Below are 144,179 nucleotides of genomic sequence, written 5' to 3'. Positions count from 1 at the left end.
GACTTACTTTTCAGGCAAGGGTGGGCCTTGTTATAGCCAAAGATAAACTAATGTACATTTTGTTGATCTTTTTGATGACCTTTCCTTTCTATTTTTAGCTAAAGCAGCACATTGATTCAATATCTTTAGGCAAGACTCATGGTGATTCTCTGTTCTCATGAATGAAGGAAATGTTAAAAAAAAAATTACTACTTCTATGTGTTAATAAAATTAATTTGCCTCTTATTTGCTTCCATCGTAGCCTTGAAAAATTTCTTTGAAGTGCCTATGTATGAACCGGGAATTTCACTATCATTTTTAGAGTCTTCTGAAGGCTAATGGATTTGGTAACACACTCCCTTTTCTGTATGGCTTCTGAAAATATTGTTTGGCTGTATGTGGTGGCTCACATCTGTAATGCCAGCAATTTGGCAGGCCAAGGCAAGAGGACTGCTTGAGGCCAAGAGTTCAAGACCAGCCTGGGCAACATAGTGAGACCCTGCCTCTACAAAAATAAATAAATAAAATTGTTTGAAAAATGAAAATATGGTTTAAAGCAAGTCTGATCCCTGCAGAGCCCAGCTTTCTGAATTGCTTTACTCAGAGAAAAGATTTGTTAATTTATTCTTTCAACAAATATTTACTGAGTAATTGTGATGAGATGAATGTTAGAGATACATCATTGATCAAGACAAAACTGATTCCCTATTCTTCTGAGTTTCAGCCTGGAGGAAAGAGGATGAGGATGAGGCAGGGAAGAAGTAGGAAAAGAAAATAGCATTAACTGAACGGCCACTCTGTGCTAGCTACTGCATTGTCTGGGTATGATCCCATTTAAACCTCACAGAAACCCTATAGGGGAGATATTTTTATAATTATCCACATTCTACAGATAAGAAACTGGGATTTAGAGAAAGATGTGACTTGTTAAAGACTGCAGAGCTTCAAAGTGGCAGAGGCAGAAATTCAACTCCGGTTTGTCTGAATCCAAACTGTATCCTTTTAAACACTACACCAAAATGTCTCTCTATTCTCTCATGGTGAAAACAACTGACAAAAGACATGACTTTATTTTGCTTACTTGAAAATAACATGTTTTCCTTATAGTTGAGTTTAAGCACCTTTCTACACTCGTGGCAACACAATTAAATGTCTATGGACGTAAATGCTACCCTTTCTCATGCATAGCAGGTGAATTGTCATCTTCAACTAAGCCAACCAGAGAGGCCTCTGGGAGCAAGATGGCCAAATACAGCCCTCCAGCATTTCTCCCCCCCTGCCCCAACAGGAAAACAAAATTGAACAACTATCCACACAAGAAACCACCGTCATAAGTACCAAAAATCAAATGCGTGATCGCAGTACCTGGTTTTAATATCTTATCAAGGAACGAGGCACTGAAGAGGGTAGGAAAGACAGTCTTGAATTGCCAACACCACTACTCCCTCATCCTTCGGGAGTGCCACTCGGCAAAGAGAGATAGTCTGTGTGCTTAGGGGAGGGAGAGGGGTGTGAGTGTGGTACTTTGCATTGGAACTCAGTGCTGCCTGTCATAGCAGAAAGCAGCACAGAGCCGAATTCAGCTGGTGCTGTGGAGGGAGCATTTACAGCAGCTCTAGCCAGAGGAAATCATCTATCCCAGCAGTCAGAACTTGCTAGCCCCACCATTGCCTGGTAAAGTGCTCTAGGGTCCTCAATAAACTTGAAAGGCGGTCTAAGCCATCAGGACTGCAATTATTGAGAAAGTTCTGGTGCGGCGCTGGGCTTGGAGCCAGTGGACGTGGGGTGCATGCCACCTAGTGAGACCTGAGCTGGACCAGCCAAGGGAGTGCTTGCATCACTCCCCATCCCCCAATTCCAGGAAGCACAGCTCTCAGCTCTGGCAGACACTCCTTCTGCTTGAGGAAAAGAGAGAAGAGAGTAAAGAGGACTTTGTCTTGCAACTTGGATACCAGCTCGGCCACAGTAAAATAAAGCACCAAGAAGAGTCCCAAGGCCCTCATTCCAGGCCTTAGCTCCTGGACAACATAGCTCCCTTCCTGGGCCAGAAGGAAACCTGCTGCTCTGAAAGGAAAGATCTGGTCCTGGCGGGGTTCATCACCTGCTAAATAAAGAGCGCTTGGACCTGAAATAAACAGCAGTAGCCAGGCAATGGTTGCCACAGGCCTCAGCCAAGACCCAGTACCATGCTGGCTTCTGGTATGACCCAGCGCAGTCCCAGCGGTGGTGCCACAGTGCTTGTGTCATTTCACCCCTAACTCCAGGTAGCTCAACACACACAGAGAGATTCCATTTGTTTGGGGAAAGGTAAGAAAAGAGAACAAAAAACTCTGACTGGTAATCCAGGGAATTTTCCCAGATATTACCCAGGACCACCAAAGCGGTACCCCTATGAGTCTGTAAGAATCACAGTGTTACTGGGTTTGGTTGCCCCCAATGCACACATGGCTGCAGTGGCCAAAGACTTAGATCACAGCACTCAATTCCCTTTGAATACTTGGAAAGCTTTCTCAAGAAGGATGGGTGCAAACAAGCCCAGACTGTGAAGATTAGAATAAATATCTGACTCTTCAATGCCCAAACAGTGATGAACATCCACAAGCATCAAGACTGTCCAAGAAAACATGACCTCACCAAACAAACTAAATAAGGCATCAGTGACCGATCCTGGAATGACAGAGGTATGTGACCTTTCAGACAAAGAATTCAAAATAGCTGTTCTGAGTAAGTGCAACGAAATTCAAGATAACACAGAAGGAATTCAGAATCCTATCAGATAAATATAATGAAAAGATTGAAATAATTTTTAAAAATCAAGCAAAATTTTGGAGCTGAAAAATTGAACTAACAAACTGAAGAGTGCATCAGTCTATGAATAGCAGAATAGATCGAGCAGGAGAAAGAATTAGTAAGCTTGAAGACAGGCTATTTGAAAATACACAGGGAGAGGAGAAAAAAATAAAAAGGAATTAATTTGCCCTCAACCGGGCAAATCTAAGAGTTATTGGCCTTAAAGAGGAGGTAGAGAGAGAGACTGGGGTAGAAAATTTATTCAAAGAGATAACAAGAACTTTCCAAACCTAGAGAAAGATATCAATATTCAAGTACAAGAAGGTTATAGAACACCAAACAGATTTAACCCAAATAAGACTAACTGAAGACATTTGATAATCAAACTCTCAAAGGTCAAGGAGAAAGAAAGGATCCTAAAAGCATCTCAAAAGAGAAAAGAAACAAACAACATATAAAGGGGCTTCAGTGTATCTGGCAGCAGACTTCTCAGTGGAAATCTTGCAGGCCAGAAGAGAGTGGCATGACACATTTAAAGTGATGAAGAAAAAAAAAAGTTATCCTAGAATAGTATATCTAGCGAACATATCCTTCAGACACGAAGAAGAACTAGACTTTCCCAGACAAACAAAAGCTGAGGAATTTCATCAACACCAGACCCGACCTACAAGAAATGCTAAAGGGAGTTCTTCAATCTGAAAGAAAAAGATGTTAATGAGGAATAAGAAATCATGAAGGAACAAAATTCACTGGTAATAGTAAGTACACAAAATAACACAGAATATTATAACACTGTAATTGTGGTGTATAAACTACTCATATCTTGAGTAGAAAGACTACAGGATGAACCTATAAAAATAATAACTACAACTTTTTAAGACATAGACAATATAATAAGATATAAATAGAAACAACAAAAAGTTAAAAAGCAGGGAAGGATGAAGTTAAAGTGTAGAGCTTTTATTAGTTTTCTCTTTGCTTGTTAGTTTTTGCAATCAGAGTTAACTTGTCACCAGTGTAAAATAATGGGTTATAAGATGTTATTTGCAAGCCTCATGTAACCTCAAATAAAAAAAACCTACCAGTTTTCCTGCTGGAACCATGGAGGATATCAAAGAGAAGAAGAAGTTTCCTGCTGTGTTAGAATCCCCTCAAAAAAAAGTGAAGGAATTTTGCAGAGCTGAAGATAAAGCACCTGAGAAAGAAGTTTGCCCAAAAGATGCACTGAAAGACAAGGAGGAAGCTCATCTATGAAAAAACTAAGTACTATCACAAGGAATATAGGCAAATGTACAGAACTGAGATTTGAATGGCTAGGATGACAAGAAAAGCTAGCAACTTCTATGTCCCTGCAGAGCCCAAACTGGCATTTGTCAGCAGGATTAGAGGTATCAATGGTGTGTGCCCAAAGGTCTGAAAAGTATTGCAGCTTCTTCACCTTCTTCAGATTTTCAATGGAAGCGTTGCTAAGCTCAACAAGGCTTCAATTAATATGCTGAGGATTGTAGGACCATATATCACATGGGGGTACCCAAACCTGAAGTCAGTAAGTGAACAGTAAGGAAGTCAGTAGATGTCAGCAATCTACAACTGTGGTCATGGCAAATTCAATAAGAAGTGGGCTGTCTTGACAGATAACACTTTGATTGCTTGATATTTTGGTAAATATGGCATCATCTGCATGGAGGATCTGATTCATGAGATCGATACTACTGGAAAATGCTTCCAAGAAGCAAATAACTTTCTGTGGCCTTTCAGATTATACTGTCCATGAGCTGGAATGAAGAAAAAGACCACCCATTTTATAGAAGGTGGAGATACTGGCCACAGAGAAGACCAGATCAACAAGCTTATTATAAAGATGAATTGAGGTGACTATCATGCTTAGGTTTGTAATCTGATTAGTTAATAAATAATGACTACTTTCAAATGGAAAAAAAATACTACAATAGGTACACAAAAAAATAAAAAACAAGAAATTAAAACATGCCACCAGAGAAAACTGCTTTCACAGAAAGGAAGAAGGAAAGAAGGAAGGAAAGAAGGAAGGGAGGGAGGGAGGGAGGGAGGGAGGGAGGGAGGGAGGGAGGGAGGGAAAGAAAACCAGAAAGCAAATAACAAAATGGCAGAAGTAAGTCCTTTCTTATCAATAATAACGTTGACTATAAATTGACTAAATTCTCCAATCAAAAGACATACAGTGGATAAATGGTTAAAAAAAACCAACAAGACCCAATGATCTGTTGCCTATAAGAAACACACTTCACCTATTAAGACACACATAGACTGAAAATACAGGAACAGAAAAAGATATCCCATGTCAGTGGATACCAAAAAAAGAGCAGGAGTAACTGTACTTAGATCAGGCAAAATAGATTTCAAGACAAAAACTGTAAGAAGAGACAAAGAGGTCACTATATAATGATAAAGGAGTTAATTCAGCAAGAGAATATAACAATTGTAAATATATATATATATACACTCAACACTGGAGCATCCAGATATATAAAGGAAATATTATGAGCGCTAAAGAGAGAGATACATTCCAATACAATAATTGTTGGAGACTTGAACACCTTACTTTAAGCATTGGGTATATCATCCAGACAGAAAATCAACAAATAAACGTAGGACTTAATCAGCGCTATAGAACAAATGAACCTAATATATATTTACAGAACATTTCATCCAATGGATACAGAATACACATTCTTCTCCTCAGTACATGGACCATTTTATTTTATTTTGACACAGGGTCTTGCTCTGTTGCCCAAGCTGGAGTGCAACAGCACAATCATAGCTCACTGCAGCCTCTATCTCCCAGACTCAAGCCATCTTCCCACCTCAGCCTCCCAAGCAGCTGAGACTACAGGTACATGCCACCATGTCCATTATTTTATTTTTGTAGACATAGCATCTCACTTTGTTGCCTGGGCTGGTCTCAAACTCCTGGGCTCAAGTGATCTCCTGCCTCAGCCTCCCAAAGTGCTGGAATTGTAGATGTGAGCCACCATGCCTGACTTGGATCATTCTTAAGGACAGATCATATTTTAGGCCATAAAACAAGTCTTGAAAAATTCGAAAAAAACAAAAACAAAAAATCCCAGAGAGGCCTCTGATACACAGATTAGATACATACATACAAGATATAAGATACAAGATGTGTGTGTGTGTGTGTGTGTGTGTGTGTGTGTTTGTATCATTATCTATAAAATGAAAAAAATTGACAACATGTGAACTGGAGATTTCAGCAGATAAATGAAAACTAAAAAAAAAAATCAAATGAAATGCTAGAAATAAAAAATATGACATCAAAGAATTCATTCCATGGGCTTAACAGCAGTCTTGACACAATAATATCAAGGATTATTGATAGGCCAAAGAAAGGATCACTGAACTTGAAGACATTTGGGTCAATAGATAATAGACATTACCCAATTAAAACACAAAGATGAAAATAAAGACTATAACGTCCAAGACCTTTGGAACAATATCGATGCTCTAAAACATGTAATTGGAGCCCAAGAAGGATAGATGAAGGAGTGTAAGAATTTCCAATGATTTCTCAAAAATTTTGAAAGATATCTTACATCAAGAAGCTTAACCAACCACAAACAAGACAAACACAAAGAAAACACACGTATGTATATTACAGTCAAACTATAACATCTTTAAAGTGTAGAAAGAGGCTGGGCATGGCAGCTTATACTTGTAACCCCAGCACTTTGGGAGGCCAAGGCAGATCACCTGAGGTCAGGAGTTCGAGACCAGCCTGCCCAACATGGCAGAATCTCATCTCTACTAACAATACAAAAATTAGCCTGGAGTGGTAGCACAGGCCTGTAGTCCCAGTTGCCTGGGAGGCTGAGGCAGGAGAAATGCTTGAACCTGGTGAGTGGAGGTTGCAGTGAGCCAAGATCTTGCCACTGCACTCCAGCCTGGGTGACAGAGTGAGACTCTGTCTCAAAAATAAATAAATAAATAAATAAATAAAGTGCAGAAAGAAAAAAAGTCAGCCTAGAATACACCAAAATATCTCTAAAAAGTAAAACAAGGTCGGGCATGGTGGCTCACACCTGTAATCCCAGCATTTTGGGAGGCGGAGGAGGGTAGATCACTTGATGCCAGGAGTTGGAGACCAGCCTGGCCAACATGGTGAAACCTCATTTATACTAAAATACAATAATTAGCCAGGCGTGGTGGTGCACATCTGTGATCCCAGTTGCTCAGAAGGCTGAGGCAGGAGAATCACTTAAATTCGGGAGGCAGTGGTTGCAGTGAGCCAAGATTGCACCACTGCACTCAAGCCTGGGCAACAGAGTGAGATCCTACCTCAAAAAATAAAATAAAATAAAATAAAATAAAATAAAATAAAATAATAATATAAAACAAAACAAAATAAAGACATTTTCAAATAAAAAGAGAGAATTTGTTGGCAGTTGACTTAAACTACAAGCAATGCTAAAAGAAATTATTTGGTTTAGAGGGGAATCATATCAGATAAAAGCCAGACCATCTATTTATATTTCATATATGCTTATATATTCGTGTAATGTAGATAGATAGATAGATAGATAGATACATAGATACATAGATACATAGATACACAGAGAGGGAGAGAGTGCAAGAGAATGAAAGAGAGAGACATAGACTGACTGATAGACTTCTGGAATCTGCAAGAACTGGCAGAAAAATATTACAGAAAATAAGTTCCCATTTATAAGGGCAAGAAAAAAAAACACAAAGTAATTTACAGAATCCTCCTAAGAGTGGTATAAAGTCATTATAAATTCAATTTAGGTGTCAGCAGGGGTCCCCCTACCCTGGAATACTGAGTTTCCGATATGATTGGCTCAAATTCTCATTCCCAGGCCCTGAATTTTTGTTCTATTCTCTGCACGATTGTGTGTATTCCTTTATCTCAGCTTGGCACAAGCTGGGTTATAACCCATGCTTTCTGTTCCCTTCTCCCTTCCGAAATTAACCTTGAATAAAAAAACTGTACCAAGTAGCAGAAATTTTACTGATGATTTCAGATAACTGAAAATTAATTGTAGAACATTCTTGTTATAAAAAGTCTCTTGTTCATCCCACCAAGGTTTTCTCACTGGCCACTTCACCCATGTGCCACTCATCCTTCCACCATCACACAAGCTTCTCTTTTGGCTTTACCATCTTTCTGATTATTCTTTCTCTTCTGTTCTCATTTAAGAAATAAAGCACACTTTTCTGATGTTCTCATACAGAGCAACTTAGCCTCCTTTCTCATTGCTTTGGCTCCTGGGAACAGTTGCATCTTCCTCCCAGAGTGGCTTCAGTGCATAACTCCGGAGGACTTGTTTACATTGCAGCCCATGTAAATGGTGCACCAAGAGTTGTGCAGTGCACAGACTGAACAACACTGTGTAGAGGCCCTGCCTCTACCTTATTAAGGTATTTTTCTAATCAAAGACTGTTTCGGTCCTAGCTATTATGCAAATAATCTCTCACTTATATTACATAAAAGATCTACAAAAACTTTTTGGGATATTGAAAAAGACTGAATGAGTGAAAAGCTACAAAGCTATGCTGTACATTTGGACAGGAAGTCTAATATTATGAAAATGTCTGTTCTTTCCTAATTACTCCTGGATGTCATAAATTCTAATGAAGATGTAAACAGGTTTTTCTATTTCTTTGGTTTATGACAACAACTTTATAATATATTTGAAAAAATGAATAGGAGAGATAGCAAAAATAAATCTTAAAAAAAGAGAATATTAAACCCTATAATGAGCAGTAACACATCTGTTTGTCAGCTATATAGTTAGCTAATTAACCTGCTTCCGCTGTCTATCATCTATATATCTACCTACCTGCCTATCTATCTCTTTTTTGTCTATTTTTGTGGACATCTGAAGCATTTTTTTTCTTTCTCTTCCTTCAGGAGAAGGGCATCATCGCCCCCACCACACATCCCATGTGGATTTTGCGGAGCTGCCAGTCATAACACTTTACTCCCTGGCCTAAGAGTGGACTTGCCATATAGGCTGCCCACTCCAAAGTAAACTATCCTTTTGATCATAATGATTGGTCCAGGGATAAGTACATAACAAGTCATTCAGAAAATTTTCCCTGGAAATCTTCAAAATGAAGCTGAGAATATATACTCTCTTTTGGAAAAAATGACTGGGATGATATAAGCCCAAGCTGCTGGCAGACAGGTTTTCTATCAGTGGAAAAAACCCATCTGTTATAGGAGAGAATGAAGTCAAGCAGAAGTAAGCAAACATGAGAGGGCGAGAGAGAAAATCCTAGAGATATTGAATCCCAGCTTGAATTTCTGAAGCCCTACAATCTCTTGGGTCTTCTTTAAAGTTCTTTTCCCAATTCTTGAAACTTCCCTAATATACTTTTAGTAATATAAACATAGATCTATAGATATGGATATAACTAAAAGGAAAATTCTGTCTCTTTTCTGCTCACCTCCTCCTGTTTAATACCCAAAGCAAGAAAGGAAGAGATACCATTCTGATTGGCCAAGATCCCAGACATGTTAGGATTCTGATTTACTGTCGGATGGTTTCACTCTCATCTAATGGTAGTGGTTATGGTGTTCATGATAATAGAGGTGATAAGAGTATTGGTATTTGTTATAGTGGCAACAGCAGCAATTCTGCTCCTGAGTGTGCCAGAAGGTGCTTAGATATCCTGAAGTTTCTTTAGGTATTAAAGTCTTCTGGGCTTGAAGTGGGGCTCATGGCTCAGGAAAGAAGATGGTATAGAATTGGTAGGGAATAATATATTCTGAGCAGGCAAATGGCATGAGTTATTTTATGCAAACTCTCCAAAGTTCTCCTCAACCAGGAATAATGGAATTCCCGCTCTTTGGAGGAAATCCAGATGCACCCCATCTTGGCTTTGAGCTATGTGACTTCTACAGTTATGTATTTCTCTAGGTTATCCTATGTTAGCCAAGTATATAAGGCCCCCCCAGTGTACCACACGCTGAGACAGCTCAAGATTCCCATTCTTATTCTCCCCGGCATGGTTTTCTGCTATTCCCTCTGATTCATGTCACCTGAATATTTTATCCTCTCCCTTCATTTAGGGAGTTTGTACAAGTCGCTAAGGAGTCTTTCTTCTGTCGCTCATCTATTGATCCATCCATTTAACCAAATCTGTATTTAATGAGAACCTACTATGTGGCAATCACTGCAATAATTGTATACCAGGAGCTTTTAGCTTGGTAGGAAGACAGATATGGAAACCAACAACTGCTATACCCAGTTATTTGCAGGGCCTTGATATGGTTGGTCCAGAGATCCTTCCTCAGTATCTCAGCATTTCCAACATCTTCTTTCCTGTGTTCTGTATCCAATACCCTTTTAAGGATATAGCAGAGGACACTTAGTTTATTCTTCTAGTCATAGGCAAAATCTAGCAAGTAAAAGGAATAAAAATATTTTACCTCAGGATACGTTTCTCGACTGGGCATGGTGGCTCACACCTGTAATCCCAGCACTTTGGGAGGCTGAGCCAGGTGGATCACTTGATATCAGAAGTTCGAGACCAGCCTGGCCAACATGGGGAAACAAAGTCTGGAAGAAATATTTTTGTAAAAATACAAAAATTAGCTGGTGTCATGGTGCGTGCCTGTAATTCCAGCTATTCAGGAGGCTAAGGCAGGAAAATCACTTGAACTCGGGACATGGCAGGTGCAGTGAGCCGAGATCACACCACTGCACTCCAAACTGGGTGACAGAGTGAGACTCCATCTCAAAAACGTATATATCTATATCTATATGTATATCTATATATACTTATATATATTATATATACTTACATATATTATATATACTTACATATATTATAAATATACATATATATTATATGTATATATTTATATATATTATATGTATATATATTTTTATATATACATATATAATATTCTGTACCAATTATGGCTTCTGTACCATCTTCTTTCCTGAGTCATGAGCCCCACTTCAACCTCAGAAGACTTTAATACCTAAAGAAACTTCAGGATGTCTAAGCATCTTCTGGCATATATATATATATATATATATTCGACATATTTTGAGATGGCTGTTCAGAGGGCCAACAAACAGAAGTAGTTAAGCTGTCTTCTGCAGGGCAGATTTGCATCTGTAGAGAATCTGCATTGATGTAGCCGGGCCTTCCCTTGTTCAGCTCTAGGAAAGATTAATGGAGAGTCTGACACCTTTAAAAGTCTGGAAGAAATATTTACCATCATTTACCCTCTCTGAGGGCTGTTACCTGTGAGGTTTCATCTACGTAGCAAGACCACCTTTGCTGGCCAAGCCTCCTCTTCTTTCCCTCCCATAACCTGTCTAGCCACCATAACCTGGTTTGCCATCATAGCCTGTTTTTGATCATGCTCTGAGCCCTCATTCTTTCTGTAACCTCAAGATGGTATATAAGCTTCTGCACCCCATTGAGGATTGGGAATAATCACTCTGTGTTTCTCCACCATGAGTATGTTAATAAATTTGTATGCCTTTTCTCCAACTAATCTGCCTTTTGTGAGTTAAGTTTTAGTGAAATTTCAGGAGGGTAAAGGGGAAGTTTTTCCTTGGCCCCTATACAACTTATACTCCCCTTATTTCCCTGCTTCCCATGCAGGAGAAGTACAACTGCCCCTACTATAACACGTAAAGTTTTCCTCTGTACACACAGCATACATAGTACCAAGACTCCTGTCCATTACTCCAAATGACCCAGCTTTCTGTAGGGCAGAGACAGGAAGTGGGGAAAATTCCATAGCCCTGGCCCTGCAAAATAGCTTCTACTGTCCTTTCAAAGATGGCAATAGAAGAACAACAGGAGAATATATGGAACTGGAGACAAGGTATAGAAGTAGCTTCACTGTTGGCTTTTAAAAATAAATTTCCAGCTGGGCTCAGTGGCTCACACCTGTAATCCCAGTACTGTGAGAGGCCAAGGCAGGTTTATCGCTTCAGCTCAGGAGTTTGAGACCAGCCTGGACAACATGGCAAAACTCCGTCTCTACTAAAAGTACAAAAAAAGAAAAAGAAAAAATAGCTGGGCATGGTGCCGCATGCCTGTATTCCCAGCTACTGGGGAGGCTGAGGTGGGAGGATTGCTTGAGACCAGTAGGAGAGAGAGGTTTCAGTTAGCTGAGATTGTGCTAATAGCCTGGGTGACAGAGTGAGATCCTGTCTCAAGAAAAAAAAAATACATATACATACACACACACACACACACACACACACGTATATAATCACATACAATAAACCTTATCTCATAATATAAAACTGAGTTTAGTAGTTCATTTACATTACTACTTGTATTATCTATATAGACAAAAAGTGACCAAGCTTTACATTTCACTTTTTTTTTGAGACAGGATCTTGTTCTGTCACCCAGGTGGAGTGCAACAGTATGATCTCGGCTCACTACATCCTCAACCTCCTGGGCTGAAGCAATCCTTCCACCTCAACCTCCCGAGTAGCTAGGACTACAGGCATGCACCTCCACACCCAACTAATTTTTGAAAATTTTTGTAGAGATGGGGTTTCCCTATGTAGCCCAGCTACCCTTGAACTCCTGGGCTCAAGCTAACCTCCCGCCTCAGCCTCCTAAAGTTCTGGGATTACAGGTATAAGCCACCATGCTCGGCCTAAATTTCACTTTTCTAAACTTTTATCTGTGCTACTTTCGTACCTCAATTCATTGTCATCTTAAAATACCACCCACAGTGACATGTAAGCTTTAATTACCAGTTAATTTTACAGTAGAGTTTAATTGTATTTTAGATTGTTTTACAGATTGTGTAGTAATGCAAAATTATGACTGAATTAAAAATATTTTATTATAAAAGTAGTGTATGTTTGTATAAATAGAAATAGTTGAGAATAAAAAGAAATTGTCCTGTTTTTTTTTTTTTGTCTCATTTAAATTCCACTCCCAGGAGTCACAACAATTTCATATGTATCATTACAGATGTTTAGGCATGTATAATATTTCCCCACAAATGGACTTATGGTACACACACACACACACACACACAGTCTTATAACTATCTTATAACTAGCATTCTCTACTTAACAATCTGTCGATTCCATGTAGATATTTCACAGTATGAAACACTGTAATATATTTCATTGTCTCTGGACTACAATTAAAATGATTTTAGATTTTCACTATTACAAATACTGCTACAATAAATAACTTTGTAATATATGTTCTTGCATGCTTGTGTGATATATCTGCACGGTAAATTTATAGAAATGGAATTGCTGGGTCAAAGAGCAGGTGTATTTGAAATTTGGATAAATACTATGAGAATGCCATCCAAAAAGCTTGTGCCAACCTGTGCTCTTACCAGCAGCATGTGTTGGAGAGTGTCTGTTTTTAATCTTTGCCAATCTGGCAGTAAAATATGACATAACATTTTTATTTTAATATGCATTTATTTAATCAAAAATGTGATCTAGCACTTTATCAGATATTTATATTCATTTTTTTCTGAACTGTATTCTTTTTGTGGCTGGATTTTTTTGTACTGCAGATAATTTCCAAGAAAGAATATATAAAATTTTGAATTTGACATTACAATGCCTGTATTTTTTTGTTTCAAGATGGGGTCTCGCTCTGTCGCCAGGCTGTAGTGCAGTGGCACGATCTCAGCTCACTGCAACCTCTGCCTCCCAGGTTCAAGTGATTCTCCTGCCTCAGCCTCCCGAGTAGCTGGGATTACAGGCACATGCCACCACACCCGGCTAATTTTTTGATTTTTAGTAGAGAAGGGGTTTCACCATGTTGGTCAGGCTGGTCTTGAACTCCTGACCTCGTGATCTGCCCGCCTCAACCTCCCAAAGTGCTGGGATTACAGGCATGAGCCAATGCACCCGGCCTTTTTTTTTTTTTTTTGAGACATAGTCTCACTCTGTTGTCCAGGCTGGAGTGCAGTGGTGCAGTCTCAGCTCACTGCAACCTCCACCTCCTGGGTTCAAGAGATTGTCCTGCCTCAGCCTCCCAAGTAGCTGGGATTACAGGCGCCTGCCACCATGCCTGGCTAATTTTTGTAATTTTAATAGAGATGGGGTTTCACCATGTTGGCCAGGATGGTCTCAAACTCCTGAACTCAAGTGATCCACCCGCCCCAGCCTCCCAAAGTGCTGGGATTACAGGTGTGAGCCACCGCACCCAGCTAATGCCTGAAATTTTTAAAGACAGCAATTAAATTTAGAACTAGATTGTTGCCAAGTTCAAATATAATGAAATAGTGATTTTTGATATGAGAAAAGATATTCAGTTCATCTGGGTCTCCATGAAGCCTCCCCTTTTCCACAATGCAAAGTGGCAGTCTACTTGCATCTGCATTGTTACTCTTAAAACCCAGAACTAGAGTCTTAGAGATTGGCATCATCTTTAAACTCACATTATCTTTCGTTATATTTATTTTATTTTATTTTTCCGTAAGTTATTAGGGTACAGGTGGTATTTGGTTACATGAGTAAGTTCTTTAGTGGTGATTTGTGAGATTATGGGGTACCCATCACCCAAGCAGTATACACTGCACCATATTTGAGTCTTTTATCCCTAGCCTCCCTCCCACTCTACCCCCCAAGCCCCCAAAGTCCATTGTATCATTCTTATGCCTTTGCGTCCTCATAGCTTATATCCCCCACATATCAGTGAGAACATACAGTGTTTGGTTTTCCATTCCTGAGTTACATCACTTAGAATAATAGTCTTTAATCTCATCCAGGTCACTGCAAATGCTGTTAATTCATTCCTTTTTATGGCTGTGTAGTATTCCATTGCATATATATACCACAGTTTCTTTTTTTTTTTTTTTTTTTTTGAGACTGAGTCTCGCGCTGTCACCCAGGCTGGAGTGCAGTGGTGTGATCTTGGTTCACTGCAACCTCTGCCTCCCAGGTTCAAGTGATTCTCCTGCCTCAGCCTCCCCAGTGGCTGGGATTACAGGTGCCCACCACCATGCCAGCTAATTTTTTTCTTTTTTTTGTATTTTTAGTAGGGACAGGATTTCACTATGTTGACCAGGCTGGTCTCGAACTTCTGACCTTGTGATCCGCCCACCTTGGCCTCCCAAAGTGCTGGGATTATAGGTGTGAGCCACCACACTGGGCCATACCATAGTTTCTTTATCCACTCATTGATTATTGGGCATTTGGGTTGGTGCCATGATTTCGCAATTGTGAACTGTGCTACCATAAACATGCATGTGCAAGTATCTTTTTCGAATAATGACTTCTTTTCCTCTGGGTGGATTCCCAGTAGTGGGATTGCTGGATCAAATGGTAATTCTACTTTTAGTTCTTTAAGGAATGTCCACACTGTTTTCCACAGTGGTTGTACCAGTTTACATTCCCCCCAGCAGTGTAGAAGTGTTCCCTCTTCACCTCATCCATGCCAACATCTACTGTGTTTTATATTATGGCCATTCTTGCAGGAGTGAGGTGGTATCACATTGTGGTTTTGATTTGCATTTTCCAGATCATTAGTGATGTTGAGCATTTTTTCATGTTTGTTGGCCATTTGTATATCTTTTGAGAATTGTCTATTCATGTCCTTAGCCCACTTTTTGATGGGATTTTTTTTTCTTACTGATTTGTTTGAGTTCATTGTAGATTCTGGATATTAGTCCTTTGTCAGATGTATAGATTGTGAAAATTTTCTCCCACTCTGTGAGTTGTATGTTTACTCTGCTGACTTCCTTTTGCTGTGCAAATGCTCTTTAGTTTAATTAGGTCCCAGCTATTTATCTTTGTTTTTATTGCATTTGCTTTTGGGTTCTTGGTCATGAAATCCTTGCCTAAGTCAATGTCTAGAAGGGTTTTTCCAATGTTATGTTCCAGAATTTTTATAGTTTCATGTCTTAGGTTTAAGTCCTTAATTCGTCTTGAGTTGATTTCTGTATAAGTTGAGAGATGAGGATCTTTACATTATTGTCTGGTTTATCAAAGATCAGTTGACTGTAAATATTTGGGTTTATTTCTGTGTTCTCTATTCTGTTCCATTGGTCTATGTGCCTACTTTTATACCAGTACCACACTGTTTTGGTGACTATGGCCTTATAGTATAGTTTGAAATCAGGTAGTGTGATGCCTCCAGATTTCTTCTTTTTGCTTAGTCTCAATTTGGCTATGCAGGCTCTTGTTTGGTGCCATATGAATTTTAGAATTGTTTTTTCTAATTCTGTGAAGAATGATGGTGGTATTCTGATGGGGATTGTGTTGAATTTGTAGATTGCTTTTGGCAGGATGATCATTTTCACAATATTGATTCTACCCATCCATGAGCACAGGATGTGTTTCCATTTGTTTGTGTCATCTGGGATTTCTTTCAGCAGTGTTTTGTAGTTTTCCTTGCAGAGGTCTTTCGATTCCTTTGTTAGGTACATTCCTAAGTATTTTATTTTATTTTTGCAGCTATTGTTAAAGGGGTTGCGTTCTTGATTTGATTCTCTGCTTGGTCGCTGTTGGTGTATAGAAGAGCTACTGATTTGTGTACATTAATCTTGTATCCGGAAACTTTGCTGAGTTCATCAGTTCTAGAAGCTTTCTAGAGGAGTCCTTCGCGTTTTCAAGGTAAATGATCATATTGTCAACAAACAGTAACAGTTTGACTTCCTCTTTACTAATTTGGATGCCCTTTATTTCTTTCTCTTGTCTGATTGCTCTGGCTAGGACTTCCAGTGCTATGTTGAAGAAGAGTGGTGAGAGTGGGCATCCTTGTCCTGTTCCAGTTCTCAGCAGGAATATTTTCATCTTTTCCCTATTCAGTATTATGTTGGCTGTGAGTTTGTCATAGATGGCTTTTATTGCATTAAGGTATGTCCCTGGTATGCTGATTTTGCTGAGGGTTTTAATCATAAAGTGATGCTGGATTTTGTCAAATGCTTTTTCTGCATCTATTGAGATGATCATGTGATTTTTATTTTTAATTCTGTTTGTGTGATGTATCACATTTATTAACTTGCATGTGTTAAACCATCCCTGCCTCCCTGGTATGTAACTCACTTGATCATGGTGAATTATCTTTTTGATATGTTGTTGGATTTGGTTAGCTAGTATTTTGTTAAGGATTTTAGCATCTATGTTCATCAAGGATATTGGTCTGTAGTTTTGTTTTTTGGTTATGTCCTTTCCTGGTTTTAGTATTGGGGTTGTGCTGACTTTATAGGATGAATTAGGGAGGGTTCCTTCTTTCTCTATCTTGTGGAATAGTATCAAAAGGATTGGTACCAATTCTTTGAATGTCTGGTAGAATTCTGCTGTGAATCCAACTGGTCCTGGACTTTTTTTTGTTGGTAACTTTTTAATTACCATTTCAATCTCACTGCTTGTTATCGGTCTGTTCAGGGTATCTAATTCTTCCTGATTTAAGCTAGGAGGGTTGTATTTTTCCAGGAATTTATCCATCTTTTCTAGGTTTTCTGGTTTATGTGTGTAAAGATGTTCATAGTAGCCTTGAATGATCTTTTGTATTTCAGTGTTGTCAGTTGTAATATCTCCTGTTTCATTTCTTAGTGAGGTTATTTGGATTGTTGTTGCGGGAAGTCAGGGACCCTGAATGGAGGGACTGGCTGAAGCCATGGCAGAAGAATGTGGATTGTGATGATTTCGTGGATATTTATTAGTTCCCCAAATTAATACTTTTATAATTTCTTACGCCTGTCTTTACTACAGTCTCTGAACATAAATTGTGAAGATTTCATGGACACTTATCACTTCCCCAGTCAATACCCTTGTGATTTCCTATGCCTGTCTTTATTTTAATCTCTTAATCCCATCATCTTCGTAAACTAAGGAGGATGTATGTTGCCTCAGGACCCTGTGATGATTGCTTTAACTGCACAAATTGTTTGTAGAGCATGTGTGTTTGAACAATATGAAATCTGGGCACCTTGAAAAAAGAATGGGATAACAGCAGTGTTCAGGGAACAAGAGAGATAACCTTAAACTCTGACTGCCAGTGAGCTAGGTGGAACAGAGCCATATTTCTCTTCTTTCAAAAGCAAATGGGAGAAATATTGCAGAATTCTTTTTCTCAGCAAGGAACATCTGAGAAAGAGAATGCATCCCTGAGGGCAGGCCTCCAAAATGGCCGCTTTGGGGGGCAGCCATCTTTTATGGTCAAAGCTGTAGGGATGAAATAAGTCCCAGTCTCCTGTAGCGCTCCCAGGATTATTAGGACGAGGAAATTCCTGCCTAAGAAATTTTGTTCAGACCGGTTGTCTGCTCTCAAACCCTGTCTCCTGATAAGATGTTATCAATGACAATGCGTGCCCGAAACTTCATTAGCAATTTTAATTTCGCCCTGGTCCTGTGGCCCTGTGATCTCACCCTCCTCCATTTGCCTTGTGATATTCTATTACCTTGTGAAGCACATGATCTCTGTGACCTACACCCTATTTGTACACTCCCTCCCCTTTTGAAAATCACTAATAAAAACTTGCTGGTTTTGCAGCTTGTGGGGCATCACAGAACCTGCCGACATGTGATGTCTCCCCTGGACACCCACCTTTAAAATTTCTCTCTTTTGTACTCTTTCCCTTTATTTCTCAGACCGGCAGACACTTAGGGAAAATAGAAAAGAACCTATGTGAAATATCGGGGGTGAACTTTGCCCGATATCTGGCTGAATTTACCCCGATAGATTTTTCTCTCTTCTTTTCTTGATTAATCTTGCTAGTGGTCTAACAATTTCATCTATCTTTCCAAAGAACCAATTTTTTGTTTCATTTACCTTTTGTATTTTTTTTTTGTTTCAATTTCATTTAGTTCTGCTCCAATCTTGGTTGTTTCCTTTCTTCTGCTGGGTTTGGGTTTGGTTTGTTCTTGTTTCTGTAGTTCCTTGACATGTGACCCTAGATTGTCTGTTTGTGCTCTTTCAGGCTTTTTGATGTAGGCATTTAGGCCTAAAAACTTTCCTCTTAGCACCACTTTTGTTGTATCCCAGAGGCTTTGATAAGCTGTGTCATTATTGTCATTCAGTTTGAATAATTTTTTAATTTCCATCTTAATTTCATTTTTGACCCAACGCTCATTCAGGAGCATGTTATTTAATTTCCATGTATTTGCATGGGTTTTTTTTTTTTTTTGGAGTTGATTTCCAGTTTTATTCCACTGTTGTCTGAGAGTGCTTGATATAATTTCCATTTTCTTAAATTTATTGAGGCTTCTTTTATGGCTTATCATATGGTTTATCTTGGAGAAATTTCCATGCACTGTTGAATAGAATGTGTATCCTGCTTAGGACTGTAATATTTTCCTGTTGGACAAGGCCTTTTACCATTATATACTGTCCCTCTTTGTCTCCTTTAACTGCTGTTGCTTTTAAGTTTGTTTTGTCTGATATGAGAATAGCTACCTCTGCTTGCTTTTTGATGTCCATTTGCATGAAATGTTTTTTTCAACCCCTTTACTTTAAGTTTATGTGAGTTTTTATGTGTTAGGTGAGTCTCCTGAAGGCAGCAGATAGTTGGTTGGTGAGTTCTTATCCATTCTTTGGTTCTGTATCTTTTAAGTGGAGCACTTAGGCCATTTACATTCAATATTAGTATTGAAATGTGAGGTACCATTGCTTTCATTGTGCTCTTTGTTGCCTATGTATTTTGGTTTTGTTTTTTGTTTTTGCTTTTTAAATTGTATTTTTGTTTTATAGGTCCTGTGTGATTTATGCTTTAAAGAAGTTCTGTTTTGATGTGTTTCCAGGATTTGTTTCAAGATTTAGAGCTACTTTTAGCAGTTGTTGTAGTGGTGATTTGGTAATGGCGAATTCTCTCAGCATTTGTTTGTGTGAAAATGACTGTATCTTGGCTGGGTGCAGTGGCTCACACCTGTAGTCCCAACACTTTGGGAGGCCAAGGCGGGTGGATCATGAGGTCAGGAGATCAAGACCACCCTGGCTAACACAGTGAAACCCCGTCTCTACTAAAAACACAAAAAATTAGCCAGGCTTGGTGGCAGGCGCCTATAGTCCCAGCTACTTGGGAGGCTGAGGCAGGAGAATGGTGTGAACCCGGGAGGCAGAGCTTGCAGTGAGCCAAGACTGCACCACTGCACTCCAGTCTGGGTGACAGAGCAAGACTCCGTCTCAAAAAAAAAAGAAAAAGAAAAAGAAAATGACTGTATCTTTCCTTCATGTATGATGCTTAGTTTCACTGGATACAAAATTCTTGGTTGATAATTGTTTTGTTTGAGGAGGCTGAAGATAGGTCCCCAATCCCTTCTAGCTTGTAGGGTTTCTGCTGAGAAATCTGCTGTTAATCTGATAGCTTTTCCTTCATAAGTTACGTGGTGCTTCTGTCTCACAGCTCTTAAGATTCTTTCCTTCGTCTTAACTTTGGATAACTTGATGACAATGTGCCTAGGCGAAGATCTTTTTGTGATGAATTTCCCAGGTGTTTTTTGTGCTTCTTGTATTTGGTTGTCTAGGTTTCTTGCAAGGCCAGGGAAGCTTTCCTTGATTATTTTCCCAAATATGTTTTTCAGGCTTTTAGAATTCTCTTCTTCCTCAGGTTCACCGATTATTCTTAGGTTTGGTCGTTTAACACAATCCCAGACTTCTGGAAGGCTTTGTTTAAATTTTCTTATTAGTTTTTCTTTGTCTTTGTTGGATTGGGTTAATTTGAAGACCTTGTCTTTGAGCTCTGAATTTTTTTCTTCTACTTGTTCAATTCTATTGCTGAGACTTTCCAGGGAATTTTGCATTTTTAAAAGTGTGTCCAAGGTTTCCTGAATATTTTATTGTTTTTCCTTTAAGCTATCTATTTCCATGAATATTTCTCCCTTCCCTTCTTGTATCATGTTTTGGATTTCCTTGCATTGGGCTTTGCCTTTCTCTGGTCCCTCCCTGATTAGCTTAATAACTAACCTCCTGAATTCTTTTTCAGGTAAATCAAGGATTTCTTCTTGGTTTGGATCCATTGCTGGTGAACTAGTGTAATTTTTGGGGGTGTTGAAGAGCCTTGTTTTGTCATATTATGAGGGTTGTTTTTCTGGTTCCTTCTCATTTGGGTAGGCTCTGTCAGACAGAAGGTCTAGGGCTGAAGACTGTTGTTCAGATTCTTTTGTCCCACGGGGTGTTCCCTTGTTATAGTACTTTCCCCCTTTTTTTGTGGATGTGGCTTCCTGTGAGCCAAACTGCAGTGATTGTTGTCTCTCTTCTAGGTCTAGTCACCCAGTAAGTCTACCCAGCCACAGGCTGGTACTGGGGTTGTCTGCACAGAGTCCTGTGATGTGAACTGTCTATGGGTCTCTCAGCCATAGATACAGTGCCTGTTCCAGTGGAGGTGGCCAAGGGTGCAATGGACTCCGTGAGAGTCCTTAGCTTTGGTGGCTTAATGCTCTATTTTTGTGCTGATTGGCCTCCTGCCAGGAGGTGGTGCTTTCCAGAAACCGTCAGCTGCAGTAGTGTGGAGATGACCAGCGGTGGGCGGGGCCCTAGAACTCCCAAGATTATATGCCCTTTGTCTTCCACTGCCAGGGTGGATAGGGAAGGACCATCAGGGTAGGGTTAGGTGTGTCTGAGCGCAGACTCTCCTTGGGCAGGTCTTGCTGTGGCTGCTGTGGGGGATGGGGGTGAGATTCCCAGGTCACTGGAGTTGTGTACCTAGGAGGATTATGGCTGCCTCTGCTGAGTCATGCAGGTTGTCAGGAAAATGGGGAAAGCTGGCAGTCATAGGCCTCATCCAGCTCCCACACAAACTGAAGGGCTGGTCTCACTCCCACTGTGCCCGCCTCAACAACCCCGAGTCTGTTTCCAGGCAGAGGGCAAGACAGGCTTGAAAATTTGCCCGAGGCTATTTGCCTCCCAGCTGTGAAACAAAAGGGCTCTAGTTCTTCCTCCGCCTGTAAAGTCTGCACACCGGATTCTCACCCTCCCCCTAGTTCTGGCCAGGAGGCTTCTCACCCCGTTCAATTTGTTACAAAGTTCAGCTAGAGATTTCCTTCTCCCTGTGCAGTTTTACCTCCTGCTCCTCTGGCCACCCTCCTGTTGGATCCCTGTGGTGCCAGGCAGGAATGGGCTGCCTGAGGACCCAGCAAGCTCCCAGGGCCTTTCTGCTGCTTCCTCTATGCCTGTATTTTGCTAGGCTCTCTAACTTGACTCAGCTCCAGGTAAAGTGGGAAACCTCTCAGAAATAGACCTTTAGCTTCTCCAGTGGGGGTGTGTGTTCAGGAGGGGAGGGTCTCCCTTTCCCACTTCTGCAGTTGGGGCACTCACAGTATTTGGGTTGTCTCCCGGGTCCTACAGGAGTAGTCCGCTTCCTTTAGAGGGTCTGTGGGTCCTTTCAGGATTGCTGGTTTGTTCTTGCAGTTGATCTGCAGCTAAAATTCACAATGCAAGCCTCCGCATACTATCTAGTCCTGCCTCCCATCCACCATGATGCCCTGAATCCCCTCACATCATCTTTCAAAAGCCATACAATAATATGGTTTTTTGTAGCTTTAAATCTCAAAAATATAAAAAACAGAGAGGATGGTTTGGCTCAATGCCAACAATATGGAAAGCATCTTTTCAGAGGTTATATAAGAACATAAGAGGTAAGAAACAAAATGATTATGCCATGTGTAAAACGAGAAAGCTGGGATTGGCCCAGATCTCAGGGGCAGCTGTGAAAAAAACAAAAGATGGTAGTCACATGCAAAGAGAAAATCACTAGTTCTGGGGAGAGTTTAAGTACAGGAATACCACACAAAAATTAAGCGAAAGACCTATTTACCTTTGTTAAAATTCAAGATAAATTGATCTCCAACATAGAGAAGATCCTGAGTATAACAAACCAACTGTTTTAGTTTTTGTATGCTTGTGGTGGTGGTGGTGGTTTTGGTTGCAAGTATGGGGGTCAAAGGAGCGCTCATCTTGGCCCTCTGAAGTTTTATTGAAAAACCGAGTCGCAAAAGACAGATTAATGGGAGAAAAGGCATACAAATTTATTTAGCATGTATACACGGGAGCCTTCGGACCCAAAGGCACAGGGGAAATTGTTCATTTTTATGCTTAAGTTCACCAAACTATGGACAGCCACACAGAAATACAAGTGGATAGGAAAGGCACAATCTAACGCTAGCACCGGGTTGGGAAACCCAGCAAGGCCTGTCTGTCTAGATTCTTCTTGGCCTCTCTGTGCAGCACTCCTTCCCTCCGGGTATGGGGCAGGACCCTCTCTAGAATGGGGGTCTTATGACCTACAGTTAAACAAACAGGTCAGAGAATTTCTCTATGGCCAGTTTTTACTCAGAAAAGGAGAGGGGGAAGTTAGAATAATATTTTTAGGTCTTATGGCTAGCTTTAGGGGAGAAGGGTTCTGGTTTCTATGACTGCCTTGGGGAAGAGGGATTCTAACTTTTATGGTGAGCCTCAGGAAAGAATGAGACTGAGAGACCAGAGGGCAGAAAAGATCAGGGAAAAAACTTTGACTTCTGAAGTCTTCCTTTGGGGATGTTGTTTTTTTGAACCCCAATATAAGCTCAAGGTCTTACTCCAACTAGTTCAGGCTAAAAAGGAATTCACCAGTTTATATAAAGGGAAGCTGAGGGATTAACAATTCTCAAGTATCAATGAGACCAAGGCTGACTCTTCAGGACTCTGTCTTACCTTCCAGCTCTCGCATGCTTTTCTGAGTGTGGGCTTCCTTCTCAGGAAAGCTCTCCCTACCTGGTAGAAGAGAGGGCCGTTGGCAATATGTACACAAATAAGACATAATCTGCGTTCTTGTTTTCATTTAATAAAAATTAAGTCCATTTCCAGAGAATTCTCTCTCTATTCCCTTTACTTAAACAACTATTCCTATTTTTTTTTGGCCTATTTTCTCTCTTTCCACATGTGACCATTGTAAATTCCAGACCATACACAACTTTTTACCTTTTCACTTTATGTGATTTTATTTCCACCTGCCCAATAATATAATCTTTGTATTTTTATACAGCTGCCCATTGATTCAACCTACATTTTTAAAGCACAGTTCTTATTTGGAAATTCTGTGTTAGCTTATGGTGAAAGAGCTCAAATCCTAAACAGGGTATCCTGAATTATCATCACAGGAAAAGGAAGTGCTAGGTCATCTAGAAACCTGCCCTTGGTTTGCTTCAGAGCACTTCTCTGTTGACTTCTAGAACATTTACTGATAACCTACTATATGACAGTAGGCATTGTGCTAGGTGCTTGATATGTGGATAGATAGATTCATATATATGTATATACCCATATATAAAAAAATACATACATATCCATTTCTTTTTCCTAAAATTTAAAATTTACATCTTGACGTAATTTCAGATATGTCAACCAAAAGCCCACCATGATGGCTAAACAGTAGAAAGAAGAGCTTTATTAGTGACACCAGTTTGCAAACTGAGAAAGGACAGTCTTTGGTGTATACCAAAGATGCTCTCTTCAAAGAGGGAAAAGGCAGGTTGGTTTTATGCCTCACAGGGTCTATATTACACTATAGAGTCATACATGTTCAGCAGATTTAGGGGAAAAGCTATATATATTTATGAGGGGAGTTGAGCACACATACAATGGGCAAACATGTATGTAACATATATCTCATATTCATTTTGGGGAGGGGTTTTAGAATTAGAATTAGGTAGAACTGGCTCTTTACATCAAAAGGTAAACTATAGAACACAAAGACAGTTTGTATGCAGTCTCTATAAACTGGCTGAAGCTGGCTTAAGGTCTGCAGTTGCTTGTTAGGAAAGAATGTTTGTAAGGCAGATTCTCTGTCCAATCAGCATTGCAGTGGTCTGGGTGGCAAATCAGGGTTAGGAGGCGTCTGATAATTTGCCTGGTAGCTCCTATTATTAGGGAGTTTAGCAAGATTATTTGTTTGTTTGTTTTTTGTAGCCATAGGGATTTAGGAAGTTGCCATAACAGCCAAGCTCTGAACCCTCAACTTGTAGGTAACTTTTGCTTCCTTAACCTTAGGGTCTATCTTGGTTGACAAAGGGGCATCTATTTTGGTCGGTCAGATCACAGATCTTTGTTGCTATAACCATACAAAAAATTGCCACAAGTCCTTTACATTCTCAGATTCCTCAAACATTAACATTTTATTATCATTTTCTCTTTGAGTGTTTCAGACATGATACTCCGTTATTTTTAAACACTTCATCATATATTTCCTAAAAACAAAGACATTCTTTTACATAACTATTGAATAATTATCAAAATCATATAATTAACATTAATGCAAAAGTATTGTCTAATTGAGATTATATACACATCCTTTTGCCAGTGGTCCCAAAATAATGTCTATTATAACAAAACAAAGTCTGGATTAGATGTTGTATTCAATTTTCATTTCACTTGGAATAATTCCCCAGTTTAACCTTCATGATATTGACATTTTTTAAGAGTACAGACTATAAATTTTGTGCAGTGTTCCTCAATGTGGGTTTATCAGATGTCTCCTCATGATTATGTTCAAGATATGCCTTTTGTTAGGAATATCAAAGAAGTGACGTTGTCTTCTTCTCAATGCATCATTTCAGGAGGCACATAATGCCAATTTATTCCATGTCCCTTTTTAAAAAGTGCTTAGCATCTAGGATTGGTGACAGTCTCACAGAGCAATACCTGTGACGTAGTCCAATTAGTACAATAAGAGAGATGTACAAGTTTGTCCAGCATCTCTTATTCCTTCCTCATATTCTCTTGGCTCACCTTTTGGCTCCACACATTGCTGCTGCTGCCAACTATGCTCTGACATCGCCTTGCCTCAAGTGCACGGAGCATCTCTTGCTTTTCTTGCTTTTTGTGGTGAGGCTTCTCTGCCACCACCACATGGAATGCCTGCAGAAGCCCATCCAGCTATTTTGGCACATGCACAGACTGGAAGAGTGAAGGAGTGAACATCTCCTGGGGCAATCTTCTACCACTGAAGGGTAGAACTCGCGAATCAATAATCTCTTCTGTGTCAGACAATTCTGACAATTCTGAGGCCCACTCTATGCAGTTTTTCAAAGGGCCCCCAGCAGGACCACGCTCCAGTTTCTCATAGTGGTGACCAGCTCAATAACACACCGTTTGGATTTGCTTTCTTCCTTTCCATTTACCATTTTCCCCCAGGTCCCTTCTCCTGTCTCTTGGAATCTCTTTCCAAGGTAAGCCCATTATATGCAAGCCCTTGTCTCAGACTCTGCCTTTTAGGGGAACCTAAGACATTTGATATAAGGAGTAGACCTAGAAAGCAGACCTCTTGCCCCCAGGAAGGAATTCTGGAACTGAATTACTCACCAATCAGACTCCTCCATTTCTGGTGGAAAGAGTGTGCAGTGTCAACCCCTTGCCTGAATCAACATCACCAAGACTTCCACTGGTGGATGATAGGGATGAGGTATAGGTGGAAAATCAAGCATTTGCTTATGGAATAGGGATGGCCTTTGAACAATTTGAAGGCAATGGTAATCATAAGACACGTGGATTGGCTCACTTTTGTTAAGGGCTCATTAAGACTGCCGCTGCCCCCCCACACCCCCCCCAACCTTTTATAAGTGACAGGTACAAGTTACCAACTTCCAAGGCAGGCCATGAAAAATGGAAAGTCTCTAAGGTAGTATTAAAGAGATGCTTGTCTTCTGTATCCCTAGAGCAAACTGTGTTGATGATGAGACCCAGGATTGACCTTTAAGGTAACATAGCTACAAAGGAAATGCACTCCCTTCACAAGTCTTCTATGCCAAAGGCAAGGCCCTGGTAGGGAAAGAATGGAATCCTGAGACCTGTAGTGGCAGGATTTAGGTGAACAAGGCTGAGAAATTTCCATTCCCAGATTCTTCTCAACTCTGTGTTGGAACAAGTAGCTCCCTGTTTTGCCGGAGCAGAACAGCCTCCCCTTGTGTGGAGAACCTGCAAATCCTTCAGATGAGGAATAGCGTATACTTAAACAAGGAACGGAAAACCTGGCTAATATTTACCTGAAGGAAAAGGGGATACAGGCATGGGAGTATGTCTTGAAAGTGTTAGGCCAGGGAGGGGAGAATATAAAGGTGGACAGGAGAGAACATATTGACTCTGGAAAACACTTGGAGTTTCATGATATGGCAAGGACACTTGGAGCTGGGCCTAATGTACTGCTGGGATGGTTCCCTGGAGCCTGGACAGGATGAGGGTCTACAGCAAATGAGGGAGAGATTCTAGAAGTACCTTGACTGCCTAGAGAAAGTTATCAGAAGGCTCTAGAAAGTTACAATGTTAGAGTAAATTTGTAATATATGACCTGAGAACCCACCATGTGACCAAATATTCCTTCTAAGTGTTCAGAGGACATACCCATCTCCAGGGAAGTAAGAAATACACTGGTGAGGGTGCCATTGGCATCTGTGGGAAGTTCCGTGATGGCTATCCACTATAATTGACAATAAGAGATGCTACTATGGAACTGGACTCCCTAATATCAACTGGGTTGATAAGAATCGAAAATAGCAAAGGCCAGATGGTAGTGCTTGACTGACAGAAGGAAAGAGTACATAATTACAATAATGGGCTGCAAGGCCAGAGTGGCAACTAGAATGCCTTCATCCACAGGGCTCTGTGATAGTGACTAATAAAACCATAGCATTTCTTGGGGCAAGTTAAATGAGCATCCACTATGGTATTACTTGATCTATACGCATGAAAAGAAAACACTGATAGCTGGTGAGCAGAAGGCTGATGTCAGCTGTCTCATTGGAAAATTGCAACCCCTCAGCCAGTTTACAGACCTAAGAGACTTCTCAGAACCAGAGCTCATCACCTGAAGGGAAAGCTGAGTAAATGCCCTGCAATAATAGCACAAGTATATTCACTACATATTTCCCCATTCATTCCACAAAAGGACACACATCTCTGCTATGGTTTGCATATTTGTCCCCTCCAAACCTCTTGTTGAAATTTGATCACCAGTGTTGGAGACAGGGCCTATTTGGGAGGTGTTTGGGTCATGGGGGTGGATCCTTCATGAATATATTAATGCCCTCCCTCAGGGATGAGTGAATTCCCACTCCATTAATTCTTGCCAGAGCTGGTTGTTAAAAAGACCTGGCACCTCTTCCCTCTCCCTTGCTTTCTCTCTGTCCATGTGATCTCTGAACACACAGGCTTCCCTTCCCTTCCCACCATGAGTGGAAGCAACCTGAGGCCCTCAGCATATGCAGATGCTGGTACCATGTTTCTTGTACAGTCTGTAGAACTGTGAGCCAAATAAATCTCTTTTCTTCATAAATTACCCAGCCCTCAGGTATTATTTACAGCAACACAGACTAAGACAACCCATTTATGGAGAAACTGTATGTATTAGTCTGTTGCCACACTGCTATAAAGAAATGCCTGAGACTGGGTAATTTATAAATGAAAGAGGTTTAATTGACTTGCACTTCCTCATGGCTGGGGAGGCCTCAGGAAACTTACAATCATGGTGGAAGGTGAAGGGGAAGCAGGCACCTTCTTCACAAGGCAGCAGGAGGGAGAGAGAGAACGCAGGAAAAACTGCCATTTAAAAAGCATCTGATCTCATGAGAATCACCCACTATTATGAGAACAGCATGGGGAAAACCACCCCCATGAGCCAGTCACTTCCCACATGATCCCTCCCTCGACACCTGGGGATTACAATTTGGATTACAATTCAAGATGAGATTTGGGTGGGGACACAGAGCCAAACCATATCACTGTACATTGAAAAAAAAAAAGGAGGGCTGGGCATGGTGGCTTATCACGCTTATAATCCCAGCACTTTAGGAGACAGAGGCAGGAGGATTGCTTAAACCCAGGAGTTCGAGACCAGCCTGGACAACATGGCAAAAACACATCTTTACAAAAAATACAAAAATTAGTTGGGTGTGGTGGCGCATGCCTGTGGTCCCAGCTATTCGGGAGGCTAGCAGGGAGGATTGATTGAGCTGGGTAGGTAGAGGTTGTGGTGGGTAAGCTGTGATCGTGCCACTGCACTCCAGCCTGGGAGACAGCGAGACTCTGTCTCAGAAAAAAAAAAAAGAAAAAGGAAAGAAAAGTAAAATAAAGGGAACCATTCAGACATTTCAAGGCTGGTTGCATAATAGGTTCTGAGCTAATGTTAGTACCAGGAAGCTAGAAACATGGCTCCAAGTCGAGTGGGCACAGAGAACAGATGGCCCAGGTTCATCTCACCATGGTCTAACAGTCACAGACCCACCCTCTGCTTATATCCCTAGTTTCCCAAGTGAACAATTGGAAGGGTTATATTAACAACTGGAAGAACCCTCACCTTGGTTTCCTGATGTGTAGTGAGAGTTATTATGATAGGAACAACCAGGGGAGGTCCCTGAAACTGCACACTTCCACTGGCTAAGACAGTGAATTAGAAGGAATACAACTTCCTGAGAGGAAATACAAAGATTAATGTCACCTTCAAAGACTCAATGGATGTGGATATGTTGGTTCAATTTGCCTATTTAGTCTGTTTGGCCAGTGCAAAAACCAGATCCATTATAGGAAATAATGGTGGACTATTGTAAGCTTTACCTAAAAATAGCCCCAATGATAGGTGCTATGTGAAGTGTTGTATATTTACTAGAATCTAACAACAGTCTTTGGTGCCTGATATGTGGATATTGCTCTAGTGAATAGGTTTCTCTCCATCCCTGTGAATAAAAACGAGCAAAAGAAGTTACCTTTTATGAGGGAAGAAGAGCAGCACACACTCACTGCTTACTGCAGGACTGTGTTAACTTTCTTGCTCTGCATCACAATATACATTGTCCATAGGTCACTGATCAGCTTGGCATTCTGCAGAATATTGTGCTATACCAATGACGTCATGCCAATGGACATGCTAGTCAGTGAGTAGCAAAGTGTTTTCACACCCAGTGGTAATCATAAATGAGAAAATGCAACAGCTTTTATCCAATAAGGCCAAAGCAACTAAGGGACCAGCCCCTCCAGGATGAAGAGCTGGACAATCCACTAGGCAAACAACCTAGGTCAAGTAGTGGTGGAAGAGAGAAAGGGTGAATATCAATTATGAAAACAATTACAACATCAGGAAGTGTTGCTTGTTCCTCCAACACTCTTGTATAATATCTTCCATAGGCATTGCTGTCAGTTACCACTTTGAAGGCTCTGTGATAGACTACATATGATGAAGATTCCTAGCAGATCTGAGTAATACACAATATGGGGTATATCAGACATCTTTTGCTCATTTCATACCCACAGCTACCAGTTGAGCCAGGATGACATCTGATAGCTGTACTAGGTATCTTTTGCTTTCTACCCTGAGGCTTCTCTGCTGTGCAAACACAGGAGTATCAGGGAGCAAACACTCCCTGGTGCAACTGCATATCAGGAGGGGATAAGATTATCCCTTCTGGCTAGGCACGGTGGCTCACGCCTGTAATCCCAGCACTTTGGGAGGCCGAGGTGGGCAGATCTCCTGAGGTCAGGAGTTCGAGACCAGCCTGACCAACATAGAGAAACCCTGTCTCTACTAAAAATACAAAATTAGCTGGACGTGGTGACATATGCCTGTAATCCTAGCTACTCGGGAGGCTGAGGCCAGAGAATTGCTTGAACCCAGGAGGCGGAGGTTGCAGTGAGCCGAGATCGTGCCATTGCACTCCAGCCTGGGCAACAAGAGCGAAACTCTGTCTAAAAAAAAAAAAAAGATTATCCCTTCTTCTGTGTCTCAGCAAACAATTCTGAATTCTGGCTCCTCAGAAGCTCTCCAGCAGGTCCAAGCCCCCACTGCCTAAAAAGGTAACCAGCTCAATAATGCACCTCTGTATTGGTTTTCTTGTCGCGGTTTACTCCTGGTCTCCTACCCCCAACTCTTGTTCCCTGGTGTTACCTCTCAAAATAAATAAATGAGAGGGAACCCTTGTTCAGGTTCTTTTTAGGCAACCCAAGCCAAGATAACAAAGTAAGATAGAGCCCCAAATGTGGTCCTATAAGGTTTTTCTAAGAAAGTGACACCTGAGTTAGGTCTTAAAGTTTCACCTAAGAAACTGTCCAGGTGGACAAGAAGAAAGGGAGTTCCAAGTAGAAATAATAGCATGGACAAAGGCAATGTAGCAGGAAAAGTCTTCATAAATTCAGGGAATTTCAAGTGTTTCACGATGGAAGGAGCAATAGAGTCATGTACCTGCGGTGGCAGGCGATGTTGGAAATGTAAACAAGAGTGAGATGCAGAAGATTTTATGTAGCATGCCAACTGGGACTTCTTTCTGTAAACAACAAGGAAACAATTATGCTAATCCCTTTATCAAACCTTCTGCCTAACCTGAAGCAATGCGAATATGAGCTCACTTTCCAACATTGATGCATGAGTTGCTGTTACCTATGAACATTCATTTAAAGATGAATCTGTTCTCAGAGAGCTGATTGAAATTTCTTGAGAAAATGTGTGGTAACATAAAACAGACATTGTTGACTACCTATCCAAATCCATTTCTTCTCTGCCTTTCCAACCTTGCTAAGGAAAGCCCCAATTTTGTTTGTGCTTTACTAACTACATAGTCTTGTGTTCAAGAGCGAGGCTTCTTGGCCTCAGGTGATCATCTAAGCCAGAGGTTGGCAAACTTTTCCGTAAAGGACCAGTTAGTAAATATATTAGGCTTTGTGAGCCATATGGCCTCTGTTCCAACTACTGAATTCTGCTGTTGTAGTGTAAAAGCATTCTTTAAGAATATCTAAACTTTCTTTATAGATATCGAACTTTGAATTTCATGTAATTTTCTTACATCACAAAGTAGTCTTCTTTTTATTTTTTACCAATCCTTTAAGAATGTAAAACTCATAGCTCACAGGCCATATAAAAACAGGCAATGGGACAGATTTTACCCATCAGCCATCATTTGCCAACCCCTTATATAAGGTAATCAGGGTGGTTTCATTTCCTTTGCCAAAGATTGGTTTTAGCATGGACGTGTAATTAAGTCCTGACAAATGTGATCTGTAGATGTTCCTTAGTCCAAAAAAGAGGCCCATGAGAAGGAACAGTCCTTTTATTGCCTGTGGATATGGCTGTGTGATGCATAATACCCACAGCTGCTGCAGCCATCCTGAGGACATGCGGTTTCTCACCTTTAGCAGAGAACAGCAGAACAGAGGAAGGAATCTGACTGAATCTCCATGACATTACTGAGCTGTTGATTTAGCCTGCAGCATACTTGGATCTTTCTGATATTATGAAACTGTTGAATTAACCTGACTCTAAACTTCTTGATGAGAGAAATAATAAAGACCTTTATCATGCAGGCCACTTTATTTAACTGTTACTTAAAGCCCAAAATATTCTGAGTGAGATAAAAGGACCCAGGAGAATACTATGCAAGCCATTAAATAGAATAAAATAGAATTATAAGTGCTGCCATGCAAAGATGTCTAAGATGACCGGGCATGGTGGCTCACGTCTGTAATCCCAGCACTTTGGGAGGCTGAGGTGAAAGGATCACTTGAGTCCAGGAGTTTGAGACCAACCTGGCCAACATGGTGAAACCCTGTCTCTACTAAAAATACAAAAATTAGCTGGGTGTGGTGGCGCATGCCTGTAGTCCCAGCTACTTGGGAGGTCAAGGCTGCAATGAGCCGTGATTATGTCACTGCACTCCAGTCTGAGTGACAGAGCAAGACTCTGTCACCAAAAAACAAAAAGAAATCTATCTAACACAAATTATTAAGTGAAGAAAGCAAGGTGTGGAACAGTTTGCACAGTTAACATATCATGTTTTACGGATATATATGCATATATCTTAAGATTTTGGAAAAACTATGATTAATCATGATAAATTTTTGGAAGTGTTGGAATGAGTGGGGAGGGAAAAAGTAGTTTTATTTTAAGTATCTGTCTTACCTTATATTTTTTTAAAAATGTTAATGTATATGCAGTTATTACTTCTGGAATTAAAAAACTAATTTAAAAAAATCAAAGAAATGAAAAACAAGTTGACTTTCTAGATAGGTAGGTATTTTGAATAGGATCCTGTGGGAATATGACAATGTGACAACTCATTGCTGATGGTCTAAAATGGAATAAGGCCCTAAATTCAGATAAATGATTTCACTTTTCTTTTCTTTTCGTAGCGAAATATCTTTAGCCATGCCATCTTCTCGCTGGGTGAAACTTAGGAAGGTAAAACTTAGAGTAGAAAAGCAAGGAATACCAGATACTGCAACTACAACAGTTTAGGTCCTCTTATCTCTCTGAGACATAGAATTTCTAATGGAGTGCCTTTGGGTGTTAGTGCCTCGCCTCGTCTCATTTACCATGTGCATTAATGATTTAGAAGTCGGAAAAAGGGGTTTTACTGCTGGAAGTGCTTTCTAAGGTTTCACCAGTAAGACTTCACCTATCTGGGAATGATTTAGGTAAGGAAGATAAATAGACTGTTAAGAGACCTGAGAAAAAAAAAGAAGACCTATAGTAGGAGGGATTTAGGATAAAAATCAGGAAGAAATTTCTGATAGTAAAAACTGTCACAGAACAAAGCAGAGGTTAATTGCAGAAACTGTGGCCTTTCATTATGACAGTTTAAAAGGAAATAATATCATCTAGGATGATATTATTACTTTTATTAGAATTATATAGATGAAAGAGACTTTGGGCCTGGTGCAGTCGCTCATGCCTGTAATTCCAGCACTTTGGGAGGCCAAGGCAGTGGATCACCTGAGGTCAGGAGTTTGAGAACAGCCTGGCTAACGTGGTGAAACCCCATCTCTACTAAAAATACAAACAATAGCCAGGCGTGGTGGCAGGCATCTGTAATCCCAGCTACTAGGGAGGCTGAGGCATGAGAATGGCTTGAACCTGGGAGGTGGAGGTTGCAGTGAGCCGAGATTGCGACATTGCACTCCAGACTGGGGGACAGAGCAAGATCCTGTCTCAAAAAAAAAAAAAAAAAAAAGAAAAGAAACTTTGGAGAGCACTTAGAACAAATCCTTCATTTTATAGATGACAACTGAAGTTGAAACTAAAGTGACAAAGATCATAAAGTTAATTAACTGTAAAACCAGAACCAGTATTTGGTTTCATATAATAGACTTTCTTCTACACCACATTTGCCGAGAATTATTTTGTCTGAAGACAGTAGGATAAACTAGATGACTTCCCAAATTTCTTTATAGGTTAAGTACAGCAGTCAAAAACTAAAGCTATAATTTATCATAAGCAGGGATTTTTCATGTGGGGTCCATGGACCATGCTTAGGGAATCCTTGAACCCTCTGATACTGATGCAAATTTGTGTGTATGTATGTCTGGAAATCTGTAGGTCCCCAGTGCCTTCCGTGATGAACCAATCTAACAGCAAGTATCCTAAAAGTTGAATTTGAGATTAATTTCAGAGACTAAAATGAGGAAAAATCATGTAATGAATGAAGTAACCAGTTATAGAAAGAATATACCTCAACAATGAGGGGCAGATGAGTTAAGGGGACTCTCAGGTTCAGTGACTTGGAAATATTCTCTACAGCACCTGATTCTATCAGCATATCAAAAGCTAAGCAGTTGTGGAGGAAAAGTCACATGTTTGGGGGATTTCTGAGATATCCAAGGGGCTAACTACATTACAGACATTTTCTGCTTTAATATCTGTTCAAAAAAAAAAAAAGATCCAGAAAATTTACCAATTCAAAAACCAACAAATGAAGGGGACATACCTTTAAGTTAAAAAATGAAACATAAAAAACAGGCACACAAAGACATACTATGAAACAGAGCAGAAGAGAACGAATGGGTTACATCCTCACTCTGCCCTCTCATCCATTTACCCATTTCAAGCTATACTGATAAATATACCAAATTCGGAGATTCACATGAATATCCCCAAATTTTTAGATAAGTAAACTCAATGGGTCTTCATACATGTTCCATTTTCTCACTTTATATTGCTAGAAGTGGTTGAGAGAAAGGCAGGTGAGATGGAGAAAGTGAACTATGGGACTGACTCTCATGAAAGTGAAGGCTTTAGGGATACTCATTAAGATGTGGAAACTGATGTCTGGGGATATTCCCTTATGTGAATGAGATACAATTCTCACCTAGATGGAGTGAACAACAACTCAGGGAAGAGAGCAGGATCCAGGTTTTCTAAGTCTTGCTTGTCTCAGCCAAGCTTATTTCTTCTGCACCCTTTTTCTTGAGGTACATAAAAGTAAACAGAAGATGAAATACTTTGTCCTCAAACAGAAACTAAGAATGAAAACCAAAATGGGCTCAGATACGGAGGGAAGAAAGTTAAAAAGTCCCCCACACAGTATTACAACCAATGAAATGGCTATCAGAGCTATCTAAGCCTGAGCAAGATGAAAATAAATAGCATGGCAACTACGCAAGCACAGAGAACTTATGTAACTTTCGTCAGGTCATAGAATTAAGATGACAGTGCACGCAGGTAGTGTGTCTAGGCTGAGAAGTCTGGATAGAAAAATATTTTGACTTACTAAACTGTCTCCTACATAAGATAAATCAGTTGAGCCAACTACAGTTAGAATTCCAACTCTAAGTTTGATTCCAAGGTGTAAATAAGCCAATGAGTGGAGCCCCTGGTTCCTGATGAAATAACCTTAGGACATAAAACAGTCAGGATACATCCCTACAGTGACGGACCATGAGCCTGGGGAAAGGGTCAGGGACAGCCAGGCTGGGGAAGATTCTGGAAGTGGTCTGATAACAGTCTAGGCCTACAACAGTTACCATACATCCATACTGTACTAATGAAGTCCTGATTAAAAAAAAGTTTACTCATTTTTTTTTTTGAGACGGAGTCTCCCTCTGTGGTGCCATCTCAGCTCACTGCAACCCTCACCTCCTGGGTTCAAACAATTCTCCTGCCTCAGCTTCCTGAGTAGCTGGGACTACAGGTGCATGCCACCACGCCTGGCTAATTTTTGTATTTTTAGTAGAGATGGGGTTTCACCATATTGGCTAGGCTGGTTTCAAACTCCTGACCTTGTGATCCACCCACCTCAGCCTCCTAAAGTGCTGGGATTACCAGTGTAAGCCACCGTGCCCAGCCAAAAGTTTACTCTTAAGGTCCTCCTCAACAGGAGCCTTGGCAGGGGTCCAGCATAGCTGAGTCAAGGCACCCAACACCATAACTGTCGCCCTTTTCATTCCTAAGGTAAGTGTATTTGACATAAAAGTGTTTTGGCCTAGAATCAGGGGTGGGAGGAAAGAAAAAAAGGTAGGTGGGGCCAGTTCCTTCTTATTCATAACAGCGAAATCAATGGCCTTTTTTTTTTTAAAAGACAAAATGCAATGAATACCCAGTTTGTTCCCAATGTGAGTTTGGGTGAGTGATGTGTGGACATCAGTTCTGTAGTCCAGGGGTCATTCAGAAAAACATAAATGACCTTAAGTGTATGTCAGCATAGAAGAGGCAGGCAGAGAATAGGGAGAGGTGTGGAAAAGATGTGGGAGGTCATTGAGAGCACGTTTTGACTTTTTCACATTTTCCCCTAATTTATACACAAGGCTATAGCATAAAGCTTCTCTCAACTGCTTTAATTGCCTGATGGTAGCAATCTAAAAGGTTTATTTTTAATAAAAATTCATTTATTTCCTCTTACAGCTATGCAGTAATTATAGCCAATTATAAAAATAGTTTCCTGACATTGTTGAATTGTCATAAAAAAGCTAGTAAATAGTGTATTTGACATTGGATCAGAGGGTTAATCTCAAAGCAACAAAAGTACGTCTTTCTGTCCAGTCATGACACATACTAGCATGTATCAAATTCATGGCCTATTAGCTGTTGTCTACATATTTGATTTCAGAAATTGTGGATGCATCATTAGTCGTTTGCAAACCACCCAATGTGTAGATGTCTACAGACTCTCCACACATAAGAGATCCTACGTAGTCATTATGTTAACTCACTGTAAAGGGTTAACTCACTTACCTCTTGGGCTTCCTATGAGGATTAAATAAAATAATGTACATGAAGCACATGACTAGCCAGGAGTTTGAGACCAGCCTGGACAACATGGCAAAAACCCATCTCTGCAAAAATACAAAAAAAACCTAGCCAGACATGGCTGCACACACATGTAATCCCAGCTACTTGGGAGGCTGAAGCACGAGAACTGTTTAAATCCGGGAGGTGGAGGTTACAGTGAGCCAATATCGCACCACTGCACTCCAGCCTGGGCAACAGAGCAAGAGTGTCTCAAAAAAAAAAAAAAAAAAAGTGGATTTAACATTTTAAATGTTCCTAGATTTGAGCAACCTTTTTTGGATCATATATGCCTTTGAAACTCTAATGAAAGCCGCAGACTTTCTCCCTTGAAAAAATGTGCATACACATATAAGAAGGGCTTTCACTGATTGTTGTCTCAGTTGGGAGGAGGAGAGTGTCTTAAACTTGTTCAGTCAAGCCTTTCTTTCTCCTCTTACCTCCCCATGTATGGGTGCTCAGGGGGTCCCTTTGGGCTTACAGGTGCCCTGGAACATTGCAGATGGTGCGAGTCAAATGGCAAAGAGTAAAACCTAGTGGCACTGCTGCCATGACCACACCTTGAGTTCCTAAGGAGTAGTAAAATGATGGAGTGCTAGTGCAAAAGAGAAATTTGCTCTCAAATACAGAATGAGGCAAGGCTCTGGGTATTGAGAGGTCTCTGATTCATGAGGCTTCTGAGGAATCTTGCTTTTGCAGGGGAATCTTCTTTTCATCTCTGAGTGCATTTGCCATTTCCTGGAAGCAGGATGCATTTTCAGACAAGTTCACATCCAGCAATCCATACTCTTGCTCTCTTCCTACTTTAAAATATATACATTGTTTTGAGAAGTGTCTGTTCATGTCCTTCGCCCACTTTTTGATGGGGTTGTTTGTTTTTTTCTTGTAAATTTGTTTGAGTTCATTGTAGATTCTGGATATTAGCCCTTTGTCAGATGAGTAGGTTGCAAAAATTTTCTCCCATTCTGTAGGTTGCCTGTTCACTCTGATGGTAGTTTCTTTTGCTGTGCAGAAGCTCTTTAGTTTAATTAGATCCCATTTGTCAATTTTGGCTTTTGTTGCCATTGCTTTTGGTGTTTTAGACATGAAGTCCTTGCCCACGCCTATGTCCTGAATGGTATTGCCTAGGTTTTCTTCTAGGGTTTTTATGGTTTTAGGTCTAACATGTAAGTCTTTAATCCATCTTGAATTAATTTTTGTATAAGGTGTAAGGAAGGGATCCAGTTTCAGCTTTCTACATATGGCTAGCCAGTTTTCCCAGCACCATTTATTAAATAGGGAATCCTTTCCCCATTTCTTGTTTTTGTCAGGTTTGTCAAAGATCAGATAGTTGTAGATATGCGGCATTATTTCTGAGGGCTCTGTTCTGTTCCATTGATCTATGTCTCTGTTGTGGTACCAGTACCATGCTGTTTTGGTTACTGTAGCCTTGTAGTATAGTTTGAAGTCAGGTAGCGTGATGCCTCCAGCTTTGTTCTTTTGGCTTAGGATTGACTTGGCGATGCGGGCTCTGTTTTGGTTCCATATGAACTTTAAAGTAGTTATTTCCAATTCTTATGAAGAAAGTCATTGGTAGCTTGATGGGGATGGCATTGAATCTATAAATTACCTTGGGCAGTATGGCCATTTTCACGATATTGATTCTTTCAACCCATGAGCATGGAATGTTCTTCCATTTGTTTGTATCCTCTTTTATTTCATTGAGCAGTGGTTTGTAGTTCTCCTTGAAGAGGTCCTTCACATCCCTTGTAAGTTGGATTCCTAGGTATTTTATTCTCTTTGAAGCAATTGTGAATGGGAGTTCATTTATGCAGCCAAAAAACACATGAAAAAATGCTCATCATCACTGGCCATCAGAGAAATGCAAATCAAAACCACAGTGAGATACCATCTCACACCAGTTAGAATGGCCATCATTAAAAAGTCAGGAAACAACAGGTGCTGGAGAGGATGTGGAGAAATAGGAACACTTTTACACTGTTGGTGGGACTGTAAACTAGTTCAACCATTGTGGAAGTCAGTGTGGCGATTCTTCAGGGATCTAGAACTAGAAATACCATTTGACCCAGCCATCCCATTACGGGGTATATACCCAAAGGACTATAAATCATGCTGCTATAAAGACACATGCACACGTATGTTTATGGCAGCACTATTCACAATAGCAAAGACTTGGAACCAACCCAAATGTCCAACAACGATAGACTGGATTAAGAAAATGTGGCACATATACACCATGGAATACTATGCAGCCATAAAAAATGATGAGTTCATGTCCTTTGTAGGGACATGGATGAAACTGGAAAACATCATTCTCAGCAAACTATCGCAAGGACAAAAAAACCAAACACCGCATGTTCTCACTCATAGGTGGAAATTGAACAATGAGAACTCATGGACACAGGAAGGGGAACATCACACTCCGGGGACTGTTGTGGGGTCGGGGGAGGGGGGAGGGACAGCATTAGGAGATATACCTAATGCTAAATGATGGGTTAATGGGTGCAGTAAAACAACATGGCACATGGATACATACGTAACAAACCTGCACATTGTGCACACGTATCCTAAAACCTAAAATATAATAATAAAAAATAAAAATAAAAAAATAAACAAACAAACCAAAAATAAATAAATAAATAAAACATATACATTGTTGCTTTAAATACTCATTATTTCTTAACACAAAATCCCATTATCTTCTGTTTCATAAGGATATTCATGGCTCTTGAAGGCTGACCCCAAGTTATTAGCACTGATTCTCTTCGCAAATGGGAACCGCTGTCTTCAAATTTCCTGGAGAAAAGAAATTTGCACACACCTCCTCCTCATCCCGCAACAAAAATATCAACAGAATAGGTCGCACATTCCTTTTAAGCAAGCAAAGTTTAGAAATAAACCAGTTCTACTAAGTCAGGCTAAACATTTTGATCTTGCTGGATTCTTGTACACATATAACTTTGTAAATGATTTTGGAGGTTTCAGGTTTTACACACTATACTCTATTGTTGTATAATAAATTATTTCAAAATTTAGCGTCTTAGAAAAATACTTATTTTCACACAGTTTTAGTGTGTCAGGAGACCAGGTGCCGTTTAAGTGGGTGGTCCTGGCTCAGTCTCTAATAAGCTCATGGTTGAGAGGTCAGGTGCGGTTGCAGCCATCTGAAGGCTTCACTGGAGCTGGTGGATCCGCTTTTAAGGCAGCTCACTTTCATACCTGACAAGTAGTGTTGGTTCTTGGCAGGAGGTCTCAGTTCCTTGCCAGGCAGACCTCTCCACAGGGCTGCTTGAATGTCTTCATGATATGGCAGCTGGCTTCCCCAACAGCTACGGATCCAAGAGAGAACAAGGTAGAAACTGTGATGCCTTTTATGCTCTGTACTCAAAAGTCACACACTATTTTCCCACAATATCTCATTGGTTCCACGGGTCAGCTCTACTCGCGGTGGGAGGGTGCAAAGGCATGCATACCAGGAGACAAGAGTCACTGGAGGCCCTTTTAGAAGTTGACTATCACATATGCTAAATTCTACATATTCCCTTTAATTCTCTGTTCTTGTTTTGTCTATATCACTCTAAAAAATATGAGTGCAAAAAAATTGTCCTCACTTCACTTAAAATAGGATTGTAGAGTACGGTTAGGTGTGACTTGTCAAAATAGCAAACCTTGTGCCTCATTCCAGCTCTAAGTGGTCAGTATTTATTTTGTCCATAATCCAATGAAACACAGAAATTTGTGAAATGGCTTATAGGAAAACCTTATAATTAAATAAGTTGGTTAGAATTCAAAGTATCATGATTATTTATTTAGTTGAGTCAAATAATATGAGTGACAGCTTAAAAAGTGTCTCTGACTATGTTGTGGTGATTCTAACATTTACACAGAACAAATGTTTAATAAATAATTGTTAAATTTTAGAACTAATAAGTGAATACAGGGCTGGGCACGGCGGCTCACGCCTGTAATCCCAGCACTTTGGGAGGCCGAGGTAGGCGGATCACCCGAGGTAGGCGGATCACCCGAGGTTAGGAGTTTGAGACCAGCCTGGCCAACATGGCGAAACCCCGTCTCCACCAAAAAAAAAAATACAAAAATTAGCTAGGCATGGTGACATGCGCCTGTAATCCCAGTTACTCGGGGAGGCTGAGGCTGAGGCAGGAGAATCGCTTGAATCCGGGAGGCGGAGGTTGCAGTGAGCAGAGATCGCGCCATTGCACTCCAGCCTGGGCAACAAGAGCGAAACTCTGTCTCGGAGGGGAGGGGGGGTCGGGGGGAGTGAATACAATAAAGTTGTAGGATGAAAAATCAACATACAAAAATCAGTTGTCTGGCTGCCCCGCACTCTCCCGGCGCGGCCGCTGTCTCGGCTGCTGTGCGCCGCCTAGGTGTCTGGGTGATCCATGGGCAGCAGCAAGGGCCACGATGACAGACTATGGCGAGGGGCAACGCAAGAGCTAGAGGCTCAGGAGTCCATCTACCCTGACTCCTTCATAGTATTATCAGAAAATCCACCCGGCTTCACCATTACTGTGACATCTGAGGCTGGAGAAAATGATGAAACTGTCCAGACTACCCTCAAGTTTACATACGGTGAAAAATACCCAGATGAAGTTCTCCTTTATGAAATAGTCTCTCCAGAAAATCTAGAAGATAATGATGTCTGAGACATTTTAAAATTACTAGCATGGCCGGGCGCGGTGGCTCACGCTTGTAATCCCAGCACTTTGGGAGGCCGAGGCGGGCGGATCACGAGGTCAGGAGATCGAGACCACGGTGAAACCCCGTCTCTACTAACAATACAAAAAACTAGCCGGGCGTGGTGGCGGGCGCCTGTAGTCCCAGCTACTCGGAGAGGCTGAGGCAGGAGAATGGCGCGAACCCGGGAAGCGGAGCTTGCAGTGAGCCGAGATCTCGCCACTGCACTCCAGCCTGGGCGACAGAGCGAGACTCCGTCTCAAAAAAAAAAAAAAAGAAAAAAAAATTACTAGCATTACAGGCTAAAGAAAATCTTGGTATGATGATGATCTTTACTCTAGTGACAGCTGTGCAAGAAAAATTAAATGAAATAGTAGACCAGATAAAAACTAGAAGAGAAGAAAAGAAACAACAAGAAAAAGAAGCAGAAGAGGCTGAAAAGCAATTATTCCATGGCACTCCAACTACAATAGAGAATTTCTTAAATCGGAAGGCCAAATTTGATGAAGAATTCTTGGAAATTAAAAAGAAAAGGATGAAAGAAGAAGAACAAGCAGGAAAAAAATAAATTAAGTGGGAAACAACTATTTGAAACAGATCATAATCTTGACGCATCTGATATCCAGTTCTTGGAGCATGCTGGAAACAACGTGGAGGTAGATGAGTCTTTGTTCCAATAAATGGATGACTTGGAGCTGGAGGATGATGAGGATGATCCAGACTACAATCCTGCTGACCCAGAGAGTGACTCAGCTGACTAATGGACGTCCCCATCTGCAGAGAGGCTTGACTGCCACAGTATCTGTGGCTATGCTCAGAGGGTTTTGATTTTCCTTTCTTTTTTTCTAAGAAAAAATTATTTTCAGGAGAATATTCTTCTGATAGCTTTCATCATTGAACTTAAAAAACTGACCTTACAATTTAAAAAAAAAATCAGTTTTGTTTCTACACACTAACAATGAACTATCTGAAAAGAAAAATTAAGAAAACAATCCCATTTATAGTAGCATCAAAAAGAATAAAATACTCAGGAATAAATTTAACCAAGGAGGCAAAAGGCTTGTATGCTGAAAACTACAAATCACTGATGAAAGAAATGAAAGAAAACACAAATGGAAAGACATCCTGTGTTCATGGATTGGAAGAATTAATATTTAAAAAGTGTCTATCCTACTATAAGTGATCTATAGATTCAATGCAATCCCTATTCAGTGGTGTTTTATATAGAAATAGAAAAAAATCCTGAAATTCATATGGGACCACAAAAGACCCTGAATAAACAAAACACTCTTGCGAAAGAACACAGAAGCATCACACGTCCTGATTTTAAAATATATCTCAAACCTAAAGTAATTAAACCAGTATGGAACTGGCATAAAAACAGACATACAGGCCAATGGAACAGAATAAAGAGCCTCAAAATAAACCCACACATATACTGTCAACTGGTCTTTGACAAGGATGCTAAGAATACACAAAGGGGAAAGGACATTTTATTCAACAGATGGTGCTGGGAAAAGTGGATATCCATATGCAAAAAGGATGAAATTGGACCCTTATCTTGCACCATACAAAAAAGTCAACTTGAAATAGATTAATGACTGAAATGTAAAATATAGAACTGTAAAACTGTAAAACACTTAGAAGAAAACATAGGTGAAAATTGCATGACATTGGGCTTAGCAACAATTTCTTGGATATTATAGCAAAAGCACAAGCAACAGAAGCAAAATTAGACAAGCAGAATTAAATTGAATTAAAAAGCTTCTGCACAGCAAAGGAAACAGTCAGCAAAGTAAGGAGGCAACCTACAGAATGGGAGAAAATATTTATAAATCATATATATGATAAGGGATTAATATCCAAACGATTCAATGAACTCCTACAACTCAAGAGCAAAAACCCCCAGATAATCCAATTAAAAAATGGGCAAAAGACTTAAGTAAAAATTTCTCCAGAGAAGAAATACAGATGACCAGGCATATGAAAAGATGCTCAACATCACTAATCATCACGGAAATGCAAATCAAAACTACAGTGAGATATCACTTCACACCTACTAGGATGGCTATTACGAAAAAAAAAAAAAAACATAAGTGTTAGCAAGCATGTGGGAAAATTGGAACCCTTGTACACTGTAATGTAAAATGGTTCAGCAGCTATGGAAAATGGTATGATGGGTCCTCAAAAAATTAAAAATAGAACTACCATATGATCCAGCAATTCACTTCCGTTTATATATTCAAAAGAATTGAAATTGGGATCTCAAAGACATAAAACACACTCTAATGTTCATTGCAGCATTATCACAATAGCCAAGATATGGAAACAACCTAAATGTCTACTGATGGATGAATGGATAAAGTGTGGTATATACATACAATGGGATATTATTCAGCCTTTAAAAAGAAGGAAATTCTGCCATATGTGACAACATGGATGAACCCAGAAGACATTATGCTAAGTGAAATAAGCCACTCACTGAAGGCCAAAGGTGAGGTATCTAAAATAGTCAAACCGATAGAAACAGTAGAATGGTGGTTGCCAGGGCCAAAGGTAGAAGGATATGGGGAGGTGCCGTTCAATGGGTATAAAGTTTCAGTTATATAAGATGAATAAGGTCTAGAAATCTGCTGTACACCATTGTGCCTGTGGTTAGCAATACTGTATTGTGCACTTAAAAATTTAAGAGAGATTGGCTGGGCGTGGTGGCTCATGCCTGTAATCCCAGCACTTTGGGAGGCCGAGGCGGGTGGATCATGAGGTCAGGAGATCGAGACCATCCTGGCTAACAGTGAAACCCTGTCTCTACTAAAAATACAAAAAATTAGCTGGGCATGGTGGCGGGCGCCTGTAGTCTCAGCTACTCGGGAGGCTGAGGCAGGAGAATGGTGTGAACCTGGGAGACAGAGCTGGCAGTGAGCCGAGATCACACCACTGCACTTTAGCCTGGGCGACAGAGCAAGACTCTGTCTCAAAAAAAAAAAAAAAGAAAAAATTTAACAGAGATCTTGCATCAGATGTTCTCACCACAATAAAAAAATTAAATGGACCAAGTAATAATTCACTGAGGATAATAACAACAGAAGAAACTAGAGGCAAAGAGTAGTAGATGGGGAAAATTCAGGAGGCTTCCAGATGATTCTGCTGCCACCTAGTTTTGTAACTTTAAGAGGGTTTCTTAAATTCCCCATCGTTTTCCTTTTTGTGAAATGACTAAATCTGGATAATCTCTATGCTGTCTTTAGCTCCAGTAGTGTCTGAAGTTACATATGAAACTATATTTATACAACAATGCCCCATGCCTTCCAATCTGTTTGCTTCTAAATCCATTTCACAATTATTCTCTAACAAGGTCTATTTTTCTCTTTGAATTTTATTCTTTTTTAGCCACTATTCTGCATTCCTCCATAATTCTATGCCATTCTTTTGCCAATCTATCCAATCAGTGTACTTTCTTAGCTGTCTCCTTAGTCCCCTGAATATATTGTCTCAATTTGAGCTATAGATAAGAACTCTACAGTTATCAAGATGGACTCTGATTATATCTAAAGGGTTTGCTTCAAGATTCAACTTCAACATGTTTTCCTAAGCATGCCTGCTTCTGCTCTTGATCTGTTTCTTCAGTTCTTCATTTAATAACTATTTATTTTAGTGTTCCAGCAGTAAGCAAGACAGACATGGACCCTGGTTATGTTGTTCCAACTTTTCAGCTGCTTTTAGTATTTTCCTTATATTTGAATTGTAGAATTCTCAGGAGTAAAAATGTCCACAGAGCCAGGCAGGTAATGAAAACGAGTAAAGCAGGCCATAGACCTGGTAGAGACTGAGCAAGAAGGTGGAGATGGCTTGTTTGCCAGATGAACTAGAACTCTAGATTTTAAAGTGAACTCTGATTTACTGATTTTCGCAGGGAAGGCTAAACATTTCTTTTATGAATACTCCACATCATATACCTGTACCAATATTCCTAATACATGGGTACCTGAAACATTTTCTCCAGTATTCCATGCCTAGTTTCTTTACACTCTCACTTCATTCAATGCTTTATTAATATTTATGCCACTTAACTTTTTCAGTCAGTGTCCTTTATTTACTCTAATCTTCTATTTCTAGTCAATGCAAGACATAAAGGTAAGGAGGGGCAAGATTAAAAATTGAGATTTTTGGCTGGGCGCAGTGGCTCACGCCTATAATCCCAAGACTTTGGGAGGCGGAGGTGGGTGGATCACGAGGTCAGGAGTTCGAGACCAGCCTGACCAACATGGTGAAACCCTGTCCCCACTAAAAATACAAAATTGGCAGGGCATGGTGGCGCACGCTTAATCCCAGCTACTCAGGAGGCTGAGGCAGGAGAATCGCTTGAATCTGGGAGGCGGAGGTTGCAGTGACCTGAGATCTCGCCACTGCACTCCAGCCTGGGCCACAGAGCAAGAAAGACTCCGTCTCAAAAAAAAAAAAAAAAAAGAAATTGAGATTTTTGGCTGGTTGCGGTGGCTCATGCCTGTAATCCCAGCACTTTAGGAGGCAGAGGCGGGTGGATCACCTGAGGTCGGCAGTTCCAGACCATCGTGACCAACATGGAGAAACCCTGTCTCTACTAAAAATACAAAATTAGCCGGGCATGGTGGCACATGTCTGTAATCCCAGCTACTTGGGAGGCTGAGGCAGGAGAATCGCTTGAACCTGGCAGGTGGTGGTTGCAGTGAGCCGAGATCGAGCCATTGCACTCCAGCCTGGGCATGAGCGAAACTCAGTCTCAAAAAAAAAAAAAAAATTGAGATTTTTGAGTGAAAATGACTTATGTCCATGTTAACATATGACTGAAAACAATTCGGTGCTCCAAAGGCCGACCCTGAGTCTTATCTAGCTGTAAAAGATGACTCCTAGTTTGGGCCAGGACGAACAGAATGAAAATCAGCTCGGACTGAAATGAGAAAAAGTAGTTGTGCTGGGAGGACAGATACCGAAAAAGCTAGCAGCAAAGTTAACTGAGAAACTTCTTTCTCCCACAGCCGTGCAGTAGCTATGACACGCCATATCTACCCCTCTTTGAGTGACTGCTGCTCTTACTAGTGTTGCTACTTTATTACTGGAGGTACCTAATTACTAAATTGCTGTATCCGCAAGACAGCATCCACTCCCTCGTAAATCCCAGCTTTTCTTCATGCCGCCACAGAAACGGCGTCCCATGCAGAACTGATTCCGGCTCTCCTTAGACCCTCCTCAGACTTCTTTGGCGGGAAACTAATCTTACAAAGGAGGCTTCCTCCTCCCTTTTCCAGTGGCATTCCAAGCTTCCTTTGGAGTGCCCTCCCTCCTGATTTACAAATTAGCCTGACGTTATCGGAGTACAGGCTTTTTCCTGGTGGTTTCTGGCCTAACAGGAGACGGCTTAGTAAGTACCAGGATCTATAATAGGTCAACTTTCATGATCTCTGCTAAATTCTGAGCTGTTTAGACTTACAATTTTTAACAGCTAAAAGGAAAGACAAATGCTTTCTAAAACTGTCCCATCAGCCCATTTACAGGGAGCACCTCCCCCATACCGCCCTAAAATCCTTTAAAAAATGGCTTTAGTCATTTTATCTGCCTTGCATTTAAGCGAATTCAGTTTAAGTGGCTTCAGTTCTGAATTCCTGTATTATATCGAAATGTTGCAGATGGCGGTGTGTGGGCTTTGAGCTCGTAAATTTTTTGTGTGGTACTAATTCAAGACGATTGAGAGCAGGTTGGGATCATTTTAAAAAGGGTTCTCGGCAGGGTGTGGTGACTCAAGCCTGTAATCCCAGCACTTTGGGAGGCCGAGGCTGGCGGATCGCTTAAGGTCAGGAGTTCGAGACTAGCCTGGCCAACATGGTGAAACCCCGTCTCTACTAAAAATACAAAAATTAGCCGAGCGTGGTGGCATGGGCCTGTAATCCCAGCTACTCGGGAGGCTGAGGCAGGAGAATCGCTTGAACCGGGAGGCGGAGGTTGCAGTGAACTGAGATCGCGCCATTGCACTCCGGCCTGGGCGACAAGAGCAAAACTCCGTCTCATTAAAAAAAAAAAAAAAAAAAAAAAAAAAAAGGTTCTCTAGGAGGAAGCCCTGAGTTGTATCCATGTTTTTCCGGGCGTCCCCCGGAGGCACAGGTTGCGGGTGACCTTTTCACGTGTGGAGGAAAGGGGAGCTGCTTTTGTCTTCAGGAATGATGTAGGTCTGGACTCAAGCGTGACGGGCCCAAACCTCCCTGGAGTTGGCTGACGGCTCTGCCCGAGGTCCTGAAGAGGGGTCCCGGAGCGGAAGTGGGAGCGCGTGGGCGTGGGCCTCCTCGGCTGCCTGGGGCTCCAGACTTGTGCTGCGTGCGGCTCCGGAGCTCTGTTCTCGCTCCTGAGCAGCTGCTAGATTTCCCAAGCGACTGTCTCAACCGCCCGGCAGCCTCCCCCGGGCAGCCAGAGCTGCACATCTGCCTCCGGCCGAGACCCGCCCCCGAGCCGCGGCGCCCACGCCCAGAGCCCTCCGCCGTCCCCAGCGCAGTGCAGCAGAGCGCGCTCCAGTCCGGGGCCGGGCCGCGCTTCCGCGCACGCGCGGAGAAACCCGCGCCCTCCGAGGGGGGAGGGGACAGAGGGGGCGTCACGGGGGCAGGAGGAGAAGGAGGAGGCCCGCGTCGCCTCCGGCGGGGCTCGCGCTCGCCCCGCGCTCGCCCTCCGCCTCGCCCGAGACCCGGGAGGGTGAAACGCTTTCTCCCGGCATGCAGCGGGAGGAGGGATTTAACACCAAGATGGCGGACGGCCCGGATGAGTACGATACCGAAGCGGGCTGTGTGCCCCTTCTCCACCCAGAGGTGAGGAACCGTGCTGAGTGGATTCCTTGCCCTGCGGCCCTCCAGCCTTTCTTCCCCGGACTCGCCGAGGGCGGCTGCCGACGTGTGTGGGGTAGTGGGACGTGCCGAAGTTGGGGAGGGTGGGGAGGCGAATCCAGGCCCGAGCGCGGCTGTGAGCGGATAACGGGGGAGGAGATAGCGGGGCGGGCCCGACCGGGGCGGGCTCTGGGACGCAGTCCCTGGCTGTGCCTGGAGGACAGAGGTGGAGATGTTGATGGTTATGCTGTGTCGCCGCGCTGGGTTTGAGAGCAGAGGCGGAGGGGCCTGGTGCTGTTTTTGAACCGCGGCTTAGCCCCTAGTCTTGCTTCAAGCCTCTTGGGGCCAGGTGGAAGCGCGTCTGGTTTTGATTTCTTTTTCCTTCGCCAGGGTGAATGACGGTATCTATTGCTTCCCTTTAGTCCACTGTGAGGGGACAGTTTCATGGGCATAGTGATGTCCTTCCAGGTAATGCCATGGGTAGCACCTCGGGCACCTTGTGTCGGGCGTCCTTTTTTGAGCATTTTGTCCTTAAGCGATTAAGAAGAGAGGTAAAAACTTTTGGGAATAGACCTACACTCACATTAGCTTATCAAAGTACCGTTATTCTAGGAGCTAGGGGTGGACAGTGCAACACGTTTCCACATCACAACATGAGTGTCTTCCCATGTAAGTAAACAGTGCCCCTCTCCACAGTCAGTCACAGTCTGTGCTTGTTTACCTCCGAGTTTGTAGCTGAGCTAGTGCTAGTTAAGGCTTGGAAGCAATTCTGATGCATTCTGATTTTTAGTGATCAACGGTGATGTGTGTATGGGGCAGCGGCACAGTTTGCTGAAGAACTCGGGTAGTTTTCATGAGGTTAAAGGATGACAGTCGTGTTGTAGGCTGAACAAACATGGAAGTCTCTACCTGGTTACTTTGCAATAGAGTGATTCTGTTTTTTTCTGGATTTGGGTTTGTACCGTGCCACTAGTTTTTGTTAAAAAGTGAATAATGATAACCATCCTTTTATGTTACATGTTAACACTCAAACACCCTCTCATTCGTCACTTTGGTTTATCAAAAACACATGGGACAGTTCATTCGGAATATATACCTGTGCCAGTCTCAGTAGAAAAGGCTACTCTGGGTTTCTGACAAACAGAACTATACAGTAAAACTAAACATTTGTTTGACCAAAGTGGTAACATTTTCAGAACTGGCATTGTAGACATCTCTTTTGGTTCACTTAGGCCCTAACATACGTCAAGAAATAGACAAAGTAGTTTTCAGATGTTGCCTTGAAAATGTTGCTAAGTGATTTCTATTCATCTGTTTCTGTGAAAGTATTTCAAACACTTAAATGTTTATCCAGTTTATTTTTTTGAGACGGGGTTTCTCTCTGTCCCCCAGGCAGGAGTGCACTGACACGATGACAGCTCACTGCAGCCTCTACCTCCAGGGCTCAAGTGATCCTCTCCCCTCAGCCTCCCCAGTAGCTGTGACCACAGGCTCACGCCACCATACTCGGCTGATTTTTTTATTATTTGTAGAGGAAGGGGTCTCCCTGTGTTGTCTAGGCTGGTCTTGAACTCTTGAACTCAAGTGGTCCTCTCACCTTAGCTACTTAAAGTGCTGGGATTACAGGCATGAGCCACCATGCCTGGTCTATCTTATGTATTTTAGCATACTGTTCTTCATAAACCTTTGTTTTGTAATATAGTACTGTTGTTTGCTACTTTAAGAATAATTTTAACTGGTAACAAATTCAGATTATTTGGTGTAGTAGAATGGCCAGTGTAGGCTTGAAATTTAGATACCAATCTTCAAGTTGTCATTCGATAGATAGGATATTACTAGAAAGTCAACCTCCTCATCATTGGTAGTGGGAATTGGCATACCCAATATATACCGTTCCTTTTTACCGAAGAAGCACAAGGTCTGATTATTTTAATACTTTGGATGGACCTTAAGCTTGTACTACATGGCTGAGGTCTTTCTGCATTTTCTGTGGTTAGTGTGTGCAGCTGGTGCAGACCTGGGGTAGTTCTGCTGCCTCCTAGCAGTGTGTTCTTGGGCAAGCTATGAATACATCTCTGAGTTCTAGTTTCATCATTTATAATGGATAAAAATAATAGTTAATAAGCTATAGCGAGGATTAGCTGAGATAATATATTTTTGTTGTTTAGCAGTGTTTTCAGTCTCCTTTGGAAAGAAACCCATTCTCTGTCTTGGTAAGTAGTGAAATAATAGTACTTTTAACCTCTTTTTGGAGAGAACGTAGATCTTGGATCAGACAGACTTGGATTCTAATTCTGGAAATTCGGTAACTAGCTAAGTGACCTGAGACAAGTGCTTAATTTCTTTAAGCTTCAGTAGTAATCAGAAAATGGAGATCCTGGCTGGGCACGGAGGCTCACACCTGTAGTCTCAGCACTTTGGGAAGCCGAGGTGGGAGAATCACTTGAGCCCAGGAGTTTGAGACCATCCTGGGCCACATGGCAAAACCCTGTCTCTACAGAAAATACAAAAATTAGCTGAGCCTGGGGGTACACGCCTGTAGTCCCAGCTAATCGGATGCTGAGGTGGGAGGATTGCTTGAGCCTGGAAGGTTGAGGCTGCAGTGAGCCATGATCGAGCAGCTGTACTCCATCCTGGGTGACAGAGCAAGATTATGTCTCAAAAAAAAAAAAAGAAAAGAAAAGAAAATGGAGATGTTGCCTAGTTTACTTGGCTGTAAGGGATTAGGTGAGGCTATATGTTGAGGGTCAAGAACTGGCACATTGTAGGTGCTCAGTTAATGTTACTTCTTTTTTCTCTACCAGAAGAAAGAGGGAAGTGTTACACATTTATTTTGGTTTTGGTGACTGATTTAAAACTTATGTGGGTTTTAATTTAGCGGAATAGGATCTTGCAGGAACAAATTTCATTTCACTTTTTATCTTCCAATTTAACACTCTCCCACAAAAACTGTTTTTCACTTTAGTATTTGTTAAGCAGTTGAATTATTTGTAGGTAAAGAAATGAGCATTGCTTAAATCTCTTATAAGTATGCAAACTGCCCACTGTTAAAACCTTTCTTAGAGGATTATACAATTAGATGAACGCCTTTTTAGAGGTATTTTAGGTAAGATAATCTTACTTTTTAATGAATTAAATCATCCACTCATTTAGTTGGTCATTTAAACATTTGTTTATCATGTTTGGGTAAGGCATTGTGCTGGCGTCTGTGTGAGACTTCAGGATATTTTTGGTGTTCAGTGAGAGGCAGTATAGAATACTGGTTAAGAGCCAAAGCTGGCTGGGCATGGTGGCTGACGCCTGTAATCCCAGGGTTTAGGGAGGCCGAGGCGGGCGGATCACCTGAGGTTGGGAGTTCAAGACCAACCTGACCAACATGGAGAAACCCCGTCTCTATTAAAAATACAGAATTAGCCATGCGTGGTGGCACATGCCTATAATCCCAGCTCCTCGGGAGGCTGAGGCAGGAGAATTGCTTGAACCCGGGAGGTGGAGGTTGCAGTGAGCTGAGATTGCTCTCCAGCCTGGGCAACAAGAGCGGAACTCTGTCTTAAAAAAAAAAAAAAAAAATCCAAAGCCGTGGTGACAAACTGAAAATGTAGCTTCTGCAGCTTACTGTTATCATGGTCAAAGTACATTTTTCTCATTTGTAAAGTTGGGTTAATAGTGACACCTTTTACAATTATTGTGAATATTAACTAGGCTAATGTTTATAAAGCAGTTTTCTTTTTTTTTTTTTTTTTTTTTTGAGACGGAGTCTCGCTCTGTTGCCCGGGCTGGAGTGCAGTGGCGCAATCTCGGCTCACTGCAAGCTCCGCCTCCCGGGTTCACGCCATTCTCCTGCCTCGGCCTCTCCGAGTAGCTGGGACTACAGGCGCCCGCCACCACACCCCGCTAATTTTTTGTATTTTTAGTAGAGACGGGGTTTCACCGTGGTCTCGATCTCCTGACCTCGTGATCTGCCTGCCTCAGCCTCCCAAAGTGCTGGGATTACAAGCGTAAGCCACCACGCCCGGCCCTTTATAAAGCAGTTTTCATAGACCTAGGCACGTAGGCTGCCAAGCAAATTGTACCTTCTAAAGGCCCTGGCATATAGTGAATACTGAAAGGGAAGCTGCTGTTACTTTGTTTTCTTTTGAAATAGGTGATTATTTGTTTTATTGAAATGAAAGAAATTAAAGGCTCTTTGGATAAAGATGAACTGATGATCAAGGGATTAGGGTGCTAGTTCTAGCTCAGTGACCTTGAGCTAGTAGATATTTAACTGGTCTCAGTTTTGTTGCTTTTAAGTTAAAGTAGCTAAACTAGATGACCTCTAAGATTTCTTCAAACTCTCAAGTGTTCTGGTTTTAAGTTGTGATTTTTCAATATAATCAACTTGAGCATCTGTCTACTAGGTACATAGCATTGTGTTAGGTTATATGGGTTAAAATAACTTGAAAAAGATAGCATATGTTTTCCAGAAGGTAAATAACTAGTTGGGAAGTTGTATGCACGTGAAACACTTGACGATTCAAGGAAGTACTGAATTAAGTAATGTAGCTTGCAAGTGGTGTCAGATTCCTGTCATTTAGAATGGTTAGAAGAAAGCCTTCAGTAGAGGGACAGAGACCATATGTTGGTCTACTGGTCCAGCAGACTAGCTATGACCAGCTTCCATTTTACCTACTAGTACATCCTCAGTAAGTCATCTCAGCTCTTTGATAGAATGAGATCACAATATCCCCTTCTGCCAGAGTATCATAGGGGCTATTTCAGAACCATCTGACTCAGAGCTTTGAACTGGATTGCCTAGATTATCCAGGGCTTTCATCTTTCTTTCTTCCTTTTTTCTCGATTTCAAAACTTCTGCTTTTGCCTTTTTTTCTCGTTTTCGTCTCTCTTTTTATGGTAATGTTTTTTATTTCACATTCATTTTATCATTTCTGATGATTTCTGTTTGAATATTAAATTGAACTATTGCTATTATCTACTATCCTCACAGATTTCATAAAATCTACTTTTTGAAGCTTTTGGTTTTTTTCTTTTGTTTGAGATGTAGTTGCGCTCTTGTTGCCCAGGCCGAAGTGCAATGATGTGATCTCGGCTCACTGCAACCTCAGCCTTCTGCGTTCAAGCGATTCTCCTGCATCAGCCTCCCGAGTAGCTGGGATTACAGGTGCCCGCCAATACGCCTGGCTAATTTTTTGTATTTTTAGTAGAGATGGGGTTTCACCATGTTGGCCAGGCTGGTCTGGAACACCTGACCTCAGGTGATCCACCTGCCTCGGCCTCCCAAACTGCTGGGGTTACAGGCATGAGCCACCATGCTCGGCCATGAAGCTTTTCTTTAGTAAAAATAATTTTGCCTTTTTCTATTACTTTTTGCCCTATTATGTATATATATGTGTGTGTGTGTATATATATGTATTTGTACACATATAAGGTAATTCATTTGCTTTCAGAAAGCAGATACAAAATGACTTTGAAAGTTGTTTTTCTTCCCATAGGTTACCCGCAATTCTTTTCCTTCAAAGCACTTCTTTATGCAGTCACTAGGATTTGATGCCTTTTAAAAAATTCAGCAAAAATGTTACAGGTCATATAATAATCTAGATTTTAAAATAATGTATATTTTTAAATACTATATATTAAGCATGGTAACTACTATGCTTAGTATAGTAACCACTGTTAAGCATAGTAACCACTGAGCATTACTATTAAGCTTAGTAATCAACTGAGTCAATAGTTATAAAATTAAAATGTGATTAATTGGTAAGACTTCATGGATTGTGCTCAAAGCCAAAGTTGAAAATTACTGACCAAAAAATCGTTCTGGTTTTGAGAAATGTCATTTTCCTGATTTGGCTTCTTTGTTTTGTTTTGCTCTTTATTTTTATTTAATTTGGGAGGATCTCAAAAGTATTTATTAAGAGTGGACTGTGGAGTCGGTGGATATAAGAGTATATAGGTTAAAAGTGAGCAATGGTGTTAGGATTCAAATCTCAATTCTGCTCCTTACTAGCTTGCAATCCTGGGCACATTATTGAACTCTGTGTCCCAATTTTCCAAACTAAAATGGGGATATAATAACACCTACTTTATGAGGCTGTTTTGAGGATTAAGTGAGATAATACATGTGAAGTTCTGTGTCTGGCACTTAGTAAACACAATAAATGTTGGCTATGAATATTGTGGTAAAAAGTAGTATCAAATTGATAAACAATTGTATGCATATATTAGAGTGGCTAAAATAATTAGTATTGGTTGTCTCTGGGGATTGAAGAGAGGATGGGCAGAGGACTTCTTATTATAAGCCCTTTTGCCCTATTTGATGTTTTTAAAGATGTGTGCTTTGCTACAGGGAGTGTTTAATTGGGAATCCAAGTATGGTCTTGACCCTTTGCTAGGCCGCAAAGTAATAAGATTTACAAAATAACACATTGTAAAATAATGTAAGATTAACTGTAGACTTTCAGATACCTCAGGAGAAGGAGAGTGTGTCTGTATTTTTTAAAATTAGAAATGATTTGTGGTCCTCCTTTCCTCTAGAGAGGGTTGTAAGGGTATGTTAAGGTAGTCAGCATTGAACCGTTAAGGTGTCTTAAAATGCGGTGTGCTGGCCGGGCGCGGTGGCTTACGCTTGTAATTCCGGCACTTTGGGAGGCTGAGGCAGGCGGATCTCCTGAGGTCGGGAGTTCGAGACCAGCCCGACCTACTAAAAATAAAAAATTAGCCGGGCGTGGAGGTGCATGCCTGTAATCCCAGCTACTCAGGAGGCTGAGGCAGGAGAATCGCTTGAACCTAGGAGGCAGAGGTTGTGGTGAGCTGAGATCGTGCCATTTGCCTGGGCAATGAGCAAAACTCTATCTCAAAAAAAAAAAAAAAATGCAGTTTGCTTTTAACAGAAACCACAACAATTACATAATCTGAAAAGATGTTTCACTATTAAGGTTATGTAAAATTCTCTTTCAGTGCATTATCTGATTATAGTATTACTTTATGAATAGATTTTATTACAGATTGATAATTTAAGAGTAAAATCAAATATTTTAATTTTGGAATTTGAAAAATAATGATTCAAGACAATATTATATTTATAAAATACATAAATAAAATTTGACCTAGTGGAATAATTATTTACACCTAGGATAAAATATCTTCTTTTAAAATTTTCTTAAAGTAGAGCTACAGGCAGCTAATTTGAAAGTACAGTGAAACTTCAGTCTTCTGTGAATGAGATACTGTGAACTTAATATCCTGAGTTACAGAGAGTTAAACAGAATACTTTTTTGTTTTTGTTTCAATTCTTGTTGCAAATTTGCCAAATTATTTTCTAGGGTTAATACATACTAAACATAATAGAATCTTTCTTTGATAAATTAGAACATTATAGTGTCCTAGGATCATCTTTCTGATGATCGGTGATACTGTTAAGGATATGAAGATTATAACATCAACAGTACCTCAAACATTTTTTGTATATATATGATAAATGGCTTGCATTTTTATCAGTTGTTGTATTCTAGAAAAAATCAAGTGAAAAATTACTTCTGATTGAGATGTTAGTATACCCTACTCTTGTTTAGTTTTTAAGAATAATTTTTCAATTATGAATACTCATTAATTTTTGAAGGATTTAATGAGGTGTGAACAAAACTGATGAACAAAACTGGTGGTTACCAAAACTATCCCTATTCTCATGAAAAAAAAAAAAAAAGTTCTTTGAGTTGAAGACAGAAGTTTCTTGTTGTGTAAGGATCCTCTTGTTGCAGATGTCAACAATCTTGTTTGAAACATAGTTGGGCAAAAAGGGGAATTTACTGTCTCAGATAACCTAAACTCAGGATGCAAGGATGCAGTTGAAATCAAGGACAAATGGAACCTGAGCTGAGAATGCCACCAAAACTTTCTTATCTCTCCTCCTCCCTCCCTTTCAGCTTCGTTTTCTCCAAATGCAGACCAGCTTCTTTCTTCCTGTAGCAAGGACATGGATGCCAGCAAATTATGAGCCAAGCACTGTCCTAAACAATTTCACATATATATTCATTCATTTAATCCTCACAGCTTTTTATACCTATTTTACAAATGAGGAAACAGAGGTATAGAGAGGTTAAGTAGTAATCCAGGTTGCCTGTTTTTATAGCACAATACAGTAGGATAGAGATGATAGAGTTGGATTTGCTAGGCACTAGCTAGCTGTGGTTACAAATGGTCTCATTTGTGTTTGTTAAATTTTTTGAACGGACTTAATTTTTTAAGAGCAGTTTTACATTGGTAGCAAAATTGAGCAGAAAGTACGGAGAGTTCCCATATGCTCCCTGCCTGTACACATGCATAACCTCCCCCAGTATGGACATTCTACACCAGCGTGGTACACTTGTGATGGTAGATAAACCTACATTGATGCATCATTATCACCCAAAGGCCATAGTTTACATTAGGGCTCACTCTTCGTGTTGTGTATTCTATGGTTCTTAACACTTGTTTTTTTTTTTTTTTTTTTTTTTTTGAGACGGAGTCTAGCTTTGTCGCCAGGCTGGTGCAGTGATACAATCTCAGCTCACTGCAACCTCTGCCTCCCAGGTTCAAGCAGTTCTCCTGCTTCAGCCTCCCGAGTAGCTGGGATTACAGGCACGTGCCACCATGCCCAGCTAACTTTTGTATTTTTTTTTTTTTTTTTTTTTAGTAGAGACGGGGTTTCACTGTGTTACCCAGGATGGTCTCAATCTCCTGAGCTCGTGATCCGCCCACCTCGGCCTCCCAAAGTGCTGGGATTAACAGGCGTGAGCCACCGCGCCCGCTCTTAACACTTGTTTTTGTTTCTTTGGGAGAGGGATGGAGTTTTGCTCTTGTTGCCCAGGCTGGGGTGCAATGGCATGATTCTTGGCTCACTGCAACTTCCGCCTCCTGGGTTCAAGCAATTCTCCTGCCTCAGCCTCCCGAGTACCTGGGACTACAGGCACGTGCCACCATGCCTGGCTCACTTTTTGTATTTTTAGTAGAGACGGGATTGCACCATGCTGGCCAGGCTGGTCTCGAACTCGTGATCTCAGGTGATCTGTCTGCCTCAACGTCTCACAGTACTGGGCTTACAGGTGTCAGCCACTGCACCCGGTGAGGTTCTTAACACTTGTAAGAGTAATGTGTGTCCACCATTATGTTGTCATGTAGTATAGTTCCATGGCCTTAAAAATCTTTGTTCTGCCTATTCATATGTCCTTCCCACGAATTCCTGATTTTTTTACTGTCTCTTTAGTTTTGTTTTTTCCAGAATATCATATAGTTGGAGTCATGCAGTATGTTGCCTTTTGGATTGGCTTCTTTGACTTAGTAATATTCATTTAAAGTTCCTCCATGTCTTTTCATGGCTTCATAGCTGGTTTCTTTTTAGTGCTGAATAATATTTTATTTTCTGGATGTATCAAATCCATTCACCCACTGAAGGACATCTTAATTGCTTCCAAGTTTTATTCATTTACTTTTCACAGTAGTTCTGCAAAGTGTATATGTTGAGCTATTTACAGATTAGGAAACAGATTCAAGAGAGGTGAAGTAGTTTACTCAGGTTCACATCATTAGAAAGTTGGCATAATTTATATTAGAACCTAAACTCTGACTCCCAAGCCCATAATCTTTATATGCACTTTGCCGTATACATGAATAGGTCAAAATACAATGTATTTTTTACATATTTTTTACAATATGGTAGAAAAACTTTATTAGAGGTAACTGTCAGTTCTTCCTTGTTACTAAAGGAACTAGGGGAGGATTCATTTTTAGCAGTTGCTCTAAGGCCACTTCTTTTAGTAACCTTTTTACTTGAAATAATAAAACTACATTTCCGTAAAAGTCCTTCTCTTTGAAATTTTTTTTTATTCAGTCTATACTTTTGCTTAGTATAAATTAATAAGGTAAAATATACTTTTGGCTGAGTGCGGTGGGTCGTGCCTGTAAATCCCAGCACTTTGGGAGGCTGAGGTGGGAGGATCGCTTGAGCCTAGCAATTCCAGACCAGCCTGGGAAACATAGTGGGATCCCTGTCTCTACAAAAAATAAGAGAATTAGCTGGGTGTGGTGATGCATGCCTGTAGTCCCAGCTACTTAGGAGGCTGAGGCAGGAGGATTGCTTGAACCCAGGAGGTTGAGGCTGCAGTGAGCCGTGATCATGCCACTGCACTTCGGCCTGGATGACAGAGTGAGACCCTGTCTCAAAAAAAGAATGCGTGTGTATATGTGTGTGTATATATATACACACACGCACACGCATATATACATACACACACACACACGCCCCCCCAACCCCCAACATCCTTTGAAAGCGGGTGTCTCTTGTTGAAATAGTCCTAGGTGTAGATAAGGATGGAGATGAGTAGTCTCAGTATTAAATCTGTGGCAGAGCTGATGAGAGGACAGATAGTGCTCATTGAATTATAGGTGTCTCAAGTTTAAACATTTTTGAAGAGTCCTACTATCATTTGTATTATCTGTAAATCTCTTCTAAAGATTTGTTACTGGACCACATTCTTCTACTGAGTAGAGCTTTTTTGGAATACATTTCGGGGTAGTGTACCTCAAATGCTTCATCCAGCAGTTAGTAACTATATGATCTTGGGCAAATTACTTAATCTTCTGGTTACCTCAGTTTTATTGTCTGGAAAGTGGGGTTAATAACACCTACTTCTTAGGGTCCTTATGAGATTGAATGAGTTAATATACCCTTTGTAGATTTTAACTTGTATATATTTTAATATCTCTGAAATTGGGATTTGTGACTTATAGTTAATGGTGTCTGTTGCATTAGTGAAATTGCAATAGTGACTGTCAGTGCCTGTGCATGTGACATCTTTGTGGTTATTCCTTTTCTTTTTCTTTTTTGAGACAGGATCTTACTGTAGCTGGGACTGCAAGTGCACACCACCATGCCTGATTAACTATTTTTTTTTTTTTTTTTTTTTTTGAGACGGAGTCTTACTCTGTCACCCAGACTGGAGTGCAGTGGCGTGACCTCGGCTCACTGCAAGCTCCGCCTCCCGGGTTGACGCCATTCTCCTGTCTCAGCCTCCCGAGTAGCTGGGACTACAGGCACTCGCCACCACGCCTGGCTAATTTTTTTTTTGTATTTTTAGTAGAGACGTTAGCCAGGATGGTCTCGATCTCCTGACCTTGTAATCCGCCCATCTTGGCCCCCCGAAGTGCTGGGATTACAGGCGTGAGCCACCGCGCCCAGCCTAATTTTTTATATTTTTAGTAGAGACAGGTTTCGCCACGTTGGCCAGGCTGGTTTTGAACTCCTGGGCTTGAGCAATTCACCTGCCTTGCCCTCTCAAAATGCTGGGACCGCCATGCCTGGCCTCTTTGTAGTTATTCCTGATAGCACAATTGTACACCTGCTGCCCCCATTTCATTAGCAGTCCATTTAAAGAGCATTTTAGAAAGGAGTTTGATTACTGATTGTTTTCTGAAAACTGTTGATAACTTCCAGTAAGATCAAGAAAATCATCAAAACTTGTGGAATGTGTGTCAGTGGCTTGGAGAAGGAAATCCCAGAGATAATAGTGACATTCTTTTAAGAAATGCTGTATTTCAGTGTTCTTGGTGGCTCATAAACAATATTGTGATGAAAAACATGGTATTGAAACTCTTAGGTTGAACAGTGATTCCAGAGAGGCTAACCTTGAGCATGAACAAGTTTTAGCAATACAATAACTGATTTGTTTATCTCCATTTGGTATAGCCAAAAGAGTGATATTTTAAAAATCTAAGTAAGTCTGTAAAAGATTTTTCAATTAGTGTAAATAATCCTTCTTAGTAGAAGTAAAAATTTGAAGTGATAAAAAAGCATTCAGTTCAGTTGGCAGTATTTCCTTTCTTAGTGGTACATGCAATAATGGTGCATATTATAATCAGTAGCATCTTTTGATTTTATGAAATTCTGTCTCTAAGTAAAATTTAGAACAATACCTGGCAAATAGAGTTAGCTGTTATTTGTTTTATAATCTTTACTTTCTTTCTGCAGTTCCAAGATCTTAAGAGAGCATGTACACTATTGTTAATCCTGTTTTTAACCCTAGAATTTTACCTCCCTATGTTCTTTCACTGAGATTATAAATATTCATTAATCTTTATTTATATTTCTGTAAATATAATCATGAATAAATTCTAGACAGTGTTTTCTTTGGAAATTTTGCTTTCTCTTTGACCACTCATAATATAAATAGCCAGAATCTTCCACCTGTTTGTGAGAGGTTAATTAGCTTGATTTCAGAAATTCCCATTACACTTTTTTTCATTATTTGTGCCCTTTTTCCATTGAATAATTGATGTAATCAAGTCCCAAAAGAGGGTACAGGTGGAAAAAAAAATTCTTGACAAACTAGAATCTAGTCTTCTAGCATAGCAGACCATATATAAACTTAAACTTTCTGAACATTATTATCCTAACATCCGATTTATTCTATACTGTTGAATAATGTATAAATTTTAAAGGTATCAGAAATTTAAGTTTCAGCATGGGCTTTTTTTAGCCTTAAAGGTGACACATGATTATTGTAAAATATTTAAGTAGTACAGAAGGATATATAGTTCAAGGTGAAAGTCTCACAGTTCCCTGTCCCCAGCAAGCACAAACTTCTCTCACTCCTCACAGGTAAATACTACTTTTAAGTACACTCAGAATTTTCTATGCATGTACATTTAAATGTATATTTTACATACATGTTCATGCATATTTCCTTGTTTTTATTACATAAATGTTATGTTATAAGATCTATTTTTCTGAATACAATTCGGACATAGCTGTATTTTAGCACATAACTATCTTCCCTATTTTTGTAGTGTCTGGACCTGCATTGTTCAATGGTGACCACCACTGACATGTGGCAGTTTAAATTTAGTTAAAATGAATAAAATTTAAAATTCAGTTTTTCAGTTACACAAGTCACATTTCAAGTGTTTATTAGCTACGTATGGCTAGTGGTATGGCTAGTGGCTGTTGTTTTAGGTAGCACAGAATTATAGAACATGTCAATAATCTATATACAGAAAGTTCAATTGGACAGCAGTGTTCTGGACAGTTTTTTTAAAAAAACTTATATTAAATTTTTTTTTTACTGCGGAACTTTTTATTGAGGCGTATTTTATGATAAATGTGCACATTTTAAATGCACATTTAAATGCTCAACTTGATAACTTTTCTCTAACTTTTAAGATAATTGTAGATTCACATGCAGTTGTAAGAAATAACACGGAGAGATCTCATGTACCCTTTACCTTGGTTCTCCCAGTGGTAACACCTTGCAAAATTATAGGACACTGTAGGATAGGATAGGATAGTATATAATAGCATAACCAGGAAATTAACATTGGTACAGTCAAGATACAGCACATTTCCTTCCCCATAAGGATTCTTCATATTGTCCTTTTATACCCATGTGGTCTTCCTTCCAGCCCCCAACCTCTCCTTAACCCCTGGCAATCACTAACCTGTTCTCCATTTCTATTATTTTGTAATTTTAAGAATGTTACATAAGTGGAATCATGTAGTATGTAACCTTATGGGATTGGCTTTTCTCATTCAGCATAATTCTCTGGAGAGTCATCAGGTTGTTGTGTGTATCAGTACCTTGTTCCTTTTTGTTACTAAATAGTATCCCATGGTATGGATGTACCATGATGTCTTAACCATTCACCCATTGAAGATTATCTGGGTTGTTTCCAGGTTTTGGTTGTAAGAAATTAAACTGCTTTAAACATTTGTGTACAAGTATTCATGTAAACATAAATTTTCATTCTTCTGAGAGTGCAATTACTGGGTCATATGGTAGTTGTATCTTAATGTTTGTAAGAAACTGACAAGCTGTTTTCCTGAGTAACTGTACATTTTACATTCCAGTCAGCAGTGTATGAGTGAGGATGAGGATGGTGAGCATCCTCACCAGCATTTGGTATTGTCACTTTGTTATGATTTTTATTGTTATATTTACTTTCTAACTGGTCTTGGGATCTCTATCTTGAGAGGGCCATAAGGCAAGTAGCCTCACTCTAGGAGAGCCCTAGCAGGGATTGGGGAGCTGAGTTAGGTTTGTGCGTGTGTGTCAGGTGAGACACATGAGGAAGCGAAACCAGAATGAAACAAGATTTACTCATAGGGCCCAGAGAGGTTAAGGTTAAGGAAGGATGCGGGGAGCTGAGGGAGGGGAGAGAGAAAAAGAGTGAGAGGGAAAAGGGGATATCGGTGGGACTATGCCTTTTTTAAGGTACATGGGCATTATCCTGTAGGCTTTCCTGTGGGGGTTGTGGATTGGCTAGTTTAAAGCAAACACTCGTGAAGGGAGATCTTATTTATATGACTCTGGTGTTGACCATTAGGTTTTTATCATGGTCAGCAGCTGTGGGGGAATATTGAGTTTTTGGTCAGTGAGATGAACAAGTCTATATTGCAGACAATCACACAGGCAAGGGAAGTTTTCTTTTTTTTTTTTTTTTTTTGAGATGGAGTCTCGCTCCCACCCAGGGTGGAGTAGAGGGGCGCGATCTCGGCTCACTGCAACCTCTGCCTCCTGGGTGGGTTCAAGCGATTCTCCTCCTCTCCTGCCTTAGCTTCCCAAGTAGCTGGGACTACAGACATGCACCACCACAGCCAGCGAATTTTTGTAGTTTTTAGTAGAGACGGGGTTTCACTATATGTTGGCTAGGCTGGTCTCAAACTCATGACCTCAGGTGATCCGCCTGCCTCGGCCTCCCAGAGTGCTGGGATTACAGGTGTGAGCCACTGTGCCCAGCTGGGAAGTTTTAACTAGGCCAAGATGGAGGGCTATAGCTGGGTTTCAGATAACTTATGTTAGATCTAAAAATGGATGCTGAGTCAGCAACCATAATAAAGAAATTTTTGACACTTTTTAATTTTAGCCCAGTCTTATAGGTAAGTGATAAGTCATTGTCATGTTAATTTGCATTTCCCTAATGGCAGATGATGTTAAATATCTTTTCATGTGCATATTTGCCATTTGTATGTCTTGTTTGGTGAAGTGTTTCTTCACCTCTGTATGACTTTGTCAGGGCTCCCATAACAGAATGCTACAAACTGGGTGACTTAAACAATGGAAATTTTTTTTCTCCAGTTTTGGAGGCTAGAAGTCCAAGATCAAGTTTCTTCTGAGGTCTCTCTGCTTAGCTTGCAGATGGCTGTGTTCTCATATTCTCACATGATCTCTTTATGTATCCAAATTTTCTCCTTTTTAAAAGGACAGTAATCACATTGGATTAGGGCCCACCCAATGGCCTCATGTTAATTTTAATCACCTCTTTAAAGGCCCTAGCTCCAAATACAGTCTGTTCTGAGGTACAGGGGTTTAGAGCTTCAACATACGAGTTTTGGGGGTATACATTTCAGCCGCTAATAGTGTCTTTTCCCTATTTCCTAGTTGATGATTTATTTTACTGTCAAGTTTTGAGAGCTGTCTATATATCTTAGGCACTAGTCACTTTGTTGTGATTTGCAATTATTTTCTCCCCGTCTGTAGCTTGTCTTTTCTGCCTTTGTATTAGTCTGTTCTCACACTGCTAATAAAAGCATACCCAAGACTGGGTACTTTATAAAGGAAGGAGGTTGAATTGACTCAGTTACACATGGCTGGGGAGGCCTCACAATCATGGCAGAAGGCAAGGAGGAGCAAAGTCACGTCTTACATGGTGACAGGCAAGAAAGTGTGTGCAGGGGAACTCCCATTTATAAGACCATCAGATCTTGTGAGATTACTATCTCACTAGAATAGCATGGGAAAGACCCATCCCCATGATTCAATTACCTCCTACCAGTTCCCTCCCATGACACGTGGGAATTATGGGAACTACAATTTGAGATGAGATTTGGGTGGGGACACAGCCAAACCACATCAGCCTCATAACAGAGTCTTTCTCAGAGCAAAAGTTTTAATTTTGATGAAGTCTATTTGACCAATTTTCCTTTTATGAATTGTGCTTTTCATGTCAAGTCTGAGTTTTCTTTGCTTAGCCTGAGATCCCAAAGATTGTCTTCTATGTTTTTAAGTTTATAATTTTACTTTTAACATTCAAGTTCATGATTAATTTTGAGTTAATTTTTGTATAAACTGTGAAAGTTAAGGTTGAGCTTCTTTTTTCTTTTTTTTTGCCTATGGATATCCAGCTGCTCTGGTACATCTCTTCCATTGAATTGCTTTTACATTGTTGTAAAAAATCAGTTGAGCATATTTGTTGTTTTCATATCTGGGTCTTCTGTTTCATTGATTTATGTATCCCTCAGCCAATACTACACAGTCTTGATTACTATAGCTATATAATAGGTCTTGAAGTTTAGTAGTTTGCTTCTCACTTTATTCGTCTCTTTTAAAATTGTTTTAGCTGTTTGTTTTCTTTTACTTCCTGTGTAAATTTTAGTTTAAACTAGTCTATTGTCTGCTTGCTGGGATTCTGATATTAAATTTATATATCAATTGGAGAATTGACAGTTTTTACCACATTAAAATTTCCAGTCCGTCATTATGGCATGCCTGCTTATTTATTTAGATATTCTTTGACTTCTTTTATTGGTGTTTTGTAGTTTCCAGCATAAAAGGTACTGTACATGTTTGGTTACACTAATTTCTGTCTCCTCATGCCCACTTAAGGACACCTCTCCAGCAGTTCTCTACACTTAACATCATTAGTTTTTGGCTCTACCAGATCATTTCTGTTAGTGATCATTTCTCTCATCTTAGAAAACAAAAGCAAAATAAAAAACTTTATTTTTCTTTGATTCCATGTCACTTCTGGCTACCGCCCAACTTCTTTGTAATAAAATTCTTAAAAAGTTGTCTGTACTTGCTGTTCCCAGTTCCTTTTCTCTCATCTTTTAAGTCAACTGCAGTCTAACATGTGTCCCACTTTCCAAGTAATGTGACCTCTGTATTGTTAAATCCAGTGATTACTTGCAGTCTTCATTCTTCCCGACTTTTCAGTAGCATTGATGTAGTTGGTCTCTCTTTGATAAACTTCTTCACTTTTCTTCAGGGAAATACAAATCAAACAAGATAAAATTAGGTAGCCATTGGATCTCACCAAATTAAGAAGTCTGATAGGCCAGGCGCTGTGGCTCACGCCTGTAATCCCAGCACTCTGGGAGGCCGAGGTGGGTGGATCACGAGGTCAGGAGATCGAGACCATCCTCATCCTGGCTAACACAGTGAAACCCTGTCTCTACTAAAAATACAAAAAAAAAAAAAAAAATTAGCCGGGCGTGGTAGCAGGCGCCGGTAGTCCCAGCTACTCGGGAGGCTGAGGCTGGAGAATGGTGTGAACCTGGGAGGTGGAGCTTGCAGTGAGCCGAGATTGCGCCACTGCACTCCAGCCTGGGCGACAAAGCGAGACCCCGTCCCAAAAAAAAAAGTCTGATAAATCCAAGTATAGTGAAAGAGAACTCACACATTGCTAGTGAGAGCATAAATTGTTACTACTACCTTGAAGATAGTTGAAGATACTTATAAGTTCTATTAAAACTAATACGTACTTACCCTAGATAAACTTTTACAGATGAGACCCATATAAGATTGTTCATTGCCATATGGTTTGTAGTAGCAAAAAGTGTAAGCGACTTGTATTTTAATAGGTGCTTTGTTATGAATGTCTCCTCTAAAACTCATGTTGAAATTTAATTGCCATTGTGATGGTATTAAGAGGTGGGACTGCTGAGAGGTGATTAGGCTAAGAGGGCTCTGCCTTCATGAATGGATTAATGTCCTTATCAAGAGAGTGAGTTTGTTATCCGAGAGTGGGTGGTTCTAAAAGTGAGTTTGGTCCTTGGGTTTGCTGTCTCATGCTCTCTTGCCCTTGCACCTTCCACCATGGGATGATGCAGCAAGAAGGGCCTTGCCAGATGTGGGCCCCTTCACCTTGGACTACTCAGCCTTCAGAACTGTAAGAAATACTTTATTTTCTTTATAAGTTACCCAGTCTCTAGTATTGTGTTATAGCAACACAAAATGGACTAAGACAGTAGGAGAATATATCTGGCTTATTCATGTAATATAATACCATTTAGCAATTACATTGAATAAAGTAGAGCTTCATGTATCAGCACAGATAAATCTCAAAAACAATGTTAACTGAAAAATTCTAGGTGTGATAGGGTAAGTATTGTATGATGTATTTGTATATAACTGAGTGTTAAGTGGGTTTTTTCTTGTCACCTTAGCATTTTTCCTGGAGCCTAAAGCTAAGGATAGTAGCTGATAAAGCTGATAAAGCTGCATTATAAAGAGATGGTGTTGAATTTTTTGGCAAGTGGCCATGATTTGTTCTGGAACTTTAGCACCTCCAGCCTATACAAGATAAAAAAAGAATTTAATGTGAGGAAGGATTCTTTGAAGAGTTATCAGCTCAAAATGGAGTGCTGTAGTCTTTACATTATCTTCTCTGTGGGTGAAAAACAATTTCTCTGAGAGATTGGGAGACTTTTCAGGAAGGAGGATGGTCCTTTAGCAGGATGCCTGCTTCGTTGCAGAAAATAGTTAGGCCTCCCTCCCTGGAATGTTACCTAAGTAAAGTGTTAGAGAATTCTTGGGAAAAGTATGATTTGGTTCTCCTGGAGTTACAGAAGGCCCAGAGACTGGGGCCTGCTACTGCATTCCTGGAGAAGAATAAATGTAACAGATATGTAAAATAGCTTTGCAGTGGAAAAGCTGGAAGAGAAGGCTTTCACTATGTGTCCAGTGATACTGAGTCAAGAGCGTTTCCTTTGGGCCAGGCAAACACTTTAGATGCTGTTCAGTCTAGTGCCATCTTGAAAGAAACTTAAGAAAGAAAGTTGCCTGCTCAGCAGACACAACCTCAGATATGTGCCACTGGAGTAGGAGCTGAGGAAGAGTTTTAAGAATTGTGCTGGGCCGGGCGCGGTGGCTCACGCCTGTAATCCCAGCACTTTGGGAGGCTGAGGCGGGCGGATCACGAGGTCAGGAGATCGAGACCATCCTGGCTAACACGGTGAAACCCCGTCTCTACTAAAAATACAAAAAATTAGCCGGGCGAGGTGGCAGGCGCCTGTAGTCCCAGCTACAAGGGAGGCTGAGGCAGGAGAATGGCGTGAACCCCAGGGGGCGGAGTCTGCAGTGAGCCGAGATCGCGCCACTGCACTCCAGCCTGGGTGAAAGAGCGAGACTCCGTCTCAAAAAAAAAAAAAAAAGAATTGTGCTGGAGAATGTCTCGTTTGTACCAGAGAATATTACAGAGGGAAGTCTTGTCAGAGAAAGCCAGAACTGGACAGTGACTGAAGTGGTAAACAACAGATTTTATTCAGGAACTTTGCAATAGTGGAAAAGATACCTCAGTGTAGAACTGGGCCCAATTCCAAATACAGCAAGGACAGGTGGGGATTTATAGTCAACAAGCAGAATGAGGGGTAGTCAGCAGATGGAAAATTACCAAGAGAAGACATCGGGGCGGCGGATTCTTGCTAAAACAACTTAACAGAATTCCCCACCTTCAGTATCTGATGACCTTTGCCTGCCTGACTTAGGTCTAAGTGACTTAGCAGAATTCTTGCAAAAATTCGGATATGCAGGCCCCCAAATGGCAAGGGCCGACATTGGCTAGTTGAGAAGAGGGCTCAGAGGAGCCTGACTAAAATTTGGTCAAGTAGAAAGTTAGTCCCCACAGGGTGAATTTCAGATCTCTCAAAATGTCCTACAAGAGAGAGCCCAAGGTTAGGTTTCTCCCATGATTGAGGGTATTTGATAGCTAAGAGAAAACTACAAAGCTCCAGTCATGTGTATTAGTCTGTTTTCACACTGCTATAAAGAAATACCCGAGACTGGGTAATTTATAAAGGAAAGAGATTTAATTGACTCACAGTGCCACATGGCTGGGGAGGCCTCAGGAAACTTGCAATCACAGTGGAAGGGGAAGCAGACACGTCTTATGTGGTGGCAGGAAAGAGGAGAGGGGTACGTGAAGGAGGAACTGTCCAATGCTTATAAAACCATCAGATCTCATAACTCTCTATTTATGAACTCACTATCATGAGAACAACATGGTGGAAACTGCCCCCATGATCCAGTCACCTCCCATCAGGTGCTTCCCTCAACACCTGGGGAATACAATTCAAGATGAGATTTGGATGGGGACACAGAGCCAAACCATATCACCATGGAATACAGATTTTATCTCTTCTCACTTCTCCACTCTTATTTTCATCCTTTAATAGGCACAATAATGGTTTCCCAAAGATAACAGGTCCTAATTTCTGGAACCTATAAATGTTACCTTATCAGGAAAAAGAAGAGATAATTAAGTATCTTGAGATGGAGGGATTATTTTGGTTAGCTGAGCCCTAAATGTAATCACATATATCCATATAAGAGGGAGGTGGAGGGAGATTTGAACATATACACAGAGGAGAAGGCAATGTAAAAACAGTGGAGAGAGATTTGAGAGATTTGAAAATGTTGGCTTTGATTATGCCAGTACCCAAGAGGGCTATAAGAGGCAAGGAACAGATTCTCCCCTAGAGCCTCTGAAGGGAGCAGAGTGTGTGGCCCTACTGACATTTTAACTTTAGCCCAGTGACGATTTTGGACTTCTTACCTCTGGAACTATAAGATCATGAATTTGTGTTGTTTTAAACCACTGAATTTGTGGCAATTTATTAGAGCAACAATACTAAACTAGCACATATACCACCATACAATATATATAGATTTCAAAAAGTTCATGGAAAATGGGTATTATGAAAAAACTATACATGGATTTCAAAATTTTTTTTGCACCAAAATAAACTTTTAACTAGTCGTAACATGTCTAAACCATATCTAGTTTGAGGCATTAAGAAGGAAAAGACATCAGTTTGAAAAGAGCTCCTATCAGAGCAACATGAATTCTACTAAAATCGAAACAAGAACAAACATCAAATTTATGGTGAAGCTCGGGTAGAAGATGGTGAAATCATTGACGCTTTGTGAAAAGTTTACGGAGACAATGCCCCAAAGAAATCAGCAGTATGTAAATGGATAACTTGTTTTAAGAAAGGATAAGATGATGTTGAAGGTGAAGCCGGCAGCAGAAGACCATCAACATCAATTTGTGAGGAAAAAATTCATCTTATTCATGCCCTAATTGAACAGGGTGGAAGATTAACAGCAGAAACAATAACGAACACCATAGACATCTCAATTGGTTCAGCTTATACAATTCTGACTGAAAGATTAAAGTTGAGCCAACTTTCCACAAGATGGGTGCCAAAACCCTTGCATACACATTGGCTGCAGACAAGAGCAGATTTTTTAATCAAGATCCTGAAGCATTTATTTGAAGAATTGTAACAGGAGATGAACACGTCTTTACTAGTACGATCCTGAAGACAAAGCACAGTCAAAGCAATGGCTACCAGTGGTCTACTCAAAGCAAAAGCAAACAGTCAGGAGTAAAGTTGTGGTAACAGAATTTTGGATGCTCAAGGCATTTTGCTTGTTGACTTTCTGGAATGCCAAAGAATGACAACATCTGCTTATTATGAGAAGGCTAGCCAAAGCTTTAGCAGAGAAAAATGCCTGGGAAAGCTTTACCAGAGAGTCCTTCTCTACTATGACAATGCTTCTGCTAATTTCTCTCATCAAACAAGGACAGTTTTGTGAGTTTCAATGGGAAATCATTAGACATCCACCTTACAGTTCTGAATTGGCTCCTTCTAACTTCTTTTTGTTCCCTAATCTTAAAACATCTTTAAAGGGCACCCATTTTTTTCAGGTAATAATGTGAAAAGTATTGCATTGACTTGGTTAAATTGCTAGGACCTCCAGTTTTTTAGGGATGGGCTAAATGATATCATCATTTACAAAAGTGTCTTGAACTTGATGGGGCTTATGTTGAGAAGTGAAGTTTAAATTTTTAATCTTTTGATTCCATTTTTTCTGCAGACTTTTTGAAGTCCCCTCATATTCCTCACCTTACGATGGGACCACATCCCAGTACACTCATCATTAGTCAGAAATGCATTTAATAGTCTGTTAAATCCATCATAAAGTTAAAAATTGTAAGTTGAACCATTGTGAGTCCAGATACTTTTCTACTTATGATGGTGGTTATGTCCTGATAAACCCATTGTAAACTTCAAAAAATTATTGTCCACCATCCTTAGTCGTCTGTAATAATTTATTTGCATGGCACAGGGGCACACATAATAGGTCATTTAATTGCCGGGGACAAGGAAGGCTATGGTGACTCTTGAATTGTGAATTGAATTGTGATTTGTAAAGGTTTGCCTGAGCCTGAGATGGGGTGTGTCTTCTAAGTAGAATAGCTAACATGAGCACAAAGATACTGAGGTTTTTAAAAGTACATGACTTCTTGGAATGGCTGGTGTACGTAAATGTGTAGGATGTGTAGAAGGGAATGGTGGATACTAAAGCTGGAAAAAGCAAATTGGGACCACTTCATGAAGGATTTTGTATGATTGCCGAAATGTCCTCTCTTTACCCTGTATGTATAATTTTAAGGATTTTAAGTAAGGGAGTGATAGGGACAGTAATATGGGTAGACCATTTGTGATCATATTAATACAGAGGAAGGGACGGATTTGTTTTGAGAAAAGAAGCATTGCGACTTGGTGAATATTTGAAGCTGTGGGATAAAGAATCAAGGGGGAATTAGTTTTCTTTTTCTTTCTTTTCTTTCTTCTTTTTTTATTTTTTTAAAGAGATGGGATCTTGCTCTGTTGCCCAGGAGTGCAGTGGTGTGATCACAGTTTACTGTAGGCTCAAGTGATCCTCCCACCACAGCCTCCTGAGTTGCTGGCATTACAGGTGCGTACCATCAAGCCTGGCGAATTATTTTTATTTTTATTTATTTTTGAGACAGAGTCTGGCTCTGTCGTCCAGGCTGTAGTGCAGTGGCACGATCTGGGTTGAAGTGAATCTCCTGCCTCAGCCCCCTGAGTAGCTGGGATTACAGGTACCTGCCACCATGCCTGGCTAATTTTTGTATTTTTAGTAGAGATGGGTTTTACCATGTTGGTCACACTGGTCTTGAACTCCTGAACTCAAGCAGTCCACCCACCTTGGCCTCCCAAAGTGCTGGGATTACAGGCGTGAGCCACCGTGCCTGGCCTTTTTAATTTTTATTTTTAGAGACAGAGTCTCACTATGTTCCTCAGGCTGGTCTCAAACTCCTGGCCGCACATGGTCCTTCCCCATCAGCCTCATGAGTTGTGGCGATTATAGGTATGCACCACTGCACCCAGCTGAATTTTTCTAGCTTGGACATTTTGATAGTTAGAAATGCCTTCTAGTAAATAGCACAGGAAAGGCGGAAGTATAAATTGTGGGGATGGTGGAAAGGAAAAAAAAATCTTTAAATGATCTTCTAAAATTGCGTATCTAATTCCGTTACTTCCTTCCTCAAAACTCCCTGATTGATCTCCGTTGCCTGCTGAACTAGATGCCTAAATGTCTTTATTTATTCTCAGTCGAAGATGGGGTTTTTGCACTTCTAAGAGATAGTTTACAATACTTTTTAGGATTTTCAGTTACATATCTTTGCCATTCAAATTACATTTTGGTAATTACATTTAAATAATTTACATGTAAACTTGATGCAAACATTTAAAAAACCAAAATAAAACAACTTAAAATACTTAGAAGGTACTGCTTCCTTGGAATTTTCCAGAGTCACTTTATGTCTGCCCTAGTTTTTTGGGCCCTACTGGAAATGTGGCCACGACTTGAGTGTGGGCTGCTGATAAGAACAGTTGGCCTGTGGTAGAGAAGGGAGGTCAAGGGGAAGAGTGAAGGTCACTTTCATAATATTATCAACTAGGAGATACATAAAAATAATACTGGTCATAATCTTTACAGGATGAAGTTGAGAATCTCCAATGAAATATTAAGTGGCCATATTCTATAATGTAAGAGCCTGTTGGCATTTTTATGCCCAATCAAGTGGGCATTTTTATCCATATACAGTGTTATGCATTCCCTGGAATATATTTGAATAAGGATGATTGAATAACTTTATGATGAAGAAACACTAAATACACTGACTATTAAAAATGGAGGAAAAATAGTAAGAAATAAGGAAGTATTCTCATTTTACTTTTCCAACATTGCATCTGATGTTTTTGCCAATGCCATTGGCCATAGAGTGAAAAAACACACTCTCTCTCTCTCTTTCTCTCATGTGTGTGCACGTGCATGCAGGAGAGTTGACTGTATTCTTACAGTATTCAAAGGTATCTAAAATCAGAGATAGTATTTTAACATTGTGGCTGGATATAAGATAAATCTGTGAACATTAGTAGTAAAACCATATACTAATTATAACCAGCTCCAAAATACAATGAAAATGATTTATATAGATCCATTTACACACTACTTACCAAACTAAACAACTCTCAGAATCATATTAGTCCAGATAAGCTATGTTTTGCTGCAGTAACAACCCTAAATTTCAGTGGCTTAGCTGAGCATGGTGGCATGCACCTGTAGTACCAACTACTCAGGAGGCTGAGACAGGAGGATTGCTTGAGCCCAGAAGTTCCAGGCTGTAGTGGGTGATGATCACGTCTGTGCATAGCCACTGTACTCTAGCCTGGGCAACATAGTGAGACCCTGTCCCTTAAAAAAATGTTAGTAGTTTATGCTACACATACATTGTGGGTGGGATAGTAGCTTTTCTATCCAGTGATTATCTCTACTCTCTAGAAGATTGCCAGTCTCCTTGGCAGATGAGAGACTGGGGAATTGCTTATTGGCTCTTAAACTTGTTCTCTGAAAGCAACAGATCCTTTTTATTCATATTCCATTGGTTAAGATCACATGGTCAATCACTTGGACACACTTATCTTTCAAAGGGCCAAGGGTGTACAGTTCAACTTTGTACCTGAGAAGAGAACTGAAAATATTTCATGACTAGCGCTAATAATTGTAGCAGTATTGAAATACAAAAATGAAAACCAAAAAAGCCAAGGAAAAGATTAATACATGTGACTATAAAGGGTATAATCTCTGAATTATATTGAAAGCATAAATGAACAATTCTAAACATGGAAGTCTTTAGATCAGTATGAAAAAGATTAATATTTAATCATATATATATATAAAAGTCTAATACAAATATATTAAGCAAATTTCAGGAGTCAAGTATAATAAAATGACCAAAAAATATGAACAGGTAATTCCCAAAAGATGAAATAGGATAGGAAAATATATTTAAAGTTGCAATTGCAAGTTTTTTTTTTTGTTTTTTGTTTTTTTTTTTTGAGACAGAGTTTCGCTCTTTTCCAGGCTGGAGTGCAGTGGCATGATCTCTGCTCACTGCAACCTCTGCCTCCCGGGTTCAAGCGATTCTCCTGCCTCAGCCTTCCGAGTAGCTGGGATTACAGGCACGCACCACCATGCCCAGCTAATTTTTTATTTTTAGTAGAGACGGGGTTTTCTCCATGTTGGTCAGGCTGGTCTCAAGCTCCTGACCTCAGGTGATCCGCCCGCCTTGGCCTCCCAAAGTGCTGGGATTATAGGCATGAGCCACCGTGCCCAGCAAGCCTTTCTTACTCTGTTTAAATAGTGGAGAATTTAAAAATAACACCCAGTGCCAGTGAGTTTATGGAGAAATAGTTAATCACGTATTGCTGTTCGGATTATAATTCTTTTGCAAAACAATTTAGATACCATGCCAAGAACCATAAAAATATTCATACTCTTTAAGAATCCGTCTCTAGGAGTTTACCCCAGTTAAAATGAAGAAATATTAAATGAGTTAAAGAAAGTATCTTTAAGTAGTGAGGAAGAATCCATCCATTTATTCTTTCATTTCATTTAAGGAGACCAGTATTATTTGTGCTAGGCTCTGTCCTAAGCACTGGACATACACAAATGATTAAGATAGGATTCCCACCCTGTCATAGCTTAAAGTCTAATGGTGAAGAGAATGTTAGGGGAAGACAGAGAAGAGGAAAGCCTAAAATACACAATCTCTGTTCAGTTAGGACATGTAAAAATAACCTAAAAATGTTCAGCAATTGGGAAATGTTTCAGAACATTTTGATATATTGGTATATGCAGAGTGACTAACAGTGGTTCAAAGGAGTACTTACAAAAACTATGTATAATGGCATAAAGAAATGTAAAAGGGAAGAATATTAAGGGTGTGAGTACTATGATTATAGGCTATGTAAAAATACATAAACATTTGGGGAAATAAAGATTGTAAAGGAGTGTTGAAAGAAATCTGAAAAAAAAATAAGGTTAGATTAAAAACAATAGTTGCCCTTTAAAATACATAACTTGAGTCTAGTAATGAGAAAAACATCAAAGAAATCCCAGTTGAGGGTCATTCTACAAAATACCTGACTAGTTATTCTCAAAACTGTCAAGGTCATCAAAAACAAGGGAAGTCTGAGAAGTGTCACAGCCAAGAGTAGCCTAGGGAGCCATGATAACTACGTGTAAGGTGGTATCCTGGATGGGATCCTGGAACGAAAAGGACATTGGACAAAAACTAATGAACTCTGCACAAAGTATGGACTTAGTTAATAACAGTGTATCAATATTGGTTCTTTAAAGGTAATGTATTATACTGTTAGCTGTTGTTAATAGGGGAAACAGCATGGAGAATATGAGAACTACTCTCTTGACTTTGTTTTTGTAAATCTAGAACTCTTATAAAAAATGAAGCTTATTTTTAAAGAGATAGGAGGAGGAAACATATGCATATAGGCATTTACTTAAATGTTCATCAGGCTAGGTGTGGTGGAGCACACCTGTAATCCCGTCACTTTGGGAGGCCGAGGTGGGTGGATCACTTGAGGTCAGGAGTTTGAAACCAGCCTGGCCAACATGGTGAAACCCCGTATCTACTAAAAATACAAAAATTAGCTGGGCTTAATGGCACGCATCTGTAGTCCCAGCTGCTCTGGAGACTGAGGCAGGAGAATCAGTTGAACCCAGGAAGTGGAGGTTGCAGCGAGCCAAGATCATACCACTGCACTTCAGCCTGGGTGACAGAGCGAGACTCTGTCTCTAAATAAATAAATATTCATTCATCAAATGTCTGTGGAAAGACATTATAATACACTGCATACAATATGATACATACATTGTTACAAATACATGTATAGATACGGATTAATGCTAGAAGGAAATGAAGTGAAAACCGTTATTTAAGGAAGCTAAGGTTGATGAATATTTTCCTAAATGTTTTCCTAAATCAGTTTTGTTCAGTCTTTCCTGAAAGACAGGTCATCCCAAAGTTAAATACCTCATGTTCTCACCCATACATGGAAGCTAAAGAAGTTAATCTCAGAAGTAGGGAGTAGAATAGTGGTTACTAGAGGCAGGAAAGAGGAGGAGGGGGATAGTTAAAGGTTGGTTAAGGGATATAAAAGTACAGCTAGTTAGGAGGAATAAGTCCTAGTGTTCTATAGTACTACAGACTAACAATTTATTGTATGTTTTCAAATATACAAACAGATTTTTAATGTTCACAACACAAAATGATCAATGTTTGAGGTGATAGATATGCTAATTATCCTGTTTTGGTCATTGTACATTGTATACATGTATTGAAATATCACACTGTATCCCATAAATATGTACAATTATTATGTGTCAATTAAAAATAATAAAAGCCAAGAAAACATGGTGTTTCAGATAGGTTCTAAAAGTCTGTCTTGAGTATAGTGCCATCTGCTGGCAATGTTAACTAATTACATTTTAAAAGAGTTATTTTATGATTTTGTAGGGGAAACTGGTTTTTCTTGCCATTTGTTATTCACTTGGTTATATATTTTTATACTTATGCCCTCTTTTTATTATGAACAATAAGCATTCCTTTAAAAATCCTTATGATATGCCTAGAATTTAGAAGAAATCACTATCTCAGGTTTTCCTTTGTTGCCAAATATTTTTGCCTATTTCTATGGCTGTAACAAAATGCCTTTATGTTGCGAATGTAATTTGGGGTGAAATAATTTTTTTTAAGAGGAGCTTTATATGTATGCTTTTTGTTTTATTTTGTTTTAAGAAGATTCGTTAGTATTAGGTAGAATTTAGAAATGAATCAAATACCCATAGAGACCCATAATACCATAAATTTAATAGAATTAAATTTGAAGGGCAAGTCCCTTCCATTACCCTTCTTTCATAATATTCCTGAACTTACTATACTTAGTATACTATACTACACACCTGGGATTAGCATAGACACGACAAGTCAAGGGCTCAGTCCCACAAGACTGAAGTCCCCACTTCAGATGCCAGTCACAAATCAGGCCTCCAGTACTTCTGGACTGACTAGCTATAAATTGGGTTCCCATGACTCCCTCCTCAGATTTGATAATTTGCATAAGTTTCTCACAGAACTCAGGGAAACACTTTACTTACATTTTTCAGTTTATTATAAAGGATACAACTCAGGAACAGCCAGATGAAAGAGATGTATGGGAGGAAGTCTGAGTGGGGGAGTGTGGTTTCTGTGCCCTCTCTGGGCATACTACCCTCTCAGAACCTTAATGTCTCCACCAATCCAGAAACTTGACAAATGTTGTTTCAGGAGGTTTTATAGAACTTGATATTCAGCACCCCATTCTCCTTTCTGGAGGTCAGTAAGAAGAGTTGAAAATTCCAGCCCTCTAATCACTTGGTCATTCTAGTCACCAGCCCCCTCCTGAGGCTATGCCATATTGGGGCTCCACTTCAGGTCACTTCATTGGCATAAACTCTGGTGTAGTCAAAAGGGACCTTTAATGAATGACAAAAAACATTCCTATCATTCAGAAATTTCAAGCATTTTAGGAGCCTTGTGCCGTGAACCTGGGACAAAGACGGATTACACTTATACCACAATAGGTCTAGCATTTTAAAAAGTTAACTAGTTTGCACATAGACACTTGGCAAATAGTCGATTGGTTATATAATCCCATCAAGGTATGCAAATAAACATGTATTATGGCATCTGTCATATTGGCATATAAACTAGTATTTGCCCTATACCTGCTGTATAAGATTGAGTCTTGTCATGTTGATTTCTGTTAGCATCAGTGTTTATCGCAGCTCAGCTTATCCCAGCTCTTCCCATTCCTGTCTACTATTCCTGTCTACTATCTGCCACCTATAGTAGCAGATTTTGGACGTAATTTCTCTCCTTCCAGTTCTCTTAAAAGCCAGGACTATTAAAACAAAAAAACCTTTTGACTGTCAACTAGATAATGTTAAGAATCTTCCAAGTGGCTATAATTTTTTAAAAATATATGAAATCATTTTATGTTCCCCTTAGAACTTGGAGAATGTCTAATCTAGAAGTTTCAGAACTTTTTTTTAGAAAACAGCTAAACCTTTAATTGAAGAAATCTTGTATAAAGCTGCATGTCCTGGGGTTCCTACATAAGCAAACCCAAACCCAATTCAATGAAAACAGTGACATGAAACTTAAGTCTAACTAGAGACATTATCAGTTAGAAATCACCAACTAACCTCTAACTTGGGACCTTTTACTGGATCATGATCAAATAAGGCAAATGCCTAGCTAGCTATGGCTAATCAAGTAATTGCTTTGCTTCCAAGTTCAGCCTGTTGAAACCCTCTGCTCATGTTCTGAAGCTGAGCTCACTGACCCTCTTCGGGTTATTAGTGTTGTCAGATTCATGAGTTGTCCTTTGCTCAGATAAACTCTGCTAAATTTAATTTGCTTAAAGTTTTTAATACCCAGTATCTAAAAACAAATAATGAAGTGCTTTGTTTAAGACGGGAATGAGGCTGAGTGCAGTGGCTCATGCCTGTAATCCCAGCACTTTGGGAGGCTGAAGTGGTGGATCACTTGAGGCTAGGAGTTTGAGACCAACCTGGCCAACATGGTGAAACCCTGTCTCTACTAAAAATAGAAAAATTAGCCAGGTGTGGTGGTGTGTGCCTGTAGTCCCAACTACTCAGGAGGCTGAGGCAGGAGAATGGCTTGTACCTGGGAGGCGGAGGTTGCAGTGAGCTGAGATCATGCCACTGCACTCCAACCTGGGTGACAGAGTGAGGCTCTGCCTCAAAAGAAGGGAATGAGTGTGTGGAGTTTGAAATCTCTGAGCTCTTCCACTCTTACCTTGAGGCACCTCAGAGGAACTTTTTGCTTATTTTATTCAAATCCCTTTTTACAGAGGAGAGATCTGTACCCTATAGTAGTTAATTGACTTGCTAGGTGTACCCTAGGTAGGGGAGTGGCGGACTTTTAATTCGTTAGCCTCTCAGTCATGGATTTTTTTCTATTATACCAAACTACTTCTAATAGAATTACTGCAATCTTAAAAGTTACAATGACACACATACATATTTTAAAATTAGTATTGCTTTTCTTGGTAGAAATAACAATTAAATTGCTTCTTGGTTTCCATTAACATCGAGGAAAAATTACAGGATTTTATTTTATTTTTTTTGAGACAGAGTCTCACTCTGTTGCCCAGGCTGGAGCACGGTGGAGCGATCGTGGCTCACTGCAAGCTCCGCCTCCCGGGTTCACGCCTTTCTCCTGCCTCAGCCTCCTGAGTAGCTGGGAGTACAGGCGCCTGCCACCATGCTGGGCCAAATTTTCTATTTTTTAGTAGAGACGGGGTTTCACTGTGTTAGCCAGGATGGTCTCAATCTCCTGACCTTGTGATCTGCCCACCTCAGCCTCCCAAAGTGCCGAGATTACAGGCGTGAGCCACTGCACCTGGCCAAATTACAGGATTTTAAAGGGTTGAATTAACTACATATTTGTATGTTGAAAATATATTTAATATATAATAGCAAATTTTTAGCTTAAAAATTATTATCTACGTTTGTTAGATATGCTTATTTATATGAACATGTTAAAAATATGTTTTATAATTAGAACTGTTACTCCTAGGCCTATTGATAGTTGTGGTTATCTTGATAGAGTGTTGTCATTTGTCACATTGACGAGGTACTAGTCCTAGAGATAAACCAGTATCCAGTCTGTTTAAAAGTGAGAAATAAAGTTCTTTATTACAAAATTTGTTTGGCAATAAAGCAGGTTGGAGATTTTCATATGCACCTTTTCTTTAGTGAGTATAACTCTGCCACTGTAGAATTATTCAAGATATGTTTAGTTAAAGGCATATTTTAAAAAATCAGATACCTTTTACTAAGGAAATAAAAACAACCTTATAGGAGGCACAAAACAGATACTGATATAGGTTAATTTTAATATGTTACTGGAAAAAAACGTCTAATTTCCAGTAACATTTATAAGCTCACATTTGGCAATGTCAGTGAAACAAACTGAGAATACAATTTAACCATTATGTACAGTAAGTGAGGTCTCTGGGCATGAAAATAAAATTAAAGTTACTTGAAAACTTTATGATAGTAATCCTCAGAAAGAGACTTATTTTTATTCTATGAATATTATTGGTACGTAAAAGCAATGTATTTGTCCATAGTAAAAAAGAATAGCATTTTGCCTTAGCACATTTTCAAATTCAAAGTTTTTTCAAGTTATGTTATTACCTTTTGGATATTATGTTGTCCTCATCTGTGTTTTTACTTATTATTGGAAGGCTCTTGCTTATAATATTTGACTTATTTTTCTTCCCTACCTTGTCTTTCCGTTCTGGATTGGAAGTCCTTCAGGATGACAAGCTATATTTTGTATACATGCACAGTGATGCTCTAAGCCATAGTGGAGCCTGGTGCAAAAGGAAGAGTTAGTGATTCTAATGCTGTCTGTTTTAAAATGTTGATGTTTGGTTCACAGGGGTGTGTGTGTGTGTGTGTGTGTGTGTGTGTTGCATTGGTTTTGTTTTAAAAATATTCCATTAAAATGTTGTTGTTTTTGTTGTTGTTGATCTTGACTACTGCGTTTTTTGACAACCTCTTTAACGTTGCACATGTCTTACCCTATCCTGGGTGGGGTCCCAGTGTACATTGTAGAGAGCTTTATGTATAGCAGGTTCTCAATACATGTTTTGTTGGGTATATTATTCCATTCTCCCTGAAATGTGTGATCAAGTTTGTTTTCTTTTTCAGGTATCTTACAGCCATATAGATGTCAAAAGTTGGAGTTTAAAAAAATTATTTTCCCTGTGGTTGGAGAGAATAGAATCAGAAAAGAAAATTCAGAAATAAGAAAGTGTTACTGGCTTAGAAGTATTTTTCTTTACCTTAACCCCACTGAATATAGAGCATAGAGAGATTGAAAATTAGAATTCTGTGGAGAAATTAAATAGAAAATATTTAAAGAAATTAAATGGATAAGTCTTATGTATTGGCTTGCTGTGTCAGTTATTCAGAACATTGTATATACTCAAAATGCCAAACCTACTTAAGCTACTCTATTTTAATGGAGTTTGAGAACAACCTCTTAAAAAATCATTTAGTGAACTATCTGCAGTGTATTGGCTTAAGAATGATGTATATTTCTTTCTTCTAATGTGGGTATATAATTATAAATGTTAAAATGTATTTTAACATTGGCTGTAGCATTTTCATAAGGAACTAAGCATTTACTTGTTGAAAGATTGAATGCTAAGCAGAATTTGCTTGTGTGAAACTTTTAAATTCCTTTTCATTGAAAATATTCAGATTGATAGTCTTCTGAATTTATGGCTCAAACTAACTAGTTTTAGAACTTCCCACACAATTTGAATGGTTAGAGTAAGCTAAATAGCTTTTACCTCTAGTAAAATACTCTTAACTTTGTATGATTAAGTATCAGTGGTAGGTGGTTTATCAGAGGCAAGAGAGCATATATTGTTCTAAGGATTTCTTCCAAATCTTTTATGATTTATCCTTTTATTTATATTTACACATATTTTTGTCAAAAATATCAGAAACACAGCATTTCCAACAGATGTTATTGGAACTGAACAAACTCAGTTTTTCGATTTTTATATAAAAGAAACAATTGTATTTTAGTGCTATGTTATATTGAGGAAATTGACTATATATACCAAATTTTGTATTTTTAATAGAAAATTACAGCATGTAAGCTTTGAATAGATGTAATATTCTTTGAAACTCATTTAAATTTTTATGTAAATTAAATTTTATATATATAGATTTGTATATAAAATCTTTTTAAAAGGATATTAACATTTTTAGGCCTATTCAAGCAGATTTACCGTGTATCAGCACTGCTCTATTCCTTATTCATCTGATGGTAGCTCGGAGCGTGAGGAAGGTTTAGGAAAGGTGATATCTGAGAATAATAGAAAAATAATATCCATCGGTTCCTTCCTTTAGGACCTTAGAGTTTATTTGAGGAATAGAGTAGTGCATGTGATGAAGGTTTTAAAGTCGAGTATTAGAGCTGTGGGTCATACTAGAATAACAGAAAGATTGGTCAGAGAGAATGAGTTGATTTGATGACGAGGTAAGAGAGTTCTGTGGAGCTGAAGATTAATTTCAGTTGCTAAGTTGTTACTTGTTTCTAATCTAATATTTTTTTAGCTTGAGAATGTGTAAAATGGGTAGATCTCTTTGAACAAGCTTTTTCCCTAAAGAGTGTAGACTTGGCCGGGCCTGGTGGCTTACGCCTGTAATCTCAGCACTTTGGGAGGCTGAGGCGGGTAGATCACGAGGTCAGGAGATCGAGACCATCCTGGCTAACATGGTGAAACCCCGTCTCAGCTAAAAATACAAAAAATTAGACGGGCGTGGTGGCACGTGCCTATAGTCTTAGCTACTCAGGAGACTAAGCAGGAGAATCACTTAAACCTGGGAGGCGGAGATTGTAGGGAGCCGAGATCGCGTCACTGCACTCCAGCCTGGGTGACAGAGCGAGACTCCATCTCAAAAAAATAAATAAATAAAAGAGTATAGACTTCAGAATAAGGTAAACTTAATTATTTCAGTAATTAGCATTTCTCAAACAACACAAAAGCACTACTATAAAATATAGAAATATTTTCTGTACCTCTTTTTTCAATTATTGCCTGTGTGTGATTTTCTTTTTAACAGGAAATCAAACCCCAAAGCCATTATAACCATGGATATGGTGAACCTCTTGGACGGAAAACTCATATTGATGATTACAGCACATGGGACATAGTCAAGGCTACACAGTAAGGTTTTTGTTGTAGTTGTTTTCTTTGGCATGTGTATTCAAGTGAAATATGAATCTGAATAACAGTCATATTACTTTGGGAAAAATATCAGTATATCTCAATTAAAAAATTAGTTAATGGGCCGGTTGCAGTGGCTCACACCTGTAATCTCAGTACTTTGCGAGGCCAAGGAGGGTGGATCACCTGAGGTCAGGAGTTTGAGACCAGCCTGGCCAACATGGTGAAACCCCATCTCTACTAAAAATGCAAAGAATTAGCCAGGCATGGTGGCGGATGCCTATAATCCCAGCTACTTGGGAGGCTGAGGCAGGAGAATCACTTGAACCCAGGAGGCGGAGGTTGCAGTGAGCTGAGATTGCGCCACTGCACTCCAGCCTAGGCAACAAGAGTGAAACTCTGTCTCACACACACACACGAAAGAAAATTTAGTTTATTTCCCATTGGTTAATTGAATATGTCTATTTGCTTTTGGTACTTGCTGATCTTTCCAGAAGTATACTATTAGACCCTAAGAATATTAAGGTTACTTATGGTGAGTTGGAAAACATGTTGGAATTAAAGCACTTTAAATGGAAAACATCAGTGTGCATCCAGTATTCTCCCCGCCGCAACCAGGTACAAAGATTAGAAATAAAACGTAGTTAATGTCATATTTACTTATTTAACCCGTGCTAAGGGAAATATCACAGTTTTCTAAAATATCGTCAAAATACCAGATTATCAGTCTTTGAGATAGGCCAAGGAAAAGGATAAATCTGACTTTTTATAATGCAAATTATATGGAAGTTGAAATGACAACAGTTATTTTCATCTGCAAAGAGGGGAAACTAGTTCATAAATTCTTGAGCTTTAAGAATTGTCTGAAATTGGACAGATGTGGAAGTTCATGCCTGTAATCCTAAAGCTTTGGGAGGCCAATGTGGGAAGATCACTTGAGATCAGGAGTTTGAGACCAGCTTGGGCAATAGAATGAGACCCTGTCTCTGCAAAAAAAAAAAAAAAAAAGTAGGGCATTGTATTACTCCGTTCTCTCACTGCTATAAAGAAATACCTGACACTGGATAATTTATGAAGGAAAGAGGTTTAATTGGCTCATTCTACAGGCTGTACAGAAAGCATAGCGGCTTCTGCTTCTGAGGAGTCTTCAGGAAACTTTACAGTCATGGTGGGAGGTGAAGGGGAAGCAGGTACATCTTACATGGCTGGAGCAGGAGCAAGAGAGAGTGGGTAGGAGGTATTGCCCATTTCCAAACAACCATATCTCATGAGAACTCTATCACAAGAACAGTACCAAAGAGATGGTGCCAAACTATTCATCAGGGATCCACCCCCTTGATCCAATCACCTCTCACCAAGCCCCATCTCCAACACTGGGGATTACAATTGAACATAAGATTTGGGTGGGGGCCGGGCGCGGTGGCTCACGCTTGTAATCCCAGCACTTTGGGAGGCCGAGGCGGGTGGATCACGAGGTCAGGAGATCGAGACCACGGTGAAACCCCGTCTCTACTAAAAATACAAAAAATTAGCCGGGCGCGGTGGCGGGCACCTGTAGTCCTAGCTACTCGGAGAGTCTGAGACAGGAGAATGGCATGAACCCGGGAGGTGGAGCTTGCAGTGAGCCGAGATCGCACCACTGCACTCCAGCCTGGGTGACAGAGCGAGACTCCGTTTCAAAAAAAAAAAAAAAAAAAAAGATTTGGGTGGGGACACAGATCCAAACCATGTCAGGCGTGATGGCACACTCCTGTGGTCCCAGCTACTCGGAAGGCTGAGGTGGGAGGACCCCTTGTGCCTGGGAGTTTGAGGCTGCAGTGAGATATGGTCATGCCAGTACACTCCAGCCTGGGCGAAAGAGTGAGACCCCATCTCAAAAAAAACAAGCAAAAAAAGAATTGTCTGAAGTTCATTGCATCCCACAGAATTAATAGTCATATTTCCTTAGGGTGTATATTTTTCTTGGTCTTTCTGATCATCTGCATATTTACTTCAAGAAGAAAGCATAAAGTGGTATCTGTTATGCCAGTAGGTCAACTAAGTAAAATAGTATTTTTTATTTGTTTTGTGAAATTAGGAAATAACTGTTTCCTAATATAAAGACTTAGTGTGCTTTTGGTCTCTTAATAGTCATTCTGTAGAGTGCTGGAAACCTTAACACTACTCAGTGCAAACCAAATCTCAGAATAATGTGATCTTTATTACAACTTGCTGAGGACGTGTGAATTACTTAACATTCTTACCTGGGCTCCAGGAAGAGCTTCAGTCTTCCCTGAATGCCTTGGAATTATATACAGAATTTTGTGTGTTGGAGCATGTTTCTGGGTAGAGTCTGTGACTTTCATTGCATTTTTCAAGAGGTCTGTGATCCCCAAAAAGATTAAAAACGATTGAACAATTTGATTTTAAGGTGATCTCATCCTTTGCGTGAGCTTTGAGTGCAACAGCATAGAGAAATCCAGTGACAGCTGTAAAGATTGTGTTTCTGTTTTCTTTTGTAGGTTTGTTTGTTTTTAGGTTTAAATAGGCTATCTTATCTAAATACAGGTTGAGTATCCCTTATTCAAAATGCTTGGGACCAGAAGTGTTTTGGATTTTGGATTTTGGAATGTTTGCATATACACAGTGAGAGATCTTTGGGGTGGGACTCAAGTCTAAACATGTTTATTTTTGTTTCATATACACATAGCCCAAAGGTACTTTTATACAATGTTTTTTATGTTTTATGCACCTGTCACATGAGGTCATGTGTAGTATCTTCCATGTGTGGTATCATGTGCTCAAAAAGTTTAGGATTTTGGAATATTTCATGTTTTGGATTTTTGAATTAGAGATGCCCAACCTGTACATGGTTTTTATTAGAATGACACATGTAATCTTGTTTTTTCTACACATAAAGCAGCAACAAAAACTAGACAGACAAAACCCCAAAATTTGTGTCTTCAGAATGTAGTTTATTTTGTTCATAGCCTTCCCTTTTCCACTTGATATTTGCTTAGGAATTGTTAATTATTTACAGTGGGAAGAAGAGGCACGGTACTACATTTTGATACATAAGTTCAATTCACTTTTAAAAATACATGAATCCAGGCCGGGCACGGTTTCCTTAAGTTCTGTTGTTTCCTTACTTACGTCTAGTTGTTGCATCCATTATTGAGAGTTGCGGTATTGAAGTCTCTAGCTCTTACTGTAGAACTGTCTGTTTCTCTCTTCAGTTCTGTCAATTTTTGCTTCAAATATTTTGATGCTGTTGTTAGGTTAAATGTTCAATGCTTTTAATTTATAATTGTATCTGCTTGCTGCATTGAACCTTTTATTAATATGTAATGTCTTTGTCTTTTGTAACCATTCTTGATTTAAAGTTTATTGTCTGATATTAGTGTAGCCACTCTTGCTCTCCTCTGGTTACTATTTGCATGGAATTTCTTTTTTCATCCTTTAATTTCTAACTCATTTGCCTTTGGATCTAAAGTGTGTCTGTTGTAGATAGCGTATAGTTGGGTCTTTTTTACCCCAGTCTATTCTGCCAAACTGTCTTTGGGTTGGAGAGTTTAATCCGTTTACATTTAAAGTAATTACTAATAAAGAGGGACTTCTGTCATTTTGCCATTTCTTTTTTTTTTTTTTTTTTAAGACAGAGTTGCTGTATCGCCTAGGCTGGAGTGCCATGGCACAATCTCAGCTCACTGCCATCTCTGCCTACTGAGTTCAAGCAATTCTCCTGCCTCAGCCTCCTAAGTAGCTGGGATTACAGGCATGCACCACCACGCCCAGCTAATTTTTGTATTTTTAGTAGAGATGGGGTTTTACCATGTTGGTCAGGCTGGTCTCAAACTCCTGACCTCGTGATCTACCCTCCTCGGCCTCCCAAAGTGCTGGGATTACAGGCGAGAGCCACCGCACCCAGCCACCATTTGTTTTCTATATGCCATATAGCTTTTTTTCCCTCTCATTTCCTGCATTACTGTATTTTTTTGTGTTTAGTTCAATTTTTGTAGTGAAATGTTTAAGTTTCTCATTCCTTTCGTGTATGTCCTATAGCTACTTTTCTTTGCGGATACTATGGATATTACACTTAACATCCTAAAGTTGGGCTGGGTGCAGTGGCTCACGCCTGTAATCCTACCACTTTGGGAGGCCGAGGCGGCTGGATCACAAGGTCAGGAGATCGAGACCATCCTGGCTAACATGGTGAAACCCCGTCTGTACCGAAAATACAAAAAAATTAGCCGGGCGTGGTGGTGGGCACCTGTAGTCCCAGCTACTCGGGAGGCTGAAGCAGGAGAATGGTGTGAACCTGGGAGGCGGAGCTTGCAGTGAGACGAGATCGCGCCACTGTGCTCCAGCCTGGGCTATACTGCGAGACTCCATCTCAGAAAAAAAAATCCTAAAGTTGTAACACTAATTTGAATTTATGTTACTGAATTTATACAGATTAATGCCAATAACCTAATAAACTGTGCTCCTTTACAGCCTCATCTATACGCTTTTTAGTTGTTGATGTCACAGAACTGCATATGTATACATTGTATTTCCAGCAGACATAAAGTAATAATTATTTTAAATGCATATTGGTTGCTAAAATTATATAGAAACAATATGTAGACACACAGACCAAAATTACAATAATACTGGTGTTTAATAATTTTTAAATTAATGTATTAGTCTCTTAAATCATGTAGAAAACAAAAAAGTGGAGTTACAAATTATTGTTATGTCATGCTAGGTTTTATAATTGCCCATGTATTGACTTTTATTGAGATCTTTATTTTTTCATATGCCTTTGAGTTACTGTCTAGTGTCCCTTAATTTCACCCGGCAGGTCTCCTTTGATCACTTCTTGCAGGGCAGGTCCAGTGGTAACAGATTCTCTCAGTCATTATTTGAGAATGTCTTAATTTCTTCCCCTCTTTTGAAGGACAGTTTTGCTGAATATATGATTTTTGGTTGGCATTGGTTTTCTTTTAGCACTTTGGATATGTCAGCCTGTTACCTTCTGGCCTCCAATGTTTCTGATGAGAAATCTGCTTATGATCTTATTGAGGATCCGTGTATGTGACCAGTTGCCTCTCTTTCATTCCTTTCAAGGTTCTCTCTTTGTCTTCGTCTTTCAAAAATTTGGTTATAATATGTCTTAGTGTGGGTGTCTTGGAGTTCCTTTTATGTTGACTTCATTGATGTTTATATTCAAATTTAGGAAGTTTTCAGCTATTATTTTTTCAAATATTCTCTCTCTCCCTTTCTCTCTCTCTTTTTCTGGAACTTCCACAATGTGTGTGTTGTTCTACTTGATGGTGTCCCACAGGTCCCTTAGACTGTCTTCACTTTCCTTTGGTCTTTTTTCTTTCTGCTCCTCACACTTGATAGTAATTGCTATTGCTCTGTCTTCATGTTTGCTGCCTCTTCTGTCTTTGAATACATTTCTGTCTCATTTCTGTCTTTGAATCCATATAATGACTTCAGTTATTGTACGTTTTAGTTCTGGAATTTCTTTCTGGTTTCTTTTTAGGTATTTTATCTTTTTATGAGTACAGGTGCTACCAGCTTACATTGATTTGAGTTTTCAACTATACAGTGGTGCAAAAGTGGTACACATTCAGTAGAAATCATGCTTCAAGTATGACCCATACAGCCATTCTTTTTGTTTTGTTTTGTTTTTACTTTGAGTACAGTATTCAATAAATTACATGAGGCCAGGCATGGTGGCTGACACCTGTAATCCCAGCTCTTGGGAAGGCTGAGGTGGGCAGATCACTTGAGCCCAGGAGTTCAAGACCAGCCAGAGCAACGTGGTGAAACCCCATCTCTACTAAAAGTACAAAAAAAGAGCCAAGCATGGTGGTGCACACCTGTGGTCCCAGCTACTAGGGGAGGCTGAGGTGGGAGGATTGCTTGAGCCTGGGGGCAGAGATTGCAGGAAGCTATGATTGCGCCACTGCACTCCAGCCTCAGTGACAGAGTGAGACCCTGTCTCAAAAAAGAAAAAAAAAATTACATGAGATATTTATTATAAAATAGGTTTTGTCTTAGATGATTTTGTTCAGAGTCTGTCATTGTCCTTTCCCGCATTGTGGAGGTCACATCCCAGAGCAATCTCCTCGTTCTCTATAGGGAATGTGAATCATTCCTCTTGCCTCTGTAGGCAAGGGGCAGAGTTCAGTAAGCCTGTGGGAGAATTCTCAACTTATACCCACATCATAAACATCATCTGCTGAGGCAATGGTAATTGCTCAGCTCTCCATATACCCTGGGCTGATGTCTGGTGGTATTGTGGGAAAAGGAACCTCTGTAACTTGTTACCTTCTGGTTGGACCGGGACTTGTGCTTTAGTCCAATTGGCCATTCCCTTCACCCTGGCATTCCATAAGATAACCAAAAATACAGATGGCCACCAAAACCAGAGAGATTTGACAAATTCTTTTAATCCCACTGTATATACGTTGACTTGATAGGAGTCCCTAGGGGGTGCATAATGAATTTAAGGCCTGAAACCAAATAGCTGCTGGGTTTGAATCAGCACTCTTCTGGTGGTCAACTGTTAGTGAGAATGTGAATTGGATTAACTCCATCTATTATAATCCACTGATTCATCAGTTATACTTGGGATGCCCTCAAAGGGGTGACTAGCTAGTTAGATGCCATCAGCCGAATGGCCTGGAAAAACTGGCTTGCACTAGACGTGATACTAGCAGAAAAGGGGGCTTATACGTGATGCTGGGTGGGAAATGTACTTTTATTCCCAACAATACTGTCCCAGATAGGATCATCACAAAAGCTTTACAGGGTTTGACGACTCTAGCCAGTGAGCTGGCAGAGAATGCTGGAATTGATGACCCATTTACAGATTGGCTAGAAGGTTGGTTTGGAAAATGGAAAGGCATGGTAGCTTCAGTCCTTACATCTCTCATAATTGTGGCAGAAGTCTTACCAGCAGTGGGATGTTGTATTATCCTTTGTGTGAGGGGACTAGCACAGAGATTAATTAAGACAGCTATTAATAAACAAATGCCCGTGACTTACCAGCAAAATAACCTGCTACTATTAAAAACCAAATTAGACTCACTGTCCTATGAGGAAGATAGTTAATGACTTCTAGAGTGATTCAAGGACCAAAAGGGTTCAAATGAAAATGAAACTAAAAGAAGTAAATAGAAAAGAGAAGGGAATTTGTGAGAGAACATTTTAAATGATCCATTTTCAAGGCATGATAAACCTAAGCACTGGCAGCCAGCCTGTGAATGTAACAAATTACATGGCTCGTGCACCTAGTGGGTCACAATAAGTGAACAGAATGTAGAGGAAGGGTCAGCCCATAAAAGGGAAGAAAGTTTCATTATTGTGAAATCAAAACTTAAGCGTGGAAAAGGACGGGGTAAGGGGGATAATAAAACTTAGGCGGCGTCTGGGAAGATTGTAACCCCATAGTACTCCACCATTGAGGAACTGGGGGAGGGACTTGTGTGCTAGAAGATAAATTGCCTGCTGTAGCTGCCCTGGGTGTGCCTGCCTACAAGACACCTGATATTACAAGACTGCTATTAAAAGTCTCGCTTTTGCCTTTCTTCGTGTCTCTTAGTCCATTCTTTGGGTTTGGACTGATGAGTGTGTTTCTCACACTGGGACTTATATAACATCCTTTCTTCTTGATACTCTTCTAAATCATTTATATGCATCTTGTTACTGATTTTTATATATTTAATATTTTTTAATTTGTGTGTATTTTTTACAGTCTGCCTTAAGAGTTTGGTGCAATAAGTGGTAATAAAGCAACTGATTGAAATTTTATTTCTGGTTTACTTTTTTCTTTCATATAGTGAGATTTTACATTCTTATAAGTGAGACATTTTAGAACTGTAAAATGGATTAGTAAAAGCTTTTGGAATGTTGACATTTTAAAAGTAATATTCTATGTTGAGAAATTCATTTTAATTTCCTAGTATCAAAATGAGGAATTATTTTCGTCTCAAAATGTTATTTTTATTTTTAGCTTTACATTTCTTGTTAAATAATAACAATGCCATATTTTCTTTCTTTTCTAGATATGGAATATATGAACGCTGTCGAGAATTGGTGGAAGCAGGTTATGATGTACGGCAACCGGACAAAGAAAATGTTACACTCCTCCATTGGGCTGCCATCAATAACAGAATAGATTTAGTCAAGTATGTATTTTCTCTATTTTTAATTATTAGAACTTGACTTTTTATGGTTATAAAATTAATGGAAGTAATTTGTAAAAACTAATACTTTCTAAAATTCATGGCTTTTAGAATATAGATTCTGTGTACCTTGTTTTTCTGAAAAAGAAAAATTGCTTTTAACTTATATTGAATGCCTATATTAGCCAAATACTGTACTGAGTACTTTTCCATATATATTTTCTTTAGTTCTTAATTCTTAATATAACTGTATATGAAATATAACAATTGTTACTGTCCTACTGCTGGCCAAACTGAAGCACAGACAGTTTAAATATACTACCCAGTGACCCACAGCTAATAAAGGTTGGAGTCAGGACCTGAACTCAGGCAGTCTGATTTGGCAAAGTTCACATTCCGAATGTGGATTCTGTGGAGAAAACAGCAAACGGAAAGCTGAAATGATAATAGGTAATAATAATCTGATTTAACTGTTCACACCAACGTAAGTGATGAATACTTTGCATACTAAGTGTAAAATGATTTTTATCCATCACTGTTAATGTTTGTTTAGTATTAATAAGAAGTAGTTAGATAATCAAGAGTGAGGATGATAGGAAATCTTAGCAAATCTTGTTTAGTAGTCTTTTGACACTTTGGACACAAAATATTTACAGAAAGACGTGAACTTTTTTTTTGTTGAGATGGGTTCTTATCTCTCACTCAGGTTGGAGTGTAGTGGTACAATCTTGGCACACTGCAGCCTCGCCTCCCAGACTCAAGCCATCCTCCCACCTCATACTCCTGAGTAGCTTGGACCACAGGCGAATACCACCACGCCCAACTAATTTGTGTGTGTGTGTGTGTTTTTTTTTTTTTTTTTTTTTTTGAGATGGGGTTTTGTTCTTGTTGCCCAGGCTGGAGTGTAATGGCTCAATCTTGGCTCACTGCAACCTCCGCCTCCCAGGTTCAAGCAATTCTCCTGCCTCAGCCTCCCAAGTAGTTGGGATTATAGGCAAGTGCCAATAGTAAATGACTTCTAGAGTGATTCAAGGACCAGAAGGTTTAAATGAAAATAAAATATAGGCGTGCACCTATATAAATATAGGCATATGCCACCATCCCCAGCTAATTTTTTTTATGTTTTTAGTAGAGATGGGGTTTCTCCATGTTCATCAGGCTGGTCTCGAACTCCCGCCCTCAGGTGATCCACCCGCCTTGGCCTCCCAAAGTGCTGGGATTACAGGCGTGAGCCACTGTGCCTGGCCCTAATTTTTTGTATTTTTGGTAGAGACGGGGTTTCGCTATGTTGCCCAGGCTGGTCTCAAACTCCTGAGCACAGGCAATTCAACTACCCTGGCCTCCCAAAATGCTGGAATTACAGGCATGAGCCTCTGCGCCTAGCCAACACAAATCTAAAATGAACTAAATGAACTATTTGCTATGTTAAGTGCAACACACAGAGTGTAGAGACAAATTGGATATTAATGCCAGGTAAGAGAATTCACCCTGAATTGCTACATTTTCAGTGCAGTGTGTCTTACTGTTCTCTAATTTAATTCCTGAGTCTCAAACTTTGAGGGTAAAGGTGCACTAAACGTACCTCTTGGCAAATGCAGAATGGTTGCGTGTTAAAATCAACATGGGACTGAAACTGAAGTCTGAAATTGCCATCATGTAATGAAGTTTAGGGACACAAGAATGAATCTGGACTTTAAGAGTTTGAATTTTAACTATAATTCTATTAAAAACTTGAGTAGCAGCATCTTAAAATTTAACATTATGGTGTACAAAGAAAGCGTTCGAGCACTGTCAGCTGCATGATTGCTTCCATGTCAGTAAAACACTTATTTGTGATGCTGAGTAACTACTGACTTTCAGTGGGAATATATGCTAGAAAACACAATTTTTCTGCAATGTATTTGTATTGACTTTCAACCATTGTTTCTGTTTACAGCCCAGGTACTTACTAAATATTTGTTGGTATCAGTTGTTCATTGATGGTCCCCTCTGAAAACCTAGGATCATTAATACCTGCCAGAACATTGTTTGATAAAACCTTCTTAACAATATACTGAGCAAAGAGGCTGAAGATTAAAATTAAGGGTCGTGCAATCTCAGAAGTTTGTAGTTTTGAGCTAAGGTCTTATAGCTACACGAAATAACATGTTATAAAAATATAATACTGAGAAATTTACAATGAAAAGTAATAGAAGTTATTCTTTCTTAGGATGCAGAAAAGTTCCCTCTCCTTGTGAAGAAAAAAAAGTTGTGCTTTAGAATCAGTTTGGAAATTGCTCATTGACATAGACCTAATGATGATTTAAATTCTGCCATATGTCAGTAAAAATGAATCTCAGGAACAGTTGACTATAGAGAAGGGGATGAAATTGCTTTAGAAAAATTCTAGTTAACGATTTTTAATAAAATATCATTTCCTATGAGAGTGGTTATTTTGGCTGAGCTTTACTTCTCTTTGGGTTCTAGCCTACCCATTCTCAAAGAACATTTTCAGCATTATATAATGTTTACCAGGTATCTTAAAAATTGATTTAGGAATAATTAAATGTTTACGTTATTAATAGTTCAATATTCTGGAAATACTTTGTTAGGTTACTTTGAACCATTTTGCATGATAGAGTGGAACTGGGCCCTTCATTGCATAATTCTTTAAAAGCACCAGTTTAAACAAATACTTATTTGCAGCCACAAATTTCTGAATTAAACACATAGGCATGAATAATCACAGGTTAAAAGCTATGTACATTAAGAGTAAATGCATTACCGATCTAGAGCAATAATCACTTAGAACAGTTTAAGAGTATACATATGTCAAGTATTTGATATCATATGCCTTAGAATCATTTATATTCAGGATTTACTGCATTAATTATTCCCAAAGAAAGCATTGTAATGAACAGCTAGATCTTGTTCACTTCAGAAGTTATCAAGATGTTAATGACAGCAGGGTGTGACCGCTCACTCCTGTAATCCCAGCACTTTGGGAGTCCAAAGTAGGAGGATTGTTCAAGTCCAGGAGTTTGAGACCTGCCTGGGCAACATAGTGAGATGCTATCTTTCTCTTAATATTAAGCTTACTAATCTAATATTAAAGTTGCTATTTCCTTTTCAAGCAACATGGCTTTAAAGACACAAGAAATAACAAGGCATAGTAAAGAACCTTTATGTTATGTGTATATTATTTGATTTAATCTACAGTAATCTTAAGGAAAGTAAGGCTTAAAAAGCTGAGCTACCCAAGGTAGACCATGTCTTGCCTATTCTGCAGCTATTCTAATTTCAAGTTTCTATATGCTAGTATTCAAATCTTTGTAGTTCTTTGAGTGCCTTCTTTTTTCCATGATTGTTTTGGCATTTTTATTCTTTTTTTTTGTAACTTAATAATTATTTTTCTTTTCCTTATTCTAGAACAAAAAAAGAGGTATTTGATATAAAATTCTGCTAAATATGTTTTTTAAACAACCACAAAAGATTATTTATTTTCAAAGGTTCAAACTAGCATGAGATCTGAAATGGAAAACATGTATTTATATATTTTTCACATAATTTCTTAAAATTGAAAATGAAAGTTATTTAAATTATTATAAATTTTGTCTTATAGATACTATATTTCGAAAGGTGCTATTGTGGATCAACTTGGAGGGGACCTGAATTCAACTCCATTACACTGGGCCACAAGGTTTAAATTTGCTTCTGGATTTTTTTCCTTTGGTTTCTTTATTAGTATACAAATAAACAACTTTAAAAAAATGATATACTAAAATGAATAGAAGAGCTTATTATGCCGTTAGTTAATATCATAAATATGCTGATGTTTTATTGTGAAATACTACCTGTAAAGAAGCAAAAGTTTATTGTCCAAAGTTTCCGTGGCCATGCTGATATTAATTCAGTTAGTTATAAGATTGGATTAAACTTTGGATTTCTAAACGTGATATTTTTGCAGCCTATATATATTTACAATGAAAGAATTAGCTCATTTCTTGGGATGATTGAGATAATATTAGAATGGACATAATAGAATATAGTAATTAGTATATATTTAAATAAGTTATGAGTACCTCCATAGATTTTCAGACTGTTAATTTAGTTAAGACTTTTAAGAACCATAAAATCCTAAATGTGTTTTGATATGTATCTATTTTAAAATAACTTTTCAAAATACATATGTAATCTTCCCACCATACCTTACTTAAAAAAGCTCTTTCCAGAGGATCCTGTTTGAAATAACTTTATATATCTAAGTGTTTATTCTTTTATGTTTTAGACAAGGCCATCTATCCATGGTTGTGCAACTAATGAAATATGGTGCAGATCCTTCATTAATTGATGGAGAAGGATGTAGCTGTATTCATCTGGCTGCTCAGTTCGGACATACCTCAATTGTTGCTTATCTCATAGCAAAAGGACAGGTAAAAAAAATCTCAGTGGTGTGGATTTTAATCAGATGTTCTTCATAGTTTAAATGCCTAATATTATTGGTGTTGCATGTGTAACAAGCCGTTGATATTTAGATAGCATTTTCTGATGGATGAAGAACATAAATATAGCGAGTTTAATATGGAGATATTTAATGTACCTAACATAAAAGCCAGCATGAAAATCATGAACCAGATAATGATTAAGTTGGGTTTTTTATTTCTAAGAGTAATGGAGATAAAGCTCAGAAATTAAGAGAGAAAATATAAGTATCTATTTTCTCTTTATGTATTTTGAATATATCATCTGAATTCATCTAAACTTTTTTGAACTTATTTATTGGTTATTTTCTATATTAAATATCTCTTGAGAGGGATGCATTTAAGATCAGTTTCTGTTGTATAAGATGATGCTGCTTCTTACTTGTCAGAAAAACATCATATTTTAAGTGGTTGTTCCTGATTTTTCTTGAGTGTGCAGTGACCATAATCACATTAAATATTACCAGTTTATATAATCATGTTTTTGTAATAAATGTATTTTGTTAAAAGTAATGTCACCCAGTTTTTCTTCCATGTGTTTTTTTCTGGTTATATTTGAACATCAGTTTTATAAGTAAGGATCTCATCACAAGAATAACTTGAGATATATGTATTTAATTTGTTGCTATCAACATGTATTTATTGTTAATTTAAAATTCTATGCGGATTTAGAATTTGAATACTATTTCTTTTAATGAAGGTTTTACAGTATTTGTTGTTGGCAATCTCAAGCAGTGGCAGTTGTATTGTGCATTGTAGTTTGGGAAAAGAGGCATAGACTGATTAAGTTAATTGCTGGAAGGGGAGTGGGGGTTATTGTCTATTACTGTGTTAAAAAACTACTGCCAAAATCTAATGGCTTAAGAACAATACCAACCAATTAATATGTCTCACAATTTTGTGGGCTTGGCTGGATGGTTTTTCTTCTTGGCTGATGGTTGCAGTTGTCTGGGGGCTTGACTGAGCTGGAAGATTGGCTCACATATCTTGTGACTTGGTAGGAATGGCTACAAACTGCTTAACTGGGAGGCTGGGGCAGCAAGGCCTCTTTCTTTCTCTACATAGTGTCAGAACTTCTACTTTTCAATACCAGTCCATGTGGTCTTTCCAGCAGGAGAACTAGACTTCTTACATATTGGCTTAGAGCTCTTAAAAGAACAAAAGTAGAAGCTGTTTTGCCTTTTTAAGTCTTAGGTCTTGAACTGACACAGCAACGTTTTTCTTTCCATTCTATCAGTTAAAGTGAGTTAACAAGGGCCATAATCATGGTGAGAAGGGACCACACAAGGGTGTGAATACCAAGAGGCCAGGTTTATGGGGGGTCATCTGGAGAGCAACTGCTATAGGACATTATTCTTGTTATTCTGCAGTTTTTTCTAGAACAAAGGTTGAAGCAATAAATGGTGCTATAGCATATCACAGGGTCTTTAGTGGCCTTCCATATTGCAGAATAAATCTACAATACACATTCACTTTTTTCCTTTCAGTTTTTAACTGGGCAAGAAAGGTGGTGTACATTTTTGAGTCTTCATGGTCTTTTTTTTAACTTATTGATTTTGGAGTTTGGATTATTTCATTAATCTTTTTAACCTCTAGTATAGTATATAGGCTATAAAATTTTCAAAGGGCAGGATTTCTACCTGTCAGAGCTTTTGGTACAAAAAGTGCATGATGATGATAATGATGATGATAAATGTCTGAGGAATAGTTTTTTTTTTTCCATGAGTAAATTTTTTTTCTGCATACAAAGATAATACATGATTATTATGAAATATTCAGACATAATAGAATATGACTTAGAAAATGAAATCTCACCTCTCCCCTTGGCCATCTCTTTGACTGAGTTTACTTCCTTTAATAATGTAGTATATATTTTCAGAGATTTTATTCCATGTACAGATTAAGCATCTGTAATCTGAAAATCCGGAATGCTCCGAAATCCAAAACGTTTTGAGTGTCAACATGATGCCACAAGTGGAAAATTCTACCCCTGACACCTTTGCTTTCCAATAGTTCATTGTACACACACTTTTTTTCATATACAAAATTATTTAAAATATTGAATAAAATTGCCTTCAGGCTGTGTGTATAAGGTGTATTTGAAAGATGAATGAATTTCACATTTAGATTTTGGTCCCATTCTCAAGATTTTATTACATATATGCAAATATTTCAACATATGAAAAAAAACATATTCAAACACTTCTGGTTCCAAGCATTTTAGATAAAGGATATTCAACATGTATACACTAATATATTGTAAAAGACACTCTTCCAATATGCATTGCATCATACTGTGAGGGCCCAAAGTTTTTCTCTGTGCTAGAGCACTGTGCCGTTTAACCCCTGGATACCTTTGAGCTCCACTTCTGCCATCTCCCCATCATCACTCTGCTTTAACTGCACTAGGTTTTTTTGCTACTTTTTCAGCAACTCTTGACATGCTGTTGTCTAGGGCCTTTTGGTTGCTGTTTCTTCTGCTGGTATATTCTTTCCTCAGATAGTCACACAGTTTCTCTCTCTCTCTCTCCAGTCAGATGGTTGCTCAAATTTTATTAGTTCTGATTACACAGTTCCTAATTATAAGCAGTACTAAAATTAGCATATTTTTATTTCTTCTTCCCTTTTCCTGACTTCAGTCAATAATATTGTTTTTCTTAATGTTAACTATGTTCTGATAAATTTTTACTACATTTTTACTACTTGATTTTTCAGCTTTAGATAATAATTTTCTTTGATTCATGGCTACTATAGATGAGGCTCTCAGCATATTTTCATTTCAACCTTTTTCCATTTTCCCATTTTGTTGTTAATTATATCAATTTTACATTGTTAGGATATATAACATTTCCATTCAGTTTTGTCATTCTATTCTTCACAATTGTTTTGTTTTAGTTATATTGTTAAATATATTTAGTGCTCACTACCAATTCTTTTGGATGATTTTCAGGAGAAAAAGGGGAAAATGCTAAGTTATGGAGCCCTGTTGATCATGGAATTCCCATAAGCTTTTGATCTGGGCTTGTTAATTCTTCCTAATAGAGAATACCCATACGTCCAGGCTGAACTTGGAAAAGAAGTACCAAGTTTTAAATCCCGACCCAAAGAGAGAAAAGGTTGAATTTCATTTTTCTTTTAGTACTCTAGAGATGTGCCATGATTTTACATTTTTTATTTATTGATATTTTTAATACTATCATTTTTTAAAAAGGGTATGAAAACACAACGAAGAAGAAGAAACTTAAACATAAGAATTTACATGCTTGCTTTAATTAGACCTGAAATTTGGTTGAGGTCCTACGGAAATTAGGAGTAAAAGAAGTCACAATAGTTACTTCTCATATAAGAAATAAGGAAGTTTGTTGTTTCTTCAGAAAACATATTTTTTTAAGTCACAGGATTATTTTAAAAAATGAACTTGCGTATTGGAAATGTTGAGTGAGGTTGCAGAAGATATTCCTGACAACACTATTAAAGTAAATCCAGAAATGGATTTGTAATGGATAAGGCATAACATTCTATTACAGTATGCATGGTGAGTGACTAAGTTAATGACATCCAAGGAAATGCTATACTTATCTAATGTAGTGGTTCTCAGATTTTTTTTCTTCAATATGCTTGGATAATGTTCACATTTGAGACATATTCCTATTGCTAACAGTGGCTCACAGAGAACTGCTGCATAGAGATAGTGTTTTACAGTGTGCTTACTGTAACTCTCTCCTCTCTCCACTGATTAGTGAATTAGGTAACACAACTTGGATTAGAACTGCTTGCTTAATGTAATTCAGGAATGGGAGATGGGGTAGGGAAGAAGAAGAAACTTAATATTTATTGAATATCCATTATGTTCTCGGCTGTTGACTAGATGCTTTGCACACATTATTTAATCTTCACAGAAGTCTTATGAAGTTATTTGTATTTCACATTTTTTAATGAGGAAGCTAAGACTAAGAATTAAAGTAATTTAGCCTACAATCTCATAGCAATTATATGATGGAGCTAGGAAGTCAAAACCGTGTCTTATTCTAAAGCCAAGCCTAGAAAAGTAGATAGATAAGCATGTCTTTTCCTTTAATAAATGGTTTTTGATCATCTACTCTGCTGGGCACTGAGAATACAAAGATGGGTTTGAGATGATTTTTATTTTCAAAGTACTCCAGGTTAGTGAGACAGATGTTTCAGGCATAGAGGATAATCAGTTCAGAATGGAGTGGGTTAGGAAAGGTAGTTTCAGAGCACTGAAACTGATGAGTCCGTGATACATCAGAAAGTCTTGCACAAGGGGAATTAGATAACTAGGAAAGAGTTTTGGCTTAATAGGTGGAAGTTTTAGTTATAATTTGCTAAAAACTAAGTAAGAGTGGGGAAAAGATGGTGCCAGGGAAAGCAAAAAATTGAGTAGAAGAGGAAAAATAGTGGTTTATTACATGGTTTGGCTGGGAATAGTATTTATGCATATTTATAATAATACATATCAAGTATTAAATGTTTATATTAACTAGAATTACAATAGATCTCTTGAGAGGAAAGAATAGGAAAGGCGCGTATTTGTGATGTAGCAGAGAGGACAGAGAAAAATTCACATTTTTTATACCAAGGAATTTCAAAGTAATGCCTGAAACTGAAAAATCAAGAAGTAGCAATTCAAACATCTTACATAAAGATACGGAGGTAAATATCAAAATAATGAGCCAAAACGTGGTGAAAATGGTGGGAAGTAAGGCAGGGGGATTGCTTTAGTGTGTTGCTTTTTCCACACAAACTGCAGAATCATTTAACTCTAAAAAGGTACATGTGTAACCATAAAAACTGAGTATATTAAAATGTCAGTTCTTTTTATTTTTTGTTTTGGAATGCCTATGAATAAACAGTTTTGTCGTTCTCTTTTATGCATTAGTATAAACAAGTTTTTCAGAAACTTAATCACTTAACCTATTCTTTGTGGTTGAAAGATCAGAATAGGTTAAGAATTTTAAATGTGAAACATTGAAAGGCTGATTAAAACATCTTAAAAGGGAATACTGTAAAAGCATGATATATGTTCACTAGAGTATATAGTGATAAGAGTTTTAAAGTTAAGAAAGAGGAAGTTTCATACATTATCCTTGATTTGAGTAGTATTATATTTGCTCCTCCTATTATATATAGATCAGATTTTTCCAAGCAAATTTGGCTTTGGAACTTGTAATTTAACTGTCTGACTTTTTTTTTCTTTTTACTTTATCAGGATGTAGATATGATGGATCAGAATGGAATGACGCCTTTAATGTGGGCAGCATATAGAACACATAGGTATGTAATGACTATAAAAAACTTATTTAGGCCATTTCAGCATAATACAATGTGAAGTAAGAGAGAGGAAAAAGCAGTTAATACTATACTCACTAATATTTACAGTTTTTATTATGACTATATAGTATATATAAGTTACCATTTTGGATGTTTTGGTGTCTCCATGCTATCTCTCCCAGCTTCCTTAATCTATTTCTCTTTTAACAATGTCTAAGAAAAGAAGTTATCTTTTTTTAAAAAGTAATTAATTTTTTCATGTGATTTACATATTGACAAATTTAATGTATTAATTAGTAAGTTGTCTTAGATCACTTTTGGAAGACTCCAAATTTAAATTTTAAAAAATGTTATTCTTGCTGCGCGCGGTGGCTCACGCCTGTAATCCCAGCACTTTGGGAGGCCGAGACGGGCGGATCATGAGGTCAGGAGATTGAGACCATCCTGGCTAACACAGTGAAACCCCGTCTCTACTAAAAATACAAAAAATTAGCCGGACGCGGTGGCAGGCACCTGTAGTCCCAGCTACTCGGGAGGCTGAGGCAGGAGAATGGCGTGAACCCGGGAGGTGGAGCTTGTAGTGAGCCGAGCTCGCGCCACTGCACTCCAGCCTGGGCGACAGAGCGAGACTCCATCTCAAAAAAAAAAAAAGTTATTCTTTAATTGTGTAAGTATTAATGACATCCATTTCTAGGTCAAAAATAGAAAATATCAGGACCAAGCTGCTTATCCCCTGAAACTATTAATATATTACTTTATATGTGTCATACATACTCAATACTTCATATTAGAATACTGTCTCATTATTGATTTTAAAGTTGTTGAATAGGTTAGAAGTATTCCAAAATGGAATGCTACTGTAAGCATAGTCAGTTTAGTATTTGTAATGATTTCTATAATTGAAATTAGGGTTGTTGTTGTTGTTTGTTTGTTTTTTTTTTTCCTTTTCAGTGTGGATCCAACTAGATTGCTTTTAACATTCAATGTTTCAGTTAACCTTGGTGACAAGTATCACAAAAACACTGCTCTGCATTGGGCAGTGCTAGCAGGGAATACCACAGTCATTAGCCTTCTTCTGGAAGCTGGAGCTAATGTTGATGCCCAGAATATCAAGGTAAAAATATTCTATATTGATAATACTGTATGAAATGTGGCTACTAATATATGAATTCTGTAATAAAACAAGTTTTTCATAGACTGTCAGAGTTGAAAGAAACTTCTTCAATACAGGTTTACAGTTATGCATAATACATTTTATGCATTTACACATTATGCATAATACATTTTAATAATTATTTGACTTGGTTATTTTATCGTCTTATTTTTTTAAAGATCAAGAGATTTAAGTTTGATAAATGCCTTTATGGTGTTTATAGGAGGACCCCCACCCCACCATGGTGGACTAATCCAGGAAAAGTTACAATATTATTTAAGAGCCAAGCACAATTAACATTTGCATTCTGAACATTTAGAAATCAGTAAACATTTTATTAATACATGCAATAAGATTCTATTGCTAGTCTCAAATTTTGGTTCTTTTGATTTTTAAAGCCTCAGGATCCACCATGTCTTTCAGCAACGAACTCGTTCTGTGAAATTACTTTAAACATCTTTTAATAATATGCATTCATATGTAACTATACCCATTGACAAATGTTCTTTAATTTTGGCTATAATTTATAGTATTTTCTGAGTTATGTTTCTTAAATTTCTAAGAGATACGTGCTAATTAAATATGAAGGGGGTTCAAGACACATACTAATCTGAAATGACCAATCAAAAAGTAGGTTATCTCCTGCTGGATCAGGTTGTTGTTTATGTTCCAGTGAATAGTTTGTTCTTCTTTGATTCAGTTACTTTAAGAGGAGAAGGATAAACTACTAAAATAATATAACTTAGGCTAGTTTTATGGAGCATAATTTGTTAAGCTTATCAATTTTTAGAAATAGTCTAATTACAAACATTTAGTTAAAAGTAAATTAATATTGGAAACCATAAGATATTGATAAAATCATATATATTTTTCTTTCTTCTAAAAAAATTACAAGTCTTCTTGTCCCTAACAGAAGTGATCAGAACAGTTCTGTATCTGCCACTAAACATAGGGAAAGAAGAAAGTCAGCATATCGTAGTGCCTGATATGCGATGGGCACTCTAGGTGTTTATTGACTGAGTAAATGAAGATTTATGTAGTCTTGAGTTTTACCTAAAGTAGTTTTCATGACTGCTAGGATACCTCTGCCACTTCAGAAATTACAGAGAGAAATGTTTGCTTTTTAAATGTTTTTAAATAGGATGCTCTTAAAAGTTTATAACACTGGAATGAGTAAATTAGCTGACCCCAGGTCTGAAGGTTAAGAAAAGAGAAGTTTGACTAAACCTGATCAATATACTTAAAAGAAAATTATGTGAGATTACCTCATGTTTTATTATCTGAATTAAGAGTGTTACTACTTTTTTTATCTTTGCTACCAGACAGCCATTCCTAAGGTGATGAGGCACAAGGAATACATTTAAAGATACTTAGTATTATTGAAAAAACAGGATTAATTTTAGTTTGACAAGTAGTAAGACTCTGTAGACCTTCTGCCTATAGCCATATCAGTATACTGAAATTATAGTAATACCAAAGAATTATGACAGTAAGATGACTACACAATTCTGGAGTTTGAAACTAGTAGTGTATATTTTTAGAGCTTTTAAAAGTATATTTTCTGTTCATATAAAATTAGGTTAAATTCAGTCACAGTCATTGGGATTTGAGGTATGTTTTTAAATTCAATGTCTTTTCAAGTAAATAATGAAGACTTGTACTTCTCATTAGCCATTGCATAAACTTTTAAATTACTCTTAGTAAAAGGAAAATCTACAGCAAATTTCAACAGAAAGTTAATGATAAGAGTAGAGATATTTAAAATTATTTAAATGATTTTGAACTTTGTATTTTTAATGTTTTATAGGTTCAGGCACAAGAGTTATTTGGTACCAAGAAACAATGAAATAGAATGTAGCTTCCTTAACTGTTATTGTAGTTCATGCGAATACTTTCCAGAGTCTACATTACATTGTCTATAATTGAGCTAATTATTGTGCCTTAGAGCTTTTAAATTCATTTTTTTTTTCTAGTTATTTTCTTTTTATTAATGGTTTAACTTTATCTGTCACATGTAATCGAGGTTGGCTATTGACAAAAAATTTTTTTCATGTAATTCCCTGGTAGCTTCTGGAGTGATGGTACTTCTAAAGAAAATAAAGTCTAAGGAATTATTGTATTTGCTCAGGGAGCATTTCTACTTTCAGGGGAAAAATTACCTATATCTACACTGGTGACAAAGTAGATTTTTGTTTTAAAATGCACTTTGTATGTAATTAAAAAGATGAAATGAGTATCAAATGCCTTTTTTTAAAAATGGGGATCTGCCTCAGAGGCATTCCCAACATTCTTAAGTCTTATCACCTTCTAATAGAAACCATGTATTTATTCATTCAGCAAATTCTTGTTCAATGGTGGGTGGTGGGCAGTCACATTGTTCAAGACAGATAAGGTCCCTATTCTTTCAGAATGTATATTCTATTGAGGAAACAGCCAGTAAGTGAATAACAATAAAAGGCAAATGTGATAGAATGACTGGGATGGAAGGACCACATCTGGTGAGAGTGATTTGGGAATGCCTCTGAGGAGATGACATTTGCTTTCAGAATTATGTAATGAGAAGGGATCAGTTATACAGAGCTACGTGGGAAAAAACTTTCCATGTAGAGGAACATGCAAGTGCAAGGTCCTAAACAGGAGTAAGATTGCCATATTTGAGGTGCAGAAATAAGGACAGTGTGGCCAGAGTACAGTGAGCAAGATGGTGAAGTCACTTGAGAAAGGCAGGTGCTGTATCATGCAGTGCGATAATAAAGAGCTTTAATTGTATTCTCAGTCATGGGAAACAGCTGAAAGGATTTATGTAGGCTGATTATATGATCTGCTTTTTGTTTTAAATATTTTTTAAACATTACTTTGGTTGATGTATGGAGAATGCATTGAAGAGTTAAGAAAATGGAAAAGATGGAGATCAGTTAGGCTGTTGCCATAAATCAGACAAGTGATAATGTTAGCTTAGCCTAGGATCAGAGGAGTAGAGGTAGAGAGAAATGACTGGATTTGGAGAGGATATTTTAAAGTAGAAATAAGAAAGTAGATTAGGTATGAGGATAAAAGAAACCACCATTGATGACTTAGGTTTTGTTTTGGGTAACTGAGCATCTTGTGATATCATATGTTGAGATTGTGAAGACTGAAGGAGAAGTACTTTTTGGGGTGAAGGTGATAGGAATTGGTTCTGTTTGGTAATATTTAATTTGAAGTGGTGTCTTAGCCGTGTGAACTATTAAGCTAATTAAGTAAACTTAAATTGCTGCCAATTTTGAAAAGGAAACATTTATTTAAAAAAATACCTAGAATATTTGTCCAGGAATCTAACCAAATTTATTTATACCTATACTTTTTCCATTTTTAAGAAAGAATCTTGTTGATATAATGGATTATAACAATAAGATGCAGCCTGCAAATCTGGCTATGGCTTTAATAGCTATAAAAAGTTATATTTTTCAAAGAATATGAAAAATTATGCTTTGTGTTATAATAATTCTATAAGATCCCCTTTCCCTAAAATACCTATTTTCTATATATGATTAAGTTTCTTAGAAATCTTTCTTTATATTAACTAGAGATTTACCTTCACATATTAGTTACTCAGTTCTTTTCATGTATAAACAAATGTTCCTTTATCAAAACAAGATAGAACTTACTTTAAAGACAATTTATACTAAATGAGGCCGGGCACTGTGGCTCACGCCTGTAATCCCAGCACTTTGGGAGGCCGAGGCGGGCAGATCACCTGAGGTCAGGAGTTTGAGACCAGCCTGAACATGGAGAAACCCCATCTTTACTAAAAATACAAAATTAGCTGGGCGTGGTGGTGCATGTCTGTAATCCCAGCTACTCGAGAGGCTGAGGCAGGAGAGTTGCTTGAACCTGAGAGGTGGAGGTTGCGGTAAACCAAGATCGTGCCATTGCACTCCAGCCTGGGCAACAAGAGTGAAACTCCGTCTTAAAAAAAAAAAAAAAAAAAAAAAAGACTATACTAAATGATAGGTAACTTTAAAATTGCTGTTTTCATCTTTAGAAGGATCAGGAATAGCTGTATACCCTAGGTTTTTTTATCTGGAGTCCCCCCAGTAGACTGGTTGCAGGAGGTGTGGGTCCACGGACCCCTGAAATTGTTGAAAAAAAGTTACTTGTATCAGCATTTTTCTGGGAAGAAGAAAAGTGGCTGTCATCAGAAAAGACTCAGAAGAATTTAAGAACCAAGCCCCTAGATAATAGCTACATGAAATAGATTTAAATCTGTTCTTGTAAAGCAACAACAGGGGAAACAAATGATTTGGAATACTAAGAATAAAAAACAAAACACAATTATGGCCTACCCAGTAAGCCCTTTTGTGGTAGTATCTCATTTGTGATTAAAAAAATAATAATCCTTAGCATATGTTTTTGGTTATACTGATAAATTTAGATGAATTGAGTTTGGAAGGAACAGTTAATCTCTGAGTGCTGCCCAAGCAGTTATAATCTTTTCTTTCTAAAATTATCAAAGGACATAGTTTTTAGCTTATACAGAATATAAAATTACTGAGCTGTGTTCATTAATGTATCGAAAGACCTCTTGAAATTAGGTAAGAAACTGTTCTTAGAAAATAGTTTTGTATTACCTCTTAAATACCTGACCTAAATGGTCTCCAAAGAAAAATTGTTTTAAACTTTGACAATGAAATTCAACCTTACGTAGGTGAAATGTTGAGTGATCTTACCCCCAACCATAATGTTTATCTGACCAAAACCTTTGAATGATTTCTTTTATTAACAGTTACATAGTCTATAATTACTCCATGTAGATTCTTGCTGTTGTTGCTATTGTTAGTATTATTTATTATTTTGGCTGAGACATGGAGTGATCAAATAAATATAGACTTAACTCAGAACCCTGGTTTTAATATACTTCTTTAAATGAATTGAGTGTTTATTTTACCAGCTGAATAAAAGAACTATACAAAAATAGTTAGATGACTAGAGGAGTAGTTGAAAGATATTTTAAAGCTCCCTCAATCTTTTTGTCTAGGCAATCCTTAGGTGTCACATGGCCCTCTAGTGGAAGGGATGCTCAGCTGGACCGAGGCAACTGCAGGATATTCCCGGGGAGTTGTTACCCAAGGGATTGCTTTTATTCAGGTAATCTTTATAGTTTGGATTAATTAGCTGGTTCTGACAACTTAGGTGATGGAATTTTGGAATAGGTAAGGCACTATTTTAAAGTAAATATCCCTATTTGTGGAAGACTCCTAGATTAGCCCATTTCTTATTAAATACCATTGATCTTTAAAGGATTGGTTGGGCTTTTTGTTGTTATTGTTGTTTTGTAATAGTTGTTGCTGTTGGTGGCAGTGGTGTGTTTTATTTTGTTTATTTTTATTTTATAATATTAAATAAACTCTATACTTAATAAGTAATCATCCCTCATAAATAAGGCACCCCCAGGCTCTTTATTGCTTTATTCTTTTTGACCTTGTTTTTGGAAATAAAATTTCAGTGTTTTTTACTTTTTAAAAGTAATTTTGAATATTCATCTTTACATTCTTGAAACTTTGGTAAGCATTTAAAGTTTTGCTTTTTTATTTGAAGAAGTAGTTAAATAGTGGAACACATTAAATAGAATGGAAATGTAGGTGTCTGACTAATTTGCAAAAGGAGAAATAAGATTTTAAATTTTAAATTAGTTAAGGCAAAAAGAAGCATAGACCTAAAATTGGGAATACTTATTTGTTTCTTACTTTGATACATTTTATTCCTATCATGTAAATTCCCTGGCATTCTGTTTCTTAGGGTTAGAGGGAGATACAAATTCATAACTTGAATTTGCTATTTTTTTAAATAATTTCTCATTTACTTTGGAAACTTGTGGATGGGTGAACGAATATAAATCAAGCATGCCAGTACAATAGTGGTAGAAGTAGAGACTGACTTTTCCTTTTCTTTCCTATTCTCTTCTGAAGACTCTTATCATTGTTGAAATAAAACTGAGATATTTCTGGCAACTTGATAATATAGCAAGGTGTTTTGTAGCAATAATTATTACTAATGAAATTTTTAAAGAATATGAAATAACTGATAAACTTAGTGATAGCCTCTGATCCAGCAGGTACTAAAATACCTACTTTTTGATTTGCTCTCTAATACGTCAAAATGCAGGCAAAAAAAATCTACAGAATATGACGAGAAAATACATTTTGTGATTATTCTTTGGGAAAGCATAATAAGAAATATATAATGATGCAGGTATTTTTAGTAATTTACACAATGTCAAAACAACGTTAATAGGGCAGTAAATTAATTTTTATAGAAGTTCTTTAAAGGTAACTAAGATAGCCTGCTTTTAAACTTTTAATAGGAATTTCTTCTATTTATATTATCAGGGCGAATCAGCGCTTGATTTGGCAAAACAGAGAAAAAATGTGTGGATGATCAACCACTTACAAGAGGCAAGGCAAGCAAAAGGATATGACAATCCGTCCTTCCTTAGAAAGCTGAAAGCTGATAAGGTAAACTCATAACTGAAGATTTTTTTTTTTTTTGAGAGACGGAGTTTCGCTCTTGTTGCCCAGGCTGGAGTGCAGTGGCAAGATTTTGGCTCACTGCAACCCCTGCCTCTCGGTTTAAAGTGATTCTTGTGCCTCAGCCTCCTGAGTAGTTGGGATTACAGGTGCCCATCACCATGCCCAGCTAATTTTTGTATTTTTTTACTACAGACGGGGGGTTTCACCATGTTGGCCATGGTGACTTCAGGTGACTTCACCTGACTTCAAGTGATCCTCCCACCTCGGCCTCCCAAAGTGCTGGGAATACAGGCATGAGCCACCGCACCCGGCTGAAGATTTTCGATACATAATTTTTTAAGTAGGATTCTTAGGCACACTTAACTTAGCATGAGTATTTACAGCCTTTAATTTTGTCATTTCTCAATGTAATTTTTAAGATATTATTATACTCAGAATAAATGAAGGTAAATAACAAAGTTTCCAAGGGCTCTTACCTACGTGGTTGGTGACCTTTTGGGGCTGTCTAATAATTAAGAAGGATGTGTATATATGAAATTATTTAAATCTCCATCAGCTTCTCGTGTAAATTTTGGTTCATTGATTCAACTGGCCTTTGTTAAGTAATAGATAAAAATAAAGGTTTTTCTAGTGAATGCTCATTTGTTAGTATGATAATAAATTGTGAAATAACTTAGTTCTAATACATATCTTTTTAAACTACTCAAAACTCCAGCTCTGACTTGAGCTTTGCATTCTTTTGTGGTATGTTGTATACCTTTTTTCAGAGAGAGAACTTATATTCTTGACTTTTCTATGGAAAACTCATTTTAGATCATCCATATACCTTCAGTTTTAAATTGTATGACTGTTGGCTCAGTTGCCTAATTATAATAATATGATACTAAAACTTAGAATATTTTCCCCCAGAGAGGGGGTCTAGGTTCTGTACAATCTTATTTCCCACAAAAAAGAAGCTAATTGCCTTAGAGTTTCTTTATGTACCTAAATAATTGTCAAGATGTCTGCTAACTTGTCAGTAATCACAACTTGAGTGGCATTAAGTCTTGAGTACCATCTTTTGTATATCATGTTTAGGCTGTTCTAGTGACAGTGTTGATTATTTAAAGTTAATATTGATCTATCTGTTACCAAGGCAAAAAGACAAATTTAGGATAAAGAGAAGCACCCTTGAAAGCAGTGCCTCCTTTATTTATAGGAGTTTGGACTCCTTTGATCAGTTGAAAAGTCCACTGGTCCATTACTTAGAAGAATTAGATTCATAGTTTATAAACTTGGCTGTTTTCAGCCCTATAAGCCGAGAATAATGAACAATTTTTGCATGCCATGTTAACTCTTCTATTTAATTATTAGATATGATATAGAAAATCATTTATTTTGTGTTGCTCAGTTTTCTAGGATTTAGAGCAGTTTTGCTCAACAGAGTGAAAAATGGCTGTCTTATGATAATTAGGCTAGTAATAAAAATATCTTGTGTTGCTTTGGAAAATCCCACAATATTGGCGCTTTCATTTTGTTGAATGTGAATATTTTGAAGTTTCATTTTATATATATATACGACACACATATAGTCATAAATGACTTACAAATTTTAGATGTTGCATTAATACGTAAAGTTATTTATAGCATTATTAAACTATACATCAGGTTTATGTGTTTGGATATGATTTTTTAAAAAAGAGAACTTCATTAAAAGTTTAGTGCAATTTTAACATTTGTATACCATTGTGGTCAGTTCAGAAATGGAGTTTCTTTCCTGTTTTTTTTTCATTAGTAGCTTTAAATATATTAAAATTTTTATAAAGGTTACTTTTAAAAACCTATGATGATTGGGAGAGTGATCTTTAAAGGTTGAAAGTAACCATCATATATTTAAAAATTATGATGATTAGGGGACCTGTGAGATGAAGCATCTATAATTATGTAGACTGTTCTCTCTTTTTCCATGTCACATTGGAAAAGTTTCAGTCATTAACATGTTTTGATTTGCTAGCCTATGAATTGTGTTTTATATTTAAAACTAAAAAAGAAAATAGTGACACCTAGGACTCAATAGTGTTTTATTTTAAGAAGTCATTCCCTTAAAAATAAAAATGTCATTCCAAAAGGGGGAAAATATTTTTGAATAGTGCTGGTAGACAGATAAAGAGGGAATCTTTAGCCAGGCGTGGTAGTGCGCCTGTAGTCCCAGCTACTAGGGAGGCAGAGGCAGGAGGATTTGTTGAGCTCGGAAGGTTGAGGCTGCAGTGAGCCAAGATCATGCCACTGCACTCCAGCCTGGGTGACTGAGTGAGACCTTGTCTCCAAAAAAAAATAAAGGGGGACAATCTTTTTAGAAAACAATTTAAAAATATCTTAGATTTTTTTAAGTAAAAGGATTTTAGACAGGCATATTTACGGACTTCTTAATAAGTTGGAGGGGCATCTTTAAATTAGTCTTTAGAGGGGATTTGGGAGTAGGAGGGAAGTTGGCTATAAAAGGGCAATATGAGGAATCCTTTTAAGTAGTGGAAATATTCTGTATCTGGAATATATCAAGGTTAGTTTCCTGGTTGTGATATGCTACTGTTACCATTGTTGTGATATGCTACTGTGATATGCTAGATGTTACCATTGGGGGACAAAGGATATTTAGGATCTATCTGTGTTATTTATTACAACTGCGTGTGAATCTATAATTATTCCAAAGTAAGAAGTTTAATTTAAAAAGAGGCTTCTGAATCTAGGTGGTGGATAGACTTCACTATATAGTTCTTTCAAATTTACTATATAGTTGAAAATTTTCCTAATAAAATATAGGAGAAAACAGATTTCTCACATAGCAGCGCATCACCATTATATTTTTATAGTACCATTTTATGTACCCATACACTCTCTCCTGAGTAGTAAATCTTCTCTAATGTCTTGATATAAAGTTCATACTTATTAGAAAAAAGAATTGGATTAGTTTTTTTGCTACAGCATAAAATTAAAGCCTGAAATTGATGTTTAATTATTACTCTAAGTTAAAATTACACATTTAGTTCAGAAAATGAATTACAGTAGTCAAATTGGGGAAGACATGGTCATTTATATGAAAAAAAAAATCCCACTTATTTCAGTGGAAGCCGATAGAATGAAAGGGGTGCTAAAAATGTGTAATATAACCTTAGCTTTTAGAAAGATAAATATTCAGTAAGGAAAGTAGTGTTCATACTCTGCTTTGTTAGACCACAGCTGGTTTTTTTTTTTTTCTTTTGGTGTGTGTGACAGGGTTTCATTTTGTTGCCCAGGCTCACGGCAGCCTTGACCCTTGACTTCTCTGGGCTCAGGTGATCCGCCCACCTCAGGCTCCCAAGTAGCTGGGACTACAGTACAGGTGCGTGCTACCATGCCCAGATAATTTTTGTATTTTTTGTAGAGACATGTTTTTGCCATGTTGCCCAGGCTGCCCTACAACTCCTGGGCTCAAGCGATTCTCTCATTTAGGCCTCCCAAAGTGTTGGGATTAAAGGCATGAGCCACCATGCCCTGCCTTGAATATCTTACATAGTTTTGTGACCTAAGGTAACTGAGCAGAGACTTGATAACTGGCTATAAGTTTGTGAAGGGCTCTTACATGGAAGAGGCTGTAGACTTTCTTTGGTTGCTATAAAGATAAAATTGTGATAGAAGTTACGAGGAGTTATGTAGGTTTTATACTTACAAGTATGGACTTTCTAACAACCAGACCAGTACAGAAATGAAATGAAAATACCTTTGGAGTATTGAGCACTCTGCCTTGATCTTTGTCCAGAGACACATCTTTTCATTCAGTGAACTCTAGGAGCCTATGGATTGTTTGCATTTATTCTTTATCTCATTTTAAGATTTTAATATGCTATTTATCATTTGAAATGTCTACTCCAGGCAAGCATCGTCAGGTTTCCTTATGTAATATAATTCTTATACTATCAGTCATTCTAGTTGTCCTTGTCTCCCTGGTTATCAGTGCCCCTGTTAAAAAGGGGTGGTATTTTTCATGAACTGTTTGCTAGCCAGTTTATGTGTTAAGCAGGTAGTACTGTCTTCTGTATTTAACCATATAGAACCCACTGCTATAACTTCTGTTCTTATTTTCCACGAGTTTAGCAGTTACTTAAAATTGTTCAATGCCTGTCTCCAGAAGACAGACACCAGCATCTTGAATAGTACTGATACATAGCATGCAAATTTGAATGAATGAATTTCACCCGCTGTTGCATGCCTTCACAAAGGTAACAATGATTCAGATTGAGATTACTAGAAACATGCAAAAACTTTCTAATTTTTTGTTTCTATACAGGAATTTCGGCAGAAAGTAATGTTAGGAACTCCTTTCCTAGTTATTTGGCTGGTTGGGTTTATAGCAGACCTAAATATTGATTCTTGGCTCATTAAAGGGCTAATGTATGGTGGTGTTTGGGCTACAGTACAGTTTCTTTCAAAGTAAGTGTGTTGTTTTTAACTATATTTTAAACTGTACATGAAATAATATAATTTGTACTCTTGTATAAAATTAATGTTTTGTATGTTGTACATTTGATCTTTATTTAAATAATTTAAACATCTATATGTGAAATCTGAGATTTTTAAAACATTGTTATGTTATTAAAATGATTCAGAGGCACTTTAATGATAAAAGCTAGCATATAATTTTTAATGCTAAAACATAGTTTGAGAAATATTTGAAATCTTTCAGTAAAAGTAAATTTGAATGTGTTGAACTCTAAGTATAACATACATATTGTTAATTTCTAGGTAATTATAATACTTGAGCTCGCCTTTCTATAGGAATTATATTTTCCTGTAGAAAATAAGGCACAAACGATAAGCAAGGAAGAGGTTTTATTTCTAGTAGCAAGGTAAAGTCTAAGCATAGTTAGGAAGTCGGCTGAGTTTTAAAGATTATTTTCTCCCTCTTTTTTCTTTAAACATCATGATCATTCTGTTTTCTTCTTATTCTTAAGTCTAATTGCTCTTAAGTCTCATTGCTCTAGCCAGCAAACCCAGACAGGTGTCTGTGATCTAGAATTTCCCATCGAATTTCCAATCCTTTAGTATCTTATTTTCACTTGCATTTCAGAAAAGAATTCTGAAAATAATTCACACAGAGATGAGAATGACTAGTATGATAATATGCTGAGTGGCTTAAATCTAGTTAGTGAATCTCATTTTAGTATTTCTAGGAGCTCCAAGAGGTATAAATAGGAAGTCACTAAGACTTCCTGCCTATATGGATAGTTGATTCTGTTTATGTTTAATAAATGGATTAATGTTTATTTTTTCCCAATTTTAAGTATTAAAAACACAACCCTTCAGTTTCACTAAGTTGGCCAGTTCATTCTACTTGAAAAGATGTGCTCCAACTTTTGCTGGAGTGTTATAAGTAAGGAGAAATAATGAAACAGAGAAAAATGTGAGGCTTGGTTTGTATTCATTTGTCAAAATTTTAACACATCTTTGGTGAATAATATGCTGGATGATAGCTACTATATATACTAAAGTCAGTTATTGACTTTAAGAGAATAGGAGTGCACTAAAATTCTGAAATTGAAAAGTATGTGGAATATAATTTAAATTTGGGGGGAATTAAAAGGAACTTCAGAATCTTGCTGAGTCCTTCAGCTGTGAACTAATTTTTATTGATGACTGAAAAATTAAGCATCCTGAACTCTGGATTCTGGTGAATCCAATGCTTACTATACAAAATGTATGTCATTTTCGTTTAAATAAATATTCATTTTTACAATGAAATATAGAGCTCATATTTTATAAAACTTGTGTTTTACAGATCCTTTTTTGATCATTCAATGCATAGTGCATTGCCCCTTGGGATATATTTGGCAACCAAATTCTGGATGTATGTGACGTGGTTCTTCTGGTTTTGGAATGATATCCTTTGGTTATAAAGATCATACCTGAAACAAATTTTGTTTGTTACTTGAACAGATGTTTAATAATTTGACATTAGGACTGAACTACTCATTCATAATACATTAGTGTTCCTAGAAAAATTAGTAAACGAATATAAATAATGTTTTTAAATATTTAATAGGTTGCTTTTGAAAGCTGTCTTTAATAACAGCATATAAATAATAGTAGCTATCACTTATTGAGTGTTTAAAAGGCATTTTTGACTACTCATTTAATTGACATTTCATAAATTAGTATTGTTATCCCCCTTTCCCCCCTTTTTGTTCTGTATTTTTTATTTTTATAGATTCAGGGGTTATATGTGAAGGTTTGTTATAGGGATATATTGTGTAATGGAGAAAAGAACAAGCATCCTCATTTCAAAAAATGGGTAAAGGACACAAACACAGACAGACGTTTCTCCAAGGACATACAAGTGGCCAAACATGAAACAATGTTGGACGTCACTAATCATCAGAGAAATGCAAATTAAAACTACAGTCTCACACCAGTCAGAATAGCTATTTTTATAAGGCCAAAAAGCAACAAGATGTCGAGGATGCAGAGAAAAAGGAACGCTGTTGGTGGGAATGTAAATGAGTACAACCTCTATGGAAAACAGTATGGCGATTTCTCAAAGAACTAAAGATAGAACTACTGGCTGGGCGCTGCAGCTCACGCCTGTAATTTCAGCACTTTGGGAGGTCAAGGTGAGTGGATCACGAGGTCAGGAGTTTGAAACAAGACTGGCCAATATGGTGAAACCCCATCTCTACTAAAAATACAAAAATTAGCCAAGTGTGGTGGCACGTGCCTGTAGTCCCAGCTACTCGGGAGGCTGAGGCAGTAGAATTGGTTGAACCCGAGAGGCGGAGGAGGTTGCAGAGAGCTGAGATGCGCCACTGCACTCCAGCCTGGGTGACAGAGTGAGACTCTTGTCTCGAAAAAAAAAACAACTACCATTTGACTCAGCCATCTCCATTTTACAGTTGAGAAAAATTTAGGCTTAACGAGTCTTAGTCTCTAATCAAGTTGGGATTGAAACTTGTATTTTTCTAACCAAATATATTTTAAGCCTTTCTACCAAATGGTGATTTTTATGTTTTGGTATCAAACTATTTTCTCTAAATATTTTTTTAATACCACTACTTATTTTGTTGTGGTAAAGAAGAGTTAATCTTCTCTCCCCACCTCTTTTGCCTTCATGAAAAGGTGTTTCATCTCTTTTGCCTTCATGAAAAGCATGTAATGCTGTATTTTCACACATTTGCTAACTTGAGCAAATTATCAGTGTAGTATGCTTACCCTATTTAAAGAAAATTTTAATTTTTTTAACCTGTTCCCCAGGTTGGAGTGCAGTGGCACAGTCATGGCTCACTGCAGCTTGAACTCCTGAGCTCCAGCAATCTGTCTGCCTCAGCCTCCCAAGCAGCTGGGACTACAGGCATGCACCACCACGACTGGCTAATATACTTTTTAAAACTAATATAATTGAAATTGTAACTGTGCCTGTGTGCCAATAAAGAAAGCAAGACAATGCCAATTTTTGATATTTTTACATAGAAAAAGTTCAGTCAGCAAGTTAGACTGATTTATTGTAATAAAGGAACATGTTTCATAAGTGTTAATTAAATATTTTTCAAAACATTACAAAAAGTATATGATGTTTTAAATGGTATGCAGTTTTTGGTGACTTGTAACTGTTCTAAACAATTTTAGTTATTAATACCTGGTTTCGTTTCACAGCCTTGCATAATATTGTATTCTTTTTATTAAGTCTTGTGTTTTAGTTGAAACACAAAATGTGCTTATTGTATTTTTGAGACCTAAGGCACAGAATTGTAACTACACTTTTAATTCTTAATATTTTTACTGCATTATGTAATTACTTTCAGAAAGTATAGTACTTTTAAATATTTTCTTAGTTTAAGTGTCTGTTGAAATTCTTCCATGTGGCAGTTTTCACTAGCAAATTCTGGCCTTTTATTATACTTTGACTTAACAATTGTTCCTCAAGGATTTATTAAGCATTAGAATTGCCATATTGGAACACTTAGTATGAGTAAAACAGATCTGTTGGTTTTCATTACCTCATCTGTTTTAAGCTTACAATAAGCATTGACCTCTGAAATGACTTTAGTATTCCAGACATATTTTCTAACTTTGTGTTTCCTAAATTGGACATTAAAGTTTATGTTTGAGGAAAAAACTCAGAATCAGATCTCAAAATAATGTTAAACTGTTTCTATACTCCTGTTATGTGTAAGTGGCAAGAAGCAAGAAAATCAGGAACTTACCAAATAATGAAAAATTAATGCTAGAGAGCATTATATAGTAAAATTTCATTTTTTTCCTTTATTCAGAGTTAGTATAAAATAGCTAAAGCTAGGGAAATAGTATAAAATAGCTAAAACTGGGAATTGAAAATGAGAGGCAGATTTTGAAGGAAAGACCAGAACAATCAAGTCTATCTAGCTTACCCTATTTGAATACTTCTGCCTTTAAAATAGATTGATATAGTTTTCATTTTGTAAATAACATTGAATAAGTTGCATGTAAATTTTTCAAATAGAAATTGCAGTATGAGAATACCAAGTTTTATTCTTACATGTCTGTAAAGGAGAGATAATAGTAGCACTGTCTCCAAGTTCTTGAGCAAATAAACACCTGAGGACATATCTGACACGTAAAAAGTGCTAAATAAGTACACGTTATCATTTCTGATAACTTCTAAAATCTAAGTTTATAGCCAAATTGATTTTAAATATGGATTCACAATTTTTTTGTTTTTGTTTTTTTTGTCTGTTTTTGTGTTGGGTTTGGTTTTGTTTTGTTTTGTTTTGAGATGGAGTCTCGCACTGTCTCCCAGGCTAGAGTGCAATGGCATGATCTTGGCTCACTGCAACCTCTGCCTTCCGGGTTCACATGATTCTCCTGTCTCGGCCTCCCGAGTAGCTGGGATTATAGGTGCACACCAGCATACCTGGTTAATTTCTTAAATTTTTAGTAGAGACAGGGTTTCACTATGTTGGCCAGACTGGTCTTGAACTCCTGACCTGATGATCTGCCCGCCTCGGCCTTCCAAAGTGCTGGGATTACAGGCTTGAGCCGCTGTGCCCAGCCTGTGGTTTTTTTTTTTTTGAGACATGGTCTCACTGTGTCACACCCAGGCTGGAGTGCAGTGGCACAATCATGGCTCACTGCTGCCTCAACCTCCCAGGCTCAGGTTATTCTCCCACCTCAGCCTCCTGAGAAGCTAGGACTACAGGCACAAGCCACCATGCCTGGCTAATTTGCGTATTTTTGTAGAGACTGAGTTTTGCCATGTTGCCCAGGCTAGTCTCAAACTCCTGGGCTCAAGTGGTTCTCTTGCCTCAGCCTCCCAGAGTGCTGGGATTACAAGTGTGAGCCCATGCCTAGCTCACAGTTTATTTGAACATTTGTGTATGTGTAAATGGTACTCATGGAATATGTGATGAAATCACAAATTAATTTAAATACCAATTATGTAAAAGAAAACCGTATACTTTATGTTATAAAGGAGCTGTATCTCTAGGCCCTCTACGATTTTGGAACTATGTTTTTCTCCCAGTTTTTTAAAGCCAGTAAGAGAAGCTTAAGAAACCTCTAGGAAGGGAACAGAAAAGAACACAGAGTAGGTTATAATGGAGGCACAAAGGGTGTTAGACAGGAAATAGCCACAAGGCTTATAATATATGGTGCTGATTCAGGTACCTTGAGATAAAATAGCAGTTGTCCAGGATCACTTCTGATGACCTCAGGCTCCTTTCTGTTGCTTTTACCACTTTTCTTGTGCAACTCATGGCTACATATGTAATTAAAACTGATTTAGACTAGTTTTGAAAACTAGAATTATAGTTGTTTTTCATTATTCACAGTAGTTCTGTAAAGTTGCTGCAAGCACTGAATTAGAATACTGAACCATTGTTCCTAAGAGAAATACAGAGTTAGGTTCCTATGTGGCTCTGGTCACAACAGTATTGATCATCAGTTGATCACTATGTAACCTTGTTTACATGTGTTTCTGTTTTAAAAAACCTTATTTAATATGTATTGTTGATTCATTAATATTGAACTTACAGCCAACAGCACTATAGCTCATTCCTCAATGAAGCTTATCTAACACATGTATTTTTTCTGTAAAGCACATCACAGCCTCCTTGTGCTTAAGAGCATGATAGCACTTCAGCACTGTGCTTGAGGGCCCTTTTAAACAGCAAAATCAACACAAAAGCACAACAGTGTGGCCCTAAATAGACCATGTAAAGGACACTTGTTTATAGTATGAGAACTAAAACAAGACAGAATGTTGCTTTGCTCAGCCTCAGCTGAGATTGTGCACATTGGGTGACTCAAATTTTTCAGTTTTGTTCATGCCCATTGAATTCATGGCACTTTTTCAGTGCCATGAATATTGATTTTGGTGTTACAAATAAATTTTATCAAGGAGGTGTGAGGATCAACTGTATAAACTTTATTTTGGTTTCCTACGTAATATGATACCCAGCTCATTAAGTTACTCAATAAGTGTTTTTATGGTGATAATGAATTTTACATTGATGTAAACTGTTTGTTCTAGTAAGTTCTTACTGTTCCATTCTTTGAATAATTATTTCCCCATAAAACACCTTATGTTTGTTTGGTGCTTTTTGGTTTATAGTTTTTCAGATATATCATTTTACTTGGTTCTCCAAATAATTATTTGATTTTTAAAAAAACTATACAAATCTTAATACCGTTTTCTAACTGATGGGAAGACTGAGGCTCTGAGAAGTTGTTATGTCTTGCTCAAAGTCACATAGGTGGGAAATTATTAAGAGTTTGGTGTTGGACTCAGCTTTCTGGCCTGATTCAGTGTGTCTTCAAATGTCCTTATATTATACTCTGAATATAATTTTAAGTTCATAAATCCTCCTGGAAAACAGTTTGGAAGCCTCTAGAATGATCCTTAAAAATACTCTAATCGGCCAGGCACGGTGGCTTCACGCCTGTAATCCCAGCACTTTGGGAGGCCGAGGCAGGCGGATCACGAGGTCAGGAGATTGAGACCATCCTGGCTAACACGGTGAAACCCCGTCTCTACTAAAAATACAAAGAATTAGCCGGGCATGGTGGCGGGCGCCTGTAGTCCCAGCTATTTGGGAGGCAGAGGCAGGAGAATGGTGTGAACCTGGGGATGCGGAGCTTGCAGTGAGCCGAGATTGCGCCACTGCACTCCAGCCCGGGTGACAGAGCGAGACTCTGTCTCAAAAAAATAATAAATAAAAATAAATACCCTTTGATCTCTTAATCATATGTCAGTAAATAATCAGATGTAAGACCAAGGATTTATTTACAAGGATGTTTCTCTTCGTATTATTTATAGTAGGGGAAAAAATGAAAACAACCTGAATAGCCAACCTAAATAGGGTGAGAGTTTTATCAGTTACGCTACCTATGGAATGGTATTACATAACCACTAAAATACTTTCCTGCCTTAATGAGATGGGCTCATATTTAAGATATAATAAGTGAAAAAATACTAAATTATATTTACAGAATGAAGTTTAAAATGCACAAAGGAAAAGAGCTGGAAGTGAATATGTATCATTTTAGCAGTGGTTATCTCTAGGAATTGGACTCATGAGTGATTTTGTTTTTTTGCATTTTTATTTATTTTTTAAAATTTTTCTCTGACTATGCTGTTTTTATTATAATTAAACAACTCTAAAATTCACTGACAGTATAGTCAACTGCTTATTGTGTTGACAACACTTTTGAAATATTGACAAAAGTTTATTAGAAATTTTATGTCTGAAAATAAGTAATTTTTCAATGTGGCTTTAAGTTAATTGAGCTTCTTTAAACTCAAGAAAGATATAAACAGTGTGCAGAATCTGGGATGATTACATATATTAAAAAATCAAGAATGTGCAGAATTAATTATCTCCCATGCATTTCCTCTTAAGCATTTTTTTCTGTAGGTTACTTGTTAGACTTCTCTGTTTTCTGTGTATCTCTCCCAGTTTCCTTTTAATACCCTTTAAGCTTTGTAATGTCTGTCTTCAGTTATCCAGTCACCACTTTTCATGAATTGTAACAATATTGCTATAAATATTTTTGTATATCTTTTTTTCCCACAAGAGTTTCTCTGAGGTTATTAAAGATATTCTGTAATTTACATTCTCAGTCATGTGCATTTGACTACTGTAAATGAAGACGGATGTGAGGGGAGGGATCAGTATCTTTTTCCCCCCATTAGAGAGGTCCTTGTTCCAGCACACCTTGTCTTCACTCAGTTGCAGTCTCAACCTTGATATTCATCATACTTCCTAGGTACTCTGGTTTATTGATCTGTCTGGCTATATTAACACTGTATAATCTCATTACTGTAGTTTTGTTCTTAAATTATATCAGAGCAGGGTAATTTTTCCAAGTTTGTTATTTCTCAGGAATATCTTAGCTCTTTTTGGCCTTTTGCTCTTCCATTTAGATTTTTTTAGAATAAGCTCTTTGAGTTCCGTGAAAAGCGTTATGCCTTTTTTCTTTTTGGCAGTCTTGCCGTGTTGCCCAGGCTGGAGTGCATTGGTGCAATCTCAACTCACTGCCACCTCCACCTCCTGGGTTCAAGCAATTCTCCCCCTTCAGCCTCCCAAGTAGTTGGAATTACAGGAATACACCACCATGCCTGGCTAATTTTTGTATTTTTAGTAGTAAAGGGGTTTTACCATGTTGGCCAAGCTGGTCTTTAACTCCTGAACTCAAGTGATCTACCTGCTGTGGCCTCCCAAAGTGCTGGGATTACAGGCATGAGTTACCATGTCCAGCCAGTCTTACACCATTTTGATTGAAATTCTATTTGAGCTGTAGATTAATTTACAGAAAGTAACTACTTTTGATACTTAAGGCCTTTTATGTTTTTGAATGAAGTCATGTAATTTCCTATGTAGAAGTTTATATCTCTTGTTAGATTTATTTTTAAAAGAATTTTAATTTTTTTAAATTATAAATTTTTTATTTTTAATTAAAATTTCTGTTGTGTCTGGGTTATAGACATGTAGCTGATTAGTTATTGCCAACAACCTTGCTAAAGCCTTTTATTATTTCTAATAACTTGGGGTATTTTGGATATATGACATGGGATAATCATGTATAAAGACTGAATTTTGTTTTTCTTTCTACTCTTTATAGCATTTAACTCCTTTAGTGATCTTATTATATTAGCTAGGATCTCAGTACACTGTGAATAGACACAGAATGAGTATCCTCATTTTGTTCCTGACTTTAAAGGGTATCATCTTTAAAAGATTGACTTTAAAGGGCTAGTATTTTACCAGTGAGTGTGATTTTATGAAGTGTTTACTTGGATTTTATAAATAACCTCTCCCTCTACACCCCCTCCCTTTTTTTAACTTTTTGTGAATTGTGTATGTTTTTTTCTTTATGCTTTTAATATTAAATAATATATTAATAGATTTTTCTGATGTTGAACCGCTTATGCACGCCTAGAGTAAACAAACATGGGCATAATGTCTTATTTTTCTGTACGTTGCTGGATTAAATATGTTACTAGTTTTGCATGTACATTTGTGAATGAAATTGTCTTATAATTTGTTTGTATTGTCTTGGTTATGTTTTGATATCAACATGATAGCCTCAAAACGGGTGGAGAATTGTTCTTTTTTTATGTTCTTTGAAAGGGTTTGGGTTAAATTGAAATTATTAACTACATGTTTATTAGATTATAAAATCATTTTACCTGGAATTTGCTTTATGTTAAAGAATTTTGTAATATATAGTTTGTTTGACTCAATTGTATATTTATATATTTTAGTGATTTGTCCCTTTCTTTTCTTTTAAAATGTGCCACATTCTGTTTTTTTAAACTCAGCTGCTGTGCCCCCCTCTCATTCCTGGTATTAATTAGAGCTATTTTCTAATCTATTTTATTGGATTTTTCAAAGAAACAACTTTAGGTTTTATTAATCCTTTCTATTTTCACTTTCCGTATGTTTTATTTCCTTTTGTCTGCTTGTTTAATTTTCATTGATATTTTCTATTAGAAACATTTAAGTTTAAAAAGTAACATTTTATATGCTACCTCAGCTGCATTCCATACAGAAGATTAAGCTTCTTAATTAGGTTGCTCAAGTCACTATCATTACCAAATTTTTATGTGTTTGCAGTGTCATTTACTGAGAGACCTATGGTAAAATCTTCTACTGTGTTGCTATATTTAGGAGTTTCTCTTTGTGATTCAGTCAGTTTTTTGCTTTACATATTTTGGAGTTTCATTATTAAGTATGTGTAAGTTTAGAATTCTTTCTAATGAATTGAACCTTTTATCAATATGTAGTGACCCATGGTGAAAAGCGTTAGCAATGACTATTTATTTTAATTAGTATTGCTTTAAATAATTTATGGCCTTGAATTTTGGACATGTCCCTTGCAAATAGCATATAGCATATAGGAATAAGCAAATCTTGAAGAGTGGACACTACATTTCTGAACCAGTTTACCTTTAGATTTTGTTTATTTATCATCTCTGGTCTCCATGGGGTTTTCTTACTAGCAGCTCAGCAACACATTTAAAATGATTTAGGTTTTTTTTTGTTTTTTTTTGATACAGAGTTTCACTCTGTTGCCCAGGCTGGAGTGCAGTGGCATGATCTTGGTTCAGGGCAACCTCTGCCTCCCAGGTTCAGGTGGCTCTTGTGCCTCAGACTCCTAAGTAGCTAGGATTACAGGCATGCGCCACCACACCCGGCTAATTTTTGTATTTTTAGTAGAGACAGGGTCTACAAAAACTAAAAAAGTTAGCTGGGTGTGGTGGTGCGGGCCTATAGTCCCAGCTACTCAGGAGGTTGAGGCAGTAGGACCCTTTGAGCCTAGGAGTTCGAGACTGCAGTAAGATATGATTATGCCACTGCACTCTGGCCTGGGCGACAGAGTGAGACCTTGTCTCTATTAAAAAACTCTTTACTCAAGAACACGTTTGTTACCATTGAGATTAAAAAACAACCAGTATGTTTCAGAGGATGTTAATCATTGTCCCTCAGATTTTCTTAATATACGGTGTGTCTTTTCAGGATGCAGTATTTAAAATGGAGGTTATATCTGTATACTATATGCAATTTATAAAAATGAAGGTTTTCTTTCCTTTTATCTGAAATTTTCTGTTAGGATCTCTGAATTCTGTTTGATGTATTTACTACTTCTGGGTTAAAACTATCCATGTGTTGAATTATCTTTGTCATCTGTGTTCATACTTTTGTCTCTACTCTTTTTTATTATCATTATTATTATTTTTTGAGATGGAGGTCTCACTATGTTGGCCAGGCTGGTCTTGAACTGCTGGGCTTAAGTGATCTTCTGGCTTCAGCCTCCTGAGTAGCTGGAATTATAGGTACATGCCACCATGTCCAGTTTTTGTCTCTAATTATTGTTTTGAGTTTCCTTTTTTTCCTTCATTTACTGATTGTCTTTTTATCCTCCCTGTGTTCATCTTTATAAGTTTTTAGTTCATATATTGTATAATGGTTTTTGTTTGATCTCAGTCTGTTTTTTTTCTAGAATCACCCTTTTCATCTGGTTCTAATTGTTTTATGATCTTATGTTTAAGTTTTTATAGGATTTATATTTTAATTATGAAGCATCTTTGGTTAATTTGCCTTTGTCCTTAATTTGTCTTTGTCCAAATTTGCGGCTGCTTTCCATACTGGGTTATTTGCTTTGTGAATGCTGTGCACATTTTTTCTGATTTATTATTTTTGTTTTGTTTTTAAGTACACTAGCATGGTTGTTATGCCATTTCTTTTCATCTTTCATCTTGCTTGTGATTGACCTGGGCAAATATATTCAGACTTTTATGTTTTCTCTGATATATTTTAATCTTTGAAGTTTTTCCTATCCTGTTTGGTACAAGGATATTGAAGGCGTATGACTGCCTTCAGTGTTATAGTTTGGCTAAATTTCTATTCATTTTTATGTAGCCTAAGGAAAAGAGAGCTCAGTTGTAAATTCTTGCTCAGAAACTTGGGTTTAGCTGTCTTAAGATCTTGCTGAAAGTTTTTCCTGAGGTTTTGTTCTACGCAGCCTTAGAGATAGAATGATGTCAGAATTATCCCCTGCCAGCCATCCCCTCGATTTTGTTAAGTCACCTTATTAATGACAAGCCTTGGTATTTCTTGATACTTAGTGGAAGCCATGCAGTGGTATTCAGGGACTTATGTTCCTGAAGGGTTTTCTTGACTTGTTCAAATTATCTGCTCACCATTTCAATTATTTTTCTCCAATTGAGTGGGGCTGAGGAGTGGAGTGTGTATTAGTCAGTTCAAGCTGCCATAATGATATACCAGAGACCGGGTGGTTTAACAACAGAAATTTGTTTTCTCACAGTTCTGGAGGCTGGTAGTTTGAGATCAGGGTGCCAGCATGTTTGAGTTCTGCTGAGGGCGGTCTTCGTAGCTTGCAGATGATGACTTTCTTGCTGTGTTCTCACATGGTGAGGAGAAAGAGTAAGAAATCTCTCATTCTACCTTATATAAGGAAGGCCACAATCCTATTGGATTAGGCTCCTACCCTTATGACTTAATTTAAGCTTAATTGCTTCCTAAAGACCACATCTCCAGATGCAGTCAGATTGCAGGTGTTAGGGATTCAACATATGCATTGTGAGGAAACACAATTTAGTCCATAGCAAAGGGCCAGGGTAAAATGGATGAGAATTCTCATCTACAGTTTTTCATACTACTAGTACAGGTAGAGCAGGATTAGGAACTACCTCAGGCAGCCTGCCTCGCCAGAATCATCATCTTTTTGTGGGCTTCAGTTTTGAACTTTATGATACAATGTGGTCTGTCTCCTTTCCGAAGTTGTTGCCAGTATTTTGAGAGGTGCTTGGTTTGTTTGATTTACTGTTTTTAATTCATTTTGCTGAGTATTATGGTAAATAAATTTAGTGTATGAATTTCTATTTTGAAAGAAAGCCTAGTTAGATAAATTTGTTTAAAAATAAAATGAGAGCTGCATTTCATAGCAGACATCAAGAAAACATCCAACTAGATTAAAGAATTAAATGTAAAAAATGATTCTATAAACATTTAAGTGAAAACATTGATGGTAAATACTTGTTTTATCTTTAATTGGAGGGCTGTTTAAACATAAAGGCAAAAATGTAAATTAAAACAATAAAATAGCAGGTATTTGCCTCTTAAATTGGCAGCATTTTTTCATTACTGCTAATGCAAATGTACTAATCAGTCGTATTGTTAGTGGGGTTATAAATTGGTATATCTTGCTGGAAAATAGTATAAAAGTGTCTGTATATATTTATATCTCAAGCCTTAAAAATGTTCATACCTAAATATATTGTTTCCATAATATTTATTGGCATAGGAAATTGCTTTGAGCACTTTGGCGAGGCCGAATAGCATAGGTCATATGAGTCTGAGTTTTAATACTTGATTTACCTCTAACTCACTCTGTAATCTTGGACAGTGTAGCTTCTGCTTCAGTTGTATCATCTGTAAAGTGGGGATAATAGGATTTATCATAGGGTTCTTGTGCTGCTTAAATGGCACATAGTTGGTGATTAATATATTATTTTGTTAATAATTAGATACATTATGATACCAGTCATAATTAAAAATGCAGAATACCAAAATTAAAAGAAGTTTAATTCTGGGTTGTAGAGTTCTTGTTTCTGTCTTTATGCTTTTTTTAGTGCTTTCTCATTTTCTCTAATAATAAAATTAATACTGAAAACAGCCATATATTCATAGAGTGTGCCTATTTCCATTAATTTTTTTTTTTTTTTCCCGAGACTGAGTCTCTCTGTTGCCCAGGCTGGAGTGCAGTAGCGTGATCTTGGCTCACTGCAACCTCCACCTCCCAGGTTCAAGCAATTCTCCTGCCTCAGCCCCCTCAGTAGCTGGGATTACAGGTGCATACCACCATGCCTGGCTAATTTTTGTATTTTTAGTAGAGACAGGGTTTTGCCATGTTGGCCTGGCTGGTCTCGAATTCCTGACCTCAGGTGATCCACCCGCCTCGGCCTCCCAAAGTGCTGGGATTACAGGTGTGAGCCACCACGTCCAGCCTATTTCAGTTAAATTTTTAAAATTAGCTTGTCTAATCTATTGTTAAAGCTAAATTCAATCTACCACTTGAAGATACCTAATTTCTTTATCATTAAAGAGCAAGGAAAGACATTTTTAAAGTTCATTCAGTATTTAATTCCTTAATATACCTTTCAAATATGTAGTCATATATTGAGCTGACCCCCTGCAAATTTAATACAGGTCCTGAGGGTTTGACTTATTTATTTACATGTTATGTTAGCACCTTTTCAAAACTTGTGATAAATAAAAGTGCTGCCCCTGAGTAATGTCAAGCCTCAGCATTCTGCACACTTTATTCTCCAGAATAAACAGCTGAAAGTTTGACTTCTTATTTACTCTCTGCTGGCTATACCAGTATATTTTGTGGAATAAGATTGGAAAAAGTTGGGGGAAAAGAGAGGATTGGAGAAATAAGGAAAAGATAAGTCACTTTTGAATATGCCAGGTGATAATAACTAATCTTTTCTTCCGTCTTTTGTTTCTCCTGTATGTCAGGTGGCTATTGAGTGTTCTGGTATTTTCCAAACAAATATAGAATGATTTCATTCAAGAAGCTGTTCTTTTTCTATCTGTGCTTCATGAGAAATGTGAACAGTGGGTACACATGATAATGTCAAAAAATCTTATGAAATTCTTGTATGATACCTGTATCTACATAAAATCTTACAAATGGTATTTGAGAGTATACCTGGTGTTTTGTGTCTCAGAAATGTATTGCTCTAGCGACATTGCTTTATTTTTTATAGTGTTATTTAAATTGTTTTTTGATAATTTACTTATGTTTATAAGTGCCTAGTATATTTCTTATGTTTTTATGAGATAGAAAAAATGTGAACATATAAACTTTGTTTTAAGCAAGCTTATATTTTTTCTGAAATCAATTTCAGCGTGTTCAAAAAAAGGCAAAAGTGAAAATTTTTCTTTTTTGACTTTCCTATAGTTAAAAGCAATCTTTTAAATATACGAGTATGATATCTGTAATATTTGGTAGATGCATAAAGATTGCAGTGCATATACATAAAGTATATGTTAATAACTTTGAACATGAGAAATCCCTTCATTTTTGTCAAAAAATTAGTCATTTAAAAATTTTCATTGACTTTTTAATATATTCACTAACTTAAAGTGTCAGATAAGTCTACATGATTTAAAATTTATAAAGAAGTCACATTATTTTTACATGTAGTTATAAACATAATGCAGAACAGTTTGTATTTTTTTGACTGGTAGGTGTTTTGTAAAATTTTATTGATTATAAGTTTGTCTATGATAGTAATTCATTTATCATTGCTTCTTTAGATTCCTTAACCTTAGGCACATCTCAACTTTTTATTTATCCATCTTCCATTCCTTGCCAATAGTGTTGCACTTTTCTACAATTTTGGAAAATCTTGGAAATCAGATCCAGGGATTATTAAAGCAACAGAAGAGCAAAAGAAAAAGGTAGCAAAATACTAAGTCACTTGTGTTTAACTGCCAGATTATCAGTATTTATAGCAGACATTAGAGGACAGAGGAAGTAACTATCTTTCAGAATGTAAAGAAGTTTTAAGCCAAATTGAGATTATGTATCTTTTATTTGGTGCTCATCCTTGGTGCTCTTGTGATGCCTGTCCATAACACTTCCATGACATTTTATAATTTCATGTTTCTCTCCCTTACAAGACTGCTGTGATTGCTTTGAGGGGTGAATACGGTGCCTTAAACATCTCTGTAAATCTCCAGGAAATAATTTGCATTCAGTAGATGTTTGCTGAATGATTATGTAAGCTAGAAGGTTAATAAATTGGTTGATGGTGCAGGTACACCATCCCAGTAGCTAAAATATTTGTATATACTATCCAGGGCATCCCTTTCTTATAATGCAGGTAATTAGGAAACCAATTTTGTACTCTAACAATGTTGTGTATTTAGAGAACTGGACTAGAAGCATTTTAGATTATTTTAAGAACTGTTTTATTTAGTCTCTAAAAACAAGACAAATTTTGATGAGTTATTCCAGTCCACAATTGACTAAGACAATGGCAGATTCTTATGGTCTAATGCCCTTTTTTCTGGGCAGCATAGAGATTGCTACCCTGTATTCTTATTGCAATGAAGTAGCAGTAAATAAACAAAAGATTTTATTTCTCTTTTTGAACTCAAAACATCAGTAAATTAAAGATGAAAATCATGTTTATTGATTCATAGTGATGGCAAAAGAGTTGGTGAGCATTGTTCAGTTTTGAATTAAATATTTTTTTTTAATTCACAGACAATAGTTGAACTTGCAGAGACAGGAAGTCTGGACCTCAGTATATTCTGCAGTACCTGTTTGGTAGTATTTTCTTCTTTGTTCTTCCCTCCCTTCTCTTCCTCCTGACAGTGACATAGCATAGCGGGTATGGGATGTGGGGAAAAGGAATAATTTCTTTCAATGAACACATTCCCTCCCTCTCGGTATAAGAGGAAAGATGGTTAAAGGATGTCTGCTTCCCAAGGCGCTTATTCCTCGATGGTAGGCCTTGACTGTACTTTTGATTCAGAGGTGCCATTTATTTGTATTCATTGTCTTTCTCTTTTCTCGCTTAAAATGTTAATAAATTAAAAACTAAGTAATAAAGTATTTCAGATCAAAGATTTATAATGATTCCCTAATAGATTGTTTTCTTTACTACATTTTAAGAAAATTTATACTTGTATTTAAAAGCCACATGGGAAAATCCATTAGATAACTGTTAAGACAACATGGCCTCTAAACAAGTTCAATTTGAGTAGGTGTTTTTTTTTTGTTTTGTATTAGAATGTTTATGTAACTTTGAACACTGTTTTATCATAGATTTTTAAAGTGGTCATCCTCACCCAGGTCATAGGTAAAGATATATATGAAATTACTAGTATTTATTAATAGAGTCAGGTATAGCACTATTGAGATTGTTTATTATTACAGACATTAATTTTCTGTAGGATAATACTCTTATGTTTTAATTATTTTTCACTTAGTTTTTATAATTAGTATTTGTGAAAAATATATATACTGCCACAGTGCTTAAATTATGTTTTTCTACATGGAAATTGAAATATTCTAAAGTCATACATAAAACTAAATGCTCTTTTATACACTGCAAGTGAGCTCATGTCTTAACATCTGATTAATAATAAAGTCATTGACTTCATTTAGGATTATGGAATGAATTTTTGAAACAGTTCTAATTCTGCAAATTCTTTATTACATTTAATATTCTTTGACCAGTTATGATTTTGAATATTCAAAATATATACAGCTTCATGTTTGGTAGCAACTTTAGGATACCGACTAGATTCTTTTATATATTCCGGCATTCTGAAAACAGTTTTTGTTCCTGTGCTTTTTAATGGGTAATTTACAAAATTGATATTCTTTTTCTTAATATTTAGAATGTTTTAATACACTGCTGTTCTGTGGAAATACACTGTTCCACAAAGTATGCAGTGCTGATGTACTTGCCATATGGCAAACAAATTATATAGTCATTCAATACAGATAGCAGTTTCATTGTCAAATACATATTTGATGGCAAGAATAAGACTAATTTTGTCATAGCATAAATGTTTTATTATATATTATTTATAAGCCACATACTTCTTGTTGTAAAGAAGATTTCCTATTATAAAATCTTGCAGATCAGCAGAGGTAGTTGTCATTATATGGGTATGCTTCACTTTGACAAGTAGACAAGTCCCTAAGGCTTGTAGATCAGAGCTTTCTTAAAAACGAATTACTTTGTTTATTGCACCCCTGCACTCCAGCCTGGGCCACAGAGTGAAACCTTGTCTCAAAAAAAGAAAAAAGAAAAAAAAAAAAGGATTACTTTGTAAGTGATCCGAGGAACCCTGAAACCAAGTCACGCTTTAACCAGTTAGTCTGTTTTTCAGATTTTTGACTAGTGTTGCAGCTGAGGGTTGGAAGTGGGGATAGAAGTTGTTTGAATATCCTGCTGCCTTCTCCTAAGTAGATTTAGTCTCACAACTGTGGTGAAGAATAACTTACCCTTTTCTTTATTCCACAGATAATTTTGGTAGATGTAAGAACTGTGTATTCACTGTGCCTTTTCCTTGGTACCTCAAAATAGTGTGTAACCTTATGCAAACTAATGGAGAAATGGCAGTGCATTTGTTGAAACACTGAAGTATATTTATAAATTTTTTTCTGGCAAGAGTTAATAACTGCAGCTTTTTTATCATATATCTAGCATTAGGACTGCCAGCCCTTTGAAGATCACCAATGAGTTCTTGTATTCACTTGGCTGATTTAGAGTAATGTAGGTTTTAAAAACCATTTCAAAATGCTTGAGAAACAGACATTATAAGCATGAATTCTTTATTGCCTGTCAATAGCTGAATAATGAATTATATGGGTTTTTTTTTTTTTTTTGCAAGAAACAGTGACTTCTTAAGCATGTTCTGCATTCTTAGATATGGTCATTTCAGCAGAAGAAATGCTGTACCTTAATCTGAGATCTCAGAAGGCACTTTACTGAAGAGAAATAGATGTGTACATACTGGTTTTTGCTGGATTTGTTAATTTGGGGAAGACATATTTTATTGATGATTTTGAATTTTAAGAGCTGTTTAAATTCACTTTTAGCCTGATCTTCCTAGTAAGGAATAATTTTATTTTATTGAAAAACACCAATATCATGACCATTAATCATAATGGGACATCATTTAGAAGACTGGAGATTGATATGTTTTTATTACTCAGAAATTTGAGGGATGTGAATTAAACATAGCATCATTCATCAAACCAAATTGGCAATTCTTAGCTTTTGTAAATTGATGGTTCAGTTCCATTCTTAAGAGCATATTTTCTAGAGTTGCCTCATTCTTTTATTCTTTGTTTTTGCAGTTGAAATTTTATTAAACAATAGTGATTATTGGTTTCATTCATTTGGAAACCTTGATATAATCTTGTTTAAAAAATATAGTTTTATTTTTTATAATTATATTTTGAGAAAATAAATATTCAGTTTTTCTCTCTTAGTACAATACCTTTCATAATCCTTTAACATGCCTATTAACAGATACGAAAACCGGTGAGGTCCAAACATTGTGGTGTGTGCAACCGCTGTATAGCAAAATTTGATCATCATTGCCCATGGGTGGGTAACTGTGTAGGTAAGTTATATTAGTAATTTCTTCTGTATCATTCATTTAAGTTACCTTAGGTAATGCATAAAGTATAATATTAAAGTAGGCAGTAGAAAGTTTATTACTCCACCCTTCATTTTCCCAGTTATCTTCTGGTTGACAACACAGCAACTCGGTTGAGAGAGGGAGGGAAAAAAATTACAAAATTAGTGGCTGATGTCTTTTCTCTGTCAATTCTATCTGGTGCCTACTCTTGATAAGGAGGCAAATTTTTTTTTTTCTAGTTAAACTAGAGAGATGAAGGCGGTAATATTTGAAATGATATTATGTGCAGAGGCAGAGAGGAATGACAGATAAGAACGGTACACACCTCAGTGTTCAAGAGTGGTATAGTCTAAGGAGAGAAACTACATGGTTTGAGAGATGCCCTGGAGATTTTATGAGGTGACAGGAAACATTACAAAGATTGTGTACCTCTTTTGAAGAGAACCCTTTGGATTGTAAAGTTTATAAAAGTAAAGATAAAATAGGGCTATTTTAAACCTCACAAAGAATAGGATTAGAGGTCAGAATTGTGATTTATTTAGTTCTTTGGGACTTGAACACCATTGTTATTATATCTTTGTGTGTAATTGTAAGCATTCTTACTTAAGATTTTTATTAAAACATTTTTCCTGAAAACCACTTCATAAAATAATAAATGTATGTGTGATTATCATCACAATTGTAGCACACCTTTCATGGCATACCCCTCAAAGGTGCATTACCTGTTGTTTTTTCTTAGCTGAAAAACCTTGCTTCTGTGTCGTTCTTCAGGTGCAGGCAACCATAGATATTTTATGGGCTACCTATTCTTCTTGCTTTTTATGATCTGCTGGATGATTTATGGTTGTATATCTTGTGAGTACAATTAGTTTTTGGTCTTTTTAAAACAAATTTCTGCATACTTAGATTATACTTGCCATACTAACAAATTACTATAATGACAAAAGTCGTTTAACTAAAATTATGGTTTGGATACCTTATGAAGCACAAAAGGGAAAAAAGATATAGCTCTATCAATTATGTCCAATATACAGTGTAAGCAAACAGTTAGCAGTTAACCACCTTTTAATACTTGTGTCCTCTGAAAAACATGTTGGTTTAATAGGCTTTGAGAAGCTTCTGGGTAAAATACATTAACGTTTTCCACATCATGTACTTGCTTTACTATAGTAGCTTATAGATTAAGTGATTGTCCTAGTTCTGTTTCTTACCAAGCATTTGGGAAAATATACTTAAAATTAAATTTGCAGAGAATTTGAAATATTTTGAAAAGTAAGGTATAATTATTGCCTATTAGAGAATATTAGTAAATATCAGAAGTTACCTTTTTAAGAATAAGTTGTCATTCGATCATGTGGGTTTTATACCTTAAAGGAAATGATAGATTTTTGTTGCATTAAGAATGCAATCTGGGAAGAGTTTAAGTGCATACATCACTTACGATGCCTCAGGGCTTGGTGGTGCTTAGCATAAAGATGTATTAGATCCTGGTTTAAATACAAGTCTTGGAAGCATGATTTTCTAGTCTTCCTGCCCCACAGTTATTAAAAATAATCAGTGTTATTGCCCTAATGAACCAAAGGAGGTTACCACCTCAGTTAAAGATTAATAAGAAGATTTGGTCAAAGAACTTGACCTAATTTCTGGCCCAGAACACCTGAGGAGAACACTTTCATGCCAACAACAGCAGTACTTTATAGCAACTCTCCTACAGCAGGAGATTTTGTATTAGGAAAGGCCTAACTTGGCTGGGCGTGGTGGCTCATTGCCTGTAATCCCAAAACTTTGGGAGGCAGAGGTGGGTGGACCAGTTGAGGCCAGGAGTTTGAGAGCAGCCTGGGCAACGTAGGGAGAGAGACCCCATCTCTACAAAAAATACAAAAATTAGCCCGGTGTGGTAGCGCATGCCTGTAGTCCCAGCTACTCAGGTGGCTGAGGTGGGAGGATTGCTTGGGTCCAGGAGGTCGAGGTTGCAGTGAGCCTTGATTGAGCCACTGCACTCCAGCCTGGGTGACAGAGCGAAACCTTGTCTGAAAAAAAAAAAGCCCGTGTCACCATCCTATTATGTTATATGCCCTCCTTAAAAAAATCTCTTTCATATATCCTCTTATCTTTGTGTAAAGAAAATGTTTTTCTAAGTATTGTGTGATGCAATACCAATCAAATAAAATTGTTTATTCTGAAGATACAGTGATTTTTTTTTTAAGATTGGCTGCTCCTTTTCCATTTCTGTCTATGTTTTTTCGCTGAGATATAATAGGGTTATTTAAGAGTGTAAAGACATTTGCTATTGAATGTCATCAGTTAAATCTAGACCGTTTGACTATGTTTTCTAAATGGTGCCAGCACAAATGCCTATATGAGGTACTTGGATGATTATCGAGTAAATACGAGTACTTCTGTTCTGGTTTTAGACTGGGGACTCCACTGTGAGACCACTTATACCAAGGATGGATTTTGGACATATATTACTCAGATTGCCACGTGTTCACCTTGGATGTTTTGGATGTTCCTGAACAGTGTTTTCCACTTCATGTGGGTGGCTGTATTACTCATGTGTCAGATGTACCAGGTATGTGCAAAGGCATTCTTTTTAGTGCACTAAGTGAAAACTCTTCCATCCTTGCATAAAAGATAATATATTCTCTTCCTAACCACTCCTGCTCTTCAAATATTCATTTTATTTTTCAGTTTAGTTTTCCTTTCTACCTCACTCTTGCCCCTTCCTCTTCTCATATTGTGAACTTTTGAATTTTAGTACTTAATAGAAATTTTAATCTGTTATTCCTGACTTAAATACATCCAGTTGAGTATGTGTGAGCTTAGATTGATGATGACATTAATTTTGTGTTTTTAATGGTATTTTTATTCACAAATACTAATATTTATTCAAAAGCCTTTTTTTAATTTTTAAAAGCTCATTCTCAGGCTGATAGGGAGGTTGTGCATGAATAGCGCCTATCCATGCACAATGTCAAGTAACTGTCTAAATATTTTTCACATTTAACTGGCTACTTTTCACAGTCAAATGATACCATGTACACTAGCTTTGATGATCTCCTGATGGAAAACCAAAAACAGACTTCATTGTTTTTATCTTTATCCTAGTTTTCTTCAAATTAATTTTTTTTACATTAAGTATTTAGAAAGAATAATGGTTTGCAGCCTGGCACAGTGGCTCACACCTGTAATCCCAGCACTGGGAAGCCGAGGTGGGCGGGTCACTTGAGCCCAGGAGTTTGAGATCAGCCTGGGCAACATGGTGAAACCCTATCTCTACAAAAAAAAAAAAAAAAAAAAAAAAAAACCAACAACAAAAAAAAAGAAAATTAGCCGGGCATGGTGCGTGCGCCTGTAATCCCAGCTGCTGGTGGGGTGGGGGTTTTGGGGTCGGGGGAGGTGGTGGGGGTGGGATCACTTGAGCCCACCCAGGAGGCGTAGGTTGCAGTGCACTGAGAATTCGCCATTGTACTTTAGCCTGGGTGACAGGGCAAGGCCCTGTCTCAAAAAAAAAAAAAAAAAAAAACAAGAATAATGGTTTGCTTTTTCTTTCCTCTTAGATATCATGTTTAGGTATTACTACAAATGAAAGAATGAATGCCAGAAGATACAAGCACTTTAAAGTCACAACAACGTCTATTGAAAGCCCATTCAAGTAGGTGCATACTTATAAATTTAATATTTTCTCTGGTCATAAAAATTTTCTTACTAACCAGACTCTTTTACTTAGTGATATGTAAAATAGCTTTTAAACCTTTTTAAGATTTCTGTAGAAATAGCATCAGTTCACCATAATAACACCAAAACAGAATTCATCACATTAACTGTGTATAATAAAGTTGTGATATCTCCTTATATATTTTTTCTTTTTAATTTTAAATTTGTATTCAGTCTGGTGCTTAGAAATAGTAAGGTCCTAAGTATATGAAATATTGAAAACTGAGTTTTACTGAAGTTACTACCAACTCTTCAGCTTTTGTGGTGCTGTCAATTATGGCATACTTCTGGAAAGCAAGCAGACCTTTAAATAAAAACAGTTAGTTGGGTAGTTTTGAGAATTCTCCCACAGGTACAAAAATTATATAAGGCACAAAACTGACTGCTTTTCTTTTCTTTTTTTTTTAGACAGAGTCTTGCTCTGTCACCTAGGCTGGAGTGCAGTGGTGCGATCTCAGCTCACTGCTACCTCCACCTCATAGGTGTAAGCACTTCTCTGCCTCAGCCTCCTGAGTAGCTGGGATTACAGGCATGCACCACGCCCAGCTAGTGTTTTTAGTAGAGACGGGGTTTCACCATCTTGGCCAGGCTGGTCCTGAACTCCTGACCTCGTGATCCACCCGCCTCGGCCTCCCAAAGTGCTAGGATTACCGACGTGAGCCACCGGTGCGCACCCGGCCAAAACTGACTGCTTTTCTAAAGGTGTTACTGGAGTACTAAAATTTCGTGAACTTATCCTTGACGTTTCTTTTTTAAGTTGTTACCCTTAGGTTCACTGCCAAATTCATGCTATTTATAATTATTTTGTCTTTTACTTTTTTTTCTGTTTTAGAGATAGTTTGTCTCCTGCCAAAGAACCACTAATTAAAGATTTTTATCAAAAATTGCATATGGAGCCAGGCATGTTGGTGCATGTCTATAGTCCTAGCTACTTGGGAGGCTGAGGTGAGAGGATTGCTTGAGCCCAGAGTTCAAGGCCAGGCCGGGCAACATAGTTAAGACCTCATCTCTAAAAATAAAAATAAAAATAAAAATGCATATAACACAGGAAGTATATGCACATTTGAATAAATCTATAATATAATTGTGTAAGTCTTTAAATTGGCAAAAGAAAAAATTGTTGGCAGAGCAGTGGAGAAACATGAAGGCATATATATTTTATAGAGTTATAAATTGGTTCCTTCTTGCAAGTAACCTGAGTTTTTGAGTTTAGAAAAAAATATATTTAACACGAAAATTATATTGAATTCATGTATTAAATCATTTGTACTGACTGACTGACGTATTTTCTTTTTGGGGTGCTGTTTTTAGCCACGGATGTGTAAGGAATATTATAGACTTCTTTGAATTTCGATGCTGTGGCCTCTTTCGTCCTGTTATCGTGGACTGGACCAGGCAGTATACAATAGAATATGACCAAATATCAGGATCTGGGTACCAGCTGGTGTAGCAACATCTTTATCCTATGAAGCATATTGCTGAGTGGTGCCTGAAAATTGTGTCTGTCCGTGTCTCTCTCACACTCGAATCCACATCCTTTGAACAAGAGCATGCTATGTGTAGGGCTAACGGTGAATTTTACAGTCTTTTTTCCAACACTTTTATTAACAAAAGTAAACATGGAGAGAACACACTGCCATTTCTGGGAAGAATAAAGATGATAAAAAATAATTTTAATGGTTCTTAATGTGGAAATTCACAACATACTCAACTTTTGGGTTTTGTTCTCACAGTATTTTTCACAAAAAAAGGGTAAACTTATTCTATTGACAGACATGGTGTACTGATCAGAAATGTTCAGTTTTAACTAAAACTAAATTTATGTTATTTGGTTAAATGTTATGATGCAGTCTAGTAGGAGTATTGCATCTAATTCCAGGAGCATTGTTTTAAGTTGACTAGTATTATGTACATTTTAGAATGTACACATAAATACGGTGATGAAAATCATGTGGTTGGGATCTACTGTGATGTTGTCCTCAAAGGCAGGAGAAAATAATGTTCACAATAAAATGTGCTAACAATGTTTTGTTTCTATCAGCTGTTGCATTGCTGATATATTTCTAGTTCAGTGAAATAATTTGTAGTAACCTTACTCTGAGGTTTTACGGTCTGATAATGAAGCACTTGCATGAGTATAGTAAATCATGTTATTTTGTTCAAATTTAAAAGCCCTACTAATTGCATGATACACCACATAGAATGTATACTAGCAGATACTATCCAGTGAAGCATAAATTAGAATTTAATTTGATGTTCAAAAACAGTTCCATTTTTAAGGGTTGAGGTGGTATTTTCAAGAAAAGGCAGAATAATGCAAAATTCTCAGTAATAGTGATACATGGATATGCTTCTTTTTAAATTCTTAGCTGCAAAATAATTGTAGACAAAACAATGGCATTTAACTAAAGATGGAGCATGATCCGTGTACATAGCACATGTGAATAAAAGAAAAGCTGACAGTATATTCTGGTTTCAATAAAATGACCTATCAGAAAGTAAAATTTCATCCCCGAGTATTTCAGTTTATCCAATATTGAGTAAGTTCTGAAACAGTTTTAGAAAAGATTTTCTTTTTGTTAAATGTGATGCACTGATCAATTTTTGTCACAGCTTTTCATACCTTCATGGTGGACTACTAGTCACTGCTTCCATAAATATTGTTTACAAGGTGAGATTTGGTTTATTCATCTTAAGTGCTGTAGCAAACTGTGGTTCGAGCAACCTGTGGGAAATCTGTGAGAGGGAATGGGGTGGGAGATGTGGGGGAATGGTGGTCAGACTGATGACAGATCCTAGACCAATGTAAAGAATATGTATCTGTATATAAATAATTTATCAAATAGTTTTCTCTTTGTGTCTGTGTTAGTTAGTGTTTTTAAAGCTGCTCATTTCATTTTGTCCAACCAAAAAGAAAAGGGAGATAACTAATGAGCTTCTAGTGATGTTCAAAATTGCTGTTAATAGGCATTATACCCTGCAAGTTCACTGCATGTCTGATGCTTGGTAAAACTAGTCTTCCCTGTAAAATGCAGATTACAGGTATTAAAGCAATCTAGTGGTATACCCGCCCCTTGCCTTAGTAAGAGGAGCAGTGAAATGTATATAGTTGTTCAGTATTTCCAAGTACCATTTTTATATAGTAGCTTATTTGACCATAAGTCACACATCAAAAAAAGATTACCCTTAGTGTATGTGTTTTAATATTAGAAAATTGGCATATGTACTTTATTTTTGAAAAGGGAAGAGATGGGTGTGGGGTGGCAATAGCATTGTGCCATTTTGTCATAGAATGTAAAAATTGGTTAACTTTACAAATGTCAGCTAGTTTTGACTACTAATTGGGGGAAATTTTAGATAATTTTTAAATTCAAAGTTATTTATAAAATGCTAGAATTTGTTTTAATTTTTTGTATTTTGAGCCACTTCACATGAAGACTCAGTTGTGTTTTTATCGAATACATTTTTATCAACAGTTAAAGACTATGGTGGTTTTTTCAGAGTTTGGCTAAGAATGTTACCATCTTCTTTGTTTGTGGTACAATATTTTCAGTGCAAAAGAGATGTCATTCAGTTAAATAGACAAAAAAACCTCTAGATGTGTAATTACATGGAAAATACTAGTAATGTGAATGCTTTTGTAGTAACCATCTTGTAGTACTTGTGAAATCAATAACTCAGAAATGGTCAGATGGTCAGGAGCTAGCTATGCAGCAGTACAGCATCTGTTTAATTATTTTGTAGGTCCTGTGTGGAACCAACTATAAACCCAGTTCTAAAGTTGTGTATGATGGTGAACCTTTGGGAATAGTTCTTACCAACTTAATTGGATACTTTTAGCAAATAGGAACTTAATTCTCAGCACTGAACATGAATTACTTCTTTGGAGTTTTTTTCATTCATATTTTTGTTGTTTCCAGGAATTTATTTGATATTGATGGGCGTAAAACAGCATCATTGTACTTAAGCTATAGATGTTTTTATTTTATATTTTCTTTATTTATAACTGTGCCAAGTATTATTTTGCTACTTACCGTGCTATTCTGTGGAAAGAAAAACCTGTAAAGTGTTTAATAAATTAGCCCTCCTTACATAAATTAAATGTCAAAATTTTGTAAAGTATTAATCAGAATAAATACTGACTCTTAAGTGTGTGCTTATGATTTCACTCAATTTACTTCAGGAAATTGATGAAATGTGATAGTGGTACCTATGATATGAAAACATTATACATTTATATCCTGGTTAACTAGGAGTCAAGTGGCATAAGACTGTAGGAATTTGGAAACATAAAAGATGGTGTTAGTATTCTAAAAAAAAAAAAAAAAAAAAAATTCCAATCCTGTGTGTATGCATGTGTGTGTGTAATTTTTTTTTTTAAATAAAGATAAATTTTTTAAGAATTTTTGAATTCCATGGAGTTAATTAGGATCCTCAGGGACTGTATGAATCTCCAAGTTTTAAATATGTCTAAAGATACTAAAGAAAAATATTGCAAAATACACTATATAAAGAAAAATACTGCAGAATGAAACCTACCAAATGTTGATCTCAGTTACTTGAGAAGATATGCGTGGCAGAGAGAACTTCTTTATTTGGGACTTTAAAAGGCAAAAATTATTAAGGAACTGTTTCCTGTTGTTCCAGTGGTTGTTAATGGTTTGAGAACCCAGTGGTATTAAACAGGAGTATTTTCAAATTGGACTAATACTCTATCCATAATTTTAGTCTGGAGTTCAAATAATATCTTGAACAACTGTATAAAGTAAAGCCACTAGTTTTCATTCCACCCAAGTATTTTCCTCCTTATTGTCTACTTTTTATCTCCTAGTCCTTGCTAGATTGATAGATCATACCTGATATGGATGTCTGAGTCTAGGAGTTTCTAGACATAGTTGGAAACAAGTGTTACATACCAGGACAGAAAATCTTAACATCCTGTCAGAAAGTAAAGTGCTTGTTATCAGAGTTTTCTATTAAATATATTTATGTGACTTAGAAAAAATAGATTGAGCATTCAGAATATTCTTTGGTCTGTGTCAGCTAAGTCAGAAACTCAAGGAAACAAGATACGCCTCTTAGAAAACTCTTGCCTTTGAATTGGATATGAATGTTTTACCCAGGTAAATTTTTGCTAAAACTGTCACTCATTTACTAGGGCTGACAAATATTTTTAATAGATGGCAATGTTTTTAGATTGTTTCTGTTCAAAGCATCAGAAAGTCCCATTGTTGCTGCTGCTGCTTGGATCTGTAGGTTTACAGTTTTCATCAAAATTTGGAAGTTTTTCAGTTGCTCTTTCTTCAATTATTTTTCCTCCCCTCCTTTCAGGAAACTCCAATTTCACATGTGTTAGGCCACTTGAGATTGTCTTCCAACTCACTGATCCATCCTCCGTTGGCTTTTAAGATTCTTTTTCCCAGTGTTTGTTTTAGATAGTTGCTGTCTTTAAGTTGACTTTTTTTTTTTTTTTTTGCAATGTGTAGTCAGTATCATTCAGTTTACTTTCATCTTTTTGTTTTCACCTACAGTGTTTGATTTGGACCTTTGAAAATATCTTCAATATCTTAACTTTTTGAAAACATGTAGTTCTAACAACTGTTTTAATGTCCTTACCTGCTAACGTTTACATTTGTCAGTTCTGAATTAGTTTTGGTATTTTTTGCCCTCATTCTTACATGCCTGGTAATTTTTTTATTGGATGCCAAACACTATGAATTGGGTGCCTGATATTTTTGTGTTTCTATAAACTCTTGAGCTTTATTCAGGATGCAGTTAAGTTACTTGGAAACTTTGATCCTTTGAGGTCGTGCTTTTAAGATTTGTTAGGCAAGACCAAAGCATTGCTCTTACTGAGGTAAGAGCCTTCTCTGTACTCTATCCAAAACTGCAAGGAGTCATGTTTCCCAGTCTTGGCGGTGGAACAGGCACTATTCCTATTCCATGTGCGCACCAGACACTGTTTGCTCCATGTCTTTTGGATGGCTCTTTCCCTGGCCTTAGGTAGTCACCTAACATGCATGTTCTATCAGAATTCAGCTGAAGATGTGCATGGTGGGGTGGTGTTCTGTATAATCCTAAAGTTTGCTCTCTCTAATCCTCTCCAGTCCTGCAAACTCTAGCCACCTGGATCTCTCTGGACTCTTAGCTGTGTCTTAACTTACGGTGGCTTCTAGCTCTACCTGTGTTCTTCTTCAGCCTAGAAACTCAAAGCAGTAAGCTTTGGTAGTTGCTAAGACTGATCTCATTTTTTCCCCCATAAATGGCCTTTGTTGCCTATAATGTGCAGTGTCTTGAACATTTTTTCATGTAATTTGTCTTGTTTACAGTAAAGATAAATCTGGTCCCTGTTATTACATTTTGGCTATAAGTGGAAGTCTGAATTAAAATTTTAAATTTTGTTTAATTTCTAATACAAAATATTGATAGAGACAACTGTCATAAGCAAAAGCTCTTTGGAGTCCTCAATAATTTAAGAATATTAAGGGGTCCTGAGATCAAACTGTTTGGAAACCACAGGTTCAGAACATTTCCCAAGATGTTAATGGTTCCATGGACAACTAATTCAGTGTAAGGTTCTCTTCAAATTAAAAGACTTCAACCATAGGCTCTCAAGGCCTTCAGTAGCTAGTGTGCAGTGTCAGCCTACAAGTCTGTCTCATTTCTGTAACACTCCCTAAACTTACTTGATTGACAAGACTTTTTTGGCACTAGAGTTGCCAGCAGTCCTCAAATATACCAGACCAACATAAGGGGTAGTTTTTAAAATATGTGTTTTATGCAGCACTTTAATATTGCATTTGGATTACTTTGGGGTTACTGACTTACATCCAAATGACCAAGTGATTCCTCCCAAAACAGTCTGGCCCAAAGCCAAATTTCTGTTTCTACTCCTGGAACCACTGGAAACTAATCTCACAGTGTTGGAGTAGCTATTTTGCCATGGCTCTCAATTTAATCAAGAACGATTTAAAATATGAATGGATATCTTGTTTTATTTTACCAGACAGAAATCTCAAATTACCAGTCACCTGGGAACTTCATTTACATTGTTTTTCCTCTTGAATATCTACCAGCAACTCCAGTAAGAGTTTGGGAAACATGGTAGGAATGCTAACAAACTACCCCCAAAATTTGGTGGTCTAAAACATTTTTGTTCGTACATCTGCAATTTGGTCAGGGCTTAAAAGGAATAGTTCACTTTGCTCCACTTGGGATCAGCTGGGATGGCTCAAAGACCAGAGACTACAATAATCTGAAGCCTGCTTCACTCACATGCCTGATGGTTGATACTGGCTGTTGAATGAGATCTCAGCTGAGGCCTTGGCTGTAATGCCTACATGTGGTTTCCTCATGTAGTCAGGGCTTCCTCAGAACATGGTGGCTGAATTCCAAGAGTAAGCATCCTAAGAGGAAGAGGCGGGCAAAAGCTGTATTGTCTTTTCTAACCTAGCCTTATCCAAAATACTAACAAACAATGGGTCACTAAGGTGGGCCTTTATTCAAAGAGAGGGGAATTATTAGACTATCATTTGATAGGAAGGTCAAAGAATTTGTGGACATGTTCTACCACATACAGAATCAGAAGTTGTTATTCCATAACTCCACTCCTTCAGCCTCTTTTATTGCCAATTAACTACTTCCCAGCCTGCTTAACTACCTCTCCTGCCCCACCATGATGGAACTGGTATGCCTCATAAAACACCTGAAGTTGTTCAAGGCTATGTTGTGAAATAAGCACCCAGTACATCCTCCACCAACTTCCTCCCACTTTGTTTCTGCTTATTTTTTTTTGATGTCACACATACCATATCCCCCTTTAGCTTTTCAAAATAAGCAATATATTGGCCAGGTATGGTAGCACATGCCTGTAATCCCAGCACTTTGGGAGGCCGAGGTGGTTGAGTCACTTGAGGCCAAGAGTTCACGACCAGCCTGGACAACATGGTGAAACCCCATCTCTACTAAAAAAAAAAAAAAAAAATTAGCTGGGTGTAGTGGCATGCCTGTAGTTCCTGCTGCTCAGGAGACTGAAGCACAAGAATCGCTGGAACCCAGGAAGTGGAGGTTGCAGTGAGCTGAGATTGCGCCACTGCACTCCAACCTGGGCAAGAGAGTGAGACTCACACAGTATAGTATGTTAAAATGAACCTTGGAAAAGATTAAGATATGTTCACAGGCTGGTTCAATTTTACTAATACACATTACAGACCTATTACACCCTACTCCTGGGGGTGAGAGAGTTGGATTGAATCTCTAGTAAAGAACTAAACTTTCTGGGGGAATAATGAAACCATATAAAGTCTAATGCTCCTCTTCTACCTAAGCCAGCTGAATGTGCCCAGACAATGCAACATTCTTTGCTACTTACACAGAATCAAAATGTGTGAAACACCCCAGTTTCCAGGACTTAGTAGGTCACCATCTATTAGATCACAGTGGAGAGTCTTTAAAAAGAATCATACTAAGTCAAGTCTCTGATTCTATAGTTGCCTGTAGGTGTTTGTACTGAATTTTAGGTATAATCAAAAGAACTTAAAAGTACAGTGGGGAGGGAAAGGAGGAGATGCTGCACTGCCAAACACCAGCTTTGAGGAGCTGAAATGGCGAGGCCTGTTGCCTAGCAACCTTTTTTTTTTTTTTTTTTTTGAGACGGAGTCTGGCTCTGTCGCCCAGGCTGGAGTGCAATGGCACAATCTCGGCTCACTGCAAGCTCCACCTCCTGGGTTCACGCCATTCTCCTGCCTCAGCCTCCCAAGTAGCTGGGACTACAGACGCCCGCCACTACGCCCGGCTAATTTTTTTGTATTTTTAGTAGAGACGGAGTTTCACCATGATAGCCAGGATGGTCTCGATCTCCTGACCTCGTGATCTGTCCATCTCGGCCTCCCAAAGTGCTGGGATTACAGGCGTGAGCCATCGCGCCCAGCCTGCAACCTTTACTCTTAAGGCACACTTGCCTGCTTGAAAGAGGGATCCTTTTCAACAGCTGTAATGCAAACATTAACCTAGTGAGTCAGCTGGGTAATGGGGTAACAAATAAAGGTAGGGACCCAAATGATTTTCCACTAACTGAAATCAGAGCATCTCCTCCAAAAGATTAATTAAAAGACAATGAACACCCAAATCAAGCTGAAGTTTTATTTAAAATGTCAAAGAAATGTTCCCCCAAAATGCTGGTGAATAAAGCAAAAGGATACCATACAGTGCTCTCTTCCTACGAGTTAGCCAGCCTATCCAAGTACAGGGCAATATACAGTACTTAATGCTGGTAGAATTTCACAGTAGTTTAGTGTTAAAGATTATCTGTGCCTAGATTATGAAGAGATTCTCAAGTGTGTGATGTTTAGTTCAGGGTTTACATCTTACTGGGCATGAACAAGAGCCCCTGCTCCTTGGCCATAGCCAAATCCCTTGGGCCCAAAGT

At 37.9% G+C, this 144,179-nt stretch overlaps 2 protein-coding genes and 1 pseudogene across 5 annotated transcripts in view; 2 read left to right on the top strand and 1 right to left on the bottom strand.

Moving 5' to 3' along the window:
• The first annotated feature begins 41,229 nt into the window (after window positions 1-41,229).
• LOC100597505 lies at window positions 41,230-42,324 on the top strand (annotated as a pseudogene).
• A 5,166-nt stretch (window positions 42,325-47,490) lies between these two features.
• Window positions 47,491-138,906, top strand: ZDHHC17 (zinc finger DHHC-type containing 17). Of its 2 annotated transcripts, XM_003259574.4 has the most exons (17): window positions 47,491-48,228; window positions 82,170-82,273; window positions 90,313-90,435; window positions 94,034-94,111; window positions 94,700-94,844; window positions 100,123-100,187; window positions 101,136-101,298; window positions 107,706-107,831; window positions 112,150-112,292; window positions 113,638-113,738; window positions 127,200-127,324; window positions 128,136-128,198; window positions 130,924-131,017; window positions 131,807-131,890; window positions 133,450-133,607; window positions 134,596-134,690; window positions 136,064-138,906. In XM_003259574.4, the coding sequence occupies exons 1-17, from the start codon at window positions 48,136-48,138 to the stop codon at window positions 136,200-136,202; spliced, it is 1,899 nt and encodes a 632-aa protein (XP_003259622.1). In that variant the 5' UTR covers window positions 47,491-48,135; the 3' UTR covers window positions 136,203-138,906. The 2 variants fall into 2 exon arrangements, with proteins under 2 accessions (XP_003259622.1, XP_030675795.1); XM_030819935.1 differs by lacking the exon at window positions 82,170-82,273 and having other exon boundaries at window positions 48,081-48,228; window positions 136,064-136,606.
• A 4,973-nt stretch (window positions 138,907-143,879) lies between these two features.
• The window catches only part of CSRP2 (cysteine and glycine rich protein 2), an 18,970-nt gene continuing 18,670 nt past the window's right edge, over window positions 143,880-144,179 (bottom strand). For all 3 annotated transcript variants that reach the window (XM_003259575.4, XM_030819933.1, XM_030819932.1), the window contains one exon: window positions 143,880-144,179. This exon is cut by the window's right edge and continues 15 nt beyond it. In XM_003259575.4, coding sequence (XP_003259623.1) covers window positions 144,118-144,179 — 62 coding nt within the window. In that variant the 3' untranslated portion in view covers window positions 143,880-144,117.

The sequence above is a fragment of the Nomascus leucogenys genome, chromosome 10 (assembly GCF_006542625.1).
Source record: "Nomascus leucogenys isolate Asia chromosome 10, Asia_NLE_v1, whole genome shotgun sequence".
Lineage (NCBI taxonomy): Eukaryota > Metazoa > Chordata > Mammalia > Primates > Hylobatidae > Nomascus > Nomascus leucogenys.
This window is presented reverse-complemented; position numbering and strand designations above follow the sequence as displayed.

Excerpts from the sequence above, each read along its gene's own strand:
- ZDHHC17 (XM_003259574.4), top strand. The coding sequence starts at position 48,136 with ATGCAGCGGGAGGAGGGATTTAACACCAAGATGGCGGACGGCCCGGAT. Across the intron at positions 94,112-94,699 it reads CCATTACACTGGGCCACAAG|ACAAGGCCATCTATCCATGG; the intron begins GTTTAAATTTGC and ends TTTATGTTTTAG. Across the intron at positions 131,891-133,449 it reads GATTTATGGTTGTATATCTT|ACTGGGGACTCCACTGTGAG; the intron begins GTGAGTACAATT and ends TTCTGGTTTTAG.